Source organism: Tamandua tetradactyla, chromosome 10 (assembly GCF_023851605.1).
Source record: "Tamandua tetradactyla isolate mTamTet1 chromosome 10, mTamTet1.pri, whole genome shotgun sequence".
Lineage (NCBI taxonomy): Eukaryota > Metazoa > Chordata > Mammalia > Pilosa > Myrmecophagidae > Tamandua > Tamandua tetradactyla.
This window is the reverse complement of record NC_135336.1, coordinates 106,505,918-106,644,567: the sequence shown is the minus strand read 5'-3', so window position 1 is coordinate 106,644,567 and position 138,650 is coordinate 106,505,918. Positions and strand designations below refer to the sequence as shown.

The following is a 138,650-nucleotide window of genomic DNA, read 5'->3' as shown; positions in this document are numbered from 1 at the left end:
CTTCCGCACTGCGTTGGGCGGGCCACCAGCCAGGACTTCTCATCCGCCCATCCGTCCGTCCAGCAGACACAGGTAGGCCCGCAGAACCCTCAGCAACCAGGCGCTGCCCTCTGCCCACACTGGGCCTGCTGCAAACACAGCCAGCGCTGGGTGGCCGCCAAGCCTCTGGCCTCCCTGCAAACACAGGCCAGGGGCACACGGGCATCTGAAGTTGTCGGTCATTCGCTGGAAGTCGCAGGCCGCGCTCAGATGAGCTTGGCTGCCTGTGCTGCCACGGGCGTGTGCCCTGCATCTCCGAATCCTCTGGCAGCGCAGCTGGCAGGACACACGGCTGCTGAGACCGCCAGCCCCAAAGCACACGTGGCAAATACAAGTTCACGTTTCCCACTCAACTCATGGAACACTTTCTAAGCACAAATCACACCAGGCTTTCATTATTTGTAAGCATCTGCTTGATCATGCTTCTAATCTCTATATCATAAGTCCATAAGCAATTTGCAACGATTTGTTCCTCCCCCAACAAAACATCTGAAGTAGTTTAAAATATAAGCAACAATAAAAGACAGTGAAAACAAGAATTAAAAAAAGATCAGAGTCATATAGGTGGAGGTAATGTCAACCCTGAAGTGGAAGTAACATAGCCAAGAACACAGCATTAAATTACCTCTGACATTGCTGGCGGCCAAAGTAAAAAAGAGAAAGCTCTTGTTGCTGGAGAAACAGAAGTGTCTGGTTGACTGGCCCTGCAAACTCAAACCTCAGCCCTCCTGGTGTGTGAAGAGGCTGTTTCAGGAAAAGAAGGCACGGTGGTAACTTGAGATGGCCAGCCACCAGCCGGGCCGGGGACCCAGGGGCCAGGAGCAGGCCACCCCGGCAGGCAGCAGACACTGCCCACTGACCCTCTACACTGGACATTTCCAAGCCTTCTCTCTGTACATCTTTCTTCTCTCACCAAACTGAAATTTTGGCACAAGTGTTACTCTGAACAAACATTTTTGAGAATGGACAAGCAAAGCTGTGAAAAGTTAGTTTGGGCCGCACATTCCACTCAGCTCTCTAGGAAACCCTGGTCTAGAATAGCATTTCCCAAACCGTTCCCAAAATCCTACTGCTTCTTCTGTGGGCCTACATATTTGGGAAATACGGAATGAGCACAGGTAAATCAGCTCCTCATTGCAGGACTTATCAGTGCCTTTACCAGACAGGTCCACGTCCCCACCCTCCACGGGGCAGATTCCCACACCTGTGGGCCGCAAGCCTCTTGTTCTCCGAGGGCAGCCTCCCACGCAGGCAGGCTTGAAGGGTGGAAAGAACACGGAACGACACGCCAGTGGCCCGGTTTTACGTCCCCACGAGGGGTCCCGTGCGCGGGGTCACAGGCAAGTCCTTCGATTAGTCTAAGCTTCCGCTTCTTCTTCCGCCATCGGTTCTGGGAGTCCTCTCCCCCGGCTGGAGGGCGCGGCAGGGCCCAGCGCCGTTCGCGACGTGTGCCTCCCGGGAACCAGGCGCTGTACGAAGCCAGCTCCCAGTGTCAGCATCGGGCCCATGTGCTCGAAGGCCCGGGAGGTGGACACCGGGGTCCAGCGGGCTCTCGGGAGGCGGACACCGGGGTCCAGCGGGCTCTCGGGAGGCGGACACCGGAGTCCAAGGGCTCTCGGGAGGCGGACACCGGGGTCCAGCGGGCTCTCGGGAGGCGGACACCGGGGTCCAGCGGGCTCTAGGGCGCCAGGCCGGAGGGGTCCCTGGTGTCGGGGACGCTGGGCAGGGACTTGAGGTACTGCAGGTGCCGCCTGGTGGCCGCCTGGTTCTGGCGCACATAGTAGGCCAGGTAGGTGACCACCATGGCGAACCAGCCGAACATGGTGGCAAGCATGGCGACATCGGTGGTGCGGCGGCGGGCGCCGCAGAGGTTGGCACCGGCGTCCAGGGCCTGGATGAGCGGCCTGCCCACGAGCTCCTCCCGCTCCGAGGTGCGGCAGGCGATCTCGTCGGCCGCGTCGGGGTCCAGCCTCAGCTCCCACAGGGCCTCCTGCAGCGCACACTCGCAGTGCAGTGGGTTGTGGGACAGGCGCACCCTGGCGCCGAGCGGGCCCAGGGCGTCCTTGGGGATGCGGCGGAGGCGGTTGTGGGACAGGTCCAGCAGCCGCAGGCCCCCCGCCAGGCCGGCGAAGGCCGCAGGGCCCAGGGTCTCGATGGCGTTCCGGGACAGGTCCAGCTCCCGCAGCTGGCTCAGCCGCCGGAAGACCCCGTCAGGGACGTACGCGATGTCGTTGGCGTCCAGTTTCAGGAGCACAGCGTCCGCTGGGATGTCCCTGGGGACCTCCTGCAAGCCCCGGGCGCTGCAGTGGACGGCCACCGCCCCAGCCAGCTCAGGACACAGGCAGCCCTGGGGGCAGGGCGCACCCACGTGCAGGCAGAAAAGGAGCAGCAGGCAGGACCCTGCCCTGGGCACTGGAGGGGGCGAGGGGCTCTGCTTGCCCTGGGGACCCATCCGGACCCTTCAGCCTGGGGCCAGTGGCCTGGCTCCTCTCAGTTCCGTTCCGCGGCCCAGGTTCCACGCCGAGCAGGGCTGTCCCACGCAGACTTGGACTCTTCCCTTTTACCCAGGGAACAGTGACCTGCTCCGGCTCTCAAGGGGGGAGGGAAAGGGGGTCCTGAACACAGGGAAGGGTGTGGCTGGCAGGCCGTGGGAAGGATGCCTCGGGGAATGGGGCGCCCGCCCGCGGGGTACCCCTCCTCTGAAACAGACCCGCCCTGCAGACCCCGGTGTCACCTGGAGGCCACACCCATGGTCCCGGCCACCATCGCCGCTGGCCCGTGCGCGGCGGACGCGGAGACCCGGGCTGCTCCAGATAAACGCAGAGGCGTCTACGCCGCCCGCGAGCCACAGCGGGGCGCGCCCTCCCTGCCCAGGAGCCAGTTTTGCTCTGCAAAAGCTTAATACTTTGCTAATTCAGGCGATCATTTCTGAGTCAGCCCCAGGGGGGACCGGGCCGGGCCCGGGCGCCGGGAGGTCCCTTTAATTCACTATGTTTGAAGACGAGGGAAAAAGAAGCCTCAACCCAGCCCTTGGGCGCGCATGCTGTGCCCGCCGGGACGAGCAGGTGGCGCGCAGTGGCCGAGCCCGAAGGCCGGGGTGGCGTGGGGGGGAGTCAGCGCGCGCAGGGGGCCGGGCGGGGGGCCTGCGGGGCCCAGGCCGGGGGGTCTTTACCTGCGCGGCGCATCCGGCGGCGGCGAGGCGGTGGGCGGCGCCCCTCTCCGCGCGGCTCAGACGCACGCGGCCCTGCGCCCACGTTCCGCGGCCACCCTGTGCCACGCGCGCTGCGGGGCGGGGCCTGGGGGAGGCGGGGAGAGGGCGGTGCCGGTGCAGGGGAGAGGGGCGAGGCCCCGGGCCTCGGCGATTGTGGGAACTGGGGGCGCGGCGGTGGGAGGCAGGAGGCGGCCTGCGGGGGGGCGGGGCGCGTGGGGGGCGGGGCTGCAGGCCAGACGGGGCGCGAGGCGGCAAGCCCCGCCCGCCCCCGCCCCTCCCTTCGCGCTCTGGACGCTTTTCCCCTCCTGCGGCAGCGCGGGGACCCCACCAAGCGTGTCCCAGGCCAGGCCGGTGCCAGGAATCCCCCCCCAGTGGGGTGAGTAGGCTTAGGTCTCCGCCCATGTGGGTGTCCTGCGGCAGCCCCACGACCTCTCCCCCATCCCGCATCCCGCGTTTCAGGGTCCGTGCGTGTTGGCACCCCGCGGAGGGCAGGAATGGGGTGCGGGGTGGGGGGCTGGCTCAGGCGAGCCGGCCCAGAGCCGTCCTTAGGGGTTTGAAAAACAGCCCTGTTGATGTAGGACTGGCACACCATAAGCTGCACAGATTTAAACTTGCTAAGTCTTGACATTTGTGTACACCGTGAAACGAAGTGGTGACTGTGTCCACCACCGGACGTTTCCTCCTGCCCCTTCCTAACCCCTCCCACTGACCTAGGGATAACCCCAACACCAGGGTGATTCTCAGAATAATTGTGCTGAGTGAAAGAAGTTGGATAAAAACGTTCACGCTCTCTGATTCCATTTCCATGAAATTATAATAAATGCAAACTAATCTATAGCCACAGAAAGCTGATCCAACATACATTCCTGTTAAAAACTCTCAGCAAAGGAGTAAGAGAAGGAAACCTCCTCCTGCCAATAGAGACAGCCGTGAAGATGCTACAGCTAACGTTTTCCTTGTGAAAGGCTGGATGCCTTCCCCCTAAGATCAGGAAGAAAAGGATGCCTGCTCTGCCTCCTATTCAATATTGTACTAGAGGTTATAGCCAGTGCAATGAGGCAAGAAAAAAAAATAAAAGACATCACATTAGGAAGGAGGAAGTAAACTGCCTTTATTCACAGGTGGCAAGCTTTTATATGTAGAAAATCTTGATAGTATCTATTAAAAACTACTGGAAGTAGTGAGTTTTCCAACATTGCATGTACAATATTGTGCCAGTTTGAAACTGTCATGTACCCCAGAAAAGCCAGGTTCTTTAATGCTCCTTCAATATTGCTGGATGGGATCTTTTAGATTATTTCCCTGGAGTGGTGACCGGCCCAATTGTGGGTAGTAACTTTTGATTAGATGGTTTCCATGGAGATGTGTCTCCACTCATTCAAGGTGGGGTTGCTTAGTGGAGCCCTTTAAGAGGGAAGCATTCAGGAAAAAGCTTTAGTGCTGACAGAGCCAACACAGCCAGAGAACTATGGCGATGTGGAAGGAAAATGCCCCGGGGGAAGCCTTATGAAATGAGCTACCAGATGTCACCATGTGTCTTCCCAGCTGAGAGAGAAACCCTGAACTTATCAGCCCTTTCTTTCAAGTTAGGGTATCTCTCTCTGGATGCCTTAGTTTGGACATTTCTATGGCTTTAGAAATGTAAACTTGCAGCTTAATAAATTCCCTTTTTAAAAGCAAATCTATTTCTGGTATCTTGCATTCCTGCAGCTTAAGCAAACTAAAACAAATATCAATGTTCAAAAATCAATTTCCTTTCTATATATTAGGAATGAATAAATACCCTCCACCCACCCCCAGCACTTGGCGCCCTCTAACCACCCCCCAACACCTGGCGTCCCCTCACCCAACCCCAGCACCCCACGTCCGCCCCAACCCCTCTACCCACTCCCCACACCTGGCCCAAGGCCTCAGGGGTCCAAGGCAACGCCTAACCGACCAATTGCTTTCGCCATCAGGAAGGCTGTTTGGCCCTGAGGTCTGATTGCTTTTCCTGGACATCAGCGAGGCTTGTGGGCCGGGGAGAAAGTGGGAGAAATGAGGAGCGTCAGCCCGCGCCCTGCCCTCAGAGCAGCCTTGTAGCTGCAGACCTTTCCATGGATCTACAGCCTGCCTAGGTGGGGGCCACTGCCTGAGTCTCCCCCTCACCGAGCAGGCAATGCCAGGCTCCCCGGAGCTGCACTCTGCAGGGGCTGCTACCGAGACCCCCGGGGGAGGGATGGCCGGCAGCACCATGCCCTTGCCATGCCCCCCAGGGCACCCAGCACCTTCGGGCACATCCCAGCATCTCAGCCCATCCCCACCCCAAGGAGCAACCCCATTGTCACCACACACACACCCCCCCCAGCCTGGGGAGACTGGTTTAACTGGCCTGGGGCAGGAGAGCAAGGCATTGGGAGTTTTAAAACTCCCCAGTAATTCTGCAGCACAGCCAGGCTTCAGAAATGCATTTGCTATTTAAAGAATGGCCAGCGGGGCCCTGAGTTCCGGCCGCCCTACTTTCAGGGGGAGGTGGAGCTGAGCCCGCTGACGGGGGCGCGGAGGGGCCCTTGGGGTCGTCAGCACTGCTCCAGCTCAGGTGGGCTTTGCTGTCTCCTGGGCAGCCCTGGGCTGCTTCTCCATCCCCAGCCAGGGCAGCAGCCGGCCTGAAAGCCTGTAAGAAACGCAGATTCCCAGGGCCCCGCTGCTGAATCAGAGGCATTGGTGGGGGCGGGAGGGGGCCGATGGGTTTCCACGCCCTCCCAGGGACCCCACCACAGGCCAGGTGGGAGACCCTCGGCCCAGGCTGCTGCCCTCACCCACAGGGTCAAGGGTCAGGCTCCTGTGTGCTCCCACTCGCAGGGAGGGCCAGAGGGGCAGGGAGACACTTGTCCCTCGGCCCCACCCAGCTGTGAGGGGATAGGTCCGGAGGTGGGGGGCTGCAGCCCCGGCTCCTGATGGTGAATCCCAGCCCCCTTCCCGGGCTGCAGCAGCTCACTGGAGAGCTGTTTACGGATGGGCCACCAAGTCATCGAATTTTCTGGTCATTCTCTCAAATCTTACTCTGGCCTCAGCCCCTGCAACCTCCCCAGCTGGCCCCAGCTGGGCCCTCACCTGTCACCCAACCGTGGGGACCCTCGGATGGAGCCCCAGGCCTGCTGAGCATGGTGACCGTGGCCTCAGGCCTGGCCCGGGGGGCCGCTCCCAGTCCCCCAAAGCCTCAGCAGTAGGGAAAGGCTTCTCAGCAAATCATCCTTGGCGCTTGGGCCAGCCAAGCCCCCCTTCCATCCTGGGCCTTGTCCAGATGTCAGGTCTCTGCTCCTGCCCCACCTTGAAACGCTGGGCTGGAAAACTGAGAAGCCGGGTCAGCAGTTCCCCTCCTGGGCATCCCCGAAGAGGTCCTGGACAGCCCCTGCCTGGCCCAGCCCCTCCCCAGGGTCCTCTCCAAGGGCTCTGCAGGAGACCCCAGCACACCCCGCCCCTCTCCGGGGTCTCCCTCCATCCCTGTCCTTGAGCGTGGCCGCCTTCCCTCCCCCTCCCGCAGCACCCACTCTACCTGGTGGTTCCCAAGTGGGCTTTAGGCCACTCTCTTTTGTGGGGGTCCCTGCTGGCGCGGCCCACCCCAGCCCACTGTTCCTCCTCTTCACAGTCGCCCAAGTGCTGTCAATTCTGCTGGTCATTTCCAAGGGCTGATTTCTAAACACATTTGCCAGGTCGATCCTTTATTTTTTCCTGTGTTGCTCCATTCTGTCCTGTCCCTGTCTGTGCTGGTTTGAAAGCGTTGTGTGCTTGAGGAAAGCCACGTGCTTTAATCCTGATCTGAGATAGTGGGGCGGAAGCCTGTGATTGGATGGTTTCCATGGAGAATGCCCACTCGGTCGTGGGTGTGGCCACGGAGATGTGGCTCCTCCCATTCCAGGTGGGTCTTGATTCATTTATTGGAGTCCTCTAAAAGGGAAATACACAGTAGCTTCAGAGCCAACATGAGACCCAGACCTTTGGAGATGCACATGGAAAATGCCCCCAGGGAAGCTGTCTGAAACCAGGAGCCAGAGACCCCAGCAGACGCCAGCCACGTGCCCTCCCGGCTGACAGAGTGCTCCTGACCCATCAGTTTTCCTTGAGTCAAGTGTCTTTCCCTGGATGCCTGAGTTAGGACATCTTTATGGCCTTAGAATTGTAAACTTGTAACTTCATAAATTCCCTTTCTAAAAGTGGTTCCGTTTCTGGTATATTGCGTTCTGGCAGCTTTAACAAACCAAAACACTTAGCCTTAGCATCTGGTTTATTTTGTAGCCGTGTTTTGAGAGTGTCGAGTTGTAAACTTAGATAACTTATTCTCAATCACATTATTTTCAAGTAAATGCATTTCAGGTTGTAAAAGCTCCTCTTAAGAACTGCTTCAGCCGTGACTGCAGGTTGTACTGCAGAATCGCCTCATGGTCTTTCCCTCTCGCCAGCTTTTCCCCCCGGACGGGGTGCAGGAGTGGGGGGTACGCCCACAGGCCGCTGAGGCCCCTTGGGCTTTCCATGGAGAATCTCTCTGTGCTCAGGACTCCACATGCCGAGCGCCAAGGCTTTGCCCCAGCCTTGGTCCCGGACAGCAGCGGTGGCCCCGTGCGCAGAGCTGGCCGAGGCAGTCCTGAGGGCAGGAGGGCAGGCAGGCTGCTGCGTCTGGACACGGGCGTGCTGGCCACCAGCTGTCCCGGCTGGGGGGCGGCGAGGCCGAAACACTTTGGGAAATTGGCTGAGATCCTCCATGGGGGGTGGGCAGGTGGACTCCGTGGCTATCACACGGATGCATGAAAACTTTGCACATTCTCTGGACCTTTCTGTGGAGGCTGCCAGTGTGGGCACCGAATCTCACACACACATAACGTGGGGTTATCTGCAGAATATGTGCGTGCACGTGAGGTGTGTGTGCAGTTACACAGCACGTGCAGTTGTGTGCCTGCGCAGGCACACGCAGAGGACGAGTCGGTGGTGGGCAACTTTCTTTTGACCACAGGCTCCTTCCCTTTCTCTTGGGTGTTGGCTTCCCCCGCGGCGGGGAGCTGCCCTCTGCCGGGAAATCTCCTTCGGTCTCCTCCCGTCAGCCAGTTTGCCTTTCAAAGTTCAAAGCTCTGAGGTTAGGCATCACAGTTGACGAAAGCCCAACATTCCTGAAGGAGTTTGGCCCTCATTCCATTAAATATTCCTTTGTTCCTTTAAAGGACAAGCTGCTTTTAACTTGAATTCTCCTGGCCTGCTATAAATAGTTTCACACCTCTCCTCCTGAGAGCTTTCGTCTAAGTAGGTTTCCCGGCCCTGCGTGTTCAGCTGTTATGTGGCATTTTTATTTTAGGTGGCTTTTTCGTATACAGAAAATAGGAATTTGTTATGTTTTTAATCCAATATGAGACTCTTCACTTAAGTGTTTTGTAATTACTGACTAGTTTTTAATATTTCCTACCACTTTATTTCTTAATAGCCATTCTTTATTGATATTTTTTCTTTCCTTGATTTTATCGTTGGTCTATTTTATTTCTTTAGCAGTTTAGAGTTATTTCTCTATTTCTGTCCTTCCTAGCTTTACTGCCTGCAGTTCAAGCCCACATTTTTCTCCCAGTGTCTATTTCTGGCATCTATTTCTCCCCCCAAAGCAAGATGAGAACTTCTTTGCGCTTTGTAAGCCTTTTTAGGCCTCTTCTGCCACCTCCCAGCTGGCGCTGCCTGGGATTTTAATTCCAGGTAGTTATTAAATTTTGTTTATACATCATGTCACAACCAGTAAGAGACTCAGGCATAGATTTTAATGGTTTATTTTAACACAAAGCTCGGTCTTGTGTGTTTGTGTGTCTGTGTGTTATGAAGAAATTGTTTTGTTTTTCGTAATACATCGCAAGAAGTTCTTTCATGGGTAGCATATTGGTGTCCTTGCATTTCTGAAATGTTTTTATTTGGAGCTTCCACTTGAAGGCCAGCGTCTGTGGTTCCAGACACTAAGCCAAGTCCCTGTGGCATCCTGATGACGTTATTTCTTCCTCTAGTTTTGCCATAGGGAGAGCCCGGAGCTGAGCTGGTTGTTTTGTTCCTTTATAAGGTCACTGCTTTTATCATAATGGTAGTGATGACGGTTTCTAAAGATTTCTCCTTAGCGCTTGTCCTAAAATTTCATGAAGATCTATGTAGGAATTTTCTTCACTGAACTGCGACGGACACGATTTGCTTCCCCTGTGATTGGATCAATCTGGCCGAGAGTCTTTCCTGCAGCAGCTGCTCCAAGCAGACAAGCAAGGGCAGGGAGGGGGCAGCCAGAGCCCAGCCTGGACTCCTGGGCCTTAGGGGACCCCACCATCAGTTCTCTCCTGACACCTTTATCTGTGGATGCTGGCACTTCTGGATTTGTCCCCAGTGTCTCCATTTTTTCTCGTATTTTCCCTCCCTTCGTTTCATTTGGCGGTGTACAGAGAACGTGCCAGGGATTTTCAAACATAAAAGGAGAAGAAGCATCACTGAATACTAGAAGAAACCAACCTCACGTGGTAGAGAATCCCTTGACTGGGCCGCAAGTCACCAAGTCATTCTTTGGCCTTGTCTCCCTACTTTCCACCCCATCTTTTTTCAGCTTGTTTTTTGGATGTCTCAGTGAAGCATTTTTGATTATGCAGAAAGGACAATCCTTCTCATCGTACTGATTCTCACAAGGACTCTTCCACCTTTAATATGAATGTCTGCTATTATTTTAATAAGAACTAACACAAAAATTCTAACTAGCACCAAAGAAAAGACATAATATTCAGAACCACCAAGAGCTGCTTTCCTTTTCGCATGTCTTTTTTTTTTCTTGCTAAACTGAAATATTGGCTCACTTCATCTCGACTAAATGCCTCTCAATATCTGGATTTTTATAAAAACAAAAAAACAAGTTTTTAAAATTAAGCAGCCACCATTCCTATCAGGTTTGCCTCTTCAAATAAAACACATATGAAAACCCGTATCTCCTAGGTAATGGGCACAAATTCCATCTTTCTAAGTCATATGACTTAATTCTTTATAGGACTAAGATGTGGCCTCACCCCGTGACCAATGGGAAATTTGAAATAGCAAGTGTTTCACAACATCAGGCATTTCAAGCAGCCTGGACTAGCGAAAACTACAAACAGGGTGAGGAGTGCGTCCCCAAAGGAAAAGCTTCCACTATTTGCCTTGAAACATAACAGACAGGAATATTCCTTTCCAATGAGAAACTTCTCAAGAAGCTCTTCCCGCACCAGTTTATCTAGAAAACATTGTAATGCATGTGCCTGCTGTTACAGCCTCATCAGCTGTCCAGAGCTGGGCTTTCAGGATAGAAAGGGGTTATGACTAAACAACAGTTATTTTAAATTTTCTTTTACTAAATACGACTAAACATCTTTTCAGCTGGAACCACGTCGTTTCTAAAATAATCACCGTTTCAACACAAAGTCTCTCAGAGGACAAAGGCTCTTGGTCTCAGGGTTCACGTAAAAACTGAAAAGCACTGGGTATCCTTGATGTTTTTAAATCCTGCCCTTAAGCACTCAGAAGGGTTTAAAGTTCAGAGTAGAATCGGACACACCTGAGTTCTCCTGACAGCAGGTTATATCAGCTCTATGAACTTGGGCAAGTCACCTAACCTCTTAGCCTCCATTTCTTTATGTGTGAAATGGGGTTAAAAGTACTGACCCTAAATGGTTACTGTGAAGGCTGGGTGACATTATATTCGTAAAGCACTGAATACAGCCGCCAGCGCACAGCAAGCACTCATCAAACATTAGCTATTGCTAAAGCACTCATCTTTCTCTTCGGCTGACCAAACTCTCGGAAAAATCACTGAAGGACAAATGCAGAAATTCTTGGAATTGTTGCCATACACACATACTAAACAGCGCCACTGTGGGTTTGGGCTATTCTGAGCAGCAATACTTGGTCCAAGTGGGTAAGCCAGGCCTACAGCCTGAATATCTGGGCTCTGAGGTCTGGCCACGGAAATTTTTTAAACTTTTTTTTTTAAAAGAGAAGTTATAGGTATACAGAAAAATCATGCAGAAATATAGATATCCCAAATACTCCATACAGTTTTTTCTGATATTAACACTTTGCATTAGTATTTACAATTAATAAAACAATATTGTTATAATTGTATCAACTATAGCCCATCATTTACATCAGGGTTCACTATTTGTGTCGTACAGTCCTATGGTTTTTAAAATTTTATTCTAGTGTTAGATGTACAACCTAAAATTTTCCCCTCTAATCACATTCAAGTATACAATTCAGTGGTGCCAATTGCATATTCACAGCATAGTGATCCCATCACCAAATCCAATACCACAGCTCTCTGTCACCCCACACAGAAACTTTGCACCAATTAAGCATTGACTACTCATTCCCTACCTCCATCCCAGCTACCAGCGACCTATACTCTAGTTTCGGACTATGAATTTGCTTATTTTAACTATCTCATGTCAGTGAGGTCAAACAATATTTGTCCTTTTGTGTCTGCCTAAGTTCACTCAACATGATGTTTTCAAGGTTCATCCATGCTGTGGGATTTATCAGAATTTCAATCTTTTCTATGGCTGAATCATGTTCCATTGTATGGGTATGCCGCATTTTGTTTAGCCATTCATCTGTTGAAGGACACTTAGATTGTTTCGTCTTTGGGCAATAATGAATAGTGCCACTATCCAAATATTTTCTCCCATTCTGTAAGTTGTCTTTTTAATTTCATGATGATGTTCTCTGATGTACAAAAGTTTTTAATTTGATGAAGTCCCATTTATCTATTTCTTTTTCTTTTCTTGCTTGTGCTTTTGGTGCAAGTTTAAGAAACCATTGCCTAACACAGAGTCCTGAAGATGTTTTCTTCTAGGAGTTTTATAGTTTTATATTTTGGTCTTTTATATTTGGGTCTTTGATCCATTTTGAGCTAAGTTTTGTTAGTTTTGTGAGGAAGGGATTCACCTTTATTTTCTGCATATGGATACCCAGTGTTCCCAGCACCATTTGTTGAACACTATTTTTTTCCCCACTAAGAAGCCTTAGCACCCTCGCTAAAAATCAACTGATCATATATTTGACGGTTTATTTCTGAGCCCTCAGTTCTCTTCCATTGGTTTGTATGTCTATCCTTATGCAAATACCAGGTTGTTTTGATTACTGTGGTTTTAAAATTGGCAAGTTTGTTCTTTTTCAGGATGATTTTGGCTATTCAGCTTCACTTGCTCTTCCATCTAAATTCAATGATTGGAACTTGCACTGAATCTGTAAAGCACTTTGGAAAGAACTGGCGTCTTATTCTTCCAATGCATGAGCATGTAATGTCCTTCCATTTATTGACATCTTCTTTGACTTCTTTTAGCAATGCTTTATAGTTTTTTGGGTACAAATCCCTTACATTCTTGGTTAATTTTATTTGTAGATATTTGTAGATAACATCTTTTGGATGTTATTAAGTGGATTTTTTTGTTGATTTCCTCTTCTGATTGCTCATTACTAATGCATAGAAATACTATTGATTTTTAGATGTTGATCTGATACTTTGCTGAATTCCTTTATTAGCTCTAGCAGCTTTCTTTCAAATTTCAAGACTTTATGACCTTCTTTTTCCCTCATAACAGTTTTGATGTAGTCTCTTTTATCTGATATTAGTATCACTGCCTCAGCTCTCTTTTCGTTAGTATTTGCATGGTATATTTAATTCCATCCTTTCACTTTCAATCTACTTGTGTCTTTGAATTTAAGGTGAGTCTCTTGTAAATAGCTTGTAGTTAGGTTATGCTTTTTAATCCATCCTGTCAATCTTGGTCTTTTAACAGGAGAGTTTAGTGCATTTGCATTTAAAGTGACTACAGAGACACAGGACTTACTTCTGCCATTTTGCTACTTGGATTTTATGAGTTGCATACCTTTTTTGGCCCTCAAATCTTCTGTTAATGCCTACTTTCGTATATTTGATTTTTTGTAGTGTACTATTTGGAGTCCATTCTCAGTTCTTTCTGCATATATTTGTCATATATTTACTTTGTTGTTAACATGAGACTAAGTTTTAGCATTCTAAATCTTAACAATTATCTTTGATTTGATACCAAGCATACACATACATTTCCTTTTGCCCTTCTGCCTGCCCCCCACCCCTGCATCTTTTTGTTGTACTTTTACAAATTATGTCTTCATGGATTGTATATCCAAAACCATAAATTTGTCATTACTTTTCATACATTTGCATTTTAAAACCTGTAAGATTTTAAAAGTGGAGTTCCATACCGAAAAATGCAATACAATTGAACGGGCATTTATAATTACTTATATTACTACTGTGGTGGTTTGAGGCTGTTACGTACTTCAGAAAAACATGTTCTTAAATTTAGTACATTCCTATGATTAAAAGTAGGATCTTTTGATGAAGTCATTTCAGTTAAGAAGATGTGGCCCACCCCAAGCAGGATGGGTCTTCATCGTATTACTGGAGGCCTTTATAAGTGGAATGAAATTCAGACAGAGAGAACAAAAGTCACAGAAGAATTAGCCAGAAGCTGAAATCTATGTAACAGGAAGAGAAGGGAGGGACCAGGAGAGATGTCATGTGACCTACCATTTGACAAGCTAAGGACCAAAGCTCATCAGCAGCCAGTCCCAGAATACCAGACTTTAGGGAGAAAGTATTGCCTTGTAAAATGAAAATGAAACAAAATTTTCATTTTACACTCTCTATTTCATTTTGCTTTATGCCTGTGGTTTCCACTCTAATGTTTCTGAAGATAGTACTTTGTTCCCTAACTGTTTCCTTGTGTACCAGGTTTCTTATTTCCTGCCTTTGGGGCCTCTTTTTGATTAAACTGGTCTCTTCAGCTATTTGGCAGTTCTAGGTTGCCTAGTGATGTCATTAGGTAGCCTGTGTGTTCAGGTGGTTTTAACATTCTGAGAGTTGACTCCTTTCTCACAAGGTATAGTCGAGAGGAAAGGACTCAGGAACCCCAGAATGGCACCCCAAAGTGCCTTTCACCTCCCTGCTGCATCAGACCTGGGGCTGTCCCTCAGCTTCATGGTCCCAGAAGGCTGCTGGAGCTCCAGCCATCTTGTCTGCATCCAGTCAGCTTCTTCTCATCCTCCCACCAACCCCCACCCACATCCAGCTCCTGGTGTGTTTTTCCCTGGAGACTACCACTCACAGCCTTTTCCTGTCCCTGGAAGCCACATGCCACCCACGGCCCATGGTGGGCTTGCCCACATATGTGCTTCCGGAATGTTCCCTGCTTGGCCCCATGTACTAAATGTTCTACTCTTTGTGTCCCAACTCGCATGCCCCCTCCTCCAAGAAGCCTTCCCCGGCTCCTCTAGTGGAGTGCTCGCTCTCTCCTCCACCCGCTGCCAGAGCACAGCAGGGTGCTTTCTGTCTTACTTCCCCGGACTGGGAAGCCCTCGGGAGCAGAGGGTGGGCCTTCCTCAAACCACGGCCCCAGGGCCTAGACTAAGCTTGAAAAAAATTAAGCAGTTTGTCATTTATTTCCCCTCAACCCGTGTCTGGTTCCAAGGTGGCTTCCCGGGGTGGCCACGGCAGTGATGGAGAGCTGGGCTTGGGGCTGCACTGGCTGCCAGCTGAGAGCCCGAGCAGGTGCCCTGCCTGAGGCCTGTCTACAGACTGGGGTGGCAGTGCCCCCTCACCAGAGGGGCCTCCGGTACAGGGCAGTGCCCAGAGGGGCGCACGGGCCTATCGCTGCGGAGAGGGGTCAGGGACACATCCTGTGGGCACCCAGCTGAGCACTGGGGCGGGGCGGAGGGACGAGCCCAGGGGGTGGGGATGGAGTGCGGGGGAGGCGGGGTGTGCTGGTTTGAAAGGATGTGTGTCCCCTAGAAAAGCCATGTTTTAATCTTAATCCCATTTTGTAAAGGCAGCCGTTTCTTCTAATCCCTATTCCGTACTGTATGTTTGAAACTATAATCAGATCATCTCCCTGGAGATGTGACTCAATCAAGAGTGGTTGTTAAGCTGGATTAGGTGACAACATGTCTCCACCCATTTAGGTGGGTCTTGATAAATTTCTGGAATCCTATAAAAGAGGAAACATTTTGGAGAATTAGCAATTCAGAGAGAGCAGAGCAGAATGACATAGCCACGAGAAGCAGAGTCCACCAGGCAGTGACCTTTGGAGATAAACAAGGAAAACGCTTCCTGGGGAGCATTTTCCATGTTTCCATGAAACAGGAAGCCAGGAGAAGAAGCTAGCAGATGACACCGTGTTCACCATGTGCCTTCTCACTTGAGAGAGAAACCCTGAACTTCATCGGCCTTCTTGAACCAAGGTATCTTTCCCTGGATGCCTTTGATTGGACATTTCTATAGACTTGTTTTAATGGGGACATTTTCTCTGCCTAAGAACTGTAAACTAGAAACTTATTAAATTCCCCCTTTTAAAAGCCATTCTGTTTCTGGTATATTGCATTCCAGCAGCTAGCAAACTAGAACAGATTTTGGTACCGAGAGTGGGGTGCTACTGCTGCAGTTTGCAAATACCAAACATGTTGGATGGCTTCTTAAATGGATAAGGGGAAGATTCTGGAAGAGTGTGAGGAGCTTGATAGAGAAGGCCTAGGATGCTTTGAAGAGACGGATGGTGGAAATGTGGACTCTGAACACACTCCTGGTAAAGCCTTAGACAGAAATGAGGCGTGTGTTATTGCAAACTGGAAGGAAGTTGTGTCTTGTTTTAAAAAGGCAGATAATCTGGCAAAATTGACTAGTGACTTTGGCTGGAAGGCAGATTTAAAAAGCCATGAACTTGGATATTTAGCGGAAGAGATCTCCAAATTAAATGTGGAAAGTGCAGCCTGGTTTTTACTTACAGCTAATAGTGAAATGCAACAGGAGAGAGAGAAGCTGAAAACTGAACTCTTGGGTACAAAGAAACCAGAAATTGAAGTTCTGAAAAAATTTGGGCTTCCAGAAATGGAGACCCCAGAGAATAGTGCCCCGTGTGAGGATTTGACCAGATGTGGGACCAGTCACCCATTTCAGAGAAAGCCAGGATCAGACATGGAGTTATCCAGGAAGGATTTGTGGAAACTCCTTCTGTCTGATGGGCATGATCTGAGGCTACTGCATAGAAAGCCAACGAGAGTGCTGTGGGATCTGTATAAACAGAGCGGACCCACCCAAGCCCGTGGAGAGGGTGAGTTTGCCCCAAAGGCAGAGGATGGACCTTCCACCTCATTGCAGTGGAAGAGTCATGTCGCCTCAGGCCTTGGAGAGGGTGAAGCACGTTTCTTGGGGTTTGGGTGGAACCCGGCTGCCACCACATGGAGGGGTTGAGCGTGTGCCCCGGAGATGGCAGAGAGCCTGGGTGCAGCCCAGATGCTTGGAGAGGGTGGAGCCAAGAAAAAGGTGGTCTCCCCAGTGTCCCCCAAGGTTTCATTCAGAGAGAGGCAGGCCTCTGTGTAGGCCTTTGGAAGGGGTGGGACTGCCACTTTCTAAAGCCAAAGGATAAATGACTCTCAGACTTTGAAATCCAATGGTGTTTGCCCTGCAGATTTTCCTCTCAGTTTCTCCTGTGACTGTCCCCCCTTTGCATATTGGCACCAGATAACTTGTTTTGAGATTCACAGGTCCACAGCGAGAAGAGAATTTTTTGCACCTTAATATTGCTTAAGGTGATGCATGTAGTTGCCAAGTTGACAATGTGGTAGTTAGATTCAGGCATCAACTTGGCGAGATGAAGGCGCCTAGTTCTACTGCTGTGGACATGAGCCAATGGCATGTGAAGCTCATCTGTTGCTGATTACATCTGCAGTCCACTAGGAGGCGGGCCTGCTGCAATGAAGGACGTTTGACTTAATTGGCTGGTGCTTAAATGAGAGAGCTCAACGCATCACAGCCCAAGCAGCTCAGCACACCTCATCTCAGCACTCGCAGCTCAGGCCAGGCCTTTGGAGATGCAGAAAGAAATCACCCTGGGGAAAGTTGGTGGAACCCAGAGGCCTGGAGAGAAGGCCAGCAGAGACCATCCTGTGCCTTCCCATGTAAGAAAGAACCTCAGTGGAAAGTTAGCTGCCTTTCCTGTGAAGAACTAACAAAATAAATCCCCTTTTATTAAAAGCCAATCCGTCTCCGGTGTGTTGCATTCTGGCAGCCAGCAGACTAGAACACTGGGGGACGCACCCAGGGGGTGGGGGTGGTGCACGGGGGTGGGGTGGGGGGACAGGCATGGGGGGTGGAGTGCAGGGGGGGGGTACATCGTGGGGCAGATGCGTCCCGTGGAGGCAGGATAAAGTTTCACACCCGCTGCCCCTGCACTGCCGGGTGCCGATGGGGTGCCGATGCAAGGTGCAGATTCCAGAACCCCTGCACCCACCAAGCCAAAACCAGGGGGTAGGGCCTGGAAGCCGCCCTCACTAGTAGCTCCAGGCATCACTTTTGTTCCCAAAGCTGCTGATGTGGGTGGAGTGGAAGGTGACGCCCCCGTGCTGTGGGTGCTGGTGGGCAGGGCCCTGGGGAAGGAGGTGCGGGCGGGGAGGCCGAGGCCGGCGGGCCTCCCCCAGCACCCCAGGGGCCTGGCGGCACCTCTTTGAGGGGGGTAAGGAGGCTCAAGTCCCATGGGGGAGCACAAGGGTGACGCTTGGGGAAAACAGGAAAGGGGTGGGGGCCGCCCACGGGAGGGGCCAGGACAGACGTTCCAGACGGGAAGCTTTCCGACGTCCCGCATTTATGCCCCGGCTGGCGGTCACTGAAGCCGCATGTTGCCCACCGTCCATGCAGGAAGGGCAGCTCTCAGCTCACAGGGAAGGGGGGGCCTCCGGGCGCCCCGCTGCGTGTCCTCTGCGCCTGTCCCTGGCGGCACGGGGCTCTCAGACGTCCGGAGCACAGCACAGGGGGAGCGGCCACCTCGGGGGCGCCAGAGGGGGCCCCAGCCTCAGTAGTGGGCCCCCAAGAGGCTGGCCGCCTTGTGCAGGATGGCCCCGTGGCTGGCGTACAGCGGGAGGGCCCCGTCCACCACCTGCCACTGGACGGACACCTCGGGCTCGCGGGCCTGCATGTGCTGCAAGGCAGAAGCGCACCCGTCGGTGTGGGGACCCCAGAGAGCCGGAGAGGAGGCTCCCACCTGAGCTCCCAGCCTCGCTCCTTCCATGCTCCCTGAGACCGGAACCCAACAGCTGTGACAGACACACAGCACCCAGGCGGGGGGAGTACAGGTGGCCCAGGGCGCCTAGAAGCGGGGGTATGGGTGACACAGGGTGCCGCGCCGGGGGAAACAGGTGGCACAGGACACCCAGGCTGGGGGGAACAGGTGGCACAGGGCACCGAGGCCGGGGTGTATGGGTGGCACAGGGTGCCAAGGCCAGGGTGGAATGGGTGGCCCATGGACACCCTGTAACTCGTGCGTGATGGTCCTGTGCCCTCACATCCCCTCCCCCAGGTGAGTTATGGGCCGTGTGTGGCCCACACCTGGCGGCACGGGGGTCTCGGAAACGCAGGGTGCAGCTCAGAGGGAGCACCCATGCCCCCGCTTGCCCCCTGACCCCCCGCCAGCCCCATGGGAGGGGGCGCTTCTGCCACGTGCGAGGCCGAGAGGCTTCGAGATGATGCGTGTGAAGCCCCAGCCCGAGCGGGCCCCACTGTGTCCCCAGTGCCATGTCCATGTCCCCACCTGGGCCTGTGAGTGTCGCCCTGTTTGGGAAGAGGGCCTTTGAAGCTGCGGCTGGTGAAGACGAGGCCCTAGCTAATTAACTAACGGGACCAGGCGAGGCCCTCATCCAGCAAGGAGGGCGGCCCTATGACAAGGGGAGACGGGGCCATGCAAAGGCCAGGGAGGCCGGGAGCAGGGGGCAGCGTGTCCCCTGGTTTTGGACTTTGGTCTCCAAAGTTGTGTGACAATAACTTTCTGTTGTTTTAAGCCAAAAAAAAAAAACAAAGAAACCAGGAGGCAGAACACTGACTCAGGTGCAGGACAGGGGGCCGGCAGAGCCCCGAGTCCTTGCAGGAAGGAGGAGCAGGCTGCAGCCCGACTCCGAGGGACGCGATGTGCAACTGGAGCCCCACATCTGTTCCCTGGCAGCTTCTGTCCCCGCGTGGACAGGTCTGGACAGGTGGATGAGGCCTCCCTGACAGGTGTGCAGCTGGGAGCGGGGGTGCCCCCCAGCCCCGCCCCTGGGGCCCGCTGGGATGGCCTGGGTCCCAGTCAGAGCCTGTGGCTCCCTGGCCTCTCCCTGCCACCCCCACCCCCACACCCCGCCCCTGGGACAGATTCACGGAACCTTCTGGGCCAGCCCTGATGCCTGCAGCCTCCCTCCTCTGGCTGCCCCACCCCGTGACCCCCCCCTCGCCCCTCCGGGCTGTGTCCCTGTCCCTTACAGAGCTCAGCCTCCTCAGCTCCACGTCATTCTGGTCCTGGAAGTGGACGCTGATGGCCACCGTCTCAACCCAGGCATTGTCCGTGTTCCTCGGGTCGTCCACGTAGCCCCTGTGCACCTGCGGGGACAGGTAGGGAAGAGCTCCCATATGCCTGCTGGGACAGGTAGGGGAACCTCTGTGCACCTGTGGGGAGAAGCAGGGAAGAGCCCCCATATACATGCTGGGACAGGTAGGGGAACCCTGTGCATCTGCGGGGACAGGCAGGGAAGAGCCCCCGTATACCTGCTGGGACAGGTAGGGGAGCCTCTGTGCACCTATGGGGACAGGCAGGGAAGAGCCCCTGTGTACCTGCTGGGACAGGTAGGGGAGCCTCTGTGCACCTGTGGGGAGAAGCAGGGAAGAGCCCCCGTATACCTGCTGGGACAGGTAGGGGAGCCTCTGTGCCCCTGCGGGGACAGGCAGGGAAGAGCCTGGCCCCAGGATGAACCCACCAGGGACGTGGTCCCAGGAGAGCTTTCTCCCAGACGGGGGTCCTTGCCCACCCATCTCCCCAGCTCAGGCCCCTGGAACAGGCTCTGACGCAGCCGGGCCCCCCAGGGGGCCCCCACGCCCTCATCCCAGGCCAGTGCCTGACGTGTGTCACGTTCGGCCTCTGACCTGGCACTCAAGGCCACGACCTGCCCTGACTGCCCTCGGCCTCCAGAAATCTGTGGTGGACGAGGGGGCGATCCCAGGGCCCACAAGGCCCGAGACCGGGCAAAGCGTGTAGAAAGGCAGGTTTAGGGTAGGAAACGACCAAACCTCGGCACTCCGACTGACAGTGATGGGATTAAGGACAGCCCAAGTGCCCCGAGATGGCGCGTTTTGTCACAGAACACGACACAGGCATGCAAGGAATGCAGAGAACTTGCAATCATCCACCTGACAGTGCGGCCGTCAAGAATTGAGTGAAAAACAAATTGGAGGAAAATGTGCACCATGTGGCCCCTGTGCCACGAGTGTGTGCACACGTGTGTGTGTACACGTGTGCGTGCATGTGTGTGTGCACATGCATGTGTGTGCGTATGTGTGCATGTGTGTGTGCGCAGGGCTGCAGATGGAGCAAAGTGCCCTGGAACAGTGACCCCAGGCACTTGCTGGGCTGCCCAGGGAGGGGCATTTGCGTGGGGGAGCGTGAAGGGGCTTTTGCTTTCCACACTCTACCCCTCTGGGTTTTGGGGTGTTACGGAGGCCACCCCACCTTTGTAGTTTGGAACATGCTCAATAAAGAAACAGGCCTGGCCAGGGGTGTGCGGGCTGAGTGGGGTCCAGCAGTGTAGGTGTGTGTTGGTGGTCCCTGGGGGCCCAGCAGTTGGGGGAGGTATTGGGGGTTCCCTGGGGACCCAGAAGTGTGCAGTGTGTGTTGGGGGGTCCATCTAAGGCAGCCTGGGGCCAGGCCACAAGGGACTCCTCCGACGGGCTGAGCCTCAGCTGGGCAAGACTGGAAGGCAGTGGGGTCACCTGGGCTGACCCCTGGTTTAGGGGCAGAGGGGGGCTGAGGGGCTGGGGTCCCAGAGGACACACCTCCCAGCCTTGTCCTCAGGAGGTGTGGGGGCTGGGCTGGGGGCCATGGTCACCCGTGGGCCCGGCCAGGACATGGTGGGGCGCCCCGCAGGAGGCTGCCCGCCTACCTCCGTCCCCTGCTTCAGCAGGTTCTCCAGGGATGGCCAGAACTCCTCCTGCATGAGCGCCTTCAGCCTCCGGGGCAAGGCCTCCCCTGCTTCCCGGGAGCCCTGAGCAGAGGGAGACGCATGAGCGGCGCTGCGGGGGGCCGAACGCTCCCCACGCCAGCCTCGGGGGCCCAGGAGGGCGGGTGTTGGGCAGCCAGAGACACAGCCAGAGGCTGCCCATGCTGCGGCCTCACAGGGTGTGCTGGGCAGAGGCGGGCTCGAGGCCCACCCTGAGGGGATCACAGAGACCCCCTCACGGGACCTCACTGTCACTCCCCACCGCCCCCAGCCACGCGGCTTTTACTCTTTCCAAGCTCCCAGCCCTGTCCTCCAGTCCATCCCCAGCCCTCTGCTCCCGACCCCGCCCTCCAGCCCACCCCCCACCCCGCCCTCTGCTCCAGGCCCCACCCTCCACCCCAGCAGCTCACAGCTGCTCCCAAGCACTCCCCCCTCCTGGCACAGACTCTGCACCCACTCTCCCCCACCCATTAAACCCTGTTTGTCACTGGAAGTACCCAGAAGCTGGCAGACCTCTCAGGAGCCCCACATCGCACCCACCCCAGCCTCAGCGCCTCTGCCCTTGGCCTCCTCCCTGCCATGCCGAATACCTGCCGCCTCGGCCCCAATGTGTGCCAGGGGCGTATCCCACCCCCCAAGGCCTCGGGATCCCAAAGAGGACCCCTCTGCATGGGGCATGGGGGCAGCCCTGGGCCCCAGGCTGCCTGGACAATGGCTGGACAGCAGCAGCTGGCCCTCGGCCTGGGGCTGCATCCTGTCCTCCCTGATGGGCTGGGGGTCCCCCTGGCACCTCCTCTTGCGGGGACACCGCGAGTGCCCAGGCCCCAGGAGCAGGGGCAGAGGAGGCACCCATGGACCGGAGCCCAGACACCATGGGCAGGACTCCCCACCACGGAGCCACAGCCGTGGCCGTGCGCTGAGCTGGGCTGGCGGGGGCAGGGGCGTGAACCTGGGAGCCAAAGGCCCACAACTGGGAGCCGCAAGGACAGGGTGCCCCGGGGCGGGCACTGCGGGCCAAGAGAGGAGCGCCTGGGCTCACCTAGCCCCGGGCCTGGAAACACCGTCCTGTCCTCGGGCTCAGCTCAGGTTCTGGCCGGCGGGGCGGGGTCCGGGACCCCACGGGAGGCCCCGTCTCCACCCCGACGTGGGAACCCCACCCGGGGACCTGCCTGGCCTCTGCCAGGTCCGGCACCAAGCCCCGCACTGCCCGGTCACTCACCCCTGGCAGGGCCCAGAGCTCTGACCCGGAGAGTCCGACCACCAGCACTTCCAGCATCTTCTTGATGCCTCTGCGGCAGACGGCTCCATCCTGGTTCCGTCTCCACCTGCCCAGGAGAAACAGCCGTCCCTTCCACCAATGCCCCACCCTGGGCCACTGTGCCCTCTCCCCTCCCCCTGCACCTGCCTCCGGGTGGGCTCGGTGGGCAGCAACCCCTGCTGTGCCTTAGGATGCAGGTCCCCAGGGACAGAAGTGGGAGCATGATTACCCTCCATCCTTTCCACTCCCATAAGCCACGGGCAGGGCTAAAGAGGGGCCCTAGTTTTTGGAGAATTTTTTCTTTTGATTAAAAGCCTTAAGGAAGCACATGCCCCCTGACCCAGCTGCTTCGTTTCCATGACTACAGGATGGCTGGGCATGAGTCCATGGTGGTGGGCACTGAGCTCCTCAGCTGTGCCCAGAACGGAGAGCTGGCCTGACCCTGCGGGGCAGCAGCCGGTGTGCGGGGGTCAGTAGGGAGGAGGCGAGATGGGTTAAAGTGGAAGCTTATTGACGTGTGTGCGTGTGTGGGTACGTGTATACGTGTGGATGTCTGTGTGTGTGCATTAGAGTAATGCACGTGTGTGCATGTGGACGTGTGCGTGTGTGGGTACGTGTATACGTGTGGATGTCTGTGTGTGTGCATTAGAGTAATGCACGTGTGTGCATGTGCATGTGTAGGGGTGTACATGTAGGGGCAGATGGGGTGCATATGTGTGGGGGGTGTGCAGGTGGATGCGGTGCATGTGTGAGTGTGTGTACACGTGTGAATGTGTGCATGTGTGAATGTGTGCATGTAGGGTGCATGTGTGTGGATGTGTGTGCATAGATGGGGTGAGTGCATGTGCATGGATGAATGTGCAAGTGTGTGGGGACTGTACATGTGGAGGCAGGGGCGTGTGTGGATATGTGTACATGTGTAAATGTGTGATTGCATGCAGAGGGTTGTGCATGTGTAGATGTGTGCATGTGCGGGAATGTGCATACATATAGATGTGTGTGTGTGTGTATGCACACCGTGTGGCTGTGTACATGCATACGTATATGTGTGCACACGTTCATGTGTGCATGTGGTGGGTATATCCTGAAGGGTCAATTCCCGAATGCGAGCCCCCCTAGGCTGTGGGTCACCCACGTCCCACCTCCCCAGTAGTTCCTCTCTGTGGCTGCTGTCTTTTCTGTAACCTTCTGTCCCAAATACCTGCCCAGGCCGTATTTGGGAGCTCAGTGCCACCACTGTGGACTCATGTCCAGCCATCCTGTAGTCATGGAAACGAAGCAGCTGGGTCAGGGGGCATGTGCTTCTTTGAGGCTTTTAATCAAAAGAAAAAATTCTCCAAAAGCTGGAACCCCTCTATAGCCCTACCCGTGGCTTACGGGAGTGGAAAGGACGGAGCCTAATCACGCTCCCACTCAGTCCCTGGCATGGCCTCCTGCTGTCCTCCTAGCGATATGTTCTGACACGGGGTCCCACGGAAATGTGGCCAGCCTCTGGGGTGTAGGGGTGCGGGGCTGGGCACAGGGGTATGTGGCCTTGCTGGTCCCTGCTCGGGTCCCTCGACGCTCACCCACTGACCTGCCCTGCACCCGCCAACAGCACAGCCTCTGTCTCCCGGCTCTCAGGGCATACGAGGGGCGGCCCACAGCTTCCCCAGATAGGGTGAGTGACTGAGGTCCCCTGCCCTCCCCGGCCAGCCCAGGGACTCACCGGGTGATGAGGGCGTGCAGGGCATGGTTGGGTCCGAAGAAGCAGAGGCTCCCGCGCCCCCTCAGCCCCGTGCGGCCCCTGGGGTTCCTGGGCAGAGAGGGACGGCTCAGGGCAGGGCAGACGGTAGGGGACAGGGGCCGGGGCAGGGCTGGGGTCCTCGGGGACCGAGGTCCAGGTGGGGGCCCTGGCCAGGAGCCCCGACAAACTCTGGCCCCAACACAGCCTGGCCGCGATCCCGCATCCCCTGTAGGGGGCCAACCCACCATCCATCTCAGCTCCTGGGTCTCCCAGGTCTTGGCTTACACCAGGGTGCTGGGAAGGGCTCTCCTTGGGGGCAGGAGTCCAGCACCCAGGCCCCTCCCCCCGAGCGTGTGACTGGCCAGTCTGCCCATGTCCGGGCATCCTCGCGAGCTGCCTCCTTCTGGCGGCCGGGCCAGCCTGAGCGTGGGGGCGTCAGAGGCTTCTGGAGATCGGATCACGTGGGTGTGAGCCATAAAGGACCGAGAAGCTGCTGTTAGTGAAGGCCAAACTGAACGGGGGGCGGGGAGCTTGAGCCCATAGGGCTGTGGTCCTTTATAAGCAAAGGACACTGACACGGAGACGAAGCCACGGGAGCAGCCAGAGCAGGAAGCCACGGACCCGAAAGAAGGGAGGACGCCGCCGTGGGCACTGCCGTGACACAGATGTACCGAGGAGCCCCAAAGGTTCCCGCCAGCCAGAGACAGCAGCCGTGCGAACAAACAAGCCTTCTGGCCTCTGGGCCGGGAGTTACCCCCGCTGCGTCCCGGGGAGATGGGGGTCGGGGGAGCTAGGGGGAGCAGTAAGGACGTGCTCCACACGTGGGGACAGACGTGGGGCCTGGACCCCGGTGGGCAGTGGGTCACAACTGACCTTCAAGGTCTGATTTATGCAGATCACACGCTGACATAAATGAAATCCAATTAGAAAGCAGCAAAAAAACCCAGAGGGTACATTTTAAAATAATGTAAAGGCTAAAAAGAAGATGATGCTGAAATTTATAAAGTGAAAACTGAAAGCCCTTACACATCAACTCTAAAGGAATGCGGCTGTCGGGTCTTAGACATGAGATTATAGCCTCAATGCACTTACTAGATAATAAGTTAGCTTAATCAAATTAAGAGCATTCAAATCAAGAACAACTCAAAGAAGAGAGAGAGAGAAAGAAATAAAGAAAAGGAAAGAAGGAAAGCAACAAGCACACACAAAAACATAGAAAAAAGTAAGATAATCAACAAAGCCAAAAGCCAGTTCTTTGAAAAGGTAACAGAACTAAGCTTTGGCAAGAATAATCAAGGAAAACAAAAGAGAAGACACATAATGGATATCAATGCTCAAAGGAGAAATAATGTCTACCTATTTATATTAGAGATTTTTTAAAAATCATAAGGGGATACTATGAACACTTAACAACCTAATGCATCTGAAAAGCTAGATGAAATGGATAACGTTCTAGGAAAATTATAATTACCAAAAGGAACCTAAGAAGAAATAGAAAATATGGTTCCAAAAACCAGTAGGAAAACTAAGCAGCTAAAAATCCACCTTCTGAAAAAGGTGTTCAACCTGTTTTACAGGTGAGTTTTACATTTAAGGTACAGATCATCTCCTTCATTCAAACAGTTGCAAAGGAGAGAAAAAGGGAAACCTACCTAGCTCATTTCATGAGATTGGTATGACCTTGTACCAAAACCAGAGAAAAGCAGTGTAAGTAAATATAAGTTATAGGCAAGTTCATTTTTGAACACAGACACAAAAATCCAGAATAAAATCTTAGTAAACTGATTCCAACAGCATAGTAAATGTAACCAGAGAGGGTTTTCTCCTGGGAATGCAAGGATGATTTAACATTAGAGAGTCTATAAATATAATTCATGCATTACTAGGGTAAAAGGAAACCCTATTGCAAAATTATCAAAACTGATAGCAGAAAAGCAACTGGCAACATTTGACAAATGTTCAAGATCTCAGGAAACCAGGAATAAAAGCAAATATTCCTAATCTGATAAAAGGTATTTACACATAAAAAAACTTCATCAACTAGCACACTTAATGGTGAAACAGTGAAAACATTCTCTTAAGTCAGAAACAAGAGAAGGAGACATGCCAATACCAGCAATGTTCAACATTATACTGAAGATTTTACCCAATACAACAAGGGAAGAGAAAGAAACGGGATATAATGATTATGAGGAGAAAGACAAAATGCTGTTTGTATCACATAGAAAATCCAAGAAAATCTACAAATTGATATAATAAAAAAGTTTAGCAAAATTGCTGGATACAAAGTCAGCATACACATGAGAAACATTCCTATATTCCTATAAAACCAATTAAATATATATATAATAGAAAAATATATCAGCCATAATAATAACAAAAATTATAAAGACCCAAGGGTGAATTTTTTAAAGCGTAAGACCTTCATGAAGTAAATTAAAAAGCTTTAGATAAAGAGAAAGAGGAGACCCAAATAATTGGTGATGAATATAACCCTAGAAGATTCATTACCGTGTAAATGTCAGTTTTCCACATATTTTTTAACTCACTGAAATTCCTATCAAGATCCCAACAGGACTGATCACAGAACTAGACAAGGTGGCTTTTAACGTGACAGAAAAAGTAAAGGCTCAGAACAAGCAGGGCAGACGTGAAGACATGCCCGAACCGGAACGAGAACTGACTGTTGGGCTGAAGCAGTGGCAGCGCGGTCACACCGTGCGCAGATGAGCGGATGGAACTGAGAATACAGAGACAGACGCAAGCCTCGAGGGGGCGCCAGGACTCGGAGGGGAAATGGTATTGGCAGTTCACTTTCCACGTGGAAACATAAAATTATATCCTCTTCACAGCTTACACATCCGAGCTCCGGAGGTATTACAGACCTGACTGTAAAGTCTAATTTAAAAATTTTTAGAAGGAAGTAGGAAGAGATGCCTTTATGAGTTCATGGAAAGAAAATAAACCTAAGAAAACATAATAAAAATAGGATGCATAAACGATATAAAAATGCTGACTACATAATTTTCTTTTACTATACTAAGATCCAAGGGGTCACGGAATCTTTGGTGCCCCTCTTGCAGGTGCCCGTGCCCATGCCTGCCTGTCTTCCCCCTGGCATCAGTTCGGGCAGGTGCTCCTGCCCGGCCACCTCCTGCCCGGCCACCTCCTGCCTGGCCACCTCCTGCCCGGCCAGGTCCTGCTCTGGTCTCTACCACATGCCGTCCTTGTCACTCTTCACACAACACCAGATTCACCTTCCTTGGTGACACGCCACCCCGCCCCGCTGGGCTTCCAGTCCGACGGCCGAGCTGGTCCTCTGGCTTCTTCCCTGCCCACCACCGCCCAGCTCCCCTTTCAGTATCCCTCGCCCACCAGGTCCCACGGCCACCCTCGCAATCCTGAGGCCTCTCCTGCCAGCCGCCCGCACGGCCTCCAGCTCCCTGGATCTCCTGGGACAGACGTGCCCGAGCCCCCGACCTCTGTGCTTGACTCTCCACCTGGAAGTTGTCCATCAGTAGGGCCTCCTCTCTGCACCACTTACCGCTGTCACCATCCCAAACCCAGCGAGGTCAGGGGGCACATCACCCCACCTTACTGCCGAGGGGGTCAGAGCCCACAAGGCTTAAACCAAGACCCAGGGGCAGCGGGGCTCCTGCCCCCCCCCGGAACGGCCCCTGCCCCCCAGTCCGCCGCGTCGCCCTGTGGGAGACCCTGCAGGATGGCTGAGAGCGGATGCTAATGGGGCCCATCGAGTCCACATCTTCTTTCTCTTTTCACCCAGAAATGTGGGTAGCTGGCCGAGACGGGAGCCCTGAGCCCAGGAACACAGGCCGCGGGGGGCCGAGCAAAGGCCGCGGGGGGGCACTCACAGGGGGAGCCCGGCTCGGACCACGTAGGGGCCGTGGTGGCTGCGCCGGTTCACCAGGCCGTCGGCGGCGTTGAAGCTGATCCCGGACAGAGACTCTGGGTTGCTGGGGAGCGACAGAGAGGACACGTCCCAACGCGGACCCAGAGGGCAGGGGCATGCCGGCCGCACGGCCAGCCCCACCCTGTCAGCCGCCCCATGGTGGCCTCCATTCCGTGACCCCCACCCACGGCGCTGCCCTGGGGCCTGGCGAAGGCAGGGGACGGGGCCACGGATTCGGGGTCACACTCACAGTCCCGCGGGGTCGGTGATGGACGCGTCCTTCCGCTCGGCCGTGTAGAAGGGCGGGTCGTAGATTGGGAACTCCGTCTGTGCAGAGGCAGGGGCTGCTTCTCAGGGCTTCACCCCACCCCAGGCAGGCCCGGCACCCCGAAGGACGGGGTGGCTCCTTCTCCAAGCGCCCCTGCCAAGGCTGGGCTCCCCACATGGGCTCTTCAGACCCCAAAAGGGCCCAGGGAGCCGTGGACCAGGGCAGACCCAAGCCAGCACCGCCGCAGGGACATGCCATTCCGCACGGCGCTGTGTGGAGGGTGTGGAGACCAGGACTGGTGGTCTGGAGGGTGTGCTGGGGGGGTATCCGACCTTAGGGGCACACTTAGGGAGAAGGACCCAGGAAGCAGCAGCCAGAGACAGCAGCCCGGCATGCTCCGGAAAGGCCGAGAGGAAGTGCATCCCTTGTCCTGCCATGTCCCCCCGGCCCACAGGAAGGGGCCATGAGCAGTGCAGTGGACACGGCACCAGGATGCGTGGCAGCTGGAGGCCATGGGGCAGATGACAGAGGTGGGGTCCCAGCTCTCAGGAACACCCTGCATGTGCCGGTCAGAGCACCCCTCTGGGCCCATCACCCCTACTGCATGGCCATGCGGGACTCGACCTCTGCTGGCCTCAGTTTCCCCATCTGTCCAGCTGTGGATGGTGTGAGGACAGACGTCATTGCAATGAGGACACCATGGGCGGAGCCAGGGTTGGCATCGCCCTCATTAGACCAGCACCAGCACCAGGGCACCTGGGAGCACCTGGAGGCACTTAGGAGCACTAGGGAGCACCTGGGGACACTGGGAACACCTGCAGTACCTGGGAGCACCTAGAGCACCTGGAACATCATGGGGCACAGGGGGCACTGGGGGAGGCACACCAGCTGGCGGGAAGGGCACTTACCTCCCAGGGGACCTTCTCGTTGGGCACAGGGAAGCGTGTGACGGGCGTGTCGAGGTAGAGCAGGTGCCGGGCGTTCACGTGGAGGGCGGCGTCCGCATCCCCCTCCTTCCGCCTGCAGCCCTGCTCCTGGCCGGGCTCTTGTGGAGCCGCTCTGGATGCTGGGGAGGCCCCACGCGGCCGGGTCATCTCTGGGCCTCTGCCTGTGGCTCCGGCTGCCCGCCCCCATGACCTCTGCGGCCCCTGCACCCCGGGCCCCCCTGCACCCCGCGGCCTCCCTTCACTGTGGCCAGGAGGGCACCGGGCAGCCAAGGCCCCTGCACACGGTCCCCAGCTCATAGCGCCTCCATTGTGACAGCTCCAACACTAAACAGAGCCTGTCTGGGGGTCCCTGTGCTCCTTGGAGCCAGCATCCCCTGAGGGGGCCACTCGGGTCCCTTCCGGGGCCAGCTGCGCACTTGGCAAAACAGCCTTCCCATGAGCCTGAGGCCTGGCGCTGGCCATCCCTGCAGCACAGGAGGGCAGGGGGCAGCGGCTGGACAGAGCCCCCTCCTTGGAATGGGTAACCTGGGCCCATCTGTGGTCTGGGGGTCAGGCTAAACCCCCCAACAGGGCTGGCCCTATGAAGCAGTGCCGCCTCCCTCTGGTGCCCACTGCACGGAGTCAGCCAGAGCAGACCCCAGACCCCAGAGGTTGCCGCGGTTGGGACCAGCTGCCCAGGCCACCCACTCACCCAGAGCCGGGAGGTTCGCCTCCACGCCGAAGCCGCCGTCCCGCAGCGCCTGCACAACCCAGCGCAAGGCGTCCGCCATCCGGGCCACCTGGGGAGAGGGTCCCCAGCAAGAGGTGGGTAACGCCCCCCGCTCCACCCCAGCACGCCCGCCCCCACTGCCCCCAGCACGTGGCTGCACACGGCCCCAGGCCGTGCCCAGAATGGGGGAGGGAGGGGTCTGCCTCTGGCCCCCATTGCGTCTGGGGTGGGTGCACTTGCTGACAGATGTAAGTTCCTGCAGATGGACAAGCCAGAGGCACTTCAGCCAGCTCAGAGCCCTGGACCACGGGCAGAGGGCAGGGGCTCAGTGAAGGGGTCACATGCACGTGCCCCTCAAGGAAAGGCCTTCCCTGGGGGCTGCACCCTTCAGCTAAGGGGGTGTCAGGAAGATGACTCCCAGCAGCCGCTGTGGCCTATTTCAGGGGGCAGTGGCAGAGGCCCATGAGGAGAGGGCAGGCCGGGTGGACCGGCAAGGGCCGGCAGAGAGTGGATGCCCACCAGCCAGGACCCAGGGCCCAGCAACCCCCTCGGGCCCAGCCAGGACAGGGAAGCGGCAGCATCACCCTGAGTGGGGGGTACCCAGGGAACCAAACCCGGCAGCTGAGGAGTGCTGGCCGCCTGGGGCCAGCTGTGGGCAGCAGTGGTCCCTGCCGGGAAGCACCGGCCCTGGGGCTGGAGGGTGACCCGCTGCAGGGCAGGGGCAGGGCAGGCGGGCTGTGGGGTGAGTGGATGGGGGGTGAGGGCGTGTGAGAAGGAGATGGAGAAAAGAGGAGGGTGGAGGTGGGGGGAGGGGAGGGAGGAGCAGGCGAAGGGATAGGGGAAGGGATGGGGGGACAAGGTGATCGGGGCCAGAGGATGGGGACGGGGAGCAGAGTGGGGGTGGGGGGGGCGCGTTCCCAGGGGAAGCCCAACCAGGCAAGCGCAGGCAGCAGCCCCCTCCATCCCGTGCCCGCTCTTTCTAGAACCTGTTCATAGTGGCTTTCTGCCTCTCTTGTAAGAACCAACTCCCTGCAGAAGCGTGAGGCTGTGCCGTGTTCCAGCCCCCAGGTTTGTCCCCTGAGTCCGCGGGCTCCTGCACTCGCCTGGCTTCTCAGCAGAGTGGCTCACAGGAGGGAGAAAGCCGCCTTTGCCTATGTCCACAGACCCCCTTGCCCTGGTATGGCCTGGGGGCCGAGGAAGCAGCCAAGGCATCATCCTGAGCCGGGACCCTGAGCCGGTACCCTGAGCCCACCCTGAGGGCCTGCCCCACTCCCAGCCCTCCCCTGTCCTGGTTCAGGGCGCCTGGCGGGGCGGGTGGGCTCAGGCGGCAGCTGCCTGGGTCCCCCAGACCCAACTCGGTGCAGCCCAGCTAAGGAAGGGCTCAGTGGCACTTTTCTGTCCCAACATCCCCATGCCTCCTCTCTGTGTTTTCCCAGAGAACCCGCCCCCGAGGCCCCGCCGCCTCCGTGCCCCCCAGCGGAGGTGCCCCTGGAGCCCACCTGCTCCTCCAGGGAGGCCAGCCTCTGCACCTGGGCCGGGTCCAGCGGGTCCAGCACGGCGTCGACCCTGCGGGAGGCACAGCTGAGCCCACCGGGCGCCGTGGCACATAGCACCAGCTGGCAGGCAGCCCTGGGACCCAGCCGTCCGCGGTACCCTGCACTTCAGCCGTCGCCTTAATGTGCAAAGTATGCTCCAGCGCCACAAACAGCACGGCCAGGCCCTGGAAAGACCCCCAAGCAAACCCACAAGCCCTGCTCGTGTGGAACTTTCTGGCAGCTGGCCAGGCCGTCTGCTTCAGCCAGCTCAGTGGGACATCCAAGTGGGAACAGCAGTGGGTGGAGTGAAAGCAGGGGCTTTAAATCCAAAGTCACGGGCGACGGAGCACCTTCTGGGCACAGCTGGCCCGCTGCTGTCTGGAGCAGGGCTGCTGCTGCTGCTTTGGGAGCGTTCACTTTTTTTTTTTTTTGCCTTATTTTGCTACTGCGTGGGAATCTCGTCTGCTGTGTTTGTGGCTAAAATCATCATGTGGGCAAACATCTTCCCAAAACGCTCCTGCCTGAGGGGCCTCTGCGAGAACATCTCTCTAAGAAGTTGAGCAACGATCTTGGTAGCAGGGGGTGACCTGGGGGCGGCTTCAGACGGCATCCAGAGGGAGGGAAGAGGCGTTTGACAAAGGGCCTGGAAGCCCACTTTTTCCCAGAAGCATATCACTCAAAACTCCCCAAAGCTGCTGAGCAGCTCTGCCTTGACTTCTCCACCAGCCATGGAGAGGGAGGTGGGTGGGGGCCCCGCGAGGCAGGTCAGCAGGAGAGGAGGAAGTCTCTAGCTTGGCAGGCACAGCCTGTCTAAGACCCCAGCCCCCTTCCCAGGAAACATGCCCAGGCCTGCTCGGAGGGTCCACTGGGACCGTGGAGCGACGCCAAGCCTTCACATGGGCGAGGGGTGGGGTCAGCTCAGCTTGGCCTCCTTGCTGTGGGTGGGGGGCTGGGAGGTGACGCCACATCACCAAAGCCACAGAGGGCAGGCGACCAGACCACGGGCCTCCGTAGTGGCCGCGGAGGTCACCATTTTCCCCATCACCCTGGGCTTTGAGTTCTCTATCAAAACACGTGGATTTTCGTTATGAAGATGAGTGCGCATAAATCGGAACTTCTAAACCAGCGAGAGGGACATGTCAGCACACCAGCCACCGTTCCAGCTAAAGTACGCTCTCTGCTCATCCTGAAACAACCTGTATTTTAACTGAGCTTTGTCAACCTTGGGGAAATAACTAGAGGAACCCAATGGCTTCCTCTGGGGCCCTGGTTGGGGCCTGGGGTCCAGACCTGCTGTGGACGCTGGGCTACCTCACTTTCTACCCGTTCTGGGGGTCAGTTTCCTCCTTGGGAAATGGAACAAGCCGTACCTGCCTTTTAAGGGCAATGAAGGGACTGCCTTGTCTGGTGCCCAGAGAAGCCCCATATTCTAGAGTTACCAGCATCCTCACTCTCACCTCCGAGTCAGCTGATGAGGTGTCCCGACACTGACGAGGGTCCTGACATGCCGGGCCACCTTTCTGAGACTGCTCTGAGCACCCCTTCTCAGCATCCAGACCCTGGGCATGTCACTGGTCAGAATCAAGTGACACTAAACAACACCATGATCAAGTCCATTCTTTGGCCAGAGCAGGTAAGAGAAGGTCCTCAGCCCCCAGGCACTTCTTCCTTAACTTGATCATCAGAGAAGCCGGGGCTAAGCCAGGCTTAGAGACCACTGACCCCAGCGTCTGGAGCCTAGCAGCCTCCAGAATTGCCTGGGCTAATGAGAGCCTCCCAGACCCTGTTCTAGGCAGCCATAGGAAACACACTGGACGCCATCCTTGCTTATGAAGCTCACACTTAGAGGAACAGGTGGACATTAAACCAACCAACTGGCTGACGTTCCAATTGACTGATGAACCATCAACCAACTGAATTATTATCTGACCAATCAACCAGCTAACCAACCAACTGCAAGAACAACCAACTAACCATCCAACCAATTGACTGACCAGCCAAGCAGCCAACTGGCTGACTGTCCAACCAATCATCCAACCACCAACCTATTTACTGACCATCCAGCCAACAACCAACTGCTTGACTGACCAGCCAACCAGCCAACTGGCTGACTGTCCAACCAAGTAATCAATTACCAACCAATTGGCAGACCGTCCAAACAATCAACCAACCACTGACTGCCCAAGCAACGGACCAACCACCAACCTACCAGGTGACTGCCCAACCAATCAACCACGCAATCAACTGAATGACCAATCAATCGACCAGCCAATCAACTGACCAACTGATGTTAGGTGTCATGTAAGTATGAAGAATTTTTTAAAAGGCATGATATGGGAATCGAGTGGCTAGGGAGCAGGAAAGCTCCCTGATGAGGTGACTCCTGGACAAAGCAGGAGGTCAAGGCCGCATCCACTTGGGAGGCAACTGTCCCAGGCAAAGAGAACACCCACAGCTCAGCTGGGTGTCACCACGCCCAGACTCAAGCAAGCTCTGGCCCACCTGGCATGGGTGTTAGAAGAGCCTTGGCCCAGCAGCTAGCTCACCATCACCATCATCATCATCATCATCTCTAACGTGCAGCAGCCACAGTGAAACAATGACTAAACCGCCAGTGCTCACGGAGTGCAGACCACGTTTCGAGCACCATGCTGGACACTTAACCGGCACAGTGTCACCCTCATGACAGCCCTAAGCAGTGGGAAACGCAGCGTCACACTGCACAGTGACGCGAGGGAGGCATACGTCAGGACAGGGGCCGAAGGCCCACCCCCTTGGCCGCGCCAGTCTGCCCTCTCCAGCAGGACCCCAGGAATGCTCCATGCCAGGGCCCAGGAACCGCCTGTAACTAGATGCCCACAACTCCTGCCCTCACTTAATGAAGAGCCTGGGTCCAGAGGGCTGGTCCCACAGTCACGCCCAGACCGAGGGCAGGTGGAGACCTTCCCGGCCTCTGTGCCCCATGGTCAGGTGGGGAGCTGTGCCCTGCTAGTGCCCAGCTGGGCAGGGGCCGCAGGTGGAAGGAAGGAGGCGGATCTTTGTCCCCAGCACTGACCTCAGGCGTGGAGGACTGAGAGCACAGGGTAGGTACCTGTGCCTGCGTGAGACTGTCATGGACCCAGAGAAGCCAGACCTTTAATCCTCATTCATTGCCGGGTGGGAGCTTTTTGATTGTTTCCGTAGAGAAGTGACCCACCCAACCGTGGGTGGGACCTTCTGATTAGGTGGTTTCCATGGAGATGTGTCTCCACCCATTCAAGGTGGGGGGGTCCCTTACTGGAGCCCTTAAAGAGGGAACCATTTTGGGAACGTTTCAGAGCCCACACAGCAGAGACCTTGGAGATACAGAAGGAAACGTCCCCTGGGAAGCTGTTTGAAATGAGAAGCCAAAGGACCAGCAGACGCCAGCCACGTGCCTTCCCAGATTGGCCTTTTTTGAGTCAAGGTGTCTTTCTCTGGCCAGTATTTTCAACCTCTTGCAGCTGACTGAGGATGATGGTACTTAGTCTGTAAACTTGTAATTTAGTAAATTCTCTTTAAAAGAGCCCACCCATTTTTGGTATATTGTGTTCCGGCAGCTTTAGCAAACAAAAACAGCGCCGAAGGGGGCCAAAGAGCTGGGGCCGGCTGTCCTGGCCCAGCAGGGACTGCAGCAAGCTGGGACCAGGGGGCTCCCCCAGCAGGGGCCCACCCTCAGAGCAATCCAGCACTCAGCTGCCCATACCCTCTCGGCCTGAGCACCTGCCTCAGGCACCCAAGGGTCCCCGGCACACTGCTCAGGCTCCCGGCCTCCAATCCCCAGGAGGGAGCCAGTAGGCCTGGAACTGGGGGGCCCTTTGCACTCCCCTTGGCCCATAGGGGGATAGCTGGGCCCGGGCCCGGGCACAGCACTTCCCCAGCCCCAAGTGCCCGGGGCCGCCTCGCAGCACGAACCTGTCGCTGATCTCTGGGATCTTCTGGTTGGACCGCTGCTTCAGCTGGTACTGCTGGTTCTGCAGGTAATTCTCCTTCAGGAACATCTCCCAGGAGAGGAGGGCAGCCTCCTCGTTCTTCTCGAGCTTGTTTTCTGTCGGGAGGAGCAGGGGCAGAGGGGGACGGACTGGCCTCAGGCCCTGAGCCAGACAGTAGGAGACCAGCCACGGCCACCCCCGGAATGGACGGTGAGCAGTCACTGCAGGCAGGGGTGGGGGTGGGGAGTGGGGGTGCTGCTTCAGGAATAACAGCCTGACAGACTGAATTCTGAGCCTCCGTGAGTCTGCAACGAGCTGCCCTGCCGCACCCCAAACCCTGCCTGCACCCCAGGGGTGGAGGAAGCGCATGGGTGCCGGGGGAGGGGCAGCTTACTGAGCTGCCTGTGCCTCTTGGCCGGCACTTTCAGGACAAGCCTCTTGACCAGGAGCTGCAGGTGGCTGAGGATGATGAGGGGCGGCGGGGCCGGGGGCCGCCCGTGGTACTCCTCGATCAGGTCGTGACGCTGGAACTTCCAGATCTGGTCCGTGTGCTCCTGCACCTGCTGGAAGGTGTAACTGCGGGCGGCGGGGGAGACACCAGTCACGCGGGGACGGCAGACACAGTGGGTCCTTCCACTGGCAACATATAACCCGTCCCACTGCCCCGAGCATCTGTGATACTGCACAATTACAAACACAAAGTGTTACAGACCAGGGGAATCATAAATGCAGAAAAAGATCATTAGTCCAGGAGGTGTAAAACTGTGAGCTTCCTGGGAGCCAAGGGGAGAAAAGAGAAGAAGCCAACGCTTTCAGATTTTATAAACCTCATTAAGAAACAAAACAAAGCAGACTCTGGCCAGGAGAGAGACCTTCCCCAGCCTTTCCCTCTAGAAGGGGTGTATCGGTTGGATCTGATCTGAAGACAGCCAGCAGAGGGGAAGCTCAGTGTGGATGCACTGTCACCTGGCTGAGGGGCCTCATCAGGGTCAGACTGAGATGGAGAACAGGAGGTCCCACTTGCTCCCACCTGCCCCGTGCCTGCCGAGGCATTGCTGGTCTCTGTCTCAACCCCCCTAGCAGAGATTCAGCGTCTCTCAGAGAACGGAACCCATTAGGAGACAGGCAGTGGTGACCAGCACCAGCTGCTGTACGGGCATGGGACGAGCCGAACAAGGGTTGCGGGTCTGCAGGGCCCAGAGGCCAGGAAAGCAATGAGGGGCTGGAGAATGGTTCCATGTTATGGAAGCAGGTGCGCAGGGACACGGGGAGGGGTGCAGGGAGGGGCAGGCCCCACCTGCAGCCGCCTCGGGGCTGGGTGCAGGCCTGAGAACTCCCCGGGCCAGCCCAGGGTCCCCCGGAACCACAGGTCCCCAAACACCCGGCTTTTAACGTCACGGCTTCTCCTGCCTTCAGGAGTCCTTCTTATGCTGGTTCTTATGTCGGGTCCTCGGCTTCTCCTTTCCCCAGGTGTCTAAGTTTAATCCTGCAGGAGCAGCCCAGGCTACTCAGGACTGCTGGCTTCCACAGGTGACAGGTGACAGGTGACAGGCACAGGACACGACCTGCTTCCCAGGACACATCACAGGTTTTGTACTTTTTGTTCCACACAACACAACAGCAAGATTCTAAAAGCTCTGTGATAAGACCGAATCCTTTCAAAACAGCAAGGGCTCCAGGAAAATCTCAAGATTTCCAGTGAGGAAGAATAATGTGCAAATTTTCTCTTGCTGTCGTGACAAACCACCAATTCAATGGCATGAGACAAGACAAATGAATTATCTTTCGATTCTGGAGCCTGAAAAACGGGTCTCTCTGGGCTAAGGTCCAGGCGTGGCCAGTGCCGGTTCCTTCCGGAGGCCCCCGGGGAACCTGGGTCCTCGCCTCCTCCAGCTTTAGGGCTGCCAGCACCCTTCGGCTCTCAGTGGCATCCCTGCGCACTCTGCCTCGGTGGCCACGTCTTCCTGCCTGACGCTGCCATCCCCTCGCCTAAGGAGCCTGTGACGATCTGAGGCCACCCAGAGAATCAGAAGCACCCCCTGTCTCAAGGCCCCCCCATCCTCTGCCACGTCGGGTCACATGCTGGCAGGGCACAGGGACCAGCACACGGTGGCTTCAGACGGCCCAAACTCTGCTGAGCACAGATGTCCGCGAAGGAACAAAGCACACAGAATCTTCGAGGAGCAGCTGAGCAAACAGAGAGGAGGGGGGTGGAGCACACGTGTAAAAACTGTGCCGAGGACACAGAAAAGCACAACCCTGAACTGCGTGGGAAACCAGATGGGGGGCTGCTCCCCTTGGGCTGGGATTCAAGGAAATAATCCCAGAGGAAGCCACAGTTCAGAACAGGCTCCTAGGGGGGTGGTGGGGCAGCAGGGACAGGACCCAGGGGGCTCCAAGGTCAAAGGCCATGGGGGAGAGGGTACAGCCTCCAGGTCATAAGGGGTCAACTATATCTAGCGGTGTGGAGAAAGCCTGAGCAGTCAGCGGCCATAGCTCATTCCCCAGGCAAGCACTGGGCATGAGAATAAATGATGTAACATCTTGCCGTGGGCACCATCTGGCCAACAAAGAAGGCAGTGGGTATTAAAGACCCTCCCATGTGCCAGGCGTGACCTGCGCTGCTTAAGCACCACAGTGCCCTGAGGACAGAACAACTGTCAGCTCTATTTTTAAAGCAAGGAAACTGAGGCACAGAGAGGTTAGGCAATGAGCCCAAGGACACACAGGCAGTAAGCAGTAGAGCAGAGGCAAACCCTGGCAGTTAGGCCCCAAAGCCTCCCTCTCAGCGGTGTGCTGCACAGCCATTCTAACAGTCCACTGCAAGGACCCTGAGAGAAAGTGTTGAGTAGAAAGAGCAAGTGACAGAAGACACCCAGTGCCTCAGGTTGGCAGGGATGCTGCAACAAAGCCCCGCCTGGTCGCCTGTAACAGAAGATTGTATCTGCTCAGCATGCTGAAGGTTAGATGTCCAAAGTCAAGTTGCTGGTAGGTTGTGCTTTCTCCAAAGTCTGTGGCCTCTGGAGGGGGCTAGCGCTCCTTGGCACTCTTTGGGGCTCCTTGGAGCTCCTTGGCATTCCTTGGGCTCCTTGAGACTCCTTGGTGCTCCTTGAGGATCCTTGCCACTCCTTAGGGTTCCTTGGAGATTCTTGGCACTCCTTAAGGGTCCTTAACACTCCTTGAGGCTCCTTGGGGATCGCTGGGGCTTCTTGGCATGTCTTGGGGCTCCTTGGGGCTCCTTGGGGCTCCTTGGTGATCCCTGAGGATCCTTGGCATTCCTTGGGAAACTTTGAGGGTCTTTGGCATTCCTTGGGGCTCCTTGGGGATCCTCAGCATTCCTTGGGGCACCATGGGGCCCCGCTCCTCCCAGCCCCTGAGCCAGAGTCCTCTCCAAACTTATAGCTCATCAAGATTCTGGGAGCTGGGCGGGACCTGCCCCGCCCTCCCCACCTGGCCCCACACACCACTCCAGCCCCTCCTCGTCCCCCTCACCACTCCAGCCCCTCCTCGTCCCCCCCACCACCGCTCCAGCCCCTCCTCGTCCCCCCCCACCACTGCTCCAGCCCCTCCTCGTCCCCCCCACCACTGCTCCAACCCCTCCTCGTCCCCCCCTCCAGCCCCTCCTCGTCCCCCCCACCGCTCCAGCCCCTCCTCGTCCCCCCCCACCGCTCCAGCCCCTCCTCATCCCCCCCACCGCTCCAGCCACTCCTCGTCCCCCCCCTCCAGCCCCTCCTCGTCCCCCCCACCCCAGCCCTGCTGCCAACCATGGACCCACTTGAACATGGCGATGAGCAGGTTGAGCAGCAGGATGTTGGTGAAGAGCAGGTAGAGGCAGAGCAGGATGACCGTCAGCCAGTTGGGGAAGGCAGGCGTGAGCTGGGTCATGTCTGTCTCGGGGCACTTGGGCTTGTAAGGGTCTGTGCCATTGGGGCTGCACTGGTCGGGGTTGAAGTTCACTCCTGGGGTGGAGAAATGGGTGGGTGACCAGGAAAGAAGGCAGACCATACCTGGGCTGCTGGCAGTGTCTCCTGCAGAGGATGCCCACAGGCCTGGACACCTGCCCATCAGGGTGACCTCATCCCAAAGAGGGTCCCCAGAGGGACACCTGTCTGTGCCAGCAGAACCTCTGCATTCAGGGGACGTGGCTGCCATCCTTCCAACCAGGACACGTCCTGGACACCAGCCAGGGGTCAAGCATCAGAGGTACAGATTCCTACCTTGGGGGTTACTCTCCAGGGAAGAGTTTAAAATAAAAACATTAACAACTATAGCAAATAGAACTGACACAAGAAGAAAGGAACCTGCTTCTGAGGCCATATACTGATAAGCAGAATAGGTCACTACAAAACAAAATATAGTCCCACATTTGTAGAAAAACAAAATGTCTATAATAGAAGATAACATATAATTTGTGCATTAGGAAATCTCTAAGGAAATACACTGAGTGGTTAATTCTGGGAAGTGGAAGTATGGATAATATTTTTCTTCGTACTTGCTTGAATTTAGAATTTTTTTAACCATTAGCATCCACTATTGTGTAATCAAATATGTTTTTAAAGTATTACTAATTTTCTAAGATAAAAATCCACTATAATAATGACAAATGCCTATGTTTAAAAAATCTCAAATCAATAATCTAACCTCCCACCTTAGGAAACTAGAAAAAGAGGAACAAACTAAATCAAAAGCAAGCAAAAGAAAGGAAGCAATAAAAATTAGAGTGGAGATAAGTGAAATAAAGAATAGAAAAAACAACACAGAAAACCAACAAAACAAATTTGGGCTCTTTGAACAGATCAACAAAACTACAATCCTTGGGCTAGGTTACCTAAGGAAAAAAGAGAGCAGACACAAAATTGGAAATGAAAGAGGAAACATTTACTACCGATCTTACAGAAATAAAAAGGATGATAAGGAAATAATACAAACTAACAAATAGATCATTTAGATAAGTAATTTACAAATTCCTAGAAAACTACAAACCATCAAAACTGTCTTGGGAAGAAACAGAAAATCCAAATAGACCTATAACAGATTGAACTAGTAATTTTTAAATTTCACACAAAGGCCCAGACAGTTTCACTGATAAATTCCACCTAATGTTTAAAGAAGAAGTAACATCCATCCTTCACAAAGTCTTCCAAAAGAAAGAAGAGGAGATATTCCTAATTCATTCTATGAAGCCTGTGTTTCCCTAGCACCAAAACCAGATAAAGATATGATAAGAAAAAAAACTACAGACCAATATCCTTTATGAATACATATGCAAAAATGCTCAACAAAATATTAACAAACAAAATCTAGTCATGTATAAAAACGATTATATTCCAACCAAGTGAGATTCATCCCAGGAATGCAAGGATTGTTCACCATATGAAAACTAATCAATACAAGACATTATATTAACAAAATAAAGAACAAAAACTGCATGAGCATTTCAAAAGGGGCAGAAAAGCATTTCATTAAATCTCAAACCCTTTCATAATAAAAACACTCAACAAAGTAGTAACAAAAGGGAACTTCTTCAACCTGAAAAAAAGACATTTACAAAAACCTTCAGCAAACAAATAGGAAAAGACTGATGATCAGAAGACAAGGATGCCCACTTTTATCACTTCTACTCAACACTGCTCTGGAGGTTCTAGACAGAGCAATCAGGCAAAAAAAAGAAATAAAAGGCATTCAGATGTGATAGGAAGAAGTAAAACTATCTGTATTCGTAAGCAACACAATCTTGTACACAGAAAATCTTAAGAAATCCACTAAAAAAACTATTAGAACTAATAAACAAATTCAGCAGTTACAGGATCCAAATCAATAAAGAAAGTCTCTTATTTCCATACACTCACCAGTGAACAATCCAAAAATGAAATTAAGAAAATAACTCCATTTCCCTAATAGCACCAAAAATAATCAAACACTTAGAAATAAATTCAACAAAAGAAGTGCAAAACTTGTACTCATAAAACTACAAAATATTGTTCAATGCAATCCCTAACAAAATCCCAGCTGGATTCTTTGTAGAAACTGACAAATTGATCATAAAATTCAAAAGGAATTGCAAGGAACCTAGAATAGTCAAAACAATCTTCCAAAAAAGAATCAAGTAGGAGGATTCACAATTTCCGACTTGAAAACTTAGCACAAAACAATAGTCACCGAAGCATCAACACAAGGATAGGCCAACGGGATAGAACTGAAAGTCTAGAAATAAACCCAAACATCTATAGCCAACTGATTTTTGAGTAGGGTGCCAAGACCATTCAACAGAAAAATAAAAATCTCGTCAATAAATGGTGCTGGACCGACCAGCTATCCACATACAAAAGAATGAGGCTGGATGCCTGCATCCTACCAGATAGAAAAATTAACTCTAACCAGATCAAATGCTAAAAGTAAGAGCTAAAACTATAAAACTCTTTGGAGAAAAACAGGTACTAATGGTGGGGGTCCTGCTGTGGTTGCATGAATTGTGTACCTCAATAAGTATAGGTTCTTACTTTTAACCCACATTCCTGCAGGTGAGGACCCCTTGTGAGTAAGAACTCTTGGAGATGTTATTCTTAGGTAAGGGGTGGTCAACTGAAGCAGGGTAGGCCTTAACCCAGATTACTGAAGGCTTTATAAAGAGGACTGAGAAGTAAGAAGGTGGAATACAGGAGACAACATCCCTCTGTGACATGAGGCAGATATTCAAGCCAAGAAACCTCAAGAATCAAGAACTTTGGCAAGCCAACCCTGGGATACTATGGTCTTTGGGAAGGAAGCAAGCCTTGATGATATCTTGACTTTTGACTTCGAGTTTCTAAAACTGTGAGCCAATAAATTCTCTTTGTATACGTCAACCCATTGTGTGCTATCTGTCATAGCAGCCTAGCAAACTTGGGTTTGACAATGGTTTCTTAGATATGACACCAAAAGTCAAACAGTGAAAGAGATTGATAAATTCATCAATTTAAAAAAAAATGTGCTTCAAAGGACATGCATCAAGAAAGTGAAAAGACAACCCACAGAATGAGAGAAAATGTTTATAAAGCATATTGATGAAAATGCACCAGTATCCAGAACATATAAAGAACTCTTACAACTGCTCCATCAAAAGACCAGCAAACCAATAGAAAAATGGGCAAAGACTAGGAATAGGTATTTTTCCAAAGAAGATAAAAATAATGGCCAATAAGTACATGAAAAGATGCTCAAGATAATTAGTCATTAGAGTAACGCAAATCAAAACCCCATCGAATCCCCCCATTCTTTAGTGAGAACACCCTTCCTCAACATGAAAAAGTCAGAACAGGCATTCCCCAGAGATCCCTATAGACTGGGAGGATTAAAGGAGGAGGAAGCATAACAGAGAAAATGGGATTTAACAAGCAAGCGTGGCTGCTGAATCACTATATTCATATTTCTTTTAGTCTCCAGCGCTTTGGAGCAGCTAGAAGGAAAAATCTGAGATGATGGTATGGTAGCCCGTGACAAACTCTGACCTCTGTTCTGTAACTGCTTGTTGAACAGCGCTTTGAAAACTACTGATTTTTTTCTTTGCTTTCTGCATATATTATATTTTACAATTTTAAAAAAATTTTTAAAAAAAGAACATTGAGATACCACTTTATTCCCAGAATATGGCTACGATAAAAAAGATGGACGATGGCGTATACGGGCGAGAATGCAGAGAAACTGGAGCCCTCACCCACTCTGGGGAAACATGGAATGTGGAATGTGGAATGGTGCCACTGCTGTGGAAAACAGGTGAACAGTTGGCATCTCCTCAGAAGTTAAATGTAGTCACCACGTGACCCACCAACGCCTCTCCTGAGCGTCACTCCTAGTCAGAAGTGATACCTACTATTATCAAGATGGCAGCACTCTTGCCCATACAAAAACCGTTAAATAAATGTTCCTACCAGCCTTATTTAGAAGAGGTAAAAAGTGGAAACAACCCAAATATTCACCAAAGGCTGACCGGTCTCTCCACACAGTGACCTAGTGAGTGGGGATAACCAGTGAAGCACCGACACATGCTGCGACCCGGGGGGCCCTGGAAAGGTCACGCTAAGGGACAGGGGCCAGCCACGGAGGGGCTCACATCACATGGCCCCATTGATAAGAAATGTGCAGAAAAGGCAACTCTACGGAAGCAGAGAGTAGATGGGAGGTTGTCGAGGGGTGGGGGTGGGGGGCAGGGAGTGACGAGTGAAGGGCGCCTTCTGGGGTGATGAAAATGCTCTAAAATGAGATTCTACAAATACACGAAAAACCACTGATCAGTACCCTTTATCCAGGCGAACTTCATGGTATGTGAACTATGTCTCAATAAAGCTGTTTTGTAAAACCTCAGGGTATAAAATTGTCCCCCGCCGCCCCGTCTTCACCGCAGAGAAGAAGGAAGCAATGTCTGGCTGGGCAGGAGGCGGGGTGAGGGGGAATTTCATGGGGGAGGAGCCGTCAGCAGCAGCCTGGGGGCCGGCTCAGGAGCACCTCAGGCCTGCCTCCCGCCACCCCCCACCTCGTGGAGCCCGCAGCCCCCTCCCCAGGCCCCCCGTGAGGCAGGGGCAGGTGGCCCGGATGCCGCGCCCGGCTCAGCCTGCCCCCGGCCCCGTCTCCGCCACCCGCCTCCGGGAACCCTCTCAAGTGCACCCCAGCAGCAGCCCGCCCTGGCCAGGGGCCCCAGGCCCTACCGTCGATGTAGGCCGGGAGCTGCCCGAAGAGGGCGAGGTAGGAGTGGTAGAGCACCCCGCGGAAGACCCAGTCGGGCCGGCTCTCGTTGTGGATGAGGATGGCCTGCTCGGCCACCCCAAACGACACCACCCACACGACCAGCAGGAAGAGGAAGAAGAAGACGTCCTTCATCTGCAAGACAGGACGTGCCGGGGCAGCCCACCTCACTGCCAGGGGGTCAGGCACAGCCGGGCCCCGCCGGGGGAGCCGCAGGAGTTGCACTGGAGACGGGGAGGGGTTGAGGGGATGCGAAAGCACAGGCAAGGAGGGCTTCCCGGAGGAGGCAGTGTGCACAGCAGGCCCGGGGCCCATGAGCCCGCCGCTCCCGGAGCCCAGCTCGGGCCGCAGGCCCCTTGCACTCACCATCCGCTTCACGATGATGATCTTGGGCCCCAATGTCTTGCTGACGGTGAAAATGTGCATCAGCCGCAGACAGAACATGATGAAGCCCAGGGACAGGATGACGCGGCCGGGGTACAGCGTCGCAGGCAGCAGCCTGGAGGCCGGGGCGGCCGTGAAGACGCGGGCTCAGCACCACCTGTCCAGGCCTGGCCGCCGGGCTCACCTCCCCAGCCCTCCCTGGTCCCAAAGGCAAGGGGCCCTGTTGGACCCTGGACCCCAGCGTGACAAAAACTCGGGGTGACATCTAAGGGCAGACCGGGTCTCGACACCCCAGCCCTCCCAGAACCCCCGGGGAGCGCCGGCTCTTCTTTGGAAAGATCCAGAAGCCGAGTAGGCAGGGCAGCCAGGCCAGCGGATGTCCGGGGGGACAGGCCTGGTGCCGTGGGCACACGCGGCCGGGGCAGGCAGCGGCAGCCCTGGGCTCCTCACCTGCAGGTCAGCCCTGCTAAGAAAAGCAGGATGGCGCCCACGTCCAGCTTGTTCCAGAAGTCGCTGAAGTACAAGGCGACCACCTTCCGCAGCCCACAGCCGTGGGGGTCACAGAAGAGCAGCTGGGGACATGGGCGGCTTTACTGCTGCCACCAGGGCTGGCGTGTGGACACCTCAGTGGGCAGGGCCAGGGGTCCCCAGGCAGGGACCTGAGTCCGCAACCCGTCGCTAAGCTGGCATGTGGCGGTAAAGACCCCCGGCCCCCAGTCCCTACCAGCCTTCCCACAAGGACCCCAGAGACCGTCCACAAGAGGGGACCGTGGGAACCCCTGTTTGGCCTTCCAGGTGGGAGAGCCCATGTCCTACCCTGGAACCAGACCCCAGCCCGGCAGCGGGGCGGGTGCGGGGGCAGGCACCCCGAGAGGTGGCTCCCTCTTTGCCCTGGAGCCGCCACGGGGCTGGGGCTCAGTGGCGTGGGGTCTTCCCAGCAGGAAACAGGCCTGGGCGGGGAGGAGACAGCTGCCCAGAGCCATGGCCCCCTCCCAGCCCTGGCCTGCCACCTTCTGCCCAGCGCCTCCTTGGGCACCCCCAGGCCGTGGGAGCTGCTTTCAGCTCTGGGGAGTCCCCACCAGGCCATCTCCCATGGCAGGCCTCCTCCCCACCCAGCCGCAAGGGGGTCAACTATGTGTGTGTTTGTCGGCTGCCACTAGCTGCTAGCACGGGGCAGGGGGCACATGGGGACACCCGCTCCCCGGAGGAGGAAAGGGACACCCCCACCCAAGCCATAGGTCATGTAAGTGCCTAGGGGGTACATGAGCTGAGGGGTCAAAAGAAGCCCAGGAGGCAGCGTGCGCCCTCTGGGGAGGGGGCGGGGGGGCGCTGGTGGCAGAGAGACCCTGCCTGCCCTGGGTCTTGCCCACCCTGCAGGCCATCTCAGGCTCCTTGAGGACAGGCACTTGGCCAGGGTTCGCTGGTGAGAAAGTGACCGAGCTGGCTGCCCCCAAGGTCAGAGTGTCCCCCAAAGCCCTGGGGCTGCCTGGTTTCTCCGGGCAGGCAGGATGGGGTGGGGCATGGGGCCGGGGGGAGTAAGGGGCTTGGTGCACTGCAGGGACCTGGCAAAGACTTGGGGAGAGGTGGGGTTTCCAGGGATTCCGGGGGGCCAGGGGACAAGAGGAGGATGGAGGACTGGGAGGTGGAATGGGGGAAGGAGTCAAAGACTGGGGAAGAAAGGCTGGGCTGGGGGCTCGGGTTGGCAGGGGTGTTCCCAACACTCAGAAGCAGGGCTGGGATTGGCGGGGCATGTCCCAAGCACTGTAGGGCAGGCCGCAGGGTTAGTGCTTGGTGGGGGCGTGTTTGAGCACTGGGGGGGGGGGGGGGGGCAGGGGGGGGGGGGGATTGGTGGGACGTGCCCAAGCACTGGGGTGGGGGGTGGAGGGGGCTTGGTGGGACGTGCCCAAGCACTCGGGGGCGGGACTTGTGGGGGCGTGTCCGAGCACTGGGGGGGGGGGCGGGGGGGATTGGTGGGGGCGTGTCCGAGCACCCTGGGGCAGGACTTGTGGGGGCGTGTCCGAGCACTCGGGGGCGGAGCTTGATGGGGCGTGTCTGAGCACTCGGGGGCGGGGCGCCGTACCTGCCGCATCTCCTCGCACACCAGCGAGAAGAGCCAGAAGTGGACGGTGCACTCGCACCAGGAGGGCGTGGGCTGGAAGTCCACGATGAGCACGTAGGCGAACAGCCAGAGGAAGACGAAGTAGGCCAGGACGTTCACGTGGAAGACCACCACGGGCGCCGTGAAGAAGGCGCGCAGGCGGCCGGGGCAGCTCACGGCCTGCAGCCTCCTCTCCCTGCGGGGCCACGGTGGGGGCGGGGCATGAGGGCCCAGGGCGCCCAGCTCCCCAAACGACAGAGGGGGGACCCTAAGACCGCACAGCACAGAGAGAGGCCCCCGGCAGATACCCCACAGGACGGAGAGGGGTCCCCAACACCCGCAGCATAGAGGGGAACCCTGATACGCCATAGGTCAGAGAGGTGCCCCTGGCACCCCAGATGATGGAAAGGGGACCTCAAGACCCCAGAGCATAGAGTGGAGTCCCCAATAGACACCCCACAGGATGGAGGGGGTCCCAACACCCTACAGCACAGCGAGGGAACCCCAGCATCCCACAGGACCTCTGCCTGACCTTGGCTATCCCAGGACCCCTCACCTGGTGTGATGGGGGGACAGCAGTGGGGAGCAGCTATGGGAAGGAGTGGGGTACAGGAGGTCCTGGATGTGGGGTGAGTTTCCCAGCACACTGCTGCCCGGCCCACAGGCCCTCGCTGCTCACCCCACACATTTCTTGGGGCTCTAGGAAAGCGTAACTTGGGGCCCCACATCTGCCTCCACCTGGGCCTTGAACTTCCCAGCTGCTAGTCTGGAGCCCGCCCACTGCCAGCCCCTGGCCCTGGAGGTGTCCTGCTGCCCCCAGCCCCACTCAGGCGTGAGGGTAAGAGGCCCCTGCAGGCTCTGGGGCCCTAGCCCACCTCACACTCAGGGGGCAGGGCCCACCCCACACCCCACTTGCACCGGCCTCTGAGGGCACCCCAGCGGCTTGGTCACCTCCCATCCTCTGTCCACAAGGGCAGCCACCCCTGCCCATGCCGCAAATACGCAGCTTAGCCAGCCGCAACGCTCACTCCCCAGCGCCCGCAGGAGCGTGAGGCTGTCCCCAGGGAGCTGAGGCTGGGAGGCGCCCGTGACCCCAGGCTCGGTCCCTCACTCTCTGGTCCTGTGCCTAAGCCTCTCTCCGAACGGGCCCTGGGAGACCTGCGCGAACCTGGGGCCCCTCTACGGGAAGGGCACAACCCACACGGGCTGACCAGGCTCAGACCCACGGGGACCCACGCTCCCGGCCCTCTGCCGCAGAGAGACGCAAGGCCAGGCCGCGGCATCCACAGGCACGGGGGAAACATGGGGTGGGGTCTGAGGGAGCTGCACAGGGGCTGGCCAAACAGAGCTGCTCATGCAGGGCCCCGTGACTCAGTTTCCCCATCTGCTCAGGAGCTGGCGTGCTAGCTCCCTACAGGCCCGCCCTGTGGAGGAGTGGGGTGGGAGTGGAGGGGTAAGGCCAAGGAGGGGGTAAGGTGGGGCGGGCAGGCAGCTGCAGCCTCCTGACGTTTGCGTAGGATGGGATGGGGCACCTGCCTTCATGCCGCAGCTCTCCCAGCCCCTCTCTGACACCTCCCCCCAGGCTTACCTGAAACACCCCCCAGCCCCTCACCAGGCACACCTAAAGCACCCCCTACAGCTGCCCCCAGGTGTACCTGAGGTGTGTCCCCAGTCCCCCCAGGTACACCTGAGACACCCCCCAGACCTCCCCAGGTGAACACGAAGCATTCCCCAGCCCCTCCGTGCACCCCCAGATACACCTGAGACACCCCCCAGCCTCCCCCAGGTGTACCTGAAGTGCCCCCACCCCCTGCAGGCACACCTGAAGGAGATGAAGCTGGTAAAGAGCAGCGGGACGGCCAGCACGCACAGGAGCACCCGCCACCACCCGCTGTCCACGCTGAGCTGGCCCCACCACACCTTGGTCAGGTAGGTCTGCGGGCAGACGGCAGGCTCAGGGCAGGCCGGCAGCTCACATGATGTCCCCCACAGTCCCGGTCCTTCCCCATCACGGAGCCACCTGGGCCCACAGCCACGTAGTGAGGACCAAAGGGACTGCTCAGGGGTGGGGGTGCCAGGCTGGGCCTAGCAGCAAGTCGCAGCAGAGAAGGATGAGGGGTGGGGGTGGCAGGGCCAGGTCTCGAACCCGAGGCTTTTGACCCTAATCCCGAGTGTCCCATCTCCAGCCTGGACCTTTAGACTCCCAGCTCAGTGGGGCCACAGAGCTGCCTTTCCAAGCTGGGGGGTGGGAGGGTGGGAGAGGGGAGCGGGGGTGGGGCAGGGACAGGGACCCCCCTCCCCCCCAACACTGCCACTCTATGACTAGGTGACAGCATGAAGCTACATCCTGGGAACACCCTGCCAGGGCCCCTGCCACACCGTGCCAGGCCCACCATGGACAGCAGAGGCCCTCAGGCGCCCAGCGCACAGCCCTGGGGTGGGAGCGCCCCGGGCCGGGGAGGGAAGTGTCTGTGCTGTGTCCAGCCAAGCCCCGCTTTGGCTTGGCTGCACTTTCCGATCTCCAAATCGGGGAGCAAAGGAACTTCAGGCCTGGAGTACGTGAGGGGCTGTCCCTGCCCCACTGAGACACCCAAAACCACAGCGGAGGCTGTGCCCCCAGGGGTCCCCCAGTCACCTGGACGCCTCCGTGGGACACGAACTTCATGTCCTTGGCCTCCAGGGCCAGCTGCAGGCAGGTGGTCTTCCCCCAGGCCTCCGACACGCGGATGAGCAGTTTCTGAGCCCTCTCTTCACCCTTCCGGTAGCACTCCGTGAAGACCCCTAGTTGGGCAGGAAGACTTGGGGGTCGCGTCACTGGGCCCCCTGGGGACGGTGCTGCCTGGACGTGGGAGGGGCCCAGTCCGCTGCCCCCAGCCTCTGCCCACCCCCAGTCCCCGTCCACAGCCCCCACTGCCCCAGCCAGCGCTCACCAATGGCCCTGAGCTCAAAGCCCTCGGCCAGCGCCAGCATCTCCTCCGAGCTGTCCGTGTCCTCCTCCTCTTTGGACAGCTCCTTCAGGATCTTGCTGCAAGCCAGGGCCGCTGCGATGCAGTCCTGGCCCTGGGGACCCGGGGAGCCTGCTGAGGACTGGGGTGCCTGCCAGGCTCAGCCAGCCTCGGGGGACCCTGGGGCAGTGGGCAGTTATGACGGCATGACCTATCGAATCACCCCACATCACTGGGCCACAGCTTCCAGGAGGCGCGGTCTCCTGTGCTGGCCAACAGGGCGGTCCTCCATATGGGTGCCCTCACCCCCCAGGGACAGGGCTGCCCACAGCACCCGGCCAGCCCGGCAGGCACCCCCAGAGTTCCACGGGCATCATCAGAGCAACCCGAAGGGGAGAATTGGGGCCCGGCCCACGCGAGTCCCTGTCTAAGCTGAGGAGTCCGGCCTCGATGGCGCTGCTGGGTCTGGACAGCCCCAGACCCCAAGGGGAGCTGAGAAAATCTCAAAAATGGGGCTCCAAAGAGGACCCCAGGCAGGGCGGGGGCTGGGTGGGGCTGGGCTCAGGTGGGGCGGGGCAGGGGGTGGGGCTGGAATGGGGAGAGGTGGGTCCTGGGCATGGGGTGGGGTGGGGGTGACCTGAGAATGGAACCAGGCATGGGGCAGGGCCAGGCGGGGGGTGGAGGGCTGGAACAGGCAGACCGTGGGAGACGAAGGCAGCACAGCCAGGGCAGGGGCCCTGGCCCTGCCCACCCTGCAGCCCAGGAGAGGCCCCAAGCACTCAGGCCTGCAGAGAGAGTGGGGACTGCCCCCCCCACCGCGGGTGGCAGTGTGGACCGGGACAACCCCTGAAAGGGAGCTGGAAATGCAGGCACCAGAAAAGCACCTCATGTGGGAAAAAAACAAGAAATCTTTATTCCCTTTGAAAGGAGAACCCACTTTAAGGAAAACAGTGAAGCAAGTGGCTTCTCAAGGAACGGGGTTGCTCGTAGGCCTCGCCGACCCACAGATGTTCTGAGTCGGCACCCGCTGGGCCTCAGGGCAGGGCACGTTCCCTCGGTGCTGCCCCCTCCCCATGACAGGTTCACTCTGTGACACTGTCCAGCGGCCAGTGGCAGGGGACGCAGCCCCTCTGGCCGGGACACTGCTGCCCTGCAGACAGGCTGGCCACAGCCTGCCCCTGGTGCCCCACCCCACCCAGGGGACCGTGGAGGGCAGCGCCCACCCCATGCCTGGTAGGCAGGCCTGGGCCCCAGATGCAGCTGCAGGACGAGTGTGTGGGGGGGACTGGCTTTTTAAATTCAAGGTATTTTCCTGCCCAGAGTGAAGGAAGCTCTTTATCCCCAACACTACTTGTCACCTGAGCCCTTCTTGGTGCTGGGGACACCCACTGCCCCTGCCGAGGCCGTGAGCCCCTGCCCCTGCCCCTGCTGCCTACAGCCTCTGGGCTCTCGGGCCGCGAGCCTGCATGGCCTGCAGCAAGTCCGGCCTTGTTACCTGAGCCCAGATGATCTCCGCCAGCTCCCGGCGGTTCTGGACCACGGCCCAGATGAGGAGGTCCCGGACTGGGTCCATGGTGAAGGTGGCGTGCTCTGGCGAGCGCTTGTATAGGGACTGCAAGCTCATTCCCTGCACCTGGAGGACAGCAGACCGTCAGAGTCCCACCCTGCCCTGCAGGTCTGGGGGGACCTGGCCCCACCTGCCCAGAACTGCTCTCCCCAGATGCTGCCCCACCACTGGCACTGCCAGCACCACCTCAGGTGCTCTTGCACACATTGGAGATTTTAAACCAGTGCTCTGAAAACACAGGTAACAACGCCCACCTAAGGCCATCACCACCCCCTTAGGCCCACGGCCGTGCCTAGGTACTTGAAGTTGCCTGGCTCTGGCTACTGAGGCATTGAAGGCTTTTGCAAAGAAGTAGAATTCTAGCACCAAGGCTGTTCCAGGGTCTCAGCTGGGTGCTCCTGAGGGCACAGGAGCCTCCAGCATCAGCATCTCCTACAGAGGGGGCAGCAAAGATGGCTGCTGTGCAGACAGCCAGTGTCACCTGTGAGCAGAGCGTGCCCTGACCCCAGTCACACCATCTACAGAGTGCCTGGGGTTCAGCTGCCTGGGCGGTCAGTGAGTGGCACACACAGGAAGGATTCCCAGAGGCAAGAAACACAACCTGGGTATTGCACACACTCACACTCGCTCTAAGTGGGCAAAGGCACTTCCTGAGTGCCCCTCTTTATAGAAATGTTATTTTAAATAACCACAGTGGAATCAAGAAGAGCATAATCTCAGATGTATAAACCACACTTCAACCACGTCTCCCTCAAGGGCAGGCACAACGTAGCACAGCTTATGGCCAGCTCACCATGGGACACAATTGAAAGACTGGGTGAAATGCATGACGTTCTAGCAGGTCAAAATCAAAAGTGAAATCTGATCTTAGAACAGATGGAGAACTTAAAGAAAGAAACAAACTGGAAAGAAACTCAGACAGTTATCCGAGCTGTCAAACAAAAAGCCCCAGGCCCCGATGGGTTCATAGGGGAATCTATACCGCTTGGGAGAAATGTTAATTCCAGTTAAATTCTTCTAGAGTGGAGACAGAGAAGGAAGGCCTCCAAGAGCTTTTTACCAAGCTAACATAAAATCGACACTAGAACCTGACCAATAGAGCCCCCGAAATAAAAGTACAACCAAAGACTTAAACATTCTGATGTGAACCCCCTGAAAATACCAGCAACAGAATCCGGCACCCCAGTAAACAAATGCAACACTCCAATCAAGTCAAGATTCATAAGGGAATAAAAATAGGATCCATGATCAGGTGATCTATTAAAATAATTCACAGATCCATGAAGAAAAGCAGTTTAATCTTCTCTAAAGGCATCTGACAAACTCAGCACTAATGCTCAGTTTCATCGAAACTTAAAGAATCAGAAATAGACAGATCCTTCCCTAGCACAAACATATGTGCAGAAGCCAGCACCACACCCACCAGGAGTGACCAGTGGGCTGCTGTCGGGGGGCTTAAACTAGCATACACCCCCCTTACTGCCTCTGTGCCTGAGTACGTCTCACACAGACTCGGGTGGCATTTTGCAGACCCGGCTACACCGAAAGGCCACTGGCACCCGGTGAGCAGGCCTGGGGACAGGTGTGGGGAGACCATTTTCCCCATCTAAGTTTTTGCAGTGCTGAAGTTTTTATAGAAAGGGAACATATGTTTTTCCTAATAAAAACTAACGGTGACTTGATAAAATTAAAGCTCCTAGGATTTAGAGGGCAGCCCAGGGCGGGGAGCAGGGGGGTGGCACAGGATGGTGGGGCTTCCCTGACACGCACGTTGCGCTTGATGGCCGACACGGGCAGCCAAAGGTGCGGGTGACCGTTGTGCCGGGGCTGTGGGTAGAGAGGCTGCGTGAAGTCGCCCAGCAGCTGGCGCAGCACCTGGGCCACGTGGTGCATCTGCAGCCGGGGCACGGTGGGCATAGAGGCCAGGCGCTTGGGCTCCTCCGCCAGCACCTTCTGCAGCTTGCAGTGGAACAGGCAGGAGGGCGCCAGGTTCTCATACAGGTAGAGCAGGGCATCCCAGGTGACAAACTCCTTCAGCTGCACCCCGTTCTCCAGGAAGAGCTTCACAAACTCGGGCTTGTTGGAGATGAGGGCAGCTGCCATCACTGGGTGCAGATCTGCGGGCTGACGGGGCAGGGAGCAGGCGGGGGCTGTGAGCTCTGTCCCCAGGCCCCCTGGCCACCACAGGCTCCAGGCGACCGCCCCTCACCTTCCACGGCCGCTCGTCACTGAAGATCTCACTCCGAGCAATGTCCACGCGGTTCCAGGCCACCGCCAGCTTCAGCTGGTGGTCCCAGTTCCTGTGGCCGAAGGGGTCGTGGTCCCGAGAGGCTGCAGGCAAAAGCGGGCAAGTCAGGGGGCCTCTCCGTCAGCACCCCTGGGTCTGAAAAAGTCAATGCGTGGCGGGGGCCATCCTTGGCCTTCTCCTCGCAGTCATCTTCAGAAGCTGCAGCACCTGGCTGCAGAACCTCCCCCAGCCCCACACTGTGGAAAGCGCTTCTCATCTCAGCCCTGGTACACTTCCACTGGGAGAAATCCAAAACTACAGTGCCAGAGAGCAGGTCAGCCACAGCCTGGAGCCAGGGCTGCAAGAGGGCTGGCTGCAAAGGGGCACAAGGAAGTGCTCTGTATCTTGCTTTGTGGGTATGCAGGTGTAGATGGATGGATGGATGGATGGATGGACAGACAGACAGAAGGATGGATAGATGGAAAAAGAATGAAACATGATCCCCACAACACAGCATACAAAAAAAATTAACCTGACAGGGGTATACTTTATATACAGTAAAATGTACCCCTTTTACATTACAGCTAGATGATTTATTTTATTTTATTTTATTTATTTTTTTTTAATAAACATGGCTACTGGAACACAGCTCTACATTTTCAGGCAGTTGCCTCCAGCCTCTCTATTACACCTTAACTAAAAAGGTGATATATACTTAATGCATAAGAATAACCTCCAGGATAACCTCTTGACTCTGTTTGGAATCTCTCAGCCATTGACACTTTTATTTTGTCTCATTTCCGTCTTCCCCCTTTTGGTCGAGAAGGTTTTCTCAATCCCTTGATGCTGAGTCCCAGCTCATTCCAGGATTTCTGTCCCACATTGCCAGGAAGGTCCACACCCCTGGGAGTCATGTCCCATGCAGAGAGGGGGAGGGTGGTGAGTTTGCTTGTTGTGTTGACTGGAGAGAGAGGCCATATCTGGGCAACAAAAGAGGTTCTCTTGAGGGTGACTCTTAGGCCTAATTTTAAGTAGGCTTAGCCTACTGCATACTTTATATACAGTAAAATGTACCCCTTTTACACTACTGCTAGATGATTTTTAACAGATTATTTCTATCTTCTATCTATCTGTATCTATCCATCCATCCATCCATTCATCCATCCATCCATGCATGCATCTGTCCGTCCATGCATCAGTCCATCCATCTGTCCATCCATGCATCTGTCCATCCATCCATCCATCTATCCACCCATCCATCTATCCATCCTTCAGCAAGCTACACTTTTAGGATTCATGCACATTACTCCCATCATCACAGCACCATTTGTTTGTTTTTTTTTAACGCATGGGTCAGAAATCGAAGCCGGGTCTCCCCCATGGCAGGCGAGAATTCTACCACTGAACTCCCCACGTACCCCTCAAGTTAATGCTGAAAGGGGTTATTTTCCACTAGAAAAAATATATTAATAAAGAGTCCTCTCCCCCAACTCCAGAGGCCCACACCCTTTTCCCAAACCACCAGTTACGATTATTAAATATGTTCGCTTCCAGAATAAACGTGCTCTCCTTTTCTCTCAATCACTCTCATGAACTCTGTCAGCCTTCCATTTCCACCCTGCACAAGGGAAGCTTATCACACACATTGTTTTGCACAGCACAGAAGCTGAACCAGCAAACCTTTTGTACATTGGCAATGAGGAGTAATGTGCACGAATCCTAAAAGTGTAGCTTGCTGAATTTTCGCGTCCATCTACACCTGCAGGGCACCTCCAACACGGAAGTACAGAGTGCTCCCCACATCGCAGGGCACCCCCCGGACCCTCCCCAGCCAGTGCCCACCCCCAGAAGTCACCGCTGTTTCATCACTGTAAATTAGCTTCGCTTGCTCTCGACCTTCGAGGCAACAGGAAAGCACTGAGCACCCTCAGGACCTGCCGCCTGCCCCGGGCGCTGTGCCTGCAAGCGGCACCCCTCACCTGCCGCGTGGCCAGGTGCTCCGGACTTCGTGAGCCCTGCAGAGCGCAGAGGGCCGAGCTGGCCGGCAACGAGCCCAAGTGAAAGTAACAGCGGAGCCTTTCATGGCACACGCTAGAGGCCCACTTACAGGACACTCCCGCTGCCCCGCCAGGTCCGCCTTCTCCCGTGGAGTGGCCCCTCTGTGTGACCCTCTCAGCGCTGGAGGCCCCGGCCGGAGGCACCCAACACTGTGTGGCCCCGGGACGGGGAAGGCGGCTCAAGAGGGAGGCACTGAGCTGCATGGAGAGGGGCCTGCAGGGCTCAACCTCCTCCCGGGTAAGGAGGTCTCAGCCCAGGGGCCCGGGAAGGCCTGGCCTCGGGGTGCGGACATGTGTAGCCCACGGCCGGCCTGGGGGCTGCTCGCCCCTGCAGGGCCCCACCATCCTGGCCGTGCCCCTGGCTCGGGGGAGGGTGGGCGTCCCGAAGCTGCAGGTGCAGCCCCATCGTTGCCCGCAGCCAAGCGGGAGGAGTAGCCGTGCCCAGGACAGCATTTCCAATACGAGTGTGGGGAAAGGAGCTTGTGACCCCAACAGCAGGCGAAGGGCAGCTCCCCTGCGGCCCGCGCAGCCTACCCCCACCTTCTTTCAGACGGGGAGCACAAGGGGTGGCACCCCCAGACCTGGACTGAGCACCACGTTCTGGCACCTTCCTCTGTTCAGAGCAGCTGCCCCCCCCCGCCCCCCGTTCCCCAGCCCTCACCTTTCAGTAAGGCCTGCAGGATGGCCACGTCCATGTGGTGCTGCCCGTCCCTGCCTTCCCGGAAGACGGTCAGCAGCTGGCGCCTCCGCACGATGTCCTGGATCTGCAACGCAGCCCCCGCAGGTGAGGCAGGTGGGAGCAGGTGAGCTCCCGCTGCCCCAGAGGACACAGAAAACGAGGGGTGGGTCTAGCCGGGTCCCCGGCACCCGTCCTGGCCGCTCCGTGCAGTGGGGCCACCACTCACCACCCCCCTGCTGCCCCCATCTGAAGACAGTGAAGGTCCCTCAGTCCCAACAACAGCACGTCTGTGAGTGCGCTGCAGGGAAGCCGCCAAGCGCCAGGACTCGGGTCTGCTGAGTGCCCAGCGCGTCACCTTGGGCAATGCTCCCCATCCTGGTCTTGGCCTGCGCTCAGGTCGTCTCTCATCCTGCCTTCCTCTCTACTTCTCTACACACTTACCTGCCCACCTGCCTGCCTGTGTAACCACACAGCCACCCATTTATCTGTCTGTACCTCTGTCACCCATATCTCTCATCGATCCCCCCGCGGGACAGCCGCTCACAGAACGGCCCCCCACCCAACCCAACGCAGCCCCTGCTTCCTGAGACTCCCAGGCATCCAGCTGGAGCCCAGATGCCACAGCAGGGTCCCTAAGACCCTCTCCTGATGCCTGAGCCCCACGGTGAGCCCCTTGCTCCTCGAGGCCGACCCCCAAGTGCTCTCAGAGAGGCGGCTGGCAGGGGGCTGGCTGCACGTGCAACTGGGGCTAACCCTCCCCACCTCCAAACGAACCCTCCCCCCGCCCCCAACCCTCCCCGACCCTCTCCACCACCCTGCCCAGGCCCAGAGCCCCCGCCCCCTGCAAACGACCTGCATGCCCACCCAGCTCCCGGCCCTGCGTGCTGCCCACCGACCACGGGGGCCGGCCTCCTGCATGGCCCAAGGCTCACCTTCTTGGTCCACTCGACGATCCTGCTCTCCGTGAAGGCCTCAAACGTTCCCTGGAAGAACACGCCCAGCTTCTTCTGAATCAGGGAGATGGTGATGTCGGACACGGGCAGGCTAGACACCTGGGCAATGACGTCCGCCACGCGGCCTGAGCCCTCCATGATAAGGCACGGCGTGCCGTGGGCGATGGCATTGTAGATGGTCTGTGGGCGGGGGGGGTGAGCTGCCCACTCGTCCCCAAGACTCAGCCCTGCATACCCACCCCAAATCCTCATCTCCCAGTTCTCACCCCTATTCTGCCCTCGAACCCCCACCCCTGCCAACCCCCTCCCCTCACCCTCACCCTCTCACCCTGATCCCCCAATCCTCACCCCGAAATCCTCACCCTGAGCCCCTGACCCCAAACCCTCACCCCCAGGCCCCACCCCCAAATCCTCACCCCAAACCCCCACCTCCCTGACACTTTCTACAATGGGCGCTCCCCGAGTTAGGGTGCAGTCTCGCCCTAACCACACTGCGCAGTGCGAGGACGCTGGCAGGCTGATGGCACCGCGGTGACAGCGACCGGCGCCGCTTCCACCCATCACATGGGATGAGCCGTCCTCGCAGTGGGGGGCAGGCTCGGGGCTGAGATGGGACGCGGGACCCCAGGACGCCGGCTGGTGCGCAGCTCGGGGCGGCCTCCCGCCACGTGAAGGGCCGAGCAGGGGTCGGGCGTGCAGGGGCGCACAGAGGCTCTGGGGTTCCCACCAGCCCAGGTACCGCAGGCTCATGGGACGAGCACAGGGACGTCAGTGCCAGTGACAAACGTGGGGCTTCTGGCCCAGGTCGCAGGCTGTGCCACCAGCCCACTTCCCACAGCAGGAATGAGGCGGCCAGCCTTAGGTCGGGAGGGGCAGGGCTGCCCTTGGGGACCCTCCTGGGACGTCATCGGGGCAGTTCTGGAAGTCGCCACATTGCTGCTGGTGGGAGCAAGGGGCCTCGGGCTTCCCCCCAAATCATGCCCGGGGGCAGCTCTCCTTTCTCCATCCCCCAGGGACTAGCTCAGGCCATCCTGCAGTGACCCGTGGGGTGCTTGCTGGGACCCCCCGGCCCGTACTCACATTCAGGGTGCCGGGACCACCCTCCAGCACCACGCACACGAGGGGGATCTTGATGGCCATCCCTAGGGCAAAGCAAGGAGCCCTGAATGAGGGGAGTGCAGTGCAGATCCCCCACCTTAGTGACACTCGATGGCCGTCCCGGCCACGCTGGGAGATGAGTCGCAAGGCTTTCAAGGCGGCACTCCAGTTTGCAGGCGATTTATTTATTCCATATAAATCACAGCAACTTCGAGAGCACCTGGTCATCAGCCTCTCCTGTCCATGTCCCACCCTGTGGCATTCCGGGGAGCAGGAGGGCTTTGGATGATCAGGATGACACCCCAGAACCCCACCCCCACCCCCACCTCCGTCTGCATCTCTACCTCCTACACAGCACCAGCTGCTCTCATTATCTGCAATGCTTTTCGTGGCTCCTCACAATCTGGGCAGAACATTTAGTAGCACAGGTCATTACTGTAGCAGTGCAGAGGTCTGTAAGAACTTTCTACTTGATGTTTTGAGAACATGCGCAGTTTTGACAGCTGATTGGGCGGTGTCTAGACTGCTTTTCGATGCTCAGAATTTAACAACTTTGCTGTCCAAATATGTACATTTTTTCCTAGTTGCCTTAGTTTTAAATTGGTTAATGGAGCTGGCTATGCGAGCACAGGCTTTGCAATAATTATGTGGATACTTTGGCTATGCCTATGGTTAAGCTAAGATATCCATTGTTGGTGGTTCTAAGTGTATTGTTTGTTTTCTTAAATTAAAAAAAAAAAAAATTAAAAACAAAAATCTGGGCAGGCCTCCAAGAACGCCCCAGCCTGGGAGTGAACCCCACCATGCACGGTGCCTGCCTGTCGGGGAAGTCTGTCCTCTCCTCTCCACTCCGTCGGCCCCTGAAGTCCCCGGCCCACCCTGAAGCGAGGGGAGCTTGCTAAGACTTCAGACATCACACCAAGTCCCCACCGTCTTCAGCCACTCACTCCCCAGCGGAGCAGTCACACATCTGTGGGGTCAGAGGCTCGGGGCAGCCCAGTCTGCACCTCGACAGCGTACAGTGATTCGGACGCCCCCCAAAGTTCGAGACCACAGGCCCCGAGGAGCCCCAGGGAACCCAAATTAGGGATGGGAGCCTCCCCACACCGTGACCTCAGGTCTCCTTTTCACCCCTCCTCCCAGCAAGTGCAAAATCCTGAGTGTCCAGCCTGCTACGAGCCCTTGAATGCACCCCAGTCCATCTACAAGGAAAAGACGTCAAGTCCCGAGCTTGATGCATTCGGATCTCGGAACCTGAGACCGCGGCTTCAAGTGATTGACCTAAGAGTGAGTGTCCCCTGGGAGCAAGCAGAAGCACCGTGGACCCACCCTGACCCTCCCTCCACTGGCCTCACAGTGCTGGGAAGATCCCCCGCAGCGAGGGGTGAAGAGCCCGTGGTGAGAGGCGCAGGCACTTGGGACTGCGCCCCAGCACTCCCGATGCGGGCACCGCCCACTGCGCCCCAGCCCCGGTCCGGAGGCACCACCGCTCACCTCCCTTTTCCTTCGTCTGCTCTGCTATGAACTTCTCCAGCTTGGTTCTCAGGGGGATCTCAGCCTCGTAGCGGCCGTGGGTGCCATCGTCCACGAGGAGGAAGTGGGAGTGGTTGCTGTCCAGGCAGGTGAGTACCCCTTGGCCCTCCTCGTCCAGGACATACTTGGCCGGGAAGCTGCCCTGGGTTAGGGGAGGAGAAGAGGCAGGACAGGCAGGTGGGAAATCCCAGGTCGGCTGGAAGAGGTCAGCTCCTAGTTCCTGCAACTTGGAAGTGTGACCTCATCTGGAAACAGGGTCTTGGCAGATGTGATGAAGGACCTTGGCGGGGGGAGGGTGGTGAGCCTGACCATCTGATGGGCCCCAAGTGCCTCCACGAGTGTCCTTATAGGAGACTTGACACAAGCACTCAGAGAAGGCAGTGTGACCACTGAGGCCCACCAGCTGCCAGGAGCCGGAAGAGGCAGGCACAGCCTCTCCCCTAGAGTCTCTGAAGGGACAGTGGCCCTGCCAACAACTTGACGTGGGTCAACGGAAACTGGTTTTGGATTTCTGGCCTTCAGAACCATGAGAGAGTTTACTTCTGTTGCTTCCAGCCACCAGGTTTGGGGTCACTTGCCACAGCAGCCACAGGAGTGGAGGAAATCGTGTGCAGAGATGAAGGACGCTCTACGCGTGCCTTCAGGGGCTGCCCCTTTCTGGTGTCCATCGAGGATGGACGTGTGTGGACAGGAAGGTCTTTGGAATGGGGACTTGGAAGTCGTCCTTCCTCTCTTGGCCTCGGTCTTCCACTAAGTGAAATGAGGGTCCAGGATAGAACCGTCCAGCCCGGCATGAAAGGAAGGCTAAGACCAGGCAGCAGCCAGGCAGGGCCTCGCTGTGTCTGTTGCTGGTATTTGTGACTACAAAGAATCACCATTCCAAAGCGGCTCCTCCTCTGGGAAACGAACAGGCCACTGCCTCTTCAGGGCAGGGGAGGGAGTCTGTCCATTACTCATCACCCATGGGGCAGCACAAGAAAACCTCCTCGGTGTGGCACAGGCCAGTGTTTTCAACAAATGTTCCTGACTTTGTGAAATAGTAACACATGTGTCCATTGTGTCAAATATAATATGTCCTTAAAAATATTTATTGAAAGACTCGAATTATCTTTTCCAATGCACGCCACCACATTGAAGCAATTGCTTCTCACTGCTGCAGCCCGTAAAGAGAGACACAGGAGTGCTCTACCGTCATTCTTAAGAGACAAGCTCACCGAGGGATTAATTATCTGAAATTACAGTATCATGATAGTCCTAAGCTGGAAGAGACCTCAGAATGAAAGAGTTAAAAGCTTGAGCTTTCCAACTATATGCCTTCTATAAGAGGCTCACTTTAAATCCAAAGACACAAAGAGATTAAAAGTGTGGGAAAAGATATTTCATGCAAATAGTAACCAAAAGAGCTGGGGTAGCTACACTAACATGAGATGAAAAAGAATTTAAGTTTAAAATTGTTGGAAGAGTCAAAGGATATTATATGTTGATAAAAGGGTCAATTCATCAAGAAGATAAAAATTATAAACATATATTCACCTAACCACACAGCCCAGATTATAAGAAGCAAAAATTAGCACAACTGAAGGGAGAAACAGTTCTGTAAATAGTTAGAGACTTCAATATCCCATTTTAAAAAACAAAACTAGACAGAAGATCAATAAAGAAACAAGATTTGAGCAAAAATGTAAACCAGCTAGAGCTGACAGACATCTATAGAACTCTCCTCCCAAACACAGCAGAATGCACGCTCTTCTCTAGCGCACAGGAAACGTTCTCCAGGATGGACTATATGTCAGGCCACGAACAAGATCCACAAATTTGAAATGACTGAAATCGTTACAAACTATCTCATCTGACCACAATGGAATGAAACTAGAAATCAGTAACAAAAGGGAAATTCACAAATATGTGGAAATTAAGCAACACACTATTAAGCAATCAATAGGCTGAGAAGGAAATTACCAGAAAGATGAGGACATAACTTTGAGATGAATGAAAGTGAAAAAAAAAACAAAATCACCACCACCATACCAAAACTTGTGGGATACAACAAAAGCAGTGCTTAAAAGGAAATTTGTATCTGTAAACAAGAAGAGAGATCTCAAATCAGTTACCTAACTTTAGCTGTTAAAGAATTAGAAAAAGAAAACCAAAATAATCCCAAAACTAACCGAAGGAAGGAAATAATGAAGATCAGAGGAGAGATAAATGAAATAAAGCACAGAAAAACTATAGAGAGAATCAACAAAATCAAAAGTTGGATCTTTAAAAAGTTTAACTAGTTTTTATTCAGTCAACTTATATCTTTTGTTTGTATTTTTGTCTTAAGCCTTACTGTTTATATAAATAAACACTGGGCCTAAAAAAAAAGATTAAATGATAAACCTTTACTAGACTGACTAAGAAAAAAAGAAAAGCAGCTCAAATTACTAAACTCAGATATGAAATTAGGGACAATAGTATCAATCTTACAGATATTACAATGATTGTAAGAGAATACTATGAACGGTTTTATGCCAACAAATTAGATAACCTAAAAAAATGGAAAAATTCCTAAAAACACACAAATTACCTAAACTAACTCAAGAAGAAAGAGAAATCCTCAACAGACGAATAATAAGTAAAGAGATTGAATCAATCATCAAAAACCTCCCAACAAAAAAGAGCCCAGAACCAGATGGCTTCACTGGTGAATTCTACCAAACATTTAAAGAATAATTAAAGCCAATATTTATCAAACTGTTCTAAAAAACAGAGGAGGGGGAGTACTTTCTGACTTATTCTATGAGGCCAGTAGTGCCCTAATACCAAAACCAGACAAAGCCACACAAGTAAACTATAGAACAATATTTCTTATGGATATGAGGATGCAAAAATCTTCAACAAAATATTAGCAAACCAAATCCAGCAACATATGTGAAGAATTAAACACCAAGTGTTTACCCCAGGAATGCAAGATTAGTTTGTTTCATATCCAAACAATTACGGTAATACATTCTATCACTAGAATAAAAAACAAAAATCACATGATCATCTCAATAGAAGGAGAAAAGGTGTCTGACAAAATCCAACACCCTTTCATGATAAAAAAAAAAAAAAAAAAAACTAACAGAAACAGGAGGGAACTTCCTCCACTTGGCATTTATGATAACCCAAAGCCAATCCGGGAGATTGGGTGCTTTCCCCTAAGATCAGGAACCAGATGGAGAAGTTTGCTCTTGCCACTTCTGTTCAACATTGTGCTGAAGTTCTCACCAGGGAGATGAGGCAAGAACAAGAAGTAAAAGGCATCTAGAGGTGAAAGGAAGAAGTAAAACCATCTCTATTTGCACATGGCATGCCCTCATATATAAAAAGTTCCATGAAATCCACTAAAAATTATTACTAATAAAGAAGTTCAACAAGGTTGCAGGATACAAGATCAATATACAAAAATTAATTGTATTTCTCTACGTTAGCAATGAACAATCCAAAAATGAATTAAGGAAAGAGTTTCACTGACAATGGCATCCGAAAGAATCAAGTACTTAGGAACAAGTTTGACAGAAGCAGTGCAAAACTCACACTTTGAAAACTGCAAAACACTGTAGGAAGAAAATAAAGTTCTAAATAAAAGGAAAGACAGCCCACGTTCACGGATTAGAAGCCCATCTCCACCTTGTGAAGATGACGATATTGCCCAAACCGATACAGACATCCAATGTGCTCCCCACCCCAAGCCCGCCAGCCTTCTTAGTAAACTGACAAGACCATGTGAAAATCCATCTGGCATCGCAAGGGACCCATCACAGCCAAAACAGTGCTGAAAACGAAGAACCGGGTTGGAGGACCCAAACGTCCCAATTTCAAAACTCACTACAAAGCCACAGTAATCGAAACAGAAAGACAGACAGCCAGGCCAGGGGGACAGAGCGGAAAGACCAGAATTAAAGCACGTGTCTAAGATGAGCTGATTCGGGAGAAGGGTGCTAAAACCACTCGGCAGGAAAGACTCTCCTCTGCCACGAGCTGGGCTGAGACAACCGGAGAGTCACATGCAGAGGAAGCTGGGCCCTTCCTTCACCCCATCCCCAAAAATTAATTTAAAATGGATCAAAGACCTTTACGTAAGAGTTAAAACTAGAAAACCCTTACAAGAAAACAGGAATAAATCTGCATGACCTCATATTTGGCAAAGCATTCTTAGATATGATGTCAAAACCACAAGCAGCAAAAGGATAATGTGGAGGTCATCAAAATACAACACTTTTGTGCTTCAAAGGATACAATCAAGAAAGTGAAAAAAAACAGAGTGGGAAAATTATTTGCACGTCCTACATTCCTTATATATATTGTTCCTATCCTATCTAAAGAACTCTCACAACTCAACAACGGAAAGGGCGGGCAACCCAATTACCAATGGGCAAGGGTCCGAATAGACATTTCTCCAACGAAAAGACACGAATGGCCAACAAGCACATGAAAAGACAGCGCTTCACACCCCTTGGGAAGGCTACATACAATAAACACAGAAATAAGAGGTGAGAATGTGGAGAGCGGAACCCTCACCATCCTGCTGGCGGGACTAAATGAGCAGCCAGCGCGGAGACCCGTCCGGTGGTTCCTCACAAGTCCATCCGTACGTGACTCGCAATCCCGCCCCCGACGGCATCCCAACCAACGCGGGCACGCACGGCACGGCTCTGTCCACGAGAGCCCATCGCCCACCCGGACGGCGCAGGGACCTAACACAGTCACCCAGCTCGAGAAGAGGCGAAGAGGGGCCCACGCAACGCGGTGGGAAACGGGGGGACAGAAGCCACTCACAGAGGGTCCCCCATTGCATGTTCCTGTAGGTGGGAGGCCCACAGTTGGGAAATCCAGAGAGAAAAGGCAGGGAGAATGCCTGTCAAGTACGGGGGTACAGGGTACGGGGGTACAGGGTATGGGGGTACGGGGGTACAGGGTACAGGGGTATAGGGTACGGGGTATGGGGTACGGGGGTACAGGCTACGGGGTATGGGGATACGGGGGTATAGGGGTACGGGGTATGGGGGTACAGAGACTCTCCTGGAGGTGCGGAGGCTTGGGAACTCTCCTGAGGCGATGGCTGCCCAGCATGGGATTGTATGAAATGCCCCAAAATTGTATGCTCTAAAATGGCCAGTTTTATGTCATTGAGTCTCGCCTCCATACGAAGTGAAATCAAAGCCGCGGCTTTGGGGTCTCCTTGTCCACAGGTCTTGGCCAAGTCCCTTTGCTCCCCTCTTGTCCCTTCTCGTCAGAGCGGCCCTGAGGCTGCGCCCCAAGCCGGCAATGGCCCCCAGGTGACTTCCTAGGGCCCCACCCCGCAGCCCTGAGGTGGGGGCCGGAGTCCAGCCCAGGAGCCCTTTGTCCCGGATGCTGGGGGCCCATGAGGTGGCTGGGGCCACGACACGCTCCCCCGTGAGCCCCGGCCCGGCTGCCCTCACCACCCCCCGCACTCACTGCAGGCTGGACGAGGCTGCCCCGGTTGTGGATGGCGCCCCACGTGGCGATGCCCACGGCGACGACGTCCCTCTCGTGATCACTGCTGCCCAGGCTGAAGTCGCGCACGGCCTCCCCCACCTGCTTCATCACTCCGGTGTGGGAGCCCCCCGAGATGATCCAGGCGCCTGCAGGGGACGCGGGACTGGTCCTGAGGCACGCCCCTGCGCTTAGCGAGCCTCGCCCCCGGCCTGGGCAGAGCACTGGGGCGCTGGCACCCGGGAGGCCACGCAGGGCCCCACGCAGCTCCCGAGGCGTCCCTGAACTCCTCCATCGCAGCAGGCGCGACCTGTCCTTGAGCCCCGAGGGTGGGAGCTGCGGTTCCCTGTCCCCAGCACACACCCCCACAACGGCCCTGGGATGAGGCTGACCCCGGCATCACAGGGTTCAGCCTTCTGACCAAAGGAGGAAGAGAGAAATGGGACAAAATAGTTTCAGTGGCTGAAAGATTGAAGCACAGTTGAGAAGTTATCCCGGAGATTGTTCTTACACATTCCATAGATATCCCTTTTTAGTTTACAGTGCATTGCAGTGGCTGGAGAGAAACCTGAACTGTTTCCAGTAGCCTTGATTCTTGAAGATGATTGTATAAACTATACAGCTTTTACAACGTGACTGTGTGATTGTGGAAACCTTGTGTCTGATGTTCCCTTTATTCAGGGTGTGGACAGATGAGTAAAAAAATGTGGATAAAAATAAATAACAGGGGGGCATAATGGGTAAAATACATTGGGTAGATGGAAACACTAGTGGCCAATGAGAGGGATGGGTAAGGGGTATAGGATGTTTGAGTTTTTCCTTTTTTCTTTTTTATTTCTTTTTCTGGAGTGATGCAAATGTTCTAAAAATGATCACAGCGATGAACACGGCTCTGTGATGACGCTGTGAGTTGCCGACTGTACATCCCGTGTGGACTGTTTGTGTGTGAAGATTTGTCTATGAAAATGTTTTTCAAAAACATTTAAAACACAAAATCATGTTAAAACACTGAATGAAGCTGCATCTGAGCTATAAGTTTTTTTTTGGTCTGTCTGTTTGTTTGTCTTTTTTTTCTTTTTCCCTTTCTTTTTTTTTTACTATTATTATTATTTTTATTTTTTCTCTATATTAACATTCTATATCTTTTTCTGTTGTTTTGCTAGTTCTTTTCCTAAATCGATGCAAATATACTAAGAAATGATGATCATGCATCTATGTGATGATGTTAAGAATTACTGATTGCATATGTAGAATGGAATGATTTCTAAATGTTGGGTTAATTTCTTTTTTTTCTTTAATTAATAAAAAAAAAAAAAGCAGCAGCAGAGAGGCTGCGGGATGTGGGGCGGGCTTGTCCCCACCTCCCCACCGGGCTGGAGGCTCCCCAGGCCCCCCATGGGCGCCCCGCCCCCAGCACCCCGGCCACGGCCCCCTCCCCGGCCACCGCTGACCTGTGGTCTGGGCCACCGTGGCCAGGCCCCTCCGGAAGACGCTCCGCAGCCGCGGTTTCATGTGGAAGTTCTTGGCGCCCCCGGTCACCGAGATCAGGAGGTTGGGGGCGTCCAGGCCCCAGTGCCGGGTCAGGAGATGGTAGAGGACCCTGGGGTGCGTGTCCTGGGACACTCGGGCATACTGTGGGGGAGCCGGGGGAGGGGCGCTGCGTCGGGGGGGGGCGGCCACCACAGCCGACGTGGGCTCAGGCCACAAGCCACAAGGCTGCCCGCCTGGGCAGGGGACAGGAGAGGCCACCCCGGCCAGAGCCCCGGGGAAGAGGACTGACAGGACAGGACAGGCCGCCCTGGGCCCACAGACCCCCGGCGGGGGGGCCCCGAAGCAACAACAAAAAGAGAGGATCCCCAAGCAGCAGCGGTGGGGGAGGGAGTAGAGCCCAGAGGGGGCCCTGCCCTGGGAGAACGGGCACCTGGCCCTAAGCCCGGCTCCCCCCTGCCCCCCCAGCCCCCCAGTTCCTCCCAGCTCCAGCAAAGGCCCTGCCAGGCGGCCCCTGTCCTGCTCCCTCCCCTCCTCCCTCCCCTCCTCCCTCCCCTCCTCCCTCCCTCCTCCCTCCCCTCCTGTTCCCTCCCCTCCTGCTCCCTCCCCTCCTCCCTTCCCTCCTCCCTCTCCTGCTCCCTGGACTGACCCAGATTGGCTGCTCTCCCCTTCCTCAAGCCAGCCACGTGCACCCAGCGCCTGAGCCTGGGGCCTCTGTGTCTCCCCCACTGCCCACTCGCCTCCCAGGCCGCTGGGATATTCAATGCCCCAACGAAACGCTGTCTGGAGTCTGCTCGCAAGGCTCAGACCCCTGCTTTACCGACAGCCCTGGCTCGGATGGCAAAGTGGGGTCCCCACCCCACTTTGGTCCCTTGGCATCAGAGGCTCTGCATACCCAGAGGAGCCCGGCTACCACATGCCACTGTGAGACCACCGCATCTACCCGCGGGGCCCGTGTGTACCTGTGGAGCCCCCATGTGTACGTGGACCCCTGGAGCCCCAGGGGGGGCCGAGCCCACAGGTAAGAGCCTCTGGGTGACGGAGACCCACCTTTACCACTCTCTGGCTCAAGCCTGTGAAGATGATGTCACCGAAGGCGTCCGTCGGCATCTCCTGGACATGCTTCTTGGGGTCCCACCCCTCGCCTTGGAAGGCCTGTGGCCTGGTGGCCTCCTCCAGGTGCTGCTCGCGCGTGTAGCCGCACTCGCACACCACCTTCCTGGGAAGACACCGCAGTCAGCTGCACCAGGCAGCAGGGTCCAGGCAGGCGCCAGGGGACACAAGACACCTCACGCCAGGTCCCTGGGCTCAACGCCGACCTTCAGACTGGAAAGGAGATGCGGGGCGGCCCCTGGTACCACGTGGAGGGCGGTAGCCCTGGGCCCGAGCGGGGGTACCCACAGCACCCACCTGTCTTGGACAACTGGCCCCAGGTGCGAGGGGAGAGGACAAGGGTACAGCCCTGGGCCCCAGTGAGCTCCACGGCCCCCAGAGTTCCGGGAGCCGCTGCTGGGTCCAGCTCCGTCTCCGAACAAGTCATTTCCTCCCTCTGGGCCCCACGTGCCTCATCTCTAATTTGGGGGTAGTGGGGGGTGGATTAGAGAGTAAGACTTCCAGAATGAGTCCCCTGAGCTCTTCGAAGGCTGTGGGGCCCCCACCAACCCCACCATGGGGCTCCCCTCAAGCCAGGCATGCTCTGGCACTCACCCATACCCCACTTAATCCCTCCTATGCCCCCTAAGAAATGTGCTGCAGCCACAGCAGCCGCACAGATGGGGACACCGGGGGCAGAGCAGCCTAGGTCTCTGCCCGAGGCCCCTGAGAGCCCAGGGCGGGGCTGACCCAGCCCAGAGCCACCGGGCGCCCCACTCCGCGAGCCAACAGGTCACCCTTGAGGCGAACGGCCCCCGGCGCCCAGCATGAGGTGCAAAGTGCCAGCGTCCTCGAGGGGGCAGCAGAGGGCACGGGGGGGACACAGACAGCGGGTGCGATGCAGACAGCATGTGTGATGCAGACAGACAGACAGCGTGTGCGATGCAGACAGACAGCATGTGCGATGCAGTGTGTGCGATACAGACAGACAGACAGCGGGTGCGATGCAGACAGCAGGTGCGATGCAGACAGACAGACAGCATGTTTGACGCAGACAGACACACAGCGTGTGTGATGCAGACAGACAGACAGCGTGTGCGAGCTGCAGCTCGCAGAGCCTCAGGAGGCAGTACAGACTCGGCCACCAAGCGCCAAGGGGCAGCGGTGGGGGGCGGGGGGGGGGTCTAGGCTCACTAGGTTCATTCTCTTCCTCCGGAGCTTTTACAGAACCAATGCCCGACACAACCCGAAGGCTGGGCAAGAGAGAGAGCCGCCCCTGCCCTCCCCGGCCGGCCCCCCAGAGGGAGTCACCGCCAAGCCCGGCGCCTGCCTTCCCCGAGGAAGGATCCCTGGGGGCGCAGGGCTGAGAGCGCCCCCTCCGCCTCTGCACGTGTACCCCACCCTCTCGGGGGCTGACAGTTTGGCTGCACGTGGGCTCCAGGTCGGCGACCTTCTCCCCTGAGCGCCTGGCACTGCTGGGCCGCCCAGCTTGCTGCGAGCACTGCCCGGGGAAAGTCGAAGGCTGCGGTGTCTGCAGCGCTCGCGTGTGGCCTCCTCGGTTTGGGTTTTGTTTTCTTCTTTCTACAAGACTTTAGAATCTCTTTATCCCGGGGTTTCTAAAATTTTGTAAGGGTGCCCCTTGTGGTCTGACATTCATTTCTCTGGGCACGCAGTAGGTGCTTTAATCTAGACACTGCCCTTGTGCTCTGGGGACAGGTGTGCATGGTTTTGCGGATGTTCATCATTTCCTCCCCTGCATTTTGTCCACCTCCTTCTCTAGAGCTCCTGTGGGGCTGATGGGCCTCTTGGACTGATCTTCCAACCTTCTGCTGAAAGTTTTCGTTTCCACTATTGGTTTTTTTTAATTTCCAAGGACATGGTCTTATACTTCGTTCCGTCTGTCTTTTTCTGGACACAGATCTCCTGTTACGTGAATGCTGGAACGCGAACAATAAGCGCACAAGTGACAGCACCAGAAAAGGTGAGGCACCGGGGCGTCCACTCGCAGGGAGACGGAGTGGACGTGCGTTTCCCTTCCTCCCACTAAGCACAGCCAAATCCCTGGACAGACCAAGAAGATTCCAGAGGGTGGCAAGAAGGCAGCAAACTGGCTTGGGACCGGGGGCCCAAGGGATAACAAAGCAGCAGCTCCCTGGGTTTCTTTTGCCCCCTTTATCCCATACTGGGCTCCAGAAAAGGCAGCAACCTGGAAACAGCACGGTAAGAGAAGGTCCTGACAACTGAGAGCAAGAAGAGCCCAAATTAGACAGACAAAGCCATCCTCGGCAAAACGCTGCTCTCCCCAGCAAGACGGAGCCCACTCGGCCTCAGCAGGTGCCCGGAGGGAGGAACCCAAACCTGGCCGGGAGCGCCGAGGGGGGCCCGCCTTGCACCTGCGCAGGCCTGACACGGCCTCGGCACCCTGACCCTGGACAGTGGCAACTGGGGGTACAAGGGCGTCCTCCCCGCTGGGGTACCGACTTAGGAGCTGGGGGAGGTGGTGCCCGGTGGTCAGGAGGCCTGTGGGGGGCCCCCAGCCAGGACAAATCAAAGCACAGCCCCTGCGGCGGGGCCCAGGCTCGCTAGCCTGCAGGAGCCTTGGGCACCGTCGGGGGACACAGCAGGTCCAGCACTGGGCAGTCGGATGCCAGGGCGAGAACCAGAGCTCGCCAACATAGCCCGGCGCTCCCGGTCTGCCCTGTAAGCATGGCCCTTTCCTCTCCTTCCAGCACCGTCCCGCAAGGGGTGCACGCCCCTACCCCATCAGGCAGCGCAGAGAGGCCACAGACAGCCCCCAGCCTCCCGCGACGCTGCTCCCGAAGCGCAGCCCAATGTCCACCAACAGTGCGGCCCCTCCAGCCCCTGCAGGGGACCCGCTGTCCACTCAGGCCCCTCTTCTCAGCTTAGAGGGGACACCTGGGTCTTAGAAGGGGCCTTGAACCCGAGGAGAGCTTCAGAATCACCCGGTTCCGTCTCCTTGCTTACAGCAGAGAACGTGGACGTCCAAGGAAGAAAGCGACACTCTCAAGCTCAAAAGGCAGACAGTATAAATATGGGGAAAGCGCTGGGTGAGGTGCCAGTGGCAGAAACAGGTAAGGCCGTGCCAGGCAAGGCAGAGGGGGTCACCGGGGCCCATGTCGGCTTAGCTGTGGGGTGGGGGCCATAAGGGAGAGGGTATCGAGCCCGTGGCTGGGCGAGGGGAGGCCTAAAGGCCCGCAAGGGGGCATGTTTGGGAGAGCGGGGCGGGCCGATGCTGGGTGCTGTGCTAGAACCTGCCACGCGCAGGGGGCATCTCCTCCTGGGGGTTGGGTGGGTGCTGGTGAAGGCCCAGCCTCCCTCCCCTCCTGTGGGGCGACCCAGGGCAGCACTCCCACCCCTTTTCCACCCCACCCACCCGGCCCCCCACTCCCGAAGAGTTGGCAGCTAGCAGGAAAGATAAATGCAAAGCAGAGGATGCCAACACAATTGGCAAATGAAATAACAGGGAAAAATGCAGAGCGTGGCGGGAGGGAAAGGCCACTTCCCTGCAGAGTGTATGATCAAGGTGGGCCTCCTGGAAGAGGCAGCATCTGCAATGGACCTTGAAGGCTAAGGAGGAATTCCCCGGCTGGCAAGGGAAGAGAAAGGGGTGGGAAGAACATGGCACATTTGTGGCTTGGCACGGAGCAAGGTGTGGCTGGAGTGGAGGGACACAAACGCAGCTGGAGCAGCAGGTTGGGGTTGACTAGGAGGGACTGGGGGGTTCCGCTGGGGCAGGTAACGATGGCCCTGAGAAAACTCGTCCTGGGCAGGAAGAGAGGGCAGACTGGGCAGCTGCCCATTCCAAGTGACACTGAGTCAGCACTCTGTCTGGGCCCAAGGAGGCACCCAGCACCAAGGGGAGCAACCCCGCCCAGGAGGCTCTGGGGTTCCTGAGGACAAGGAAGGACCTGCTCTTTCCTCATAGCGTCCCTCGGACTCCCCCACCACAAGGCGGTCCCCGTGGGGAGCCCTGGCCCCCTGATCAGCAGGTAAGAGACCCAGGGCCTGCTGCTGTGCTTGGAGGTGGCTGTGGTGGCCATACCTGTGCAGAAGGCACAGTAGGGAGGAGAGGCTACAACCTCAAGGCAGGGCCCTGGGGCTGGTCAGGGGTCCCCTATGGACCTCGGCATTCTCTTCAGTGGAGTGGCAGAAACCACAGACCGTCCCAAGGATCCCTCCCAGTTCCTTGACTCTATGACTCTGTTCCAGGAGAAAGAGATATTCTAGGGTCATGTGGTACGGGGTCCAGCGCTGGGTTTGAGTCCAGGCACCACGGCCCAGCAGCCAGACGACAACCCTGGAGGAGTCATTTAGACTCTCCATGCCGTTTCTTCATGTAGAAAACAGGATGAGATGAAGCACCTTCCTCCAGGAGGCCCATGAGGATACAATGGGGGGCTGTAAGGAACTAACCCTCACAGACAAGGGGGGCCATTGTGTCTGCCCCCAGCCTTGCCCCACTGAGTGGTCAGTCTACGTGGGACAGAGAGAGAAGACCAAGATGGGGGCTTGGAAACAAAACCCATTGCTCACCCAGCATCGGACACCTGGGAACTCTCTACGAAGTACATGCATTCTTTCTTCTTGATGTTTTCAGGAATCCACGAGCTAAGGTTTTCTAGCTGAGGATAAAAAGGGCACGTCTGAGCTCCCTGGGCCATGGAAACGCTAACATTAAGAGGCAAATCCTGTCCTTTCTCAGACACGCCCCTGCCTCCAGGCCAGCTTGCAGGAGGTGTACCCCACAGCCCGGGCTGAGCACCCCCCACCCAGAGGCTCTCAGGGGCACTCGGGAGCAGGCAGCGAACCGGAGAAGTCGCATTGTCTTGGGCCGGCGAGAATCTACAGAGCACTTGGGGTTCATAAGTGAGCCTCCCACTACCCGGGGACCATGTGGCCTGGAGGACAAGGTCTGGAGCCTGCCCTCCTGCTGCAGCTGTCGTGGGAGGGTCCCGGCCACTGCACCCCCAAACTGGGCTGTCTCTCAAAGGCCGTCTCACGACATCTTCCCCAAGGCTCTCTGGGGGCCGCAGGTAGGACAGGGCAACATTGTGCAAGCTGGTGAGGGGGGTGGGCGCTGACTCAGCCCTTCCCTGCACAGACAAAAAATGGGAAGCGACTGTGCAATCTGCGAGGGGTGAGGGGGCAAGCCCAGCCGTGGGGGAGCGCCTGCCCCACTCCCCTCCTAAGCAGGTTCCTGGCCAGCAGGCCCTGCTCAGGTGTGCAGCCCGCACCTCCTGAGGGCGCTGACTCCCCACGGGGCTGGCACACCCCGACCCTGAGCCCGCTTACCTTCTCGCAGCTGCCGGAGGGGAAGTGCGGCCGCCTGCCCGTGAAGAGGCGGCTGCTGCCCCCACCGAACACCTCCTCCTGCCCCGCACCCGGCTTCCCAGAAGGCTCCATCCCGACGCCCCCGGCTGCAGCCAGCCCTCAGCCCACGTCAGGACCCCGTCTCCTCCAGCTCGCTGAGCAGAAGCTTCCGGAAGCACGTCATGGGGCGGTGGCTGAAACAGGCCTGGGGGGGAAGGAGGAAGAGGTCCACAGGGCTCACGGCCAGGACCCTCGTCACCTCCGTCCTGGCTGACGGCATGGGAGAGGACGGCCCTCGACCCCCGGCCCACCCTGAGGAGCAGCGAGCCCATAGGGAAGCTGCCAGACCACAGTGGCCCCTCTCAGACCGCCCGGCACCAGAAAGTGCAATCCAGCACCAGGTCCCAGTGTCCTCCAGGCCCCCGGCCCCCCTGACACTCGGCAGCACCCGCTGGACAAAGATGTGACGGGCTCCCCAGGGGCTGCAAAGGGCAGACCAGGCCTGGGTGAGAAGGCGCAGCTGTGAAGCCCACCCACCCGCCTCCCCACATGGGCTCCAGGCTGTGGTGTGCTCACCCACCCCCACCAACGGGGTTCCCACCGCCGGACGCAGCGGGGTGCCAGGTGCGGCCAGCACAGCCTCACTCTGCGTTCCCTCCCTCCTCCACCATTGCCACCAGCTCCCGGGAGGGACAAGACCGGATGAAGGGACGAAGCTTGTACAGCATCACCGTGTCTATGCCCGTGGCGAGGCCCTTTAGGTTCCAGCTCTCTGCAGCCCTGCACTGGACTCTCCACAGGTCCTGCAGGGCCTCCGAGGGGCTCTCGGCTGACGTCACATGGCACAGTCCCCCCAACTCTGGCTCTGGGCGGTCATCCTCCCAGCAAGACCACCCCCCTGGGGGAGGCATGGTAGTCAAGATGTCCAGTCCTGCTCCCCGCTGAGCTGCACCTATGGCGACCCTGCCCCTACCCTGCTGGCCATGACCCTGCCTGCCATCCCCGTCTGCACCCCCAGCTGGCCTGGCCTTGGGCCTTGGCACTGTCTGGTCCTCTCCAAAGCAGGAAAGGCCTCTCGTGCTAGGCTCTGGGGTGCACAAGAAGGAGGGAGAGGCTGGGCCCCTGTCTCTAGCACCCCTCCCCCCAAGCGTTCTCTTGGAGCCCCCTGGGGAAGGTAAAGCCCCTTCCAAGCCTCCACTCTTGGAAGTCCAGCCCCCCACCCACATTTCTGAAATCCCTGTGTCCCACTGTGGGACCTGCAGCACCCACTCACTCCCCAGGGCTCGGGGACCTGTGGGTAATGGTGGCACCCTCAGGGCACTGCCAAGGGCCCGAGAAGGCATTTGCTAGCACAGCCTGGGGCAAAGGTGTGCACACCCCCCCACCCCACCCCCGGGGCCGCAGCTGCCAGGGGCGGGAAGAGCTCGCCCCGCCCCATCGGTGTCACCCGCGGAGGGCAAGGCCAGCAGCGCAGGGCCAGGGTGGCCAGCCTCAGACGCCCCCCGCATCCACGCACAGCACCATGTCTTTGCTCTCCAGGCATCACGTTCTTCTCTCACTTTCCAGCAAACAAACCAGAAGCCAACTGCCCACAAAGTGGGTTCCAGCCAGCGCCGCCACCTCCCTCCTGAAGACCAGCCTGTGCCAAATGGAGCAAACCCTGCTTCCCAAAGTCTCGGCTCCGTGCACACTTCACCACCGACACCACAGAAAGCGCTGGAACGAGCTCCTCATCTACAAACGGGCAAAAGGCCCAGTGGCCTGGCACCCCTCCCCTGCAGCCGCCCGGCGCCCACACGCCTTCCTGCACCCATGTGCCATGCAGGGGAGGGTTCTAGGGAGCTGTTCCCCAGCTGTCCTGCCCGGACACCCTTTCTTCTAACCCCACAACCTTCCTCCACACCTGACAGTCACCAGTGCACGGCCCAGCCCTGCGTCCTTTCATCCTTCGGCCACAGAGCACCAATGCCAAGTGCTCAGGGCACTGGGCATTCTGCAAGGAGCCGGCAGACCAAGCCCACCTTAGGTGGCCAGGTAAGGGCACATGGAGATAGGTGCCCTGGCAGCTCACCCAGGCAGACTCGCTCAGCAGAGCACCTCTGCCCTCCCTGACCTCTGCCCTTCTGACTCCTCCCCATGTGGCCATGCTCATTCCCAGGCCCCAACCCCACGGCTGGAGAAAGGATGGGAACTGCCCCCCCTCCAAGGGCCCGCAGACAGCGCTGCCTTTCACTGCTCCTGGGGCCGCTGGGCTCAGCCCTGATGCCTGGGTCGGGCCTTTCAGAGGCACGTGCCTCGTTCACCTTCCCAGAGCCTGCAGGAGACGGGAAGAAGCATGGCCACTGCCAGAGGGGAAAGCGAGGCTCAGGGAGGTGGCTGAGAGTCAGACAACCGACGGAAAGGGGCAGGAAGGGAACACACATGTTAGGGGGGTGGCACTTCCTCCTCCAGGGGTTTAAACCACTGAGCAGTAGCCCCATTCTGCCTGCACCCCCAATCCCAGGGTTCCTAGCCCCCAAACTGCGCTCCTTGCTGGAAACCCACCCTACTCAGAAACAGAAACCCAGGGCACGTAGAACCAGCTCCAGACACAGCTTTCACAGCTGGCCAGGGGCATTTGCAGAGTCAGCACCCCACAGCACATCCCCAGACCTCCTCGACCCACCCAGCCCCAGCCCAAAACATTCAACAGGAAATTGGCCAGGACGCACTGGCGCATCTCCCCTGGACCTCTCGGAGGAAAATCCCGCACGGCTCCCAGCTCCTCCCCCAGGCCGCAAGGCAGCAGCTAAGTCCCGATGGGAAAAGCACCTTCAGACTATAAATAGCGATTCAATAGCTCCCAGGAGGCACAAGTGCACAGAAGTGGGTCCTGTCCTCTGCCAGGAGGGTCCAGAGCCAGAGGCTGCTCCGCTCCACCTCCACACGCGGTCCCCCTCCCCCCTGCCAGACAGGGTCGCCCCGCAGCGCCCCCACGCCCGTGCTGCAAACCGCCCGCACCCCCCATCCCCCCACCCCCGCCCCGACCAGCCCGCACCCGGCCCCGCCGCAGCGCCCGCAACCCCCGCGCCTCAGCCAGCCCGCACCCGGCCCCGCCGCAGAGCCAGCACCCCCACACCCTGGCCAGCCCGCACCCGGGCAGGCACCGCAGACTCACAGCAGCATCCACGCCCCCGCGCCCGCCCAGATCGGCCCGCGTCCCCACCGGCGCGCGCATCTGCCCTGCGGGGGCCCGGCACCGCCCGATCGCCCCGGCCGCGGCGCAGGGTGGCGGAACTGCCCGCGGTCAGCAGCGGCCGCCGAGCCGTGCGCTCCGAGCGCGCTCCGTGTCACCTGGTCCCCGCAGAGCGCAGCGCGCCGCGTCCCGCTCCCGGCCGCCTCCCAGCGCCAGCCAGGACCAACCAGGGCGGACTCCTGAGCTGCAGGCGCTGGGCTCACACCCAGAGACCCGTGGGAAGGGACTCACGTGCAGAATTTCGCTTCCCCAAACGGTTCTGGGTCGTCTAAATGTGCAAACTGCAGGGATTCTTTTCAAGCCCTGAACCGTGAGGGTGGGAGGGGCAGGAAGGGAGGGGAGGGTCTGCAAAACAGAGCCCGGGCAGGTCACTTCTGTGGGCAGCTGCCCTCCCCCCTGTCCTCCAGATGTGACCCAAAGCCCGGACACCGTTCCAACAGGACAGGACGCCAAAGACGGTGCAGGCGGGCAGCTCCCAGCCTGTTCGCTCAGGGCTTGGCCACCAAAGAGGGGGCAGAAGATTTAGCCCACAAAGCACCCATGGGAGATGGGTATCAGCCCAGGGGCTCTGGGTGAACTGACTTCTGTTGTGGTCCTGGCTGGGAGACCATCAGGGAAGGAATTCTGACTCCAGGGAAGATGGTCACGACTTTCCCAAACCATCCAGACTGCCCGCCACGGGCTCTCACCCCACAAAGTCACATCACCCCACTTTCCCTCCCCTCCCCTCCTGGGCCCCGGGCTTGCCTCAGCCACCCAGGAAGTGAAGAGGTGACTGTGACCTCTGGGCCACAACCCCAGGGTTGACCACTGACACCTGCCTGACCCCACCTCTCCTCCCATGGGCAGGGCGCTGCCCTAGTGCCCTCATACCCCTCCACAAATGCACAAGGCTGGAGGGAGGCACCCTGGCCCTGGGAGGTCCCTGAGCAGCTGTGGAAAAGGCGCCCCAAACCATCGGAGCCCTGGGCCGGGCAGCTCTTGGCTGTTTTCAAGGCACTTTGATAGACACGGAGGGGGCTCGAGCCCTGTCCTCCTCCAGAGTACCTTTTGCAGTGAAGGAGGGGGTCCCCATGGGTGTGACCATGAATGCCAACCCCCAGTCCCAAGGCGAACCCCCACCCACCGCCCTGCCTGCTGCCAGTTCCTGTCTTGGCAGCTAGCAAGCACTCGGCAAGTGGCCACCGCACGAGCGGGCTGTTACTGCCACACTCCCCACACCCCAGCGAGGTGCCTGAGGCCCCTGTGCCAGCAGCTGGTTATTAGCAGCTGTGTCCAGCCCCACCCCCCGGGCACCTTCCCAGGACTCCTTCTAGAAACATTCTGCCAGGTGGTTGACATTTCATACTCCAGGACTCACCGCAGAGCACTCCAGCTGACGACACCGTGTGCACGGATGGCCACTTAGGGAAGCATCGTCCATGAGACAGGCCTCGGGCTGACCGCCTCGGACACAGCTCTTCACACACCGCCCCTGGGCTCGTGCAGGAGTATCACGGTTGTTAGTTTTTGTTGTCTTTGTTTTTTTTTGGTGGGGGAGGAGGTGCATGGTCCAGGAACCACCTGTTTTGCAAGAAGGCCAAGTTCCATCTGCAGGCTACACTGCGCGGCATTGTGAAACATCCTTCCCCTACAGATTAAACGACGTGCCCGCAATTGAGAGCTGTCTCACGTTCAGAGAAAGGGAGCACCAGGAGGATGCCAGGCAGCCCCCTGCCCAGGGCGGAAGGCCCCTGCCCACAAGCAAAAAAGCGCAGTGGGGAACAGGGAGTGACTTGAAAGCTCTGCCATCGCCCACCCCACCCCCACCCCCCCATGCCAAGGTGAAGACTCCGCTGGAGAAGGAAGCAAGGACGCTGGCTCCTGGAGGAAGGCAGAGGAAGCAGGGGGGGAGGGGGGAGGGTGGGATTCAGCACCTCCAGACCCCAGCACAAGGGCTGGCAAACTTTTCCATAAAGCTCCAGCAAGTAAATATTTTAGGCTTTGCAGGCCTCTGGTCTCTGTGCCAACTACTCCACTCTGCCTTCGCAGCCACAAAGCAGCTGCAGACAGCATGTAAATGAACGGGCATGGCAGTGTTCGAATAAAGCGTAATTTACAAAAACAGGCAGCGAGCCGATCTGGCCAGCAGGCTGTAACATGCTGAGGCCCGGTCTACAAAGAGGACCGACAGAGGCAACTGCCCCCAGGAGGGGACGTCCTGCTTTCCTCCATCACTTCCAGAAGTAACGGGCCATATGCATTCCAGAAACATCTCATCAAAAAGGACGGCTTTTCAATCCTAAAGAGCACCTAGGGCAATATATAAGATTTTACAAAGGTTCCGTGCTCTAGGGTAACTTTCCACAAACCTACAACCTCCAGATGGGTCCCTGGACCAGATAAGTCCTGAAACCTAGCCGAGCCTCTCCAGAACATCAGACAGTTCCATGCCCCATTCCATATTATCAACAGCCCCTTTCAACATGAAAAAGTTAGGATTGACACAGCCCAAATACCCCTAAAGAGAGGGACAGAAAGATCAAAAGTGATGGTGGAGTTATACAGAGAAGGTTGGGTTTAACAAATGAGTATGAGTACTAGACCATTATATTGATATTTCTTTAGTCTCCAGCATCTTGGAGCAGCTAGAAGTAAAAACCTAAAATTATGGAATTGTAACCCATACCAAACTCTGAAATTGTTGTTCTGTACTTTTTTTATATGTTATTTTTCACAAAAAAAGAAAAAAGAGTAATGACAAAAAAATATTTATTCCTTCTAGCCTCCTACACTCTGGAGCAGCTGGAAGGAAAACTCTGAGAGGATGGTCTGGTAGTCCATGACAAACTCTGGGATCTCTCCTGTAACTACTTGTTGAAGAGTGATTTGAAAACTATTGCTTTTTTCTTTGTTTGTTTTGTATATATATCATACAATAAAAAAAAGTTAAAAAATAATTTTTAAAAAAAGGACAGCTTTTGAAGTTTAGAAGCAAAGTAGGGACGCAGGGGAGTGTACAGACCGCAGCCAGGGCAGCTGCTGTGGACACGCTTCCCCCACCTGCTCGCCCAGATTCCCTGAGCAGTGGCCCTTTCTGTAAGGGGTGTGGCCGCAGAGCTAGAGGCGACCCTGGGGCCTGCAGAGTCTCCCAGGACGTGTGAATAAGAGTCAAGACAAACTGTTCTTCTCAATGACAAGCATGGCTCCACCATTCGCCGATTTGCCCTGCAGATTCGATACTTCTGCAGTCTGTCTTTCCTAACCGCTCTGCACTCTGCCAGGGCCGATGGTCAGCTGGGAGGTCTGAAGCCTGCCAGCTGTTGAACTGGGGCTCCCAGGAAGTAAGGAGCTTGCCCAGGGCCCCCGCTGGAACTGTCCAAGCTGGGACAAGGAGGCTTGGCAGGTGCTGCACTCTGTCCCCACCCGACTGATTCCCTACTGCTGCCAGACCCCAGTGCAGGACTGGGACCCGGTGGGGCTGACAGCCCAGTGAGGAAAACGACAAATAGGTACACAAGTAAATATATAACTTCTGGTTACAAGAAACGTGGAAAACACAGCAGAAAGGAACCAGCAAATAACAGGGTGCAATTCCAGGGTGGCGAGGCCCTTCCGAGCAGAGGTCCAAATGAAGGGACAGAGAGTGCCCTCTAGATGGGAGTAAAGAGCCTCTTACGCAGGGAAGAGCAAGTGCAAAGGTCCTGGGGTGATGACAAGCTACGGTGTTTGGGGATCCCGCAAAGGCCACTGCAGCCAGCCACGTGAGCTGGGGAGTGAGAGAAGACGGGGTGGTTTGCAGGAGCCGAGTCTTTTAGGCTTTCCAGGCTGCGGGGCCCCCCGTCTGGCAGGAAGGTACACAGAGCTGGTGCTGGGGGCCATAGACCCCATTGGCCCCAACCGTGTCTGTCTTGGCATACTGCGCCATGGTCCGTCCCTGCAGGCACAGTGTGTGTCTGGGGTTCAGCAGGCTGGACCAGGAAGCACAGTCGCTGGATCTGCTTGGGGAGGGGGCCCTCACAGCAGGCGCATGGACAGCCCTACTCAGGCCAAGATAGCTGCACCCTTCCGCCTCCCCCAGGTTGAGACCCGGCCGGATGGGAACTGGCTGCATTGAGTTCCTCCTGGGTGCTCGGCGCCTCTGCCATGTGGACACTCCCTGGAGGACATTTCTGTGTGAGATGTCAGTAGTCTCATCTGGGGTGATGGCAGAAGGCCTCTTCCAGTCCTCCTGGTTCCCTATTTCCCAGTCTCTCTCCTGTCGGGCCCCCAAGCAGAGGGTCAGCCCATTTAGCCCTGACCAAGAAGCAGGATGTGTCCTAACCTCGGTCCAGTTCTACTTCCATGCAACCCGGATAGCCAGGTGCTCCGGCCCTGAGAGCTGGAACCCCAGGGCTCCAGTGAGCCTTGGGTGCTGAGATTGCAGAGGCCTGGCAGCTCCGTTGCTCCAGCCACTTCTCAGGGTTGTTCATGCAGCTGGAAACCTTGAGAAAGAAGGTATCGTCTTTTCTGGACAAAGAGCAGGATTGCTTGCTGCTCGTTGTGGACCTGGTGGGATTCCCGTGGCTCAGTGCTCCTCACCCACCATAACACAACCCCCTGTGCACGGTACACTTCGGGGCCCAGCCCATCACCCCTGCGGGGTTGGGGGCTTAGGGGGTCCAGGGAACAGATGCAAATGTGCTGAGGCTCATGCTGCTTGCTGGCCGTGAGTCCCAAGCTGCCCTTTGTCTCTGACCCTGGAGCTGGTCTTCTGACAGCATCTGGGTAAGAGTGCACGTGGGGTGGAGTCAGCCTTTCTGGAAGCTGTTCCCAGATTCTTGATCCTCAGAAACTGAAGCTGTGAGATAATAAATGTCTGCCGTTGTAAGTGGTTAAGTCTGGATTTGTTACACAGCAGCAGCTAACCAGCACAGCTGGAAAAGTGCGTATGGGTGTGGCTAGTCTATAGACTGTACAGACTGAACGAGCCCTCCTAAGGAGCAAAGCTGGATGGAGCGGCTGGGGGTGCCGGGGCTGGGGGCGCGGCTCCCATGGGGGGTCGGCAACATCCTCGCCTTTGGGCCCGCACCTTGCCCAGTTGAGCTCTAGCACGGCGCCTCTCTCCCAGCTGTCCCCTCCCCCAGCTGTCATGACTCTGGACACCCACAAGGGAGGAATCTGAGGAAAACAGGGGAGGGGTCCCAAACTACTCGCAACCCAGCAGGGCACACTCCATGCGGTTCCCGGGCGGGAGTGTCACCTGCGCCCTGCTCCTTCCCGTAAGTGGGGGCTGGGGGTGCACGTGGTCTACGGCCGCCCTGGGTTTCCTGGTTCAACAGTCGGGACAGTGGAGAGACGCGCAGCAGCGTGCGAGACGCACAAAGCCAGGGGCACCGGTTCTCGGGGACCACGCAGGACCCGCCACGCGCCCACCCGCCCCCATCCCATTGCGCACGCGCAGGACAGGGCTCACGCGCCTACGCGGGCCGTCTGAGGGCGGGGCGGGGCCGAGCGCGCCCCCCGGAAGCCCCGGCGTCCCCGCCGCGCTCCCCCCGCCCCGCCCCCAGGCCGGGCCACCAATAGGCAGGCAGGGCCCCGCCCCTGGAGACGCGGCCCCGCCCCTTGGAGACGCGCCGCCGCGGAGCCGGAACCTCGCGAGGCGGCGCGCGCTGGGCCGCGGGGCCCACCCGAGCGGCGAACCCACCGACCCCGAGGCTGGGGTCCCCGCGGCGCCTCGCCATGAAGCTGACGCGCCAGATGGTCCTGACGCGGGCCAAGGCCTCGGAGCTGGCCAGCGTGCGGAAGCTCAACTGCTGGTGAGGCCCGCGCCGCGGGGCCGCCCGGAGGCGGGGGTCCCAGGCCCAGGCCGGACGGCCCCGAGGGACCCGGGCCGGCTTCCGCAGCCCGGAGCGGCTAGGTTCTCCCCCAGGCCCGTCGCCGGCCCTTCCGCCGCCTCAGCGGGGCAGGCGGCCCCCCGGCGAAGGGTCTGGTTTTCGAAATTCACTAGTGCCTGGGAGCCAAGTGTGTTGAGAAGGTGGAAGATGAAGCTGATCCAGGCCGTTTCTAGGGGGAAGAAAGAGAACCGAGGCTCTAAAATACCCATTCGCTAAGCATTCCTGTACCTGAGCGCTGGGGAGCAGAGCTGCCAGGTGACAGGAGGGGATGCAGGTGCTGGCGGATGCCAGGTGACAGGAGGGGATGCAGGTGCTGGGCGCAGGTGGAGTAGCCAGCACAGCTGGGGCAGGGGAGGGCCCAGTTTCTGAGGGGCTGGGTGGAGCTGAGGCCTGAAAGTGGGGCGTCTGGGAGGACTCGGGTGGGGCTGAAGGCCTGCATGGGCTGGACAGCCAGCCGGGATGAAGGGGCCGACTCAGCGGAGAGCAGGCCCCACAGTGCTCTCAGCAGACTGACCATGACTGAAATGAACTGGGAGCTTTCACCACAAAGCCTGTCCTTTACCCTGGCACATCTGGTACTTGGGCCAAAATGTGCCCTCTGTCAATTGCTTCCAATAATGCCCTTCTTTGTTTTGCATGGAGTGGCCTTCCTTCCTCTCGGCGGGGAGAAACAGTGGGCTGGTTTCATTTCGGCTTTCTGAAGTGCGTTCCTAAGTTGTATGTTTAGCCTTTGAACTTGGCCTCCTGTAAGACCCCCTTGTTCACATCAGTGGGGGGCATTAACCTGCCACATGATCAGAAGTTGAGTAAATTTTTGTGTGTCCTTGAAGTGGAGCAACTCCTGAGGCTCCTTAGTTGGAAAAGGACACCACCACCACCCCCGGCCAAGCATCAACATTTATCATTTTCTTGAAAATCAAAAAATGTTTTTTGACCCCTTTTGCCAATTAACTGGGTGTTTCTTTTTCTGCATGGTGTAAAAACATAGACTCTCTAGATATTTGAGGTTAAGTTTTGGAGACTTATCTAAACTTTTTTTTTTGATTGTGAAATATAACATATATACAAAAAAGCGATAAATTTCCAAGTACATTTCAACAAGTGGTCATAGAACAGATTTTAAAGTTTGGGTTACAGATCCACAATTTTTCATTTTTTTTCTTCTAAAGACACTGGAGACCAGCAGAAATCACAATAATAATGACTCAGTCGTACTCATTTGTTAAATCCTGTCTTCTCTATTATACTCCTTCTCCTTAAATAACATATGTACAAAAAAAGCAATAAAGTTCAAAGTACAGCACAATAATTAGTTGCAGAACATTTCAGAGTTTGGTATGGGTTACAGTTCCACAATTTTAGGTTTTTATTTGTAGCTGCTCTAAGATACTGGAGATAAAAAATATCAATATAATGATTCAGCATTCACACTCCTTTGTTAAATCCAACCTTCTCTGTATAACTCCACCATCACCTTTGATCTGTCTCCCACTCTTTAGGGGTATTTGGGCTGTGCCCATTCTAACTTTTTCATGTTGGAAGGGGCTGTGGATAATATGGGGCAGGGGATGGAACTAGCTGATGCTCTGGAAGGGCTGGCCCTCTGCATTTCAGGACTTACCTGGTCCAGGGACCTTCTGGAGGTTGTAGGTTTTGGGGAGTTAGAGACTTTGCTTTTAGCTTTCTTTTCGTTGAACAGAATTAAAGTCTGTCCCTTTTTTCTCTCCCCAGGGGCAGCCGCCTCACAGATGTAAGTATTGTGCTGTTTAACTGAAAACTGCTCCACTTGACAAAACTGCAGCCTTTCCTCAAGGCCCCACATCCAGTGCCTTGTGTCAGCAAAGCCAGAATCCTAGGGCCGTAGCGTCCGCGGGCTCACCTTGCGGCTCCTGGGGACGTTTGAATGTGGACGAGATGCTGGTCTCCCACGGTCAGGGTGTGTGGACAGAGGCGGGCAGCTGCCAAGTGCAAGCCTTTGCTAGTCTTGAACCTGTCCTGAAAGACCTCAGGAGGCTTGTTTTCTTTGTGAAGGAGAACAGTCTGCAGGTTCTTGGGCTTCCCCAGCCCGCCCTCAGCTCCTCCTTTTGGTCAGTTTGTTTTGTGAGCTCCGTGCCCCATGCCCCACCCGACCCCGTGGCGGGGAGAGACTGGCCTGAGCCTTCTTAGCGTATCTTTGCCAGGCTGGCTCGTTTGTTCCTCGGTCCCAGAGTGAATGTCTGGACTTACACAAGGATTGGGTGCTTGTCATTTGCTTCTTTATCTTCTTATAATTTGTAACTTGAGCAGGCATTTCTTTAAAACCACAATTGGAGATGGGGCTGAGCCCCTGGGCAGGTCCAGAAAGGCCTGTGCCTGCTCCTGCTGAGAGGAGGACCGCGCAGGCGGGGTGCCTGGGCTTCACCGCGCCGCCGCCCCCCGAGCCCGTGGCACCTCGGCGCCCAGCTGCGTTCCCAGCAGCAGGGACTGCGGGGACAGCCCAGATCCCAGGGCTGTGATCTGCTGAGGCCCAGCCCAGCGCTATCGCTGCGCCCTGGGGGCAGCAGGGAGAGAAGTTCTCAGTCCTAGCACTGGGGAAAGTGAGGCCCCGCCCCTCATGTCCTCCAGGGACCCTTAAACGATGACCATGTCATCTCCGCAGCTGGGAGAGGCGGGTTGGGTGGCTTGGGAGGGAGCGCAAGGGCGCTGCTTCCCCTGGGGTGGGGGGGCGCCCAGGCTGAAGGATGAAGACGTGCTCTGGCCACGCGGCTGCTGCCCTTTCCCTCTGTGAGGCCCCTCTCTCCTTCCTTCCTAGATCTCCATCTGCCGGGAGATGCCCAGCCTGGAAGTGATCACCCTCAGGTACTGCCCTGCCCTGGCTGAGCGAAAGCCCCGGGGAACCCAGCAGGGCCTGTGATGATGTAGACCCTCGGGGACCTGGGGTCACTTAGGATCCCCAGCTAAGGCTGAGGCGGCCTCCAGAGGGCATGCGGGGGCAGGCCAGAGACCTGGCTCCTGCCCTGGGGCCCTGCCCATGCCCCACCCTCCTTTTGAGGGGGACCCTGGCCTCCCGAAAGGGTCTCCTTCCCATCAGTAGGTGCCACTGCACCCCCTGCCCATCCTTGACCTCTGTGCCCCAAGACGTGGTCTCTGCACTGGGCCAGAGTTGGTGGGTGGCCCTCCCTGGCATGGTTCCTGTGGCCCACCCTAGCTGACCCTCTCGGGGCCACACTGCCCTCCAGCACCCCATGTCCCAGCCCATTCTGCCCCCCTGCTGGCACATCTGTCACCAGGTGGAGTGGGGAAGGAGCTCTGCCAGTTTCCTTAGTCAGGAGACACGCTGGAGTTTCCATTTTAACAGACGAAGAAAACCGAGAAAGAAGCAACCATTAACATTGGAATTTCAGGCTTTCTGGGAGTATTTGGAGGGCAGGGGCAGGGAAGAATTCCCCCTTTTGAGCTAACACTTGTGGATTCACAGGCTGTTTGCCAGGCACCAGTGGGGTGCTTTTCACAGGTGCCCACATTTAGCCCCTCACAAGGGTTTGAATCCTGCAGGCAGGCGGGACTCCCTCATGTTTAGCTGCTCTGGAAGGTTCTAGAACTCGCCCTCAGAGTATGGCGGTTGCTCGGCCCTTGGGCCCCTTGCTGACCCCTGTGCCCTGTGGCCGGCCCTGGGCATGGCTGCACCGCTGGTCCTGTAGGTGTGTCTCCAGAGTTCACGGACCTTCATTTGCGCCCCACGTAGCCCCTCCTGGAGGCGGGAGTGATGGAGGCATTTGTGTCGCCCTAGCTGATGCTCACATCCGCCCTGCTGCCATGCCACGGGCACAGAGGCTGGTCTGTCTGCAGGGCAGCGCCAGGCCTGGCCCGGAGCCTGCAGTTAGGGCGTTCCTGCTGAGTGAATGAATGAGTGGATGAATGAATGAAGGGCTCGGAGTCCGCGCCTGGTCTTAACCCCAGCCCTGCCGCCTGTCAGCTCCCTCACCTTGGAGCAGGAATGCCCTGCCTCAGTTTCCTGATCTACAGCTGGAGGCAGCACCAGCGCTGTCTCACAGAGCCCCGAGGGTCCTGCGTGCCGGGCGGGGGGCGAGTCCCACCTCACTTCGTGGCTGTCGGTGACACCAGAGCTCGGACTTCACGAAGCCCTTCCTGGCAGATGGCCGGTCACGCGTGGCATGGAGCCCGGGCGGGCTGCACCTCGGTGTCCAGGGCAGGTGGCCGGGCCTTTGAGTGGCCTCAACTCCCTCGTACCCAAAGGGAGCCGCTGTCGTCATGGCTCAGTGTAAGGACCGGGCGGCAGAGGGTCCTCGGCTGGGCTGGCCCCAGGCACTGGCGGTGGAAGTGCCTTACAACAGGGGAAGCAGGTGGCCACCGGGTCTTGGTTTGCCGGACGCTTGGGCACGTGGCACATGGCAGGTGGGCCCCACAGGGTGTGTGGGCTCGCGGTTTTGAGGTGGAAACGTGCAAAGTGGAGGCATCAGCATGCAATGCTTTCTCCCGAAGAGCGTGGTGTTGTGGGGCTGGCGGCCGGTGCTCCCCGCGCCTGGGCTCCCCTGCCTCTGGCCGTGCACGTGGTGGCGTCCCCTTCCCCGGCCCCGCTGGCTTCCAGCTCCCGTGGCTTCCTCACTTTGGCCGCCCCGTAAAGCCGCCCTAATAGGGCTATGATGTTCCTGCTTGGGCTGGGGCCCCTAGCCGCCGCCACCTCGTCCAGCGGCCCAATTTACGAGGGTCCGCGCCTGGCACGGATTAAGATTAAGAACATGGTTTTCTGGGTCCATAATTCATCTGCCCCCACAATCCTCCAGGAGAGAATGTCCCAGATAGGTCCAGCCCGTCAGGCAGCATCGTGGTCAGCGTCCCTCGGAGGATCCCGGTCCTTGCCTTCCAGCCCCTGAGGCAGCAGCAGGGCAGAGGGAGCTGGCACCCCAGGGGTGTCCTTTTGTTGGGGCACAGCAAGCACAGCACATGCGGAGCGTGGTTTCCATGCACGGCTCCTGTGGAGCACAGCTCTTGTGCTGTGTGTGCAGCTCCGTGGAGGGCGTGAGGCTCCCGTGGAGGGGGTGCGGCTCTCGTGGAGGGGGTGAGGCTCCCGTGAAAGGGGTGAGGCTCCCGTGGAGGGGGTGTGGCTCCTGTGGTGGGCGTGAGGCTCCCGTGGAGGGGGTGAGGCTCCCGTGGAGGGGGTGAGGCTCCCGTGGAGGGGGTGAGGCTCCCGTGGTGGGCGTGAGGCTCCCGTGGAGGGGGTGAGGCTCCCGTGGAGGGGGTGAGGCTCCCGTGGAGGGGTGCGGCTCCCGTGAAAGGGGTGTGGCTCCCGTGGAGGGGTGCGGCTCCCATGAAAGGAGTGAGGCTCCCGTGGAGGGGGTGTGGTTCCCGTGGAGGGCGTGAGGCTCCCGTGGAGGGGGTACGGCTCCCGTGGAGGGCGTGAGGCTCCCGTGGAGGGGTGTGGTTCCCGTGGAGGGGTACAGCTCCCGTGAAAGGGGTGTGGCTCCCGTGGAGGGCGTGAGGCTCCCGTGGAGGGGTGCGGCTCCCGTGGAGGGCGTGAGGCTCCCGTGGAGGGCGTGAGGCTCCCGTGGAGGGGTGCGGCTCCCGTGGAGGGCGTGAGGCTCCCTTGGAGGGGGTGAGGCTCCCGTGGAGGGGGTGAGGCTCCCGTGGAGGGGTGCGGCTCCCGTGAAAGGGGTGTGGCTCCCATGGAGGGGTGCGGCTCCCATGAAAGGAGTGAGGCTCCCGTGGAGGGGGTGTGGTTCCCGTGGAGGGCGTGAGGCTCCCGTGGAGGGGGTGCGGCTCCCGTGGAGGGCGTGAGGCTCCCGTGGAGGGGTGCGGCTCCCGTGGAGGGCGTGAGGCTCCCGTGGAGGGGTGCGGCTCCCGTGGAGGGTGTGAGGCTCCCATGGAGGGCGTGACGCTCCCGTGGAGGGGTGCGGCTCCTGTGGAGGGCGTGAGGCTCCCGTGGAGGGGTGCAGCTCCGTGGTGTGCGTGAGGCTCCCTTGGAGGGGGTGAGGCTCCCGTGAAAGGGGTGTGGCTCCCATGGAGGGGTGCAGCTCCGTGGAGGGGTTGTGGCTCCCATGGAGGGGTACGGCTCCTTTGGGGGGGCATGTGTTCCATGGAGGGCGTGCGGCCCCGTGGTGGGAGTGAGGCCCCTGTGGCATGCCGCTCTCATGGCGTGTCCCTCCTACTCTAGGCTCCCTGGCCTGGCCGGCGGCCGGACACTGAGCCCATGAACTGAGCCTGTGGGTTGTGTGCTGGGGTTGATTGCATCGTTTTGTTAGTTTAACATTCAGCGGCCCCCACCTAGTACTTTCTTGTGGTTTTCTGTTTCTTTGGTTTGCTCACCCTTCCTGGGGAACTAAGTGTCACTCCACGTCCCTTGTTTCTTCTTGAAACGTGGCGTTTCTGAAGTCCAGACCTTGGTTTCTGTGTGGCGCGGACCTCGTGTGTGTTGCTTGCTGTGGATTTTCCTGCCTGTTTGGGGGCAAAGCGATTTGCAGCTTGGGAGGCCCTAGTTTCCTCCTCGGTGCAGGAGGGTGCCACGTCCCCCTCCCTCGCTGACGCCCCAAGGCCTGGGGCCACAGAGTGGGTGGCCACGCAGCTGTCCGCTGGCGTGTTCCTCTGCAACTGCCCTGGCCGGACTCAGACTTCCCGTTCCTTGGAGCTTTCCCCACGCGTGAGGTCTCGGGAGCACGGCGTGGTGCGGCCGTTCTTGGCCGGCCTCTAGGGAGCGGGCAGGCAGGCCTCCACCCGGCCGCACCTCCCTCGGCGTCTGCTGGCAAGTGGGGCCTGGCCGGCCGGGGCTGCGGCCTGAGCACTCACCCTGTGCTGTCCGCGCAGCGTCAACAGCATCTCGAGCCTGGAGCCCGTGAGCCGTTGCCGGCAGCTGCGCGAGCTCTACCTGCGGGCGAACCGCATCCCCAGCCTGGCAGAGCTCCTCCACCTGAGGGCTCTGCCGCGCCTCCGCGTGCTGTGGCTGGCCGAGAACCCCTGCTGCGGGGCCGACCCCCACCTCTACCGCATGACCGTGCTGCGCAACCTGCCTACCCTGCAGAAGCTGGACAACCAGAGTAGGTGGGGGCTGCGGTCTGGCGGGGCAGGGCTAGGGACTGGGACTCCCAGGCAGGAGACCCAAGCTGGGGCGCATTCCTGTCCTCTTTCCTCTTCCTCTTTCCTGCAAATTCCTGTAACTCCAGGCCCAGCTCCGTGATGAGGGCGCTCCTGTCCCCCCCAGCAGTGGAGGGCGCTCCTGTCCCCCCCCAGCAGTGGAGGGCGCTCCTGTCCCCCCCCAGCAGTGGAGGGCGCTCCTGTCCCCCCCCAGCAGTGGAGGGCGCTCCTGTCCCCCCCAGCAGTGGAGGGCGCTCCTGTCCCCCCCAGCAGTGGAGGGCGCTCCTGTCCCCCCCAGCAGTGGAGGGCGCTCCTGCCTCCCACCCCCTCCCCGCAGTGGCAGGCGCCCCTGGTGCCCTCCTCTTGGGGTGGGGCGACCCCTCAGGTTTTCCTCCCCGCTACTGCCCAGTTTGGTGCCATGTGCCCCTCCCAGGCCCAGCCCTGCCCAGCCCATTGGCAGAGCTCCAGGCCTCGTTTCTGCCTAGCCACCGGGGCCGCTGGTGCCCCTGGCACGAGCGCCGTCCCCGTCGTGGTGCCCCAGTTGTCTCCCCAACGACGGCTGTCCTGCACCTCACCTTCGGGACCCACCTCCTATGCTAGGTGGGAGGTGCATCTCCACACCGTCCCTGCTAGCCTGCCTCACCTGGGGTGCTGTGGGCTCGGTGGGCAGGGGAGGGGGCCTGGCCTGGCCTGGGAGCCGGCTGCGAGGTGGGTAGACAGCCCCTCCCTCTCGCCTTCGTTCCCAAGCTGTGACCGAGGAGGAGCTGTCCCGAGCCCTGATGGAAGGGGATGAGATCACGGCCGCCCCCACCCAGGATGGCCACCCTGACCTTTCCCAGGCCCTGAGCTCTGTGGATGGCCCTGGGGAGACTGGCCGTGTGGCACTGCACTACAGCGAGGAAGAGATGAGGTGCATAGGGGGCTGGGCGGGGACTGGGGGTGGCCTCCCTGGCTGCAGCAGCCTGGGACGGCAGGGGAGGGGGGCACAAGCCTGCATGTGCCTTGCACAACCCCAGGGCCAGACCCCTGCACATGACCCCCCCCCCACCCACACACACCCAGCAGCGTCCTCAGGCCCCCAGATCCTGAGCTTCTGGTCAGCCATGACTTTGAGCAGAAACTGGGTGATGGGGCAGTTGCCAAGGCTCCTGCCTTGGGTGGGGTCTGGGTGGGTCCCTCCGTGGCTTTGGTCCTGGGCTCTGGGCCCTGGGGATCTCAGGCGGGTGGCAGAGAGAGGCGGCTCCGGGGTGGGGGTGAGGGGCTCCCCCACATGCCTTCCTGATTTGGAAGGCCTGGCTGTCAGGCCAGAGCTCCTCTCCTGGCTCATTTGGTTTGGTTTTCCCAGCTCCTCTGGGTTGGAACTGCATTAGCATAGATTTGTTGATTGAAACAAGCGAGTGATAGCGGAGGACTGGATGGGAGAAGTGGGGAGCCCCTGCCGCCCGGGCCTCAGCCCTCGCCCCTCTCCCCTCTCCCAGCAGCCTGCAGGGACCGCTGGGCATGAAGCCACCTGCACAGGACCGGGCACCCTCCTTCTCCCAGAGGGAGGTCACCAGCGCCTGGAGGAGCAGGGTGAGTGGGGGGGGAGCTGGGGGCTATGGATGCAGGGGAAGAGGGCACCCAGGGGGCTGCGCCCAGCCTGGCCAGGGAAGGGAGGGGACCCCCGGGAGCCCCTGTCCAGCATAGCTGACCCAGCGCAGTGGTTGGAGGGGGAGCAGCTCACTGAGACCATCCTGCCCGCTTCGGTGAGAGCAGACCCCACAGGGGCCTCCTCCCAGTACTCACCCCTCGGCGAGACCCCCCCACAGGGCCCCAGGGGTGTGGATCAGCGATCTGGAGAATTAGAGAAGGAAGGACGAGATCTTGCTGTGCTGTGAGGGTTGAGTCGGGGCAGGGCTTCCTGGGGTGCCAAGAACCCCAAACCGCCTCCCCAGCCCCTCGAGGACACAGGTGGCCCCAGGGAGGGCAGGGACGTGTATGGAAGGGCAGAGCCTGGGAGCAGCCATCGGACAGGGGCTTCTCCAAGGGGTCTTTCCGGCCCTGCCTACACCAGCCCCCTACACGGGGAGCGCGCAGGGCGTGTGTGTGCAGGGAGTGTGCCCGCAGGGCATGTTGTGCAGGGAGTGTGCCTGCAGGGTGTGTGCCCCCAGGGCTGGCCCTCCCTTCCCTGCACAGAGGGTGGCATGACCTGGAGCCCCGGTGGAGGGTATGTGAGTGGACATGTGTGGACAGGTGTAGCCTTGTCTAGGAACACACGCACGCAGGCCCCTGAGCACGCATGTGCTAGGACACACATCATCTGGGCGCCCAGGGGCTGCTCGGCCTTGCCCTGCGTCCCCCGCACTGGCCAGCTGTGTGGCCTGGGGCAGAAGACTCAGCCTCTCTGTTCCTCAGCTTCCCCGCCTGTGAGGTGTGGACGGTGGGGTCTCCCAGGGCCGTGATGACTCAGCGAGCTGCTGTGTGGGCAGCAGCCGGGACCTCGCCTGGGGGTGGAGAGCCCCAAAAGGGTTTCTTGGGGTCCCGTGCCCCTTTGCGTGTGTGCGGTGAGGCTGTGCCTCCGGCGGCCGGCCAGCTCTACCCTGTGCCCCCAGAACAACGTGCTGACGGCCATCCTGTTGCTGCTGCGGGAGCTGGATGCCGAGGGGCTGCAGGCTGTGCAGCAGACCGTGGGCAGCCGGCTCCAGGCCCTGCCCCAGCGGGAGCTGCAGGACGACACCCTGTGACCACCGCGGGGGCCAGGGCACTGCTGGGTGTCCCTGCCGGCCTCCCCCACCACGCCTATGCCGATGCCCGCCTGTGTGCTGCAGCCCCGGGCACCTGGGAGGCGGAGCCAGCCCCACCCCCTGCTGCAGCCCCACCTGGGCCCTCGGCTGCAGGTGGACTCGGGCCGGGTCCCGGGGCCACCAGGCTGGTCCTTAGGAAGCAGAGCCCCGTCCCGTGCCGACTGCCCGAAGGAGCCTGGGCGGGGAGGGCACATGGGAGCTCGGGCCTCTGCTGAAACTGCCCTCTGGCTGCGGGGGTCCAAGTCTTGGAATGGGGGCCTTTGAGGGCGATTCTCCCGAATAAAGTATTTTTTCAAAACCTGATCTGTAAGAGCTTCTGAGTGACACATGCGGCCCGGTATGTGGGCACAAGGACCAGCCACTCTCAGCGACCCGAGAAATGCTCCCGGGCGGCTGTGCTGCCTTCAGGCCTCAGATTCAGTCACCCACAGGATATGTTTCTGTTGACCAAGGAAACTTCCAGAAATGACTTTCCTAGAAGCTGCCCTTGGGTCCTTATTAGCCGTCTCCTCTGCAGCCGCCTTTCGTCACCAGAGGATGTTTCGTTGTAATGCGGGAGGGGGCAGGAATGGGAGACCCTCCCCCCCTCCCCACCCCCATCCTTGAAGCGCTGCAGGGCAGTTTTGCAGTTTTGCTTCCTGCGTGTGAGGCCCTGGCCAGGGCCAGCCCTGTGCTGCTTTTTGAGGGTCTGGGTGCAGCCACAGGTCCACACCACGATGGTGGAACAGCTGTGGGGTTAAGACGGCCTTCTGGAAAGTTCTGCGTGAGGAATTGGCAGGATCTGTGCAGGAAAGCCTCTGCACCCCCGGGACACCTCCTAGGGTCCCTTAAATCCGAGGAGGCGTCCACGTGAAGGTGGAGGGGGTGGGGTGCCGGAGAGCCGACTGCTGGGGCTGGGGCTGGGGCTGCTGCCGGAGGGACGGCTGGAGAGCAGAGACCAGCGGCCCCCACCGCCCCCCCAGGCAGGGGACCTGGGCCTGTGGGCCACCTCTGCGAAGCTGGAAGCCGCAGGCGCTGTTTTCGGGGGCCCTGGGAGGAAGGCGGGGGCTGTATATGCCAGGTCCTTTGTGGGTTCCTCTGGGCGAGGCGGTCCCCCCAGTCACCTCTGCCTGCCCCATGAACTCGCACACTTGGGCTGGCGTCTGTGCGCCTGGCCCTGTCCCCGCCACCTGTGCTCGGCGCCCAGAAGGCCCCAAGCTGGTCTGAGAGCCGGCACCCAGTCCACCCAGCCTGGGGCACCCATGCGTCCCGGCACGACTGAACAGATCACGTGCCCGCCCCTCCCCCCTCGCTGTGCGGCCGGTCCTGTCACCCCACTTCCCAGGCCACAGGTCCAGGCCCCGGCTCTTTGTAGGTGGAGCCCCAACCTTCCTGTGCCAGGACATAGCGCCTGCTGCCAGGACCCCCACTCCCCCCGACCCCCACTGCTGCCAGGGCCCCACCCCTACCCCCGTGCCAGGACCACAGCTCCCGCCTCCCTTGGACGCACCCCCCACCCTGTGCGCTGGGCTCCCACTCTCTCACGGAAGCCTTTGCATCCTCTCGTTGCAGCTGCTGCTTCTTGGCGTCATAAGAAGATAGAGACCTTGTTGCAGCGATATTTACTGTTAGGAATACAGTAGTACTTTTCAATGCTTGTTTTGGTTTGCTGATGCTGCCGGAATGCAATACACCAGAAATGGGCTGGCTTTTATAATGGGGATTTATTCACTTACAAATTTACACTTCCAAGGCTGTGAAAATGTCCCAGTTGAGGCATCAACAGGACAATACCTCTCTGAAGACAGGCTGCTGGCGTCTGGGACACCTGGCGCCTGGGAAGACACCTGGCCAGCATCCCCTGGCCCTCCCCTCCCGGGTTTTGTGACTCCCAGCCTCAGGCTTCAGTGGCTCCTCAGCTGCCGTGGGAAGGTCCCTGTCGCTCCTCTTCTCTGAGCTCCCTGGGCTTTTGCTGTTTGTCCCTTATCCTCTTATGAAGGGCTCCAGGGAGGGAACTAATGCCCACCCTGAAGGAGGCGGGTCACATCTCCATCCAAATAACCTCGTGAAAAGGTCCCACCCACAGCAGGTCTGCACGCGCAGGGACGGATTAGGAGAGCAGCGCCTTTCCTGGGGGACATGCAGCTCCAGACTGCTACAATGTTATAGCAAAAGGATCTTTTCAAAGCTACCATCCTGATATCAGTACTGAGATTTCATTTTGCTGTTCAACCTCACTCATACACACAACACAAAACCTCATGCCAATAACACCCTCTTTTTTTTACTTTTTTAATGTAGAGTATAACACATGCAAAGTAAAGAAAGAAAAAACAATAGTTTTCCAAGCACTCTTCAACAGGTAGTTACAGGAAAGATCCCAGAGTTTGTCATGGGCTACCATACGATCCTCTCAGATGTTCCCTTCTAGCTGCTCCAGAATATAGAAGGCTAGAAGGAATAAATATTTTTTTATCATGACAATCAACTGTTTTCTTCTTTTTTTGTGAAAAATAACGTATGTACAAAAAAAGCAGTAAGTTTCAAAGCACAGTACCACAATTAGTTCTAGAACATATTTCAGAGCCTTTTAATCTTTTGACCAAATAACCTCTGCTTCACAATATGTAGACGTTTAAGTCACATATAAATTTTTGGTGGTGTAGGCATAGAACAACTACCGTCCTGCGCATTACTGTAAAAAGAAAAGCAAACTTTATTATAACAAAAATGCCAATATTGTAGTTTAAAAAACCAAACAGCAGTTACCCTAACTCAAAAGACAGGGACTGCTAGACTCTATCTTAGAATGAGTGGTAAACACAAGCACACTAGCTCCCCAAACCCTCAAACGGAAAATTCATTGATAATTCTGCTAAAGTAAAGACGCAGATGGATAGCTATATTGAACAGATCTGACACCCAGTGTCCTCTTGGCACATCTAAGAAGTCTCACTGAGAAATCTGATTTATTTTTTAAAAATCAGTCATCAAAGTTTAAGACTTTGAAAATATATTTGGACATCAGAATCAAGAAAATACCCAACTATTTAACTGGGAGTAAAAAAACTCCAAGCATGCACTCAGTTTTGGGATCTGAGGACGAGATCCCAAAGGACGAGAAATGTAGAAGATGAGTATTGGTTTTTCCCTCCTCTTTTAGGGGGTACTGGGGTAGTATTTATTTGCTCCAAAATAGTGACAAGATAAGGACCATGGATCAACACACAATCTGCAGGAATACTTATGCCAAGGGCTCCTGTACTTTATTATAGTTTTTAATAAAATGCTCAGTGAATGACTTCTAACTAAAAATAGCTATATCAAATTAAAATTAAAAGTTTGAATTTGAGACACACCAACTATTTAAAATCTTCCCATGTTACATGTTTTTTTCCCCAAACACTGTTATGTGTAACAATGTGGAAAATATTAAATCTCAGGTCCAAAATAATGTCTGTTAAAACAGAATTTATGCAAGTCTAATTTAGAGGGTTTAAAGTACAATCCAGAGAATCTATCTTTTTAGAAATTATTTTTATATTTAAAATACTACTTTGTTCTGTTATTTATGTCACAATCATCACCCAGTACAATAGATTCCTTTTACACAAGAAAATTTACTAGTGGTTCTTTGAAAATTGGCACTGCTGCTCAGACCTACGAAGTAATTTGTACAGTCATAAATCTAACATAAAATGTCTCTAAAACAGACTGCTTTGTGTTTAAACAACAAATTATTTCCGTTCCTTTTAAAAGAGCATTACTCTGGGGTGCATGGGTGGTTCAGTGGTTAGAATGCCAGGCCATGCACCCAAAAGAAAAAGAAAAAGAGCATTACCTGGGTAATAATGCAATAGTTGAGATGTTGAGCATTTTTTTTGTTTCCTTTTTTAAATTTTGTTCTCCAACATGTTAGGCAAAAGTATCACTTGATCATTTTGAAATACTGATCTTCATCAGGTTTGCAGACAGGAGCTGGGGAAATAGAAGCAGCGCGGCAGAGGTAGAAGCATAAGCTGTAGGAGCACACTGCGTGGGTCCAAGTCGTGGCTGCACCATCTGCCATCCGGGCGACCCTGGGCAGACTTCTTACCGCCTTTATCCCTCGGTTCTCTCTCTGTAAAATGAGGCACATAGTTTAAAAGCCCCTGAATGCTGCGTTCTTTAATAAAATTAGTACTTCCATGATATGGCTTTTCTGAGGACTCAGTGAGTTAATAACAGAAAATATGAGCGTTTGTTAAACCGTAGTTTGTTATTAGGGCTATTCCCTACGTCTTTAAAGGCTAATATCGGTTTTGTGGGATCACCTATCGGACAAGAGTGTTTCTGTGTTTGGGGGGAACTTCCTAACCTATTAGAACCGGGAGCTGAGATGGGCGTCTGCACTGGTATTTTGGAACTGGCTAGTGTTGGCTTTCAATCATTTTGTGAGCTGGTGGTTAAACAGCATTATTAAAAATTAGAATATTTAAAGTTAAAATTAAATAAAGTATATTAAAAACTCACACACAAAAAAGCTATTTGAAAGTAAATGAAACACTCGATGACCGTAGATTGTGTAATCGACCAGTCAGGTGTGAGCCCCGACGGTCTCTTCCGCCGGCTCCCCCGGTTAGGGTGCTCCTTTTGGTCTGTCTGTCCATGACTAAGAGGCTCATCTTCAGGAATTCCCGAGCAGTCTGCACTGCTAAAGAACACAGCAGTCAATGGGGGTTTGAACTGTGCGTTCGTAATCACATGAAAAAAAACAAACAAATTTTCTACTTTTTGTCACAAGAACAAGACCTTATAAAGGAACTTCTTTTGACCAGTATCTTCTTGTCCAATCTCCAAATTATTTTGTACAGAGCAGAAAAACAATTTAAATCCCTAGAAAAACAGGCTAATTGAAGGGGAAACAAATCTACCGATGCCATTTGAAAATCCTTCATGCTTGTGAAGGACGATGAAGAACAGTTTCCTTTCCTTCTCACACGCGGTGGGGTCCCAGGCAGGCTTGGAAGCAGCCACTGAAGAGGTGTCCTGGTGTGCCCTGAAGAGGTGCTCGGTTCTCTCCGGGCCTCCCTGGACACTTCAGCAGGTTATCCGACCCAGAGACCAGAGGACTACAAGCGCTGTCACTGCTCTCGCTCTCGCAGCACCAGCCTGATTGTCTCTGCCCTCCCGGTGTGCCAACTTATTCCTCAACAGCTTCTTTCACCTGAATTCGGTGGATCTTTATTCTAAACAGCTTGTGCTTAATTCTCCATTAAAAATGAGTTTGTCTCCAGCTTCTACATCCTTGCCTTTGGGACGTTTAAGCAGCACACGTGCTTCACAGCCCACCAGAGGTTGTCACGTTCTTAGCAATTCTCGGCCCTCTGTCCCAGAGAATTGAATAATACGGTAAACAAACTAGACTTAACAGACATTATAGAACATTATACCCCACAACAGCAGGATACACCTTTTTCTCAAGTGCTCATGGATAATTCTCAAGGATAGACCATATGCTGGGTCACAAAGTAAGTTTCAATAAATTTAAAAAGACTGAATCCATACAAAACACTTTCTCAGATCATAAAGGAATGAAGTTGGAAATCAATAACAGGCAGAGGGCCAGAAAATTCACAAATCTGTGGAGGCTCAACAACACACTCTCAAACAACCAGTGGGTCAAGGAAGAAATTACAAGAGAAATCAGTAAATATCTTGAGGCAAATGAAAATGAAAACACAACATATCAAAATTTATGGGATGCAGCAAAGGCAGTGCTAAGAGGGAAATTTATTGCTTCAAATGCCTATATCAAAAAAGAAGAGCAAAAATCAAGGAATTAATTTTTTACTTGGAAGAACTAGAGAAATAACAGCAAACTAACCACAAAGCAAGCAAAAGGAAAGAAATAACAAATACTAGAGCAGAAATAAATGAAATTGAGAATTTAAAAACAATCGAGAAATCAACAAAACCAGAAGCTGGTTCTTTGAGAAAATCAATAACATTGATGGACCTTTAGCAAGGTTGACCAAAATAAATAAATAAATAAAGAGAGAGAAAGAGAGGATACAAATAAATAAAATCAGAAATGGAAGAAGAGACATAATCACTGACCCCACAGAAATAAAGGAAGTAATGACAGGATACTATGAACAACTTTATGCTAATAAACTAGGCAACATAGATGAAATGGACAACTTTCTAGCAAGGCGTGAACAACCAACATTGACTCTGAAGAAATAGACAACCTCAACAAATCAATCACAAGTAAAGAAATTAAGTCAGTCATTAAGAAGCTCCCCAAAAATAAAAGTTCAGGACCAGATGGCTTCACATGTGAATTCTACCAAGCATTCAGGAAATAATTGGTACCAATCCTGCTCAAACTCTTCAAAAAATTAAGGAAGAGGGAAAGCTACCTAACTCATTCTATGAAGTCAACATCACCCTCATACCAATGCCAGACAAAGGTACTATGAGAAAAGAAAATTACAGACCAATCTGTCTAATGAATGAATGCAAAAATCCTCAACAAAATTCTTGCAAATCAAATCCAGCAGCATATTAAAAGAATTATACACCATGACCAAGTTGGAGTTATCCCAAATATGTAAGGAAGATTCAACATAAGAAAATCAATTTAATGTAATACAACCATATCAGCAAATCAAAGCAGAAAAACCACATAATCATCTCAATTAATGCAGAAAAGGCATTTGACAAAATTTAACATCCTTTCTTGTTGAAAACATTTCAAAGGATAGGAATAGAAGGGAACTTCCTCAACATGATAAAGGGACTATATGAAAAACTCACAGCTAACATCATCCTCAATGGGGAAAAACTGAAAACTTTCCCCCTAAGATCAGGAACAAGACAAGGATGCCCACTGTCACCACTATTATTCAACATTGTGTTGGAAGTTCTAGCCAGAGCAATTAGACAAGAAAAAGAAATACAAGGCATCAGAATTGGAAAGGAAGAAGTCAAACTCTCACTGTTTGCAGATGATATGATACTATATGTTGAAAACCCAAAAAATCCACAGCACAACTACTAGAGCTAATGAATGAGTACAACAAAGTGGCAGGTTACAAGATCAACACTCAAAAATCTGTAGTGTTTCTATACACTAGTAATGAACAAGCTGAGGGGGAAATCAAGAAAAAATTCCCATTTACAATTGTAACCAAAAGAATAAAATATTTAGGAATAAATTTAAGGATACAAAAGACCTATACCAAAAAAACTATAAGAAATTGCTAAAAAAAAAAAAAGATCACAGAAGACCTAAATAAATGGAAGAGCATACTGTGTTTATGGGTTGAAAAACTAGATATAGTTAAGATGCCAATTCTACCTAAATTGACTTATAGATTCAATGCAATACCAATTAAAATCCCAAAAACTCACTTAGCAGAAATAGAAAAATCAATAACCTAATTTATCTGGAAGGGCAGGGTGTCCCGAATAGCTAAAAATATCTTGAGAAAGAAAAATGAAGTCGAGGTCTCACACTACTTGACTTTAAGATGTATTACGAAGCTACAGTGGTCAAAACAGCATGGTACTGGCATAAACATAGATATACTGACCAATGGAATCGAATAGAGTGTTCAGATATAGACCACATCTATGGACAATTGATCTTTGATAAGGCAGTCAAGCCAACTCACCTGGGACAGAACAGTCTCTTCAATAAATGGTGCTTGGAGAACTGGATATCCACATGCAAAAGAATGAAAAAAGGACCTTATAAAACTAACTCAAAATGGATCAAAGACCTGAACATTAGAGCAAAGACCACAAAACTTTTAGAATAAAATGTAGGGAAATAAAAGACTTGTAATAGGAGGTGGTGCCCTGGATCATATACCTGAAGCATGAGCATTGAAGAAAGAAATGGATAAATGGGAACTCCTCAAAATTAAACACTTTTCTACATCAAAGAACTTTGTCAAGAAAGTAAAAAGCCTACACAATGGGGCGGGCCGCGGTGGCTCAGCGGGCAAAGTGCTTGCCTGCCATGCCGGAGGACCTCGGTTCGATTCCCGGCCCCAGCCCATGTAAAAAACAAACAAACAAACAAAATACAATAAAACAAGAAAATGTTTAAAGATGTTTCCCTTTCTTCCTCCCTTCCTTCCTTCCATCCTTCCTTCCTTCTCTCTGTCTTTCCTTCCCTTCCTTCCTTCTCTGTCTTTCCTTCCTTAAAAAAAAAAAAAAAAAAAAAAAAAAAAAAAAAAAAAAGCCTACACAATGGGACACAATATTTGGAAACGACATATCAGATAAGGCTCTAGTTTCCAGAATATATAAAGAGATTGTTCAACTCAACAATAAAAAAACACAAACAACCTAATCAAAAAACGGGCAAAAGACATGAACAGATCCTTCTCAGAAAAGGAAATACAAATGGCTAAAAGGCACATGAAAAGATGCTCAACTTCCCTGGCTATTTAGGGAAATGCAAAACAAAACCACAATGAGATATCATCTCACACCCACCAGAATGGCCATTATCAAAAAAACAGAAAATGGCAAGTGCTGGAGAGGATGTGGAGAAAGAGGCACACTTATCCACTGTTGGTGAGAATGTCAAATAGTACAACCACTGTGGAAGACAGTTTGGCAGTTCCTCGGGAAGCTAAGTACAGAATTGCTATTCAGAGGACATGAGGGCAAGGACACAAATAGACATTTGCACACCAGTGTTTATAGTAGCATTATTTATAATTGCCCAGAGATGGAAACAGCGCAAATATCCATCAACAGATGAATGGCTGAACAAGCTGTAGTTTATACATACGATGGAATATTACACAGCTATAAGACAGAATAAAATCATGAAGCATGTAACAACATGGATGGACCCTGAGAACCTTATGCTGAGTAAGATTAGCCAGAAACAAAAGGACAAATACTGCATGGTCTCACTGATATGAACTAACATTAATGAGTGAACTTGGAGAATTTCAGTTAAGAACAGAGGTTATCAGGAGATAGAAATGCGGTAGATATTGGATAATTGGAGCTGAAGGGATACAGAATGTGCACTGGGACTGATTGTAAAAATTCAGAAATGGACAGCACGATATTACCTGATTGTAGCACAATAATGTAAGGACACTGAATGAAGCTGAATGTGAGAATGATAGAGGGAGGAGGGCTGGGGGCACATATGAAACCAGGAGGAAAGAAAGACGATAAAGGCTGAGATGGTATAATCTAGGAATGCCTACAGTGTACAATGATAGTGACTAAATGTACAAGTTTAAAAATGTTTTTGCACAAGGAAAACAAAGGAATGTCAATACTGCAGGGTGCTGAATATGGATGGCCATTCATATTTTAAAACTTCAACTTCTGTGCGAGGCTGAAGCAAGAAATGTTTATTTGGTACAAAATTTATATTTTGACTAGTGCATTTCCTAACTGGACAGTTTAATTGAACACCATAAGTACATGGAACCTTGAATAGAGCATGAGTTTTTTTTACGTTTGTCCAGGTTAGTGTGACACCCCGATATATCCCAGAGTGATTTGAACAGTAAATAAAAAGGTACTTGCAATGTCCTCTTGGGGGAATGGGGAGAAGGGGGAAAATTCAACTTCCCCATTTGGAGAATTCCTGATATTCTCGCATGCAGTGGGGACAACCAAATCAATAGGCCAAGACCTCAGTTTTGGGGTTTGTTCCTATGAATCTTATCCCCACAAAGGACAGGCTAAGCCTACTTAAAATCAGGCCTAAAAGTCACCACCAGAGAACCTCTTTTGTTTCTCAGATATGGCGTCTCTCTCAGCCAACATGGCAAGCCAAAATCACTTGCTTCCCTCCCCCTCTCCGCATGGAACATGACTCCCAGGGGTGTGGACCTCCCAGGCAACATGGGACAGAAATCCTAGAAATGGCTGGGACTCAGTATCGAGGGATTGAGAAAACCTTCTCGACCGAAAGTGGGAAGAGAGAAATGAGACAAAATAAAGTGTCAGTGGCTGAGAGATTCCAAACAGGGTTGAAAGGTTATCCTGGAGGTTATTCTTATGCATTATATAGCTATTCCCTTTTATTAGAGTGGTTACAGGGAAGTGCCTGAAACTGCAGAGCTGTGTTCTAGTAGCCATGTTTCTTGAAGATGATTGTATAATGATATAGCTTTTGCAGTGTGACTGTGTGATTGTGAAAACCTTGTGTCTGATGCTCCTTTTATCTATGGTATGGCTAGATGAGTAAAAATATGGATTAAAAAGTAAACAAATAATAGGGGGAACAAAGGTTAAAAAATTAGATTAATACCTGTCAAATTAAATTTTAGTGACTCTTTGTTGAGAACTTTGTAATGTCTGTTATTACGGTTTTGGGGGGACTGAAAACACCCTCTTTATACTTACAGGAGTATATAAGCTTCAGTTCATTTATAAGATTGATATTCCTTCCATAAAAATGTTAGTATAATTTTTTTATTTCTTTTTTTTATTTTTGTCAAGTAGTATAACTTTTATTATAATACATAGGGTAAATTCAAAATTGAAAAATGAATTTTAAAACTTCTACAAAATTATACTGAAATTTGACCACTACTGTCCTGAATATATGAACTGAAGACACAGGTGAATGAATTCAGAGAGAGATTATTTTCAGATCATGTGCTGGAATTTAATACACATGAGAAAAATAAAATGTGCTGGGGAGTCATCTATCAAAGAAAGAAAAAGCTTGGCAGGGAAGTTTTTGACCACTGTGCTTTTCGAGACAAAGGGTCTTAAACACATCCTGGAACGTCATCATTTCTGGAGTTAAGGCTGCTTCGCAGGTGTGTGTGTTGGCCAGGGCCCCCTTGCCAGCACATTCACTGTCGGCTCTATAGACCCTGCAGCACTTGATTCTGCATCTACTGCTTACAAGGAACCATGACGTCTTTTGAAAGTTCTGTGTCCTTGAACATGCCTTCCAGTTTGCTGGTGGATCACGTAGCACCACGCTCACGCTTTAGTCTGACAACAGATTTTTCAGCGTCTACCAAGCCACTTTTCCCAAGGAGTCTTTGTGCCTAGTCTTTAAAAAAAAAAAAAATGCTTTGAAAACATCTTTACCCTGATGTGATGACAGGTTCTGGTGTCATTTTGGCCAAGCGATGATGCCCAGTGCCCCGTGGTCTGGTCAGGTGAGCACTGGCCTGACCGTTGCTAGGAAGATATTTCGTGGCTGGTTGATGAATCTGAAGGCTGGGGTATCAAATCAGCATCAGGTGATGGCAGCTGTGGCTGATGACATCCGCGGCCACCTGAGGGGTGTCTCCACAACGAGATAATCCCACCAGGTGAGGGCATTCGAGGAAAGAGAGAAACTGTCACGGCTTCCTCAGCCAGCGAGCCTCTCCTGTGGAGTTCATCCAGACGCTTCATCGGAGCCGCCTGCTTCACAGCCCGCCCTGCGGATTCTGGACTCCTCCATTCCCACGGCTGTGTGGGACACTGTACCGGTTTGAATCTGTGGTGGACCCCAGAAAAGCCATGCCCTTAAATCCTCATTCAATATTGCTGGCTGGGAGCTTTTTGAGTGTTTCCGTGTAGACGTGACCCACCCAATTGTGGGTGGTAACTTTTGATTAGATGATTTCCATGGAGATGTGTCTCCACCCGTTGAAGGTGGAGTTGCTACTGGAAGCCTTTTAAAAGAGGAAACATTTTGGAGAGGGTCCTTTTTATAGAGCCACAAGAAAGCCGGCAGACACCGCCATGTTCACCATGTGCCCTTCCAGCTGAGAGAGAAACATTGTACATCATCGGCCTTCTTGAACCAAGGTATCTTTCCCTGGATGCCTTAAATTGGACATTTCTATAGAAATGGGACATCTCAGCCTTAGAACTGTAAACTTGTGATTTATTAAATTCCCCCTTTTAAAAGTCATTCTGTTTCTGGTATATTGCATTCTGGCAGCTAGCAAACTAGAACAGACAACTTGATAAAACCTTGCATTCATAGACCTCTCCTGTGCTGTTTCTCTAGAGAACCTGATTAACACATGTGAATAAGCCTGAATATTATCGTGATTTTGTCAAGGATTCTTTCTAGTTCATTTGTTGCTTCTTTGTTACCCGCTCCTGACTTTGAGTCAGCATGCTTTGTGATCTTTTCTGCAGGCTTGTTTGGTCTCTTGATAAATGTGTCAAAGATTCCTTCATCAAGTCAATACATTTTTCATTTTTCTGAAAGCACAGAATACATGTCCATCGTGGGTGTGTCAGCCGTGTCACACACACCCCCCCCACACACACCAACGCAGGTGCATGGCTGACTGCCCTGGGCTGGGGGTCAGGGAAGCTGTGGGGTCAAGAGGAGCCCCAGGAGGGCCCTGAGGGACTTGTGTAGCCGTGGGAAGTCCCGCCACCTCCGAGCCCTTGGGAGAGCAGGGGGCAGCAGCAAAACTCTCCACTTCCTCTAGGGTACCCCGAGAGCGCCTAAGCTGTCCATGGCCCAGCCTGGGGCCCCGGAGCCAGGCGTCAGCTACCCTCTCACTCGCCTTATCCCGGGAGACCCTGCTTTCGATGCCCCAGAGCCCCAGCACGTCCGTGGGACTGGGCGCCATGGCCGAGGGGCAGACTTGTGGCTGCCACTGTCCGCGGCGGGCAGTATCCCCTTAGGTCTGTGTGCCATCGTGCTGCAGGGAACAGGACGGCCATGTGGCGGGAGGGGCGCATGGGCAGGGGGCTTCGGGGACGGGGTTCTGGCTGACAGCACCCGCCCTACCCCTCCCCTCCCCGACCTGCTCCAGGTGTGCAGCAGCGGCCCGAGGCGGAGGGGCCGCATCTCAGCAGGGAGCTCTCCCGTTCCTGGCCCCCCAGCCAGGTCCTTACCCACCCCTGCAACCCCCGCCGTGCTCTCTGCTTCAGGCCCAGGTCCTGATCTGAGGCTTCTCTGGGGGTGTCCCCAGGGTCTGCTGTGTGTGGCAGGTAGCACATGAGAGTCCCGCCCCCAAGGCGTGGGGGTATGCAGGCCTCACCCTCTTGCCCGGCATGGCACAGGGGAAAGGCTCTTGCAGGCTGATGGTGGTCTTTAACCGGCTGCCTTGAGAACCCTGGGTGGGCCTGGCCTGATCAGGTGCCTGGCAGGATGCAGACAGAGCCGGGGGGGGGGCCCTTCCCTGGGCCCCAAACCCTCCCACTGCCCCAAAGATGCCAGGAGCTCACCGAGGTGTGGACTGCGCAGCACAAGGCACTTCCTGGACCTCAGTGGGTCGGTGGGGGACCCAGACGCCACATTCCTGGCCAGCTCTGTGAGGCGGGGGACCCACAGCACACCGGCCTCCCCACATGCTCCCCCATCTCCTGAGAGAGTGAGTGTGGCCCAAGGGGGGCCTCAGTCCCGCTTGGAGCCACCAAGGTGGCCACTAAGAGGGTCCCCACGGCCCTTCCTCCCCAGCGGAAGGAACAGACTCCAGTCAGAGTGATTTTATTTTCTAGAAAAAGTGACCAGAACTGGTCAGCCACAGTGGCCGGCTCAGACAGGAACAGGGGCACAGTGAGGCCACGAGGCACCACCTCCAGCCCAGGGACCAAGTGCTGGCAGGCCAGCGAGGGCGGGGTTGGCCAGGGTGAGGGTGGATGCTGGCCGCACACCGGCCTTGGGAGCTCAGGGCACAGGGAATGATGGGGGCAAAGGGCACCGGTGTCTGAAGACAGGTGTCCCTGTGCCCTCTGCGTGGAGGGCAGGGCCCCAAATGCTGGGCTGTGTCCTGGAAGGAGGAGGGAGGGGTGTGGATTGGTCTGGAGGAAATCGGGTGGGGTGGGGGAGGGTCTGGTGGGCCCCAAGGGGCAGGGACGGGCCTGGGAGTCAGGGAAGCAGACTGGGCAGGGCAGCGTGGGGGGCCTCTGCCTAGGCCCAGGGGCTGCAGTGGAGCCGGGTGCGGGGCAGGGGCTCCCAGCCTCAGAAGCCCTTGTCGATGCTCAGCGTGCGGCGGGTGACGTGCTCCAGCTCCCCAGACACGTAGTCGGCCATGCTGACCCGGTACTGCGCCAGCATCTTCAGCATCAGCCGCAGGTTCAGCCACCACTGCTCGCGGGGCATGCGGTGCCTGCGGGTGGCGGCGCCAGACCTGAGCCCTGCGCCCTGCGCCCTGAGTCCTGCGTCCGAGGCGCCGCCTCCGGCCCCGCTGCCTCCCACGCTCTCACCCGCTCCCCCCTCTCCGATGAGCCCCCCCCACAGTCCAGGACAAGCTGACGCCTTGTCCCCAAGGACAAGCTGAACTGGTGGGGGAGGCAGGGGCCCGCCTTGCTCTGCATGGCCTGGCGGGGACCCCGGGCAGGAGCCCACGTGTTCCTCGCGACCCCTGGACCAGTGGGCAGGCTCCGCATTCTCCCACGGCGACCCCCTCGGCGACCCCGTCTCCGCGCTGCCCCCTCCACAGCCCCCTTCCCCGCGGCCCCGCGGGACCCACTCGAAGTCGGTGTGGTTCTTGAGCTCGGTGACCGGGCTGCAGGCCACCGCCTTCTTCCGCAGGCCGATCACGCAGGCCGAGTCGGGGGCGTTGGCAAACACCCGGCCTGCGGGACGGACACGCGCGTTAGCACCGCAGCCCCGCCCCGCCCCACCCGGCGCCCCCAGCGCCCCATCGCCCGCGCACCCTTGCGGTAGACTGCCCGCAGCCTCTCCGACGCCCACAGCACGGCCTTCACGCCCAGCTTGGTGCCGTAGTTCCGGTCGAAGGGGGTGGGGGCGCCGCCCTGCAAACGGGGAGGTGAGGCGGATCCCGAGGCGCCGGGGGCTCCCGCGGGCCGGGGGGGCACCCAACCGCCGCCCGCCCCCACACCTGCTGCAGGTGGCCCAGGACATTGGTCCTGCAGTCGAAAACGCCCTTCCCTTCCGACGAGTACAGGTTGTAGAGAAAGTCCGTGGTGTAGTGCTCGTGGCACTTCTCGTTTCTGGAAAGGGCGCCGTGGGGGCTCAGGTGCGTGGGGGCCAGCCCAGGTGTTGCCCCCAGTCCGCGGGGCCTGCAGGCTCCACTGCGTGTGGAACAGGAGGCCAGCCCCACCCCAGCCGTGCCTGCCCCCCACGGTCATGGGGCCCAGAGCCTCGCCCCCGGCTCCGCCTCACCCCCACCCCGGCCTCACCGCAGCACCAGACCCCGCTGGATGTCCGTCTTCATCTTCTCCGTCAAGTGCTCCACGTTTGTCTGCAGGTGACACGCAGATGAGGCGGGAGCCGGTGGGGGCAGCCCCGCATGAGCACCTCTGCAGTCCTGGGGTCCCCAGGAAGGAGTCCCAGACTAACTTGTGGGTGGGGTGCCCGGCTATCTGGGGCAGCCCCGGGGTGGGTGAGGGGCAGGTAGGGGACCAGGCAGTGGGGCCCTTGAGGAACAGAGAGGCTGAGGTCACACCAGGGTCAATGGGCCTCCCGGGTTGTGGCCCTGTCCCCACCCCTCCCCCACGCCACTCTTGCCCCTATCACCCCACCCCCTGCCCCTCCCGCTGCCCCGTCACCCCACCCCCATGCACCTGTCATCGTGTCCCCCCAGCCCTTGCAACTGTCACCCTGCCTCCCCTGCCCCGCCCAGGCTGGGGGGTCTGCGGCAGAGCTGGTGGCTGTCTGACCTTGAGGTCCTGGATGTTGAAAGGGTCCTCGAAGACGTAGGCGGCGTCGGCCCCCACGGCGATGCCCGTCACGGTGGCCAGGTAGCCGCAGTAGCCCCCCATGGTCTCCACGATGAACACGCGGCGCTTGGTGCCCGAGGCCGACTGCTTGATGCGATCACAGCTCTGGGGCGCGGGGGCGTGGTCGGGGACCCCACGTCAGACCCTCCCAGCGGCCGGGAGCTGCCACTCCACAGGGGTGGGCGGGGCGGGGAAGGGGCACCAGGGCGGACGGGGGGGGGGGGGGGTCCTTGACTGGGGGCGGGGCCGGGGGCGGCGGGCGCGCGGAGGAGGGGCCCCCGGGAGCGCGCACCTCCATGGCGGCGTTGACCGCGGTGTCCGAGCCCAGGCTGAAGTCGGTGCCGGGCACGTTGTTGCTGATGGTGGCCGGGATGACGCACATGACTACGCACAGCTCCTCGTAGCGCCCGCGCGCCTCCACCAGCTGCAGCACCCCCTCGTAGGCCTGCCGGGGCCGGGGTTCAGCGCCGAGGGCACACCCTCCCCCGGCTCCCCCCGCCTCCCGGGGCGCAGGCGGGACTTGGGGCAGTGGCGGCCAGGTTCCGTCGAAGGGGCCCAAAGCCGCGCGGCACTGGGACGGCAGCAGGGCCGCACCCTGGGATTCAGCCTTAGGCGCCCCCTCAGCACAGTCGGGAAGGTGCAAAGAAACTGGGGGAGCTCGTGATATCGCGGCCGGCCAAGCCTGGGCCTCTGGCATCAGGGTGCCCGCCAGCTCATACAATTTGACACACTGTGGCCATCCCACAATTGGGGAAACTGAGGCCAGTGCAGGAAAGAAGCACTGCTGAGCCAGACACTGAGGAACCCCTGCCCAGGCTGCTGTCCCCGGCCACCATCCGGGGCAGAAGCAAGGGCTGGGACTCCCTGGACCAGAACCAGCCCAAGACAGCCCTCTCCTCTTCTTCCTCCCCCTTCCTTCCCCTTCCTCCTCCTCCCCGCCTCCTCTTCCTCAGCGCTGGGTGCTGTGTTAATTTGAACTTGGTGAAGCCTTCAGGAGACGGTAAACGAGTGTCTGAACCCAAACACCACCCCTGAAAACGCTGATCAGGGGGGCCCCTGCAGGGATCCAGCTGGCTGGAGTGACATCTCCCGCCTGCCCTGGCATGGCCTCCCTTGGACACCGCCCTCACCTCAAACCCGCCAATGACCAGCAGGGCGTGGATGTTGTAGGCGCGGATGTTCTCTGCAATCTTCTCCAGGTAGCTCTTGGGGAGGGTCCTGTAGCCAGAGACAGGTCATGGGGGAAGACCCGGAAGCCAGGCCCATGACACCAAGCTGTCCCCAAACCCCCCACCCCACACCCCCACCGGCCGTGCACTCACCTCTTGGTTCCCAGCATGGAGCCGCCCCGCCCCAGCCAGCCGGCCACATCGTGCCAGCCCACTTCCTGCACCTGTGGGGGGAGGGCACCGCTGCAGTGGCTCCAGCCCCCTCCTTACCCAGGCTGCCTGTCCTCACTGGGTCCCACATAGGGCACGAGGAGGCTCTGCTAACTGCAGGATCTGCAGTGGCCATCCTGGAGTTCCTGGCAACGTGGACCCCAGCACCCCAGCACCCCACCCCCAACCGGGCTCACTTCCCTTCTTTCCCTGGCCTGTGCCGTCTCAGCCCCTTAAGATCCCATCTGCAAGGTGGGGGGGCCTTACCAAAGCAACAGCTCCAGCAACCGGTACTGCACCTGCAGCCTCCGTCCACCCACCCATGCCCGCCCGCAGCTACGCTCCCCACCCCTCCCACAGTCATGGCCCCAAGGACACCTGCAGTCCGGGTCCTCATCCTTGTCCTGCCTTCCCCGCCTTCCCACCTGAAACCACGCCCCCGTACCGCCCCCCTCCCACGGCCACGCCCCCACACCCACCTGGCCCTGGGCCAGGCCCTCGAAGCCGTCCTGCACCACGTAGACCGTGTGGCCGTGGGAGATGCCCGTGCGCACTGCCGAGCGCACTGCCGCGTTCATGCCAGCCGCCGGCGCCCCCACATTCAGGATGGCCAGCGAGAAATTGGTCTGGGGAGGGGGTGGGAAGAAAGAGCGGGTGTGAGGCCTGGGGTGGGGGGCAGGGGACCTGGAACAGCAGGTACGCAACACAAGCGGGTTCTAGAGGAAGGGGCCAGGGCCCCCCCATGCCTGGTGACAGCCAGTGCCGCTGGTCACAACTGTCCACCCGAAGCGGCCACACCCCAACCCCGTTCTGGGACGTGAAGAGGGGCCCACGGTGTCTCCCTTGAGAGGGTGCTGTGGTCACACAGGTGTGGCCCCTCCCTACTAGCTGGGGGAAGCCGGCGCTGGAGCACAAGGGGTGCCCAAGGGCCCCCACCCTTGGAGCAGAACCCCCAAGCTGCGGCTGCGGGGCCAGGGACCTCCTCCACCACAGCAGCTGCGCCTGCACTCAGCCAGGCCCCGCTCCAGGCCGGGCACCACGCCGCGCTCCACCCGGAGGGGAGAGCCCCCTTCATCCCTGCGTACCCCTCCTGGCCAAAGACTGCAGCCGGGGCACACCCAACCACCACGACCACCCCGCCAGACCCCGAGGGATGGGCACAGAGCCTGGCATGTCCTGTCCGCTCAGCGTGTGGGGAACACTCGCTACTCAAGGACTGAGCTGTGGGGAACGCCGGGCTGAGTCCCGCCCTGGGGTAGGGGCCTGCAGAGGGAGTCCAGTGGCAGGGGTGACCATGGCTTGGTCAGCAGACGGGTGCCTTGGGCATGGAGGGCAGGATACCCTAGGGCCGCTGGCCAGCCCTCAAGGGTGACCCTCCTCAGCTCCCCTCCCCCCAGGCCACGCCTTCTATCTGCCAGGGCACCACGGAGCCAGGTCCCTCAAAGCCCATCCCGTCCCTCAGGGTTACAAAAGTAAGTCCTTTGATCATTCCTAATTTGAAAAGAAACTAGTTCCCGGGGCTTCTGGTTATTTGGGAAAAGTTCTATAAATCGATCTCTCCTCTCCCAAGTTAAACTCATGGGTCTGACTTAAGCCCCCTTCAGCTCCTAGAGAAGCAGCTGGCACTCCCTGCCCTGCTCGGCCTGGTCAGCCGCAAGGCCGGACCACCAGCCATTTGGGACCTGCCGGTCAAGGTGGTGCTGGACCCGCGAGCAGGGGTCGGGCTGGACCCTCTTGGGCCAGCCCAGGCCCCGCGGCTTTGGGACCCTGTGGCACAGCAGGCGCTGTCTGGCTGCAGACATGCGAGGCCACAGGCTGGCCTTACCTTCTCCTCGGAGATCTTCTGGTGTGCGAGCAGCTTGTAGATGTTCCAGTTGTTCTCGAAGCTCCTGGAAAGGACGCTGGTCATGCAGCATGCAGCCCGGACCAGGGCAGCCCCCGGCACGCGGCCCTGCAGGCTGCACACGCACGGAGCCCGGCTTCCTGTTCCGCCGCCACGTGCCCCAGGCGCCCCCTGCCCCAAAAGCACGAGCTCAGACAGCACCCGGCCCGGCAACGGGAGGGCAGAGGGGGGAAGCAGCCATGGCCCAGCCAGGGAAAGGCAGCGCTGGACAGCCAGGGCTGCAACGCAAATCTGACCTGGCCTCCCAGAAACCTCCACAGACTGTGGCTCCCCAGCTGCCCCCACCCCACCAAGGACCGAAGCCCAGACATCTGTGGGGGACTGTGAAGGGTCGAATTGCATCCCCCCCAAAAGGCATCAAGCCCTAACCCCGGCCTGGAAATAGGGTCTTTGCAGATGGAAGGGAGCAAGTTAGGATGAGCTCATGGGCATTTCTCCAGGATGGCTGTATCCTTGTAAGAAGGCGAGAGAAGACAGACAGACAGACAGGGAAAAGGCCGACAGGCGGCAGAGACTTGAGTGATGCAGCACAAGCCGAGAGCTGGACGGGGCGCGGCAGGTGCCACCCGCCAGGGCCCAGAGGGAGCAGCCCTGCCCGTGCCTGGGTCCCAGGGTTCTGGGGAGAACCCGTGCCCGTGACTTCCAGCCGCCCCAGGCACCTGGGTCCGGGGGTCCACGTGCACCCTCTGCAGCCTCCGCAGACACACCCAGGCGCCCTGTCGCTGCCAGCCCCTGCTGCCCACTGCCCAGCCGAGCCACCGTCCCCCCGCCCCTGCTGACCTAGCTTCTGCCTGGAACCCTGCAGGGTCTCAGGCTGCGAGTCTGCCCCGCAGCCCCTCCACCCGGGCAGCACGTGGTAGGTCCGGGCCTGGCCCGTGGCTGTGTGCAAGCTGAGAGGGTCTGGGTAGGGCCCGCGGCCCCCGGCCCCGCCCCGCCCCGCCCACAGAGCGGCCGCACAGCTCACCTGCCGCGGAGCTGGATGGCCTCGTCGAACCGCCTCTCGTCCATGGCCTTCTGCACCTCCTTGGTCTGGAGGAGGAGACGGTTGGCGCTGGCTGCGGGGCTCCCCCGCTGGGCGCCCGCCTGACTTGGGGGTGGCGGGTAGGCCAGAGTCTCCCGGCCGGGCGTGCCGGCCTCCCAGGGCAGAGGTGCTCCACGGCCAGCTGGCAGGGCGTGGGACCCCCTGGGCCTGGCCCCCAGTGCTCCCAGCTGGGCGCCCCTGGTCACATCTCACCCCCCTGGCCAGGCCTGGGGCAGAGGCGAGGCCCTCGGCCAGATCCTCTCGGGCGCAGCACAGCCCTGACCCCAGGCCGACCTACCTGTGGCAAAGCCCCACAGGGGCATGCGAGAGGAGCCCCCAAGGGAAGTGCCACAGCCCACCCCCCACCAGCCACGCCTCCCCCGCTGGGCTCGCCCCTCCCTGGGGCCCTGCTCCAGCCACACCAGAGCTCCAGTCCCTGTGCCCGCCTCAGTCCTCCCCTCCGACCCCAAACACCTGGCCCAACCCAGTCTGCCAGACTCCCCAACTTGCCCGGCTCCCCTGGCTCCCTCGGACACCCCAACTCCCTGCCCATCAGCAGCTGCACCCATCCTGGGGCTCACCCACAGCCCACCCAGGGAACAGGCATCCTTCTTTCCCTTCTCAGGCCCGAGCCCAGAGGATGGGCCCCTCCGAACACTGGCCAGGCAGGCCGTGGATACACTGGGCCAACTGGGTAGGGGTCTGCTCAGGACTGCAGCACGGGGAGGCACAGTTCCCCAGATGGCCAGGAGAAGAGGTTGTGGCCCCCCACATGGCAGGGGTGGGACACCCCAGGCATAGCCCCAGGCCCACGGACATGGCACCAAAGGGCCCTGGGAAGGCGAGAGGCAGGGGGCCTGTACAGCAGCCCCCCATGGGCCCATGCCCCCAGCAGCCCCAGGCCCACCAGCAGCCCTGGAACTCACCACCTGCACGCACTCCATGAGTGGCAGCCGCACGGACTGGTTCCCAGAGAGGCTCACCACGCAGGCTGGCGTGTCAGGCGTGGCCTCCAGCAGTGCCATCACCGCCTCCATGCCCATCTTGCTGCTCTGGGAGGGTTTCGGGGGGCAGCACTGAGGCTCAGGGCTCACCCCAACCATGTGCTCATGCATACATGCAGAAAAACCCTCACAGGCCCACACATGCACACTCACATGCATTCACTCCACACATGCACACACACATGTGCATGCCCAAATATATACACACTCACATGCACTTACTCCACACGTGCATATGTGCATGCCTAAATATGTATATACACACCCACTCACACACGTACACACGTGTTCACTCACGTGCACATCCTTGCACCTACACTCACCCATGCACACACACATGCACACACTCCCTCATGCTGGGCCCATCTTCTCTGCTCTGTGGGTTGTGTTGAACTGGCCTCTACACCATGCACCCAACAGCCCTTCGCAGAGGCTCAGACTCAGCCTTCACAGCCCTCTGAACACACAGGGAGAAGTTTCTAGAAGAGACGGCAGCAGAGATAGTGACTGTGACAACCATTCCTGACAACCTGTTCGGGGACCATTTCATGGGGGCCCCCCAACAGCCCTGCCAGGAGGGTGAGCCCCTCTGCGGGTTGCAGGCATGGGCTCAGGTGGGCACGTGGCTTGCCCAGGGTGGCTCAGCCATGGCAGGGCTCTCGCTGGAACCAGCTTTCCTGGGCTCTTTCCACAACACAGCTTCCCACACAGGGCTCCTTTACGTCACGGCTTCCCTGGCGTGTGTGAGGAACACGGGCTGGCGGGGCTGGGGCACCCAAACCGTGCAAAAACTGCCCCCGACGGGGCTCACGCACCAAGGCAGGCCCTAGCACAGCCAAGGGAAGGGGCAGTGGGTCTGCGGCCAGTGGGGCCCACGGTCACCGCACGTGGGTACGCAAAGGTAATGTGTGCCTGTCCTGCTCTGAAAGTGCCAGCACACCCCACGAGGGCAGATGGCGCTCCCCCTCTCCGTGGGTCACTGCACGCCTTGCAAGAGGCAGTGGCGGCTCTCTGTTCCCAGCTATCTTACGAGACCGATTCAGCGTCTCTGCCCAGTGCCATGCCCAGGCAGGGTGCCCACAGCTCAGGGTCCTCCCCCGTGATGCCACTCCTGTTCGTGTAGGTGTGACCTGCCACCTCCCGCCCCCATATTCCCTGGTGGGCTCTGGGGCTCGGGAACCAGCACAAAAATGCTGCCACTGTGGCTGCCACTGCTGAGTAAGATGCTGTCCGCTGACCCCCGAGTCTCGTGTCTTCTTACAGCTTCTGTTAAGATGGGGCGGCCTAACCTGGGAGCGGGGAAATCTCAGCCCCTGCAGGACCCTAGAGAGCTGCAGCTCTGCACCTGGGCTTGCTGGTGGTCTGGCCCAGAGGTCCTCAGGGCCGGGGTCCCTCCATGGGGACCAGAACCCGGCTCAGTCCCTGCCCACCACCGTGCCTTGGCCAGCCAGGGGAGCACTAACCCCCGGGGCCACCTTCCCAGGGGCCTGCCCTACTGGAGGCAGTCGCTGAGGCCCACAGCCACGAGGTTGCGGGGGAACCACAGGGACAGCAGGAGGCAGCGCCGGGGGTAGGGCTGGCTGACCTCGGACTCCACGTCCCAGGCCCAAGTTTCCCACCCTTGCAGGAAACATGTGCATGCCTACATACACCAACATACATGTCACACATACACAGCCCCCCACACGCCACATTTCCACACACAACACACACATGTACTTACATAACACATCTACACAGTCCATGTAGAACACGTGCACAGAAATCTATACACATCCGCACATACCATACACATCACATGCAGCCCCACGCCTACACCCGCAGGCCATGCACACCAATGCATACACCACATATCCATGCACATCTATATACGTGTACACACCCCCACAGGTGGCCTACACACCATTACACACCTGTACACCTTCCCCACCCACACTTGTGGTCCAGTGACTCCCAGTGACCGGTCACCCCCGCCTACCAGGATGCGGTCGAATGCCGAGGGGGTCCCGCCCCTCTGCACGTGGCCCAGCACGGTCACGCGTGTGTCGAAGCCCAGCCTCTGGACCACCAGCTGCTCGGGGAGAGAGGAGGTGTGTGGGGGGCCTGGGCCCGTGCCCGCCCTGCTGCCCACGACCCAGCCGGCCCCTCCCCGCCTCAGGGTGCTGGGGTCAGGCCCTCTGGGTCCCTGCAGAGCTGGGCTCCCTGGGGCATGTGTGCATGGGGGGCTTCTGTGGCACGTGGCCCCATGTAGCCTCTGGCCCTGTCAGGCCCCCTGAGGCCCTGGGGTTCTAGGGGCACAGGAGACAGAGATGGGCACAGGTGGGGGGCTCCTGGCAGAGAGAGTGGGATGGGAGAGTCCAGCTGGGGTTAGGGTCATGGGGGCAGCCACAGTGGGGGGACCTGCTCCCACCGGGCCGGGGCAGGGGGGACACCGGCTACAGGGAGACGTGGGCGCAGGCCAGTGAAGGGAGGACTTGGTCCCCACAGTTCAGCTGGGTGTGGCCCCAGCAGGTGGCTGGGGGGCTGGGGGGGGCCCTGGGTGTGGAGGAGGGGAAGAGGCTATTTCAGGGGGTGGGGCCCGGCTGAGAGAAATGGGGTGAGCAGGGCGGAGAGCGGGGATGGCTGGGGGTTTGAGACCCCGGGCAGCGCACGCCTCACCTCTGGGGACCCCAAGAAGGCCCAGGCCTGAGTGTCGGGGAGATCTGGCCTCCCACCCCACCCCGACTAAGGTTGCGGGGGAGGAATCACCCCCGGGCACCCGCGGCCCGCCCAGGACCACTCACCCCTTCACAGGGGAGCAGAAGCCCTCACCCGTGTGCCCCGCCCCCACGGCGACGCCACCCAGCCCCCACCTCCTTGACGTAGCTGGACGTGATGGGCTTCCCGGTGCGGTCGATGGCGCCCTCCGCGATGATGATGATGTTCAGGCGGGATCCCCGGCTCCGCGTCTAGGCCCAGACAGCCAGGCTCAGCCCTGGGAGCCAGCACCCGCACCCGGACCCCGCCCCCACGCCCCGCCCACTCACCAGTTCCCGCCCCGGACCCCGCCCCCACGCCCAGCCCCGCCCACTCACCAGTTCCCGCCCCGGACCCCGCCCCCACACCAGTTCCCGCCCCGGACCCCGCCCCCACGCCCAGCCCCGCCCACTCACCAGTTCCCGCCCCTGACCCCGCCCCCACACCAGTTCCCGCCCCGGACCCCGCCCCCGCCCCGCCCCGCCCCGGCACCGCGCCTGCGCCCCCGCCCCCGCCTGACCGGGACCCCACCCCCTCCGGCCCTCGCAGCCAGGGCACAGCCCGCTCACCCTGCAGAGGAAGAAGACTGCTGGGGGGAGGCGGGTGAAGCCCAGGCGGCACCCACAGGACCACCCTGGGGTCGGGATGGGGGACCGGCGAGGGCAGGAGGGATGGGGTGCAGCAGAGGACCACCACATGTGGTCCAGCCGAGAGTCAGACCCACCGGGAGCAGGGCCCCTGGGCCCCGGGCCACTCTGCCAGCATGAACCAGGGCAGCGGGTGACCTCTGGGCTCCCCTTTCCCGTCCTTAAAACGGGGGTGAGCTGGCAGTGGTGGCCAAGCATCCCTGTGACCCTGGAGGGCACCTCGTCCCCACTCCTGCCCCTCTGCCTGGAGACATACGGAGATGGTGCCACCCATCACCTTTTGCTCAATACCACATATGCTGATCTTTCACAGAGCACCTCCCACCTGCCTATTTATTCAATGCACCAATACAGATTGTGGGGTTCAGTGACCCCCAGCCCGTGTTTTCCCCACAGGGGCCTACAGTGTCTCATATCCCGGTGGAACAGCCCTCACAAGGCCCAGCTGCAGGGGTGGAGGGCTGCCTGGCGGTGGCGGCACTGGGAAAAGGTGAGGCCAGACACACAGACGTCTGGTCCCTCCCTGATTCCCCTTCGCTGCAGCCCAGGGTGGGCAGGGCAGAGAGGGAATGCCTGCATCCCACAACTGGGGAAACTTAGGCTCCAGGAAGCCCGGATCCAGGCTGACTCCAAGTCCAGGCTGTTTCCCACATCAGAGCACCGCTGGGGAAGGGCCCACCCCTGAGTGCAATAGTGAATTAGCCAAGGTCGAGGTTGGGACCTGCCCAAGGTCAGCCAGTGGCCACTACTACCAGAGCCAACTCCACCTGGCCAGGCCCCCGGCTCTGCCCGGGAGAGGACAAGAGCCTGTTCTCCTAGGGTGTCTGGCCGGCCTTGACCCTGAGCCCCTGCCCTTCCCTCCCGGGGGAAGCTTCCAGGAGATGGGCCACAGCCCTTGGCCTCTCCCACTGCCCCAGGCAGGGCGGCCCAGACCCAGGAAACGGGGAAGCAGAGCCACCACAGCATGCGGCGAGGGGGCCACTTGTAGCCCCAGGCCGTGTCATGGTGGACCTGCCTCTTACACCAGGCCTGGTGCCATCCCAAAGGACCCAGAGATAAAAAGAGAAAGAGGCAGAGCTGCTGCGAAGGCAAAGAAAGAGCAACAGAGAAGACAGCAGGAGCGACCAAGGACACCCCCCACAACTGTGAGGACAATGTCAGGGTGGGGGGCAGAGAAGCCAGGACCCCTCTCTGCCAAGACTCAGGCAACTCCTCCCAAGGCTGATGCCACCTGCCTCGGCCCTCCCACCTGCCCACCAGTCTCTGCCCGGCCTGCCCCAGGGCCTTTGCGCTGGCAGAGCCCCTGGGCCCCAGACTTCCCTTGGCAGTTGTCCCCCCTCCCCGGTCACCCTGGAGCCTTTCCAAGCACAGCCCCCCACCGCCCTCCCCCAGCCCACCTTCCGTCCTCTCAGCTACCCCCAGGGCCACTCCCCACACCCTTCCCCACGCCTCCCTCCAGGCCCGAGCTCATGGGGGGTGGGGGCAGGAGAGGGTGCCAGCTGTGCCATCAGGCAATGGGCAGGGGGCCAGGTGAGGTTGGGAGAAGAAGCCCAGGGTGGTCCTGGGAGAGGCTGCCAGGTCCCTGCCCACCCCCGGTGCTGTGTCCATCTAGCACCACCATTCTGAGGACAGACAGCCGTAGGAAGCCGTGTGCCTGTCCTGTGCCAGGGCCTCAGCCCCATGTGAGGGGCACCGCGCTGCACCCCACTCCAGCACCCTGCACCTCCCCACTGGGGCTGCCGCTGCCTAGCTGCCACCATCTCTACTGCCCCCAGGGCTCCTGCCCCTCACCACGGGGAGCCCTGAAGACCCCTGGGAGGACAACTGTGCTGGTTTGAAAGGAAGTATGCCCCCTAAGAAAAGTCATGTTTTAATATAAATCCCATTTCTTAAAGGTAGAATAGTCTCTATTCAATGCTGTGTATTTGGGACTGTGATGGGATCATCTCCCTGGTTGATGAGATTTAGTTAAGAACGGTTGTTAAACTGGATTAGGGGATGATATGTCTCCACCCATCTGAGTGGGTCTTGATTAGTTTCTGAAGTCCTATAAAAGAGGAAACATTTTGGAGAATGAGAGACTCAGAGAGAGCAGAGAATGCTGCAGCACCATGAAGCAGAGAGTCCACCAGCCAGCGACCTTTGGAGATGAAGAAGGAAAACGCCTCCCGGGGAGCTTCATGAAACAGGAAGCCAGGAGGCAAAGCTAGCAGATGACGCCGTGTTCACCATGTGCCCTTCCAGCTGAGAGAGAAGCCCTGACTGTGTTCGCCATGTGCCTTCTCACTTGAAAGAGAAACCCTGAACTTCACCGGCCTTCTTGAACCAAGGTATCTTTCCCCGGATGCCTTTGATTGGACATTTCTATAGACTTGTTTTAATTGGGACATTTTCTCGGCCTTAGATCTGTAAACTAGCAACTCATTAAATTCCCCTTGTTAAAAGCCATTCTGTTTCTGGTATATTGCATTCCAGCAGCTAGCAAACTAGAACAGATTTTGGTACCGGAGAGTGGGGTGCTTCTGCTGCAGTTTGCAAATACCAAACATGTTGGAACGGCTTTTTAATTGGATAAGGGGAAGATTCTGGAGGAGTTGTGAGAAGCTTGATAGAGAAGGCCTAGAATGCTTTGGAGAGACTGTTGGGAGAAATGTGGACTCTAAAGATACCTCTGATGAGGCCCTAGACAGAAATGAGGCACGCGTTATTGTAGACTGGAAGGAAAGTGAGCCTTGTTTTAAAATGGCAGATAATCTGGCAAAATTGACTCGTGGCTTTGGCTGGAAGGCAGATTGTAAAAGCCATGAACTTGTATATTTAGCAGAAGAGATCTCCAAATTAAGTGTTGAAAGTGCAGCCTGGTTTCTCCTCACAGCTTATAGTGAAATGCGAAAGGAAAGAGATAAGCTGAGAACTGAACTCTTGAGTAAAAAGAAACTAGAAATTGAGGTCCTGGAAAATTCTGGGCCTACAGAAAGGGAGACTCCAGAGTATAGTGCCCTGAGTGTGGATTTAACCAAATGTGGAACCAGCCAGCCATTTCAGAGAAAGTCAGGATCGGACATGGAGTTATCCAGGAAAGATTTGTGGAAACTCCTTATGTCTGATGGGCATGATCCAAGGCTACTGCATAGAAAGCCAACAAGAGTGCTGTGGGACCTGTATAAACAGAGCCGCTGCCAGTCTGGACTGAGGGGTTCAGAGAAGGGACACATTGGAGGAAAAATAACTTCAGAGGCAAAACCGTGGAGGCTGAGGTCTGAAGTCAAGAAGCCTCGGGCCAGGAGAGTGGACCCACCCAAGCCCGTGGAGAGGGTGAGTTTGCCCCAAAGGCAGAGAATGGGCCTTCCACCTCGTTGCAGTGGGAGAGTCATGCCGCCTCAGGTCTTGGAGAGAGTGAAGCACGTTCCTTGGGGTCTGGGGAGAGCCTGGCTGCCACCACATGGAGGGGTTGAGCGTGTGCCCCGGAGATGGCAGAGAGCCCGGGTGTGGCCCCAATGCTTGGAGAGGGTGGAGCTGAGAGAAAGGTGGTCTCCCCAATATCCCCCAAGGTTGCATTCAGAGAGAGGCAGGCGTAGGCATTTGGAAAGGGTGGGACTGCCACTTTCTAAAGCCCTGAGGATAAATGACTCTCAGACTTTGAAATCTAATGGACTTTGCCCTGCGGGTTTTCGAAACTGTGTGGGTCCAGTGACCCCTGTGTTCCTTCCTCCCTATGGAAATGTGTCTGTGTATCCTGTGAATGTTCCTTCTTTGTATGTTGGCAGCAAATAACTTGTTATGAGTTTTCAAAGGTCTAGAGCAAATGGAGAGAATTTTGCCTTAGGATAGACCACGCCTGTAACTGATTTGATGAGATTTTATACTGTCTCTAATTTGATACTTTGTTTGTATTGCTACTGAAAGGTTTAAGGATATCTGATATTGTTATGAAATTAATGTATTTTGTATATGGGAAAAACATGTCTTTTTTAGGGGCCAGAGGGTGGAATGTGCTGGTTTGAAAGGAAGTATGCCCCCTAAGAAAAGTCATGTTTTAATATAAATCCCATTTCTTAAAGGTAGAATAGTCTCTATTCAATGCTGTGTATTTGGGACTGTGATGGGATCATCTCCCTGGTTGATGAGATTTAGTTAAGAACGGTTGTTAAACTGGATTAGGGGATGATATGTCTCCACCCATCTGAGTGGGTCTTGATTAGTTTCTGAAGTCCTATAAAAGAGGAAACATTTTGGAGAATGAGAGACTCAGAGAGAGCAGAGAATGCTGCAGCACCATGAAGCAGAGAGTCCACCAGCCAGCGACCTTTGGAGATGAAGAAGGAAAACGCCTCCCGGGGAGCTTCATGAAACAGGAAGCCAGGAGGCAAAGCTAGCAGATGATACCGTATTCACCATGTGCCTGTCCAGCCGAGAGAGGAGCCCTGACTGCATTCGCCATGTGCCTTTCCAGATGAGAGAGAAACCCTGAACTTCATCGGCCTTCTTGAACCAAGGTATCTTTCCCCGGATGCCTTTGATTGGACATTTCTATAGACTTGTTTTAATTGGGACATTTTCTCGGCCTTAGATCTGTAAACTAGCAACTCATTAAATTCCCCTTGTTAAAAGCCATTCCGTTTCTGGTATGTTGCATTCCAGCAGCTAGCAAACTAGAACAACAACACTCCATATGGCCCCCGCCCCGTCCCTGCCCACTGCCTGGGCTCTGCACACTCAGTGCCCTCCCCCCTGGGCCCTGCCCTTGGCTGCCATGGGGCAGCACCTGCCCCCAGGAGGCCAACGGGTACACAACATTCGAGTGGGGACTCCACGCCCCCACGCCCACCATGACCCCCCCCACCTCCCTGCCCCCATGCCCCCAGCCCAGCGCTCACCTGGCCGAGCCTCTGGCACATGTGGTCCTCCCAGCCGTCCTCGGGAGGCGCCTCAGGGATGAACAGCCAGTCAGCCCCCGAGGCCAGCGCGGACACCAGCGCCAGGTACCTGAGGGTGAGAGGCTGCTGGCTCCGCAGGCCGGCCCGGGACCCCACACTGGGCCCACCTCCCCCAGGGACCCCAGCCTCCAGCCCCTTGTGCCACCCATGTCCAGCGAGCACCTGCTATGCCTGGTCACGGTGCAGGGTGCCAGGGCAGGGCTGCGGACAGGGCAGCCAACACGGACACATGGCCACCGCCCTGGGCCCCCCACCGCGGCTGACATACCTTTTGCTAGCCAAGACACCCCTCGCGTGGACCCCCTCACCCACAGGGCCACCCCTCACTGCAGCCCCTCCCCGCAGCCCCTCACCTGCAGCCCCCTCCCCGCAGCCCCTCACCCGCAGTGCCGCCCCATGACCTCGAGCACAAAGGTCCTCTGGTGGCTGGGGAGGGAGCAGAGCAGGAGCCGTCAGAGCTGTGCCCCGGGGGCCACACGGGACCCACCCCCACGGGCCGGCAGCCTGCGGGGTGGGGGCCTGGGGTACGCTCGACTTGGGGCGCGGGTGAAGGACGGAGAACACTTCTCCCCACCAGGGCTGGGGCGGGGTGGCTCAGACAGGGGGTCCTGGGGATGCCAGGCATTAGGTGGACGTGGGATCCTGGGGTGCTGGGCTGGTGGGGATTGCGGGTGTCCCGGGGATCCCAGGGTGAGGGTGCTGGGCCGGCGGGGGTCCCAGGGTATGGGCGTTGGGCCGGCGGGGGTCGCAGGTTTCCTGGGGTGCAGGCACTGGGCCGGTGCGGGTCCCAGCGGGTCTCGCCTCTGGGCAGTGGTGGTGATGGCGTCGATGACCTCCATGATGCGGTGCAGCGCCGAGTCAGTGCCGATGGTCATGTCGGTGCCGCAGAAGTCGTTGTCGATGGAGCCCACCAGGCCGGCCACGTTGAGGTGGGCGCAGGCCTGGGCTGTGCTCTCAGAGATCTCACCTGCGCAAGAGGAGCGTGTGGGCCGTGGGGTGCCGCCAGCCCGCCTGGGCCTGGCCTCTGGGTGCGACTGGAGAGCCCAACGGCGCTGCTGGGGGACCCTGGTGGGTGGCCCTCACCCCGTCTCCAGGGTCCCCAAAATGAGGGGCACGAAATTGGTGAAGACCCCGAAGATCCCTTTCCTACTGGTGACCCCAGACCCTGAGCCTGTTACCCACTTGCCAGGTGTGACGGTGCCTGGCACATGCCCAGACGCTGTGGGGAATGAGCCACCCAGCGCGGGCAGAGTGGCAGCGCCAGCCTGGGAGCTGCTGCCACCAGCTGTGCCCCCAGAGGCCTGAGCTCAGCCGCTGACCCCACAACCGCCTTCCTGGTCCTGCGTCGCCGGGGCCGCCCAGGTCGTCCTGGCCTCAGGCTGGGCCAGGCCCCCGGGCCCCAGGCAAGCGGCTGTCGCCTACCCAAGAGCGTTCTGGCAGCTCCCCTTCCCTGGTCCTGGTGGCTTCCACAGGAGGGGGTGCGGGGGCCCCAGGCTACGGCTCCCCAGCCCCCGCCCGCTCCCCCAGCTGCGGCAGTGGTGGGGAATCCCCCTGGTGTGCGCTGAGCACCCTCAGCTGGTGAGGGCGGCCCGGCCCCCCGCCCGCAGCAGCGCCCACCTTCCTGCAGCAGCTCCTCCAGGAGGCCGCCCCACTCGCTGCGGAAGATGTTGGCGCCCGTCAGGCTGCCGTCCCCGCCGATGACACACAGGTTGGTGATGCCGCGCTGGACCAGGTTGCGGGCGGCTGCCCGGCGCCCCTCCCGCGTGGTGAAGGCCTGGCACCGGGCGCTGCCGATGACGGTGCCACCCTGCAGGGCATAGCAAGACGCCTGGGCAGCCGCGAGGGCAGTGGACCCAGAACCAAGGGAGACGCCCCAGTGTGGCCCAGGAGCCTGGCCTGCCTGTGTCCTGGACAGGGTGGCACCCTTCAGGCTGCAGAAGGTCAAAGACCTTGGGCCTGGGAAGCACCACCCACCCGTGCACACACGCACATGTGCACACACACATGCACATGTGCACATATGTGCACACGCACACATATGCACACACACCTCCACACCAGTCAGCTGCTGGGCTGGACCAGATCCTGCGCTAAACAGGGAGGGATCCCACCGCGCCACCCACTGGGCAGAGCCCCACACCCCCTCATCTCGGGCCTGGGCCCAGCACGGCCACCTCACTGGCCTCCGGGGTGCGGGGAGGAGACCACGTGGCTCCCAGCAGCCCCAGCACCTGCCCCTCTGGGGGCTCCACCGTGGGCCCCGCACTGCACCTGGGTGGGTGGGTGGGCTGGACAACCCTGTACCGAGGCAGCCCTGAGGGCCTCTGCAGACTGGGGGCCTCCACCTACTCCAGGGGACTCGTTGCCACTTCTCGGCCCCCAGCTCCCAAAACTGGGAAGGCAGACAGTGGCGGCCGCAGGGTCCAGCCAGCAGCCAGGAACTCTTGGAGCCAGGGCGACCCCACACCCAGACCAGGCCCTCAGGACAGGCCCCCAGGGACAGGCCCCCAGGGACAGGTGCAGCTCACCAGCTGGATGATGTTGGAGACGCTGAGCCAGGTAGCCTGCTTAATGTTGTCCCCTCCTTCCACGAGGCCCTCATAGCCCTGAAACCGGAAGCGTGCGGCATGGGGCAGGCAGCCCAAGGCGGCCGGGCATCCCCTTCCGTCCGGTCTGTCTGTCCAGGAACTTCAAGCCGCAGCCCAACTTCCGCCGTGCTGGACACAGGCCCAGAGACCTTGGCCGAGGTGCCGCTGCCCTGGGGCCCGGGGTGACGGGGCCCAGGCTGCTGGGGAGAGGCCAAGGACCTGGGGCCGCCCAGTGCCGTCCACCAGGCTCGCCAAGCCTGAGTCCCAGGACGCAATGCACCCACATCGCACGGCCCCCTGGGAAGCGTTTCCAAAAGCTGAGCACAGGCTCCTGGACCCGACCCCCGAAGCCCCTCCAGCCTTCCCGGGCCCCCCACACCCCACTGCCCTGACTTCCGACCCGGAACCTGATAGAAACAAAGTCGCAGAGGGCCTGCCTGGCCGTGCGGTGTTGGCACCTTGTGCCCGGGGCTGTGACTGCCCATCCTGAGGGCCCACCCCTTTCATCTGTCCCCCTGTGGGTGGGCACACGGGGGTCTCCATGGGGCAGTCAGAATTGAGGATTCCTGGGGAATTCCTGATATTCTCACAAGCAGTGTGACAACCAATTCAATAGGCTGAGCCCTCAATCCTGGGGTTCCCCCCTATGAAACTTACTTCTGAAAAGAAGCAGCTAAGCCTGTGTATGATTATGCCTAACAGTCATCCCCAGAGAATCTCTTCTGTTGCTCAGATGTGGCTGGCCTCTCTAAGCCAACTTGGCCGGGGAACTCACCGCCTTCACCCCTACATGGGACGTGACTCCCAGGGGTGTAAACCTCCCTGGCAACGTGGGACAAGACTCCTGAGATGAGCTGAGAATGCGCATCATGGGATTGAAAAAACCTTCTTGACCAAAAGGAGAGAAATGAGACAAATGAAAGTGTCAGCGGCTGAGAGATTTCAGAGGTGGGAGGTTATCCAGGGATTATTCTTATGCATTATTTAAACTACCCTTTTCATGTATTAGAACGGTTGGAGGGGAGTATCTGAAACTGCTGAGCTGTGCTCCAGTAACCTAGATTCTTGAGGATGATCGTATAATGATGTAGCTTTTACAATGGACCACGGGATTGTGAAAACCTTGTGTCTGATGCTCCTTTTATCCAGGGTATGGACACATAAGTAAAAAAATAAAGACAAAAATAGATAAATAGTTGGGGGCGATAAGGGGTAAAATAAATTGGGTAGATTGTAATGCTAGTGGTCAGTGAGAGGGAGGGGTAAGGGGTATGGGATGTGTGCTTTATTATTTTTCTGGAGTGATGCCAATGTGCTAAAAATGATCACGGTGATGCACACACAGCTGTGTGATAGTGTGAGCCGTGGAGTGTGAACCATGGATGGACTGTACGCACGTGAAGATATCTCAAGAAAGATGTTTGGAAAAAAAAGAAGCGAGGCTGTGCAAGGGCAGGGACTCTGGCAGGTGCCTGCGCCCCACGTCCCTCGCAGCGTCCCACAGCAGCCCCGAGGTGCCGCCCCACAAAGGGGAATGACTGCCCAAGGAGGAGCAACGTGCCAGCGACGCAGCAACGCATGTGGGCCTCGAAGATGGCGCGGTGCGTGAGACGTGCCAAGAGCGGAGGGCGTGACCCCACCACGTGCGGGAAGTGAAGGGCGGCTCCCAGGCCCTGGCGGAGGGGAAGGGGAGCTCGCGTGACATGGGTGCAGGGCCTGCGTTTAGGGTGCTGGGACGCTTGGCAGCAGGTGGAGGTGGTGGTGAATGTGGCGTTCGTGAGCGGGTAAAATGGGAAATGCTGCGTCAGCCATATGCCAGCAGAACAGAAGTAAAGTGAAAGAAGGAAACAAGGTCGCCACGGGCGCTCATCTCCTAGGGCAGGGGCACACACTTCTGCAGGGGTGCCACTGGGAGGGGAGCCCTGAGTCTGAGGGCAGGTGCAGCTGCAGCAGGTTTGGCCACCCCAGCATGTTGGGGGTCCTGGGCACCCCAGACCCATGGCGTGGGTGCCACTCACCTGCCTGTCTTGGCCACCAGGCCACTGTGCCCCAGCCCTTCTGGGGGTTTCACCCTGAACCCCCCACTGTAGGCTCCGAGGTTGTCCACTCCATCCTGCCTGGGCCGTCCACCTGGCCTCTCCGGGAAGGAGCCTGCTTATCTCTCACCCATGTTCTGGGGACAAGGCAGGAGTATTTGAATGATGGTAAAAACAGCTGGCATCAATAGCTAGGGTGTTATATAAGAATCTACAAAGGTTCCATGCTCTAGGGTTACTTTCCAGAAACCTACAACCTCCAGAGGGGTCCCTGGACTAGGTAAGTCCTGAATCCTAGAGGGCCCAGCCTCTCCAGAACATCAGACAGTTCCATGCCCCATTCCATATTATCAACAGCCCCTTCCAACATGAAAAAGTTAGAATGGGCAGAACCCAAACACCCCTAAAGAGTGGGAGAAAGATCAAAGGTGATGGTGGAGTTATACAAAGGTCGGGTTTAACAAATGGCTATGAGTGCTGAATCAGTATATTGACATTTCTTTTAGTCTGCACTATCTTAGAGCAGCTAGAAGTAAAAAGCTAAAATTGTGGAATTGAAACCCATGCTAACCTCTGAAATCTGTTCTACAACTAATTGTTGCAATGTGCTTTGAAATTTATTGCTTCTTTGTATATATGTTACTTTCCACAAAAAGGAAAAACAAGAATACGCCTGCTGTGTCCATGGAGAGAAGCTGAGGTGACCGAGCTCCGGCCGGAGGCACCGGGGCGCCGGGAGGGCCACGATGTCGGCTTCATTAGTCCGGGCCACCGTTCGGGCTGTGAGCAAAAGGAAGCTGCAGCCCACCCGGGCCGCCCTCACCCTGACACCTTCAGCAGTAAACAAGATAAAACAGCTTCTAAAAGATAAGCCTGAACATGTAGGTGTGAAAGTTGGCGTCCAAACCAGGGGTTGTAAAGGCCTTTCTTACACTCTAGATTATACGAAGACAAAAGGAGATTCTGATGAAGAAGTTGTTCAAGATGGAGTCAGAGTGTTCATTGAAAAGAAAGCACAGCTAACATTATTAGGAACAGAAATGGACTATGTAGAAGACAAATTATCCAGTGAGTTTGTGTTCAATAACCCAAACATCAAAGGAACTTGTGGCTGTGGAGAAAGTTTTAATATCTGACACCCCAGGACTCCTCCGTCAAGTGTAGGCTTCAGGGACACTCCTCGAAGACTTCGGCTTACTGAAGAAATAATGTGACTGTCACATTGTCAAGGTTTCTAAGTATGGCTGCCTTATGAGGAAATAAATGCATTTTGAAAATGAGGCCATTGTGTTGAATTCAAGAAGTGATATTTGGATTCTTTTTAGAAGATGAAAAATGAGAAGCCATTACTTTCTTTGGATCATTTTTTTGTTCTGTGAAGAAAGAGAAAAATCCTACCCTACACTTAACTCTCTCGCATCCTTTCTGTTAGTACATATTTCATTAAAGTTGCCTTAGTGGTAGGAGTTCAGGTAGATCTCTGTCAAATGGCTTGAATTGTCCAACTCCCACGGCATTTTCCCAACCAGATCGATGACTCTTGAAATTCAGAGGCAAGGAATCCTGACTACTTGTATTAATGTGGTAGGTAATGCATTGCTTTTTCTGCCCAAATTTGTCATGGCCTTTTTACATTTTAATTAAAAATGTCATTGCTGAATGCCTCATTTGCCTGACCTTTAACAGTACCAGCCATTAGATGAAAGTTTGGGGCAACAATTTCCCATAACTGAATGATGGTGCAAAAGACAGAAAATACTCCACCACCTGTTTGTTAATCCATTTCTTTTACCACCCTAAGTATCAAAATACTCATATGGGGTCTGGAGCTCACTTAGATTCTTTTAGTTGAAAGGTCTCTTAAAAGCCACCTAGCCCACTCTCCACTTAATTCCATAGCGGAGTAAGCAGAACCGCAGGGACGCTAAAGGCTTGTCTAAGCTCACATTGCAAGTTAGGGCAGCATCAGAACTCAATCTCAGGTCTCCTGCCACCGTAAGTGACACATTTCCTGTGCTCTGAAGCAGTCAGCAGAGTTAAATGGTGATCTGACTTCTCTGTCTGGTCAGTGTTTCAATAAAATGTTTTTATAATTTGATGGAGATCATGTAAGTTTTTAGTTTATTTTGAATGGTAAGAATCTTATTTTAGACCCATTTATGTGAATTACCATCTTGTTTCTTCCGTGAAACAATGGTTTTAAAGCAGCAGGGAAGATATTATGGCAGTCCAGAATTATTCTTTTAAAATATAGTAGTAATTGTAAAGCAGAACTTTTCTTAAAATTCCCAATGTGCGTTACTTTCTGAATTGCTAAAATTTAAAGCGTAACTTTTTAACCTGAAGTTTTTATCACCAAATCTTATTTAACAGTGTTCATTTTGTAATTTAGCTATCGATTTTCCTGAGTTTGGCATGGTCAGTGAGGTGGCAAATGTGCTTTTTTTGAAAGCTAATTCTCATGAATTGAAGTAGCACCCAATCCTTTATTTGCATATTCACTGAAGTACCTGGTACAAAATGCACCAAACCTAGAACAGCAGCTTTCTGTAAATGCTCATGAGTTTATATCATTAATATAATTGTTAATCCACTTAGGATTTGTGCAATACTGTATGTGTGTAGAGATTAAATTGTCAATAAAAAAAAAATGTAGCTTCTTTGTGATCATAAAAAAAAAAAAAAAAAGGAAAAACAATCTCAATTGTGATAATAAATGCATAGTTACATGATGGTATTGTGAGCCACTAATTGTACACTTTGAATGATTACATGGTATGTGACTATACAATATATATCAATAAAAAATTTAAAATAAAAACCAGGTGGCATCACCGAGATGGGTAGCCCTCCTCCCGCCCAACCTGTGCAGCCTCCCTGGCTGCTCCCCTGTCCTGGCACCCCTGGGGAGCCAGCAGGCAGTGAGGGCCAGGGGCCCAGAGAAGGGGAAACTCCCCCAAGGCCTTATGGCCTGTGAGGGCAGGCATGGCTCAAGTCAACCCCAGCCTCTGTCTCAGGCCTGGGCTCCCAGGACCCCTGCCAGCCCCTACCCACGCACAGAAAAGGTAGAAAACGTGCCGAAAGCCACAGCGCTGCCCGGAGCAGGGGGCAGCAGGACGTGCCCCCTGGGGTGGCCACGACTCCTGCCCCAGTGCCAGCCTGCCCCCCTGAGCTGCGGCCTACATGTGAAGCCAGAGACACCCACGAGGTGGGTCAGGTCAGCTCTGGTCTGCTGCCCCGTTTTTCCAGCCCACCTGTCCCAGTCTTAGGATCTTCTGGAATGCCCTTGCACACCTCCAGTGACGGGGAGCTCATTGCCTCCCAGGCAGACTGCCCAGGGCAATTCTCAGCAGCTCTCCTGGCTTGGCTGCAGGGTGAACTCAGCCCAAAGTCCCAGGCCCAGCCCCTGAGGCTAGGAAACAAGAGTCACCGGTTCCTCCCCCCCTTTACTAGCTGCTGAGTCAGGGAGAAGGGACACAGGTTAGTCCCAGGTATGGAGTCTCAGGTACAGGTTGGGCCCGGCCTGCCCTCTAGAGTCCATCTCCGCCCCTGAAGGGCACTCCCTGGAGAACCTCCCAAAGCCCTTAGATGGTTCTAGAATGTCGTCAGGGTAATGGTCACACCTGTGGGGCTCCTGCAACAGGACCCGCAAACCTTGGAGGAAATACGCTTCCAAAACAGACGTTTGAGGGGTCACAGCCTGGGGGAGCGCCGGTCAGGAACTGGGGTGCAGCCCCAAACTGGGGCCAGAGCAAAGGGGGCAGCGGGATGAGGGATGGGCCAGGCAGAGCAGACGGGGATGCCAGAAGCCCTGGGGAAGGAGGGCAGCTGGGACCCTCTACATTTTATGTAAAAAGCAAAACCAAAATAACAAGGGGCCCTGAGAACCCCAGGAGAAGGCAGGCGTGCAGAGCCAGCACCCTGGTGGGGCCCCAGGCGGCCAAGGGGGATTTGGGGGTGGGGGTGGGGGACCTGGGCAGGTGGCCAGGGCAGGGGGCGTACCTCCAGGCCCCCGTCCCATGGCTGTCGGCATTGATTGTCAGCAACGGGGGGCTGCCATGAGGACTAGGGTGGGGGATGGCTGGGAGAAGGATGGAGGATCCCGGGGTCTCTCAGGGGACAGGGCCTGGGTCCAGCTGCCCTTGAGTCTGACCTGATCCCTGGTGGGGACAAGTGCACGGCCAGGGGCACTGCAGGGGGGAATGGGTGGTGGGCAGCGGCCAGGCTCAGCCGCGCACCCCAGAACCTTGGCCACCCCCTCCCCATCTACCATGCCTGGTCCCGACACCCCTGGGGCCTCTGGCCTCCTCCATCCCGGTCTCTGCCTCTGGGCCCCGGGGGCTGGCAGGGCATAAGCCAGGTCCCTCCTGGGTGGCTGAGGCCCCTTCCTGCAGGGGTGCACCTGGCACGGGCTGACTCCCCCCACAGACCCCACCCCCATCAACCCCCCACAGGCTCCACCCCCTGCTGACCCGCCACAGGCCCCGCCCCCCACCCACCCCCACCCCCATTCCCCAGCCACGCTGGCCTCACCTCGTAGATGAGGAAGACTTTGGCTCCCACGTACATGGCCATGCGGGTCACCGCGCGGACGGCCGCATTCATGCCTGCAAGGAAGCCCAACGTCAGCGGCCCAGGGAGAGGGGACCCGAGGCAGGCCCCGGGGTGCCCGCTGCAGGCAGGGGGCCGGGGTGCACCACCGCGGGGCCAGCGATAGGGCTACGGCCAGGGGAGGACCCGGGCTTCCTTTTCCGTTTTTCTTTCTTTTCTGGAGTGACGAAGATGTTCACAGTGACCCGGGCTGGAGGCCCAGCTGTGGTGACGCCGGGAGACCGCGGCCAGCTGTGGACGCCGGTAGGCGTGGGGGTGGGGGTGGTGAATGTACCGCAACAGAAGAAGACACACTTGGGAAGCCCACCCTGAAGGCGGATTCAGCCTGAAGTGGGGTCCGGGTGTGTGCAGAGGTGTAACCCCGAAAAGCCATCAAGCGGGGGTGGGGCACAGGTGCGGGGACGGGCACCAGACCAGTTCCTTGGGGTGGGGGCTGCTGGAGGAAGGACTGTGGGGAAATATGGGGAGGGGAGCCCAGGCCAGTGGGGTGGCCCAGCCCCCCGAGGGGTCCTGGTGGAGCCACTGCGGACTTCCGTTTCCCTGGTGCCAGAGCCAGGCTGCCCACTCACCAGGAATGTTCCAGATGGCATTCACCTCTCAGTCCAATCCTTCGCTGTCCCTGGTGCCCAGAACCCACACGGCCAGGACAAGACGGGCCCAGGGGGCTTGTGCTTGACCACAGGGACCCCCCAAATGCAGAACTCCCCTCTGGGGACAAAGCCCCTGCCTCCCTGGAGCCCTTGGGGCAGGTGGCCAGGCCAGCTGGTAGGAGCTCGGAAGCCCACCAAGATGGAAAGAAATGCACCCTCACCCTCAGCCACCACCTACCTAGTCACTCGGGGGTCTCTAGACTCGCAGGACATCTGAGGCCCCCAGCTACCTCCCCAACCCCTGGGGCCCCAGCTCCCACCCACAAGCCCCAGTCCCCACCTCCACCCTCCCCAAACTCCCATCTACCTCCCCCACCCTCCCGGGGGCCCCAGCTCACCCCTCTACCTCCCTGGGCCCCAGCTCCCTGCCCACCACACCCCAGGCCTCCAGCTCCTGACCCCACCCTGCCCTCCCCGGGCCCCAGCTCCCTGCCTCCCACCCTCCCCAGGCCTCTGCCTCCCCACCTGCTCACCCGCCTCCAGCCCGAGCTGTGGGTGGCTGGGATGATGGGAGAAGGGACAGGGCCCTTTCCAGCACAACGTCCAGAGACAGCCCTGCCCACCCGGGCCGAGGTCTCCAGCCACCACGCACACCCATGGCACCGGCCCCGGCTGCCGGGTCCCCTCCTGTCCCCAGAACCCCGGGGCCGCGTCCACAGCCGCTTCCAGGAAGGGCCAGTGTCTGTGAAGGGCTCGGGTCACCCCTCCACTCGCTGCGGCCCCGGGGATGGACGCCTGGTGTGACTGGATGAGTGTTTCCTCCCATTTTGTTATGAGGAGTTTTGCTTGGGTACATAAGCAAATATCTTCTCTTCTTATCATAGGACATAAGGTGAATTGCTCAAGCTATAAAGTCATGGGATATGAAGATTGAGAGTGAATGGCACCTAAAGCCCTGCACCCTGTCTGGAGAGATGCAGGGCGTTTCCAGGTATACACAGGACAGTTGAGTACTGCTGGGTGAAACACGTCTGTTTTAGAGATTAAGCATGGGCTTCAGGTGATGTGTACAGCTGCCAGGTGGATAAGGGTGGACTGTGAAGGTGGGTTCAGGTGTTAACTTGGCCAGGTAATGTGCCCAGGTGTCTGGTCAGGCGAGCCCTGGCCTGACTGTGGCTGCGAGGACACTTGGTGGCTGGCAGATAAGCTGTAAGGCTGGTGTGTTAAGTCATGAGGCAGCTGACGGCAGCTGTGCCCGACCACACGTGCGGTCAATTAAGGGCATTTCTCCCACAAATGAACGAGTCCAATCACTCGGATTTGATCCAATCAGTTGAAGACATTTAAGGGCCAGGAGGGAATTTTCACTCTTCTTCAGCCCGCCAGCTTCTGTGGAGCCCCTCATTGAAGCTGCCAGCCCGCGCCTGCCCTACGGATCTGGGGCTCTCGAGTCCCCAGGGGGGCATGACACACCTTTGTAAATCTTCACAGCTCTGTCCTGGAGCTCCACTTCCCTGAGACCCGTGACTAACGCACAGGAGTCGGCTGGGGGAGCAGCGGGCACCTCGGGGCAGTGCACAGGCCCTTGCTGGGGTGTGGACGGGCCAAGAGGTGGGGGCGCCGTGGGGCAGTGGGGACAGCTGTCATCATGGCATCTTGGTGCTAAGGGGCGGCTTGTGATGGCCATGACCCGCCGGGCCCCGTCAAAACCCGGTGGGTGCTGGGCTCCCCAAAAAGCTCTCAGGAGCAAGGGGGTGAGGGCAGCACCGAGGCCTGGAGTGCGCCTGGCACACAGTAGGCGCCCACTCTCTACATTTTGAACAGAGCCTCCGGGGAGGCCTGGTGCAGGGGTTGAGGCCCCACAGTGGCCAGGCCTGGGGGTCACCACCTCCTGGAGGGTGGGACAGGCTCGCCAGGCCTGGGTCAGCACCGACACCGTGGGGGGCCCAGCCCGCCACTGACCACGGACAGTCATGTGAGGGCCAGGGTGGGGGAGGGCAGGGGCCTCCCCAGGGAGTGGGGCAAGCAGGGAAACAGGTAGACGGGCCGTACAGTGGTCGTGCCTTCTGGTGACTCTTGCACAAATATCCCTGCAGTGATCTGTGCCCTGGACAGCAGCCCCTGAGACAGGAGCCAGGGGAGGCCCTGGCAAGGACGGGCACTCAGGGCTGGAGTGAGGCCTGGAGGCCTGGCACACCCCTTCCACCGTTTACAGAAGAGGAAACTGAGGCCCAAGGGAAGGGGTCATGTCACAGAGCTGCTCAGGGCATTGGTCAGCCCGGGCCTGAGCTGGCCACCCAGTTTGGGGGCCAGGCTGCCCTCCCTTCACGTGCTGGTTGGTTTCCACACGTTTCCCAAAGTCCAGACCCCAACATCTGGGAGGGGAAGGCACACCGGGGCCTGCTCTCTCCAGCTACTGTCAGCCTGGCCCTGACCCAGTGGGGGAGCACACAGACATGAGGTGCACGTGCAGACACGGGGAACACACAGACACGGGGAGCACATGCACACATGCCAAGACACCCAGACATGAGATGTGTAGACATGGGGAGCACATGCAGGCATGGGGGAGCGCACAGACACCGGAGAGCACATGCAGGCACGGGGGAGCATATGCAGACAGGGGGAGCACACACAGATGGGGAGCACATACAGATGGGGAGCCCACACAGACACAGAGAACACATGCAAACATGGGGAGTATGCACAGACATGGGGAGCGCACACACATGGGGCAGCAGGCGTGGTCCCTGCGGACTTTATTTGGAAGGTCACAGGGGCCCCTGTAGGCCACCAGACCCCCCCATCAGCAGTCCGAATGGGCAGCGGTGCAGGCTTGGGGGTAAGCACTGGCCCAGGGGTAAGTGAAGACAGGGGGGTAGGCACTGGCAGGGGTGCTAGGAGGGCACATGGCAGACAGGCCTGGGTTCCTGCGAAAAACCAAGCTCCTGCCCCTCTACAGCCCCAGCTGTGCCCTCCATCCTCCCTCATCAGCCCGAGCCCGAAGCCAGGGAGCCCCCCAGGCCCAGTGGTTACCCAATGCACACGTCCACCCTGTCGACATGGCACGTCTCCACAAGGCGGGGAGAGCACACACCGTGAGGATGGGGAGATGCACAGAGAAACGCACTCCGACAGTCACCAGCCAGGCCACCCACCACCAGGGTCCCAGCCGCCTACAGGACAAGCTGCCCACCTCGAGCTAGGTGCCGGGGCCAGGATGGCAGGGCCACAGGGGCCTGGGAAGAGCCTGCCCATCTCTGCTCCTGCCCCATCTGCTGCCCTGGGTGCCCCTCTCTCCCTGGCCCAGGGTCACCTGTAGGCCCCTGGCCCCCTGGGCCAGGGGATGAGGACGTGTACCCACAGGGCTGTGCCTCTGTGTCTGTGAGCACGTCTCTACCCAGACCTCCCCCTCGTGTGCCCGTCGCCTTCTACAAATGAGGAACCTGCAGCAGAGGCCAGCTGTGCTGAGCCACAGAGTCCAGCTGTGGACTCAGGCCGCACCCAGGCACTCCCCCGGGGTGAGGCAGCCCCAGACCCCAGGGTGAGCCTGGTTCCTACCTTCTGGGTCCCTCGCTGGCCTCACCCAGCTCTGGGGGTGACCATGCACATAGATCACCATCTGGCCTCATCCCCCAAACCCTGGGCCAGACCGTGGGATGGACAACATGTCCCAGAACAAAACGGGGAGAGGAAGTGTGATGAGGATAAGCTAGAGAGGCTGTGCTGGAGGCGGCTCCTCTGCCAGCTGCAGGTAGCAGAGCTGAGTGCCATGGTTTGCTAAACCCCACCCAGCGTCACCCGCTGACTCATGAGAGCACCTAGGGCTAGAACGGAGACTCTGTGGAGGTTTGGTGCCCTAGGTTTGCCTTCCTGCAACCTGTAATTCCCAGAGGGGTCCTGGGAACCCAGAAGTTCCAGCCTCTCCAGGATTATCACTTAATTCCACCCCCCTCCTCAACGTGAAACAGTCAGAACAGGCATTGTCCGAAGATCCCTACCGGTTGGGAGAGGGATTGAAGGAGGAGGTAAAACAGAGAAAATGGCAGGTAACAGGTGAGCGCGGCCGCTGCATCACTAGGGTACTGTTCCTTCAGCCTCCCGTGTTTGGAGCAGCCGGAAGGAAACATCTGAGCTGGTGGAAGGGCAGCCCATGACAGACTCTGAGGTCCGTGCTGTAACTGCTTGTTGGAGAGGCTCGGAAAACTATTGCTTTCTTCTCTCTTAGCTTTGTATATATGTTCTATTATACAATAAAAGACGTTGAGGAAAAAAAAAAAAAACGGCGGGTTTCAGGGAGCTGCCCGCGCCCCAGCGCTCCCGGCCCCGGGCTGCCTCGGAGCGGAGCGCGCATCTGCCCGCGGGGCCGGCTCCGGGGACGCCGCTCCTCCTTCCTCCCCCCGGGAGCCGCGCGGGACGCGGGCGCGGGGCGGCGCCGCGAGCTTCAGAATCCCGGAGAGGAAACCCCGCGCGCCCGCCGCCGCCGGCGCCACTTCCTCCCCGGGCTGGGCTAGAAGCCCCTCCTTCTCCTCCAGTTTACGGGGTGCGGTGCTGCCGGAGGCCCAGCGGGTGGGGCGGCACGGCCAGGCCAGGCCCGCAGTCAGGATCGGACCGGGTAACCGGGGGCGGGGGGGAGCCCAGCGGTGCCCCGGGGAGCGGGACGCGGGGATCCCAGGGCGCATTTCGGAACCCCGAAGGGCCAGGGCGGCGGGACCTGCGGCGCCTGCGGGAGACGGGGACTCCCCCGTGCGCGCCTGGCCCGGGCACGAGGCAGCGGCGCCGCCACGCGCCTGTCCCCGCGCGGTCCCCGGCCCGGCCCGCCCCGCCCCCGCGCCCTCCCCGCGCACGCGCAGAGCCCCCGCCCCGCAGGGGCGGACCTGGACGCGCGGCCCGTGTCCCGCCGCACGTAGCCCGCGACCCCGCGGTGCGCCGGGGACAGCCGGGCGGCCGGGGCGGGCCGGGCCCGAGCTCCTGGGTCACCGCATTCCCGGCCGAGGGCTGCGCGCCCCGGGGAGCCCGGGGACAGGTAGCCGCCGCCCCCTCCTCCCTCCCGGCGCCGAGCCCCCCGCCCCGCGCCCCTCGCGCCCCACCTTGCGCGTCGCCGCCGCTGGTCAGCACGCCGATGGCCTTGCCGGCCGCCGACATCCGCAGCTTCTCCAGGTCGACGGTGGCCATGGTGGCGGCCGAGACCAGGGGCCCGCTCTCGCCGCCGCGCCGCCGCTCGTCGCCGGTCCCCGCCCCGCGCCGCCTGCCCCGCCCCTGCCCCGTCCCGCCCCTGCCAGGCCGCGCGCCCCGCCCCAGCCAGAGTCCCCTTCACCGCGGGCCTCTCTCGGGCTCTCCGGTGCCCGAGGCTTCCTGGATCTGTCCCAGTTAAGGCACGGCGCAGGACTTGTGTCTTTAGGTCTTACTCTCCGGTGAGCCTGACGGGCCATTTGCTGGGGGAACCCCAGGTCTGTTGTCCTTTTAGCTGATCAGAGTCAAGATAAGAATTTCCCCACGTCCAGGGTGCGGGAGGAGAGGGGCTGGGTCTCTGCCCTCAGGGCTCTCTGTGCCTGTGGGGTGACACCCACGTGGAGCCCCGCTGTCAGCTGCGTCCAGCATTCCCAGGTGTGCGGCTCTGCTTTGCCGCCTCCAGGGCTTGAGCTCCCTGTCCTCTGCTGGGGTGCGGCGGGGTGGGGGGTGTGGACAGCAACGGGAGTGGTTCCGGAGGGACTGGGTGGACGGAGGGGCGGAGCCCCTGCTTCTCAAACTGATCACACCCAGTGTCCTTGGACCCTGCCCCAGCCTCCAGCCCCTGCCCCCTGACCTTCCAAGGCTCCTGCAGCCCAAAAGGAGCCCCCCCCCATACACACAAACATCGCACCGGCCTTCCCCCCACCTGCAGGGGCTTGGCTTTGGCGCAGGTCTCCTGACTCCTGCCTTCTTCCCACTTTCCAGAACTGCGGAGCTGATGCTCCCTCACCCACCACCCCAGTTCTCCTTTCTCCTGGAGGCTTGGGTCTTTTTATTTATTAATTTTTAAACTTTTTTTCATTGCGAAATATAGCATACATACAAAGCAAAGAAAGAAAAAAACCCAATAATTTTCATAGTACACTTCAACACCTAGTTACAGCACAGATCCCAGAGTCTGTCAAGGGCTGCCTTTCCACCAGCTCAGATTTTTCCTTTTAGCTGCTCCAAACTGGAGGCTGGATGGAATATTACTGCAGAGAGTCAGCAGCCACACTCATTTGTTAAATCCCATTTTCTCTGTTATACTTCCTCCTTCTCCTTTAATCCTTCTCCCAATCTATAGGGATCTTTGCACAATGTCCCTTCTGACTTTTTCACGTTGAGGAGGGGTGTCCCCACTAAAGGATGGCAGGATGTGATTAATTGATAATCCTGGAGAGGCTGGTCCCTCTGGGTTTCAGGATTTATCTGACCTAGGAACCCTGTGGGAATTGTAAGTTCCAGGAAAGCAAACCTAGTGCATAAAACCGCTATAGAGGCTCAGGTCAAGCCCCAGGTGTTTTTAAGAGTCAGCAGGTGACGCTGGGTGGGGTTTAGCAAACGATGGCGCTCAGCTCTGCTACCGGCAGCTGGCATAGGAGCCGACCCGGGGGCAGCCTCCCGACCCCACCTGAGCTCTCCTGGCCGCTGACACTGTGTTTTAGTACACTTCTTTCCCCCCTTTTGGTCCAGAAGGCATCCAGATCCCAGGTCATACCCACTGTTGTCAGGGAGGTTTTCATCCCTGAATGTCATTTTATTTCTTTTTCAATAATAAACTTTATTTTAAGAGCAGTTTTAGGCTTACAGAAAAAATGCGCCGAAAGTAAGGAGAGTTCCCATAGCCCCTCCCCCCACAGCTTCCCCTATTGTCAGTATCCTGCTCCGCGTGACACAGTGTTACAACTCATGCACCAACACTAATACATTATAGATAATTAAAGTCCATACTTTACATTAGGGTTCACTCTTGGGGTTGTCAAGTTCTATGGTTTTGACAAATGCATAATGTCTGCAATTCACCATTACGATACATACAGAATGGCTTCACTGCCCTAAAATGCCCCGTCTCCACCTACTCGTCCCCACCCCAATCCCTGGCAACCACTGATCTTTTCACTCTCTATAGTTTTGCGTTTCCCAGAATGTCATCTAGCCACACAGATGTCATGCAACACGTAGCTTTTTCCGACTGCTGCTTCCACTTAGCAATGCGCACTTAAAGTTCCTCCATGCCTTGTCATGGCTTGATAACTCAGGTCTAGTTATTGCTGAAGAACAACTTTCCATCGTACGGATGGAGCCTGTGTGTTTATCCACACCTATTGCAGGCCATCTCGGTTGCTTCCAATTTGGGGCAATTAGGAATGAAGCTGCTATAAACATC

The 138,650-nt window shown here is 56.9% G+C and overlaps 4 protein-coding genes and 1 pseudogene across 16 annotated transcripts in view; 2 read left to right on the top strand and 3 right to left on the bottom strand.

Moving 5' to 3' along the window:
* LRRC3 (leucine rich repeat containing 3) overlaps nt 1–2,844 on the bottom strand; it is a 2,984-nt gene extending 140 nt beyond the window's left edge. The window contains exon 1 of the mRNA XM_077117687.1: nt 1–2,844. This exon is cut by the window's left edge and continues 140 nt beyond it. Coding sequence (XP_076973802.1) covers nt 1,718–2,491 — 774 coding nt within the window. The 5' untranslated portion in view covers nt 2,492–2,844 and the 3' untranslated portion in view covers nt 1–1,717.
* A 14,587-nt stretch (nt 2,845–17,431) lies between these two features.
* On the bottom strand, nt 17,432–77,969 carry TRPM2 (transient receptor potential cation channel subfamily M member 2). 9 transcript variants are annotated; one of them, XM_077119148.1, is made up of 34 exons: nt 76,728–76,765; nt 73,244–73,466; nt 72,485–73,044; nt 67,889–68,057; nt 66,802–66,982; nt 65,333–65,499; nt 59,831–60,011; nt 58,319–58,380; nt 57,218–57,418; nt 56,268–56,370; nt 53,532–53,653; nt 53,273–53,446; nt 53,093–53,149; nt 51,251–51,388; nt 49,741–49,870; nt 49,446–49,591; nt 48,633–48,745; nt 46,793–47,006; nt 45,163–45,284; nt 44,695–44,827; nt 44,292–44,463; nt 39,386–39,569; nt 36,005–36,186; nt 35,594–35,726; nt 31,625–31,691; nt 30,108–30,195; nt 29,378–29,535; nt 28,452–28,528; nt 28,164–28,265; nt 24,274–24,360; nt 22,527–22,632; nt 21,251–21,352; nt 19,581–19,697; nt 17,432–18,267 (listed from the first exon to the last, which is right to left on the bottom strand). In XM_077119148.1, exons 2-34 carry the CDS (start codon nt 73,352–73,354, stop codon nt 18,142–18,144), a joined length of 4,785 nt encoding a protein of 1,594 aa, XP_076975263.1. In that variant the 5' UTR covers nt 73,355–73,466; nt 76,728–76,765; the 3' UTR covers nt 17,432–18,141. The 9 variants fall into 9 exon arrangements, with proteins under 9 accessions (XP_076975263.1, XP_076975264.1, XP_076975262.1 ...); XM_077119149.1 differs by having other exon boundaries at nt 53,093–53,446; nt 72,485–72,573; nt 72,760–73,044; XM_077119147.1 differs by lacking the exon at nt 76,728–76,765 and adding an exon at nt 77,857–77,969 and having other exon boundaries at nt 53,093–53,446.
* Nucleotides 77,970–82,106: 4,137 nt separating this feature from the next.
* On the top strand, nt 82,107–92,502 carry CFAP410 (cilia and flagella associated protein 410). Of its 5 annotated transcripts, none has more exons than XM_077119139.1 (7): nt 82,107–82,273; nt 84,083–84,101; nt 85,143–85,189; nt 89,150–89,379; nt 90,164–90,326; nt 90,898–90,988; nt 92,008–92,502. In XM_077119139.1, the coding sequence occupies exons 1-7, from the start codon at nt 82,197–82,199 to the stop codon at nt 92,137–92,139; spliced, it is 759 nt and encodes a 252-aa protein (XP_076975254.1). In that variant the 5' UTR covers nt 82,107–82,196; the 3' UTR covers nt 92,140–92,502. The 5 variants fall into 5 exon arrangements, with proteins under 5 accessions (XP_076975254.1, XP_076975253.1, XP_076975257.1 ...); XM_077119138.1 differs by having other exon boundaries at nt 90,895–90,988; XM_077119142.1 differs by lacking the exon at nt 82,107–82,273 and adding an exon at nt 82,305–82,625 and having other exon boundaries at nt 90,895–90,988.
* Nucleotides 92,503–105,968: 13,466 nt separating this feature from the next.
* On the bottom strand, nt 105,969–136,487 carry PFKL (phosphofructokinase, liver type). Its single transcript, XM_077119137.1, has 22 exons — nt 136,360–136,487; nt 130,602–130,675; nt 123,973–124,050; nt 123,062–123,251; nt 122,246–122,411; nt 121,826–121,870; nt 121,385–121,493; nt 115,977–116,072; nt 115,103–115,195; nt 113,047–113,172; nt 112,064–112,128; nt 111,022–111,085; nt 109,676–109,822; nt 109,140–109,210; nt 108,948–109,035; nt 108,110–108,262; nt 107,758–107,922; nt 107,278–107,339; nt 106,977–107,088; nt 106,791–106,890; nt 106,605–106,710; nt 105,969–106,241 (listed from the first exon to the last, which is right to left on the bottom strand). Exons 1-22 carry the CDS (start codon nt 136,442–136,444, stop codon nt 106,094–106,096), a joined length of 2,343 nt encoding a protein of 780 aa, XP_076975252.1. The 5' UTR covers nt 136,445–136,487; the 3' UTR covers nt 105,969–106,093.
* Nucleotides 126,741–127,348, top strand: LOC143648753 (iron-sulfur cluster assembly 1 homolog, mitochondrial pseudogene; annotated as a pseudogene).
* Nucleotides 136,488–138,650: the final 2,163 nt, after the last annotated feature.

Excerpts from the sequence above, each read along its gene's own strand:
- TRPM2 (XM_077119147.1), bottom strand. The coding sequence starts at position 73,354 with ATGGAGCCTTCTGGGAAGCCGGGTGCGGGGCAGGAGGAGGTGTTCGGT. Across the intron at positions 58,381-59,830 it reads GCAGACGAAGGAAAAGGGAG|GGATGGCCATCAAGATCCCC; the intron begins GTGAGCGGTGGT and ends GCTTTGCCCTAG. Across the intron at positions 44,828-45,162 it reads TTAGCAGGGCTGACCTGCAG|GCTGCTGCCTGCGACGCTGT; the intron begins GTGAGGAGCCCA and ends CCCGGCCTCCAG.
- CFAP410 (XM_077119138.1), top strand. The coding sequence starts at position 82,197 with ATGAAGCTGACGCGCCAGATGGTCCTGACGCGGGCCAAGGCCTCGGAG. Across the intron at positions 85,190-89,149 it reads CTGGAAGTGATCACCCTCAG|CGTCAACAGCATCTCGAGCC; the intron begins GTACTGCCCTGC and ends CTGTCCGCGCAG. Across the intron at positions 90,989-92,007 it reads CCAGCGCCTGGAGGAGCAGG|AACAACGTGCTGACGGCCAT; the intron begins GTGAGTGGGGGG and ends CTGTGCCCCCAG.
- PFKL (XM_077119137.1), bottom strand. The coding sequence starts at position 136,444 with ATGGCCACCGTCGACCTGGAGAAGCTGCGGATGTCGGCGGCCGGCAAG. Across the intron at positions 109,211-109,675 it reads AGGGCCTGGCCCAGGGCCAG|GTGCAGGAAGTGGGCTGGCA; the intron begins GTGGGTGTGGGG and ends CTCCCCCCACAG. Across the intron at positions 107,340-107,757 it reads TCAACATCCAGGACCTCAAG|ACAAACGTGGAGCACTTGAC; the intron begins GTCAGACAGCCA and ends TGTCACCTGCAG.